This window comes from Dasypus novemcinctus, chromosome 4, assembly GCF_030445035.2.
Source record: "Dasypus novemcinctus isolate mDasNov1 chromosome 4, mDasNov1.1.hap2, whole genome shotgun sequence".
NCBI classification, from domain to species: domain Eukaryota; kingdom Metazoa; phylum Chordata; class Mammalia; order Cingulata; family Dasypodidae; genus Dasypus; species Dasypus novemcinctus.
Genome location: NC_080676.1, coordinates 36,891,810 through 37,035,988, shown reverse-complemented (window position 1 = coordinate 37,035,988; position 144,179 = coordinate 36,891,810). Strand labels below are relative to the sequence as shown.

At 35.6% G+C, this 144,179-nt stretch overlaps 1 protein-coding gene and 1 pseudogene across 7 annotated transcripts; both read left to right on the top strand.

Annotated features, from left to right (window-relative positions):
• Positions 1-45,452: 45,452 nt before the first annotated feature.
• On the top strand, positions 45,453-111,949 carry BCHE (butyrylcholinesterase). Of its 7 annotated transcripts, XR_011648604.1 has the most exons (5): positions 45,488-45,593; positions 51,243-52,767; positions 97,596-97,762; positions 98,011-98,138; positions 107,267-107,659. XR_011648604.1 is itself a non-coding variant. In XM_004478886.5 (4 exons), exons 2-4 carry the CDS (start codon positions 51,251-51,253, stop codon positions 107,389-107,391), a joined length of 1,809 nt encoding a protein of 602 aa, XP_004478943.1. In that variant the 5' UTR covers positions 45,453-45,593; positions 51,243-51,250; the 3' UTR covers positions 107,392-111,949. The 7 variants fall into 7 exon arrangements, 6 of the variants coding, with proteins under 6 accessions (XP_004478943.1, XP_004478946.1, XP_023440534.1 ...); XM_004478886.5 differs by lacking the exon at positions 98,011-98,138 and having other exon boundaries at positions 45,453-45,593; positions 107,267-111,949; XM_023584766.3 differs by lacking the exons at positions 98,011-98,138; positions 107,267-107,659 and adding an exon at positions 100,723-100,850 and having other exon boundaries at positions 45,470-45,593.
• LOC139438870 (peroxiredoxin-like 2C pseudogene) lies at positions 55,790-56,727 on the top strand (annotated as a pseudogene).
• Positions 111,950-144,179: the final 32,230 nt, after the last annotated feature.

Genomic DNA, 144,179 nt, shown 5'->3' with positions numbered 1-144,179 from the left:
GAGTCAAATACTGCTGGTAGAAGGTCAAGCATTTCCTTGATGATGCCTTTATTTGGACATTCTCATGGTCTCAAACTGTAAATTCATAAATTCCCATTGTTTAAAGCCAATTTATTTCATGATTCTGCTTTAAGCAGCCCAGGAAATAAAACATTAGCTCAACTGCATATGGTTTGGTCAATTAATACTAACAGAATAAAGACCCCTGAAATGCTGAATTTAAGCGTAGGTCCCCAAGGGAAAATTTTCATCTTCAAATCAAAGGTGGGTGAACTATGTATATATTATTGTTTCAAAAAGGGGATATGTCTAAGAAGCACTTAAATAAGTCCTGTATTGCTTCTAGGGGTTTATTTCATTAAATGTTCTAAGTTTTTTACCTCTTTAATCTTCTTTTACAGCACTCACTTGCATATTCTAAAAGTAGATGTAAGTACTTATATCCCCTTTTCACCACACAATTTGTGAGGAGGGAGGCTAACTATACCTAATCTTGGTTCTCCTGATATTTTTCTTAATGGAGTCTTTCCTCACCCCCATTTTGCATCCTGATGGACTGTTGGCTTCATAAATATATATGTTACCAAGAATCACTTAATTATACAATTAAGAGCTGTGCACAAATTCACTGTATATAAATTGTACCTCAGTTAAGAAAGAGTGATCTACATTGATGTTTCTGGTTCATATTGTAAACTATTTATACTAGTGTTTTTTGTTTTTTGTTTTGGTTAACACTGAGACAAATTGTTTACTTCTAGCCAATCAAAAGGAGTAAAGCTTTTAAATTTGGAAGATGTCTTACTATTCTCATCTAGTAGTACTATCTTACCATTGTAAGAATGATAAGGACAAACCCAGCCATTAAAACTGGAAACAATGGGAAATGGCTTAACAATGATTTATTTTAGCTATAATGTTTCCAGATTTCCTGTTATTTTGAGTCCAATGTATGATTTTAATCTGAGTATTCGGGGTTTGAGGAGACCTGATAAAAACCTCTTTTCACCACCAAAGTTCTTAACAAATTCCTAGCAAGAGCAAACAACTCAGCAGTTTGAAGTCAACAGTTCAGCTTTACAAGGTTCTATTGGTGGAGATAGTTTAAGTGAGAGTCAGATGAAACTCTCTTCTGATTCTCACTCCAGGCCTTGGGGGAGCTCACTTAGGGAAAGTCTGTGGAATAAACACATTCATCCTGTTCTTTTCCTTTCAGTGGTTTGTGATGAAGAAAGAAGAAGACCCACATTCCCCAGAGCTTACATACTACATTAGGTTAGCTCCATCAAACAGAGAAATGCATAGCAAAAATTTTCCCCAGTAACCTCATCCTTATCTTTGTAAGTAAAGCAAGGTATGGAAGAAGGGAAAGGAGAGTTAAGGGAATATGGATATCAGAAGTTTGAAAGAGGGTCATTTCCCATTTAACAAAGACTTAGAAGACATACACTGAAAGTTTGTGAAATCAGGGTATGATTTGTAGGCCTAACTGCAATAACTCTGTCCTAGAACTGAGATAACACAGATCATTGGCAGAAGTAGATTTTTGATCTGAAAAGAGTCAATGGCAGATTTAAACAGATTTTTAAAATGTTCCTATAAGATTCAAACATTGACATGAAAAATAAATAAAATTATATATCACATCCCTCAGGCACTTTTTGGTTAAATGGTTTTTGTCAATCCCTATATTAATATAGTATTTCTAAAATGATGTTAAAAGAGTACAAGTCTTTATCTTTTGCTGGAATTGATGGCAAAGGCAAGGACAGGAGACTTTAGTAAGTGATTATTCTTAATTGAAGGTAGGAAAGATTAGGGACAGAAGTCAGTCACAGAGCAGGACGTTAAAGCCCACTTATAAGTGCAGTGTATTACTAATGAAACTTCCAGCCTTCTTGTTCTGTCAAAACCTGCCAGTGTCTACCCATTTCACGCTCAGTAAAAGCTAAAACCCTGTTAATGGCCTACAAGATCTTTTATGATGGGGCCTCTCATTATCTTTCTGTCCTCATCTACAACTGCCTGTCTACTTGCTCATCCATTCCAGACACATTGGTATCCTAATACGCCTCAGACACAGGAAGCATTACTCCATCTTAGGGTATAGGTGTATTGCTTACACCATCTTCATTTCCTTTAAGAATGTGCTTAAATGTTACCTTCTCAGTGGGGACTATCTGGTAATTAACTCAACACTTCTGGGCCCTCTTTCTGTGTTACATGGTTTCCACCAGGACTTATCACCTAGCATATATATTATTATACAATATACATATTTATCATGTTAGTGTTTGCCTCCCCTGACTGGAATATAAACCCACAAAAGCAGGTCTTTGTGCTTCTTTTATTCACTGTTATATCTGACAAACAAATGAGTAAATGAATAAAGCAGAGGACATTCAGGATTCTCTGACACTGCAGGGTACATATCTTCTGTCTGTCACAATTGGCTGTCCGCCTGAAGCATGTAGCCAGCTCATCAAGCAACAAGAAGCCATCCTCAAGCACAGACTCCTTCTTAAGCATTTGCCAAGGATAACACTCATAAGTCCTACAGATAAGCCATCTCTCTGGTACTGTCTGTGATTCCTGGCATCGTGTGCTAGTTCTGTACCTCAGGTTCTGGTTCCTTCATGTTGATGGTTGGTTTGGGCTCCAGTCAAACCTCTTGCCCTTCCATCCAAGTCCTTATACTACATCCTTGCTCCATCTATCTAAGGTCATATATGCCATCCTGCCCAATGGAGGAGTGACAAACAACAGACTGCTTCACTTTACATTTTTAAAATATGCAGCCCCAAGGTACTAATTTGCTACCTATAAGTTTGTACTTATAGCCGTGTCTGCAATTAAACACAGAAAGAAAATCCTAGATATAACATGTAGAACAAAAGAAGAGAGAGCCAAACACCACAGTTTCTTTCATTTTATTCATGTTATTTTCTCTCTTCTTCAGTATATTTCCTTTGCTGTCTATGGAGACACATCTTGTTTGTATTGGGGTTTGTCTCCTTGACAGTCTACTCTGGGCCCATTTTCCCTACTTTGCTCCTTTGTATGTTAATTTTCAGAAGCAGGTGTGGAGTCCACACATCTGAAACATAACATCTGCTAACAAGGTACAGTGGTGAACACTGAGTGAAGGTCAGGGAAGAAGTCGATGTGGGAGGTGGAGCCAGGATTGAATGGTTCATGATGCTGAGACATGAAATAAGAGGAAAAGAGCCAAGAGAAAGAGCCAAATAGGAAATTTTCATAATATTGAGGTTTCAATGATGGGAATAAGATTTATATTTTAAATCTTAGTGTTATCACTGGCACTTGAGAGAAATATTTCTTCTGCTCTTTTCATCTAAGACTAGTAAAATCTGACTATAATGAATGTGGAGGTAGACTATTCCTTGTTCTCCATGATCTCAGCCAACTAGAGTTCATGCCTTTGCATAATACTCTCCCCTTGAATGCAGATAGGGCCAGCAACTTGCTTCTAATCAATAAAACTTGTCAGAGTTGATGGGAAGTCACTTCTGTGATTGCATTATGTTATGTAAGTCTGACTCTTGCTCTCCCGATTGGACTGCTGGGAAAGCCAACGTGACAAGGAACTGCAGTGACCTCTTGAAAGAGGCAGTAGTCTCTCAGGAGCTGAGGGAAGCCTCATAGAAACTTTGCGGTAATAAACCTGTTTTGTTTTAAGTCTCTATGTTTATAGTAATGTGTTATACAACAATAAATAATTAATACATTGAATTTGCAAACCCTGGTAGCTTGCACATTGCAAAATCATTCCAAAGGGTGCTGCCACATCAATAACTTCACCAGTGGGCTTGTTTTACCAAATGAGGCCTTTGTCTCTAATTTTCCAAGCTCTGTTTGTCATACCAGAATAGGGCAACTAGCCAGTTCCTAGGCTAATAAACATGACCTTGGTGATCCTGCTTGAAAACCGATTTGAGGCAATTTGATTTTCTTCATGGTGTGAAACTAAGAAATGCCCTAAATGGTCACAGATTTGTGGGAAGAAGTTCAATTTTAAGAGTATATGAGGATGTGCTTAGTATAATGTGCATCTCTAATCACAGATATGGTATTAATAATATTTTATCATTATTATTATGATTTTCAAGCTTAAAGGTATCTAAATGTCAGTTATAGCTGTTTATACCCAACATGAATTTAATTTTACCCCTCCCAGGTTGTACTGATATTTTCAATGTTCATGTTTATTTGTTTTGTAATATTCTTTGAAGAATAATCCTTTTTTGTTATCAAACACTCTATAGTGAGAGCTTTTTTAAAATCAGAATACTTTATGAAGGAATGAACCAAAGGCAACATAGGATAACTGTATTTAGTGAAGTATAAAAATGTGCTAAGTAGCAAAATTGTTGAATAAAAATGCTGTAAAGTGTTCAGAAAAATATATTAGTAATTTTTTATGGTTAAATTTGATAGAAATAAAAAAATAATTTCCCTTAATAGTAGTTACATAGTATATCTGATTCATTTAATGTTTTTAAGAAACAGTTATTGAATAGTGCCTTTTATAATACATGACAGGTGCCATTGATACAGAGTTAATCAAGACACAATATCTTTCATTGAGTATTTCATACCAAGAGGAATAAATATTACATATTCTAGTATATTTGATTCAACCCTGATCAAAATTCATATCTAAATTAAAAGCCACATGTTGCAACTATGAATAAATGAGAAAACATTGAAGGAAAGTTTTTATTTTAGATATGAAAATATAGCATTGGAGTAGACAGGAACTTATTTTAATAAGGAAAGAAACATTAACAAATATCCATATACTAGCTGTTGTTGCAAAATCTATACTGATGTTCATCAGAAAGTTGAATTCTATGTCTGGTAATAAAATTGCCAAAGACAAGCCTTAAAAAATTGCAATTTTTTTTCACAGTTCCAGAAATTCTTGACTTAGAACCTTGAGAATATAAATACTTGCTATAGGGAACTATTTGTGTTACAATATTTGTTGCAGAAGACAATGTTGATTCATTTAAATTTATAAACTAAGGCACAGGATGTTGTTAGGATGGAAGTATGTACAAAGTACTCTGGCAGCATAGAGGAAAGGAGACATCAGAGAATAATTCCAATAGTAGGTAATGGTTAAGTTTTGTTTTGGAAAGGTAGTAAGTTGAAAAACCAAGTAAGTGAGGAAATTTATTTTAGCTGAAAAGAATAACGGTGATAAAGACACAGAAGTGAAAAGAATGGCATATTATGGATCAACACACCTTTATTAAAATATTTTATTGCCAATTCTATTAGAGAATGTTTCTTCCATCATTAGTGGTACAAACTTTTTTGTAATTAATAAACTAATAAACTCAAAAACTCTTGTGGTAGATTGAATTATGTACCACAATTTAGACATGTTCTTAATCTTAATCCACCTTCCTGTTGGTGGGAGCCCATAGTAAGTAAGATACCTTTAAGATTCTATTTTTTAGTTAAGGTGTGACCCAACTAAATAAGGTTGGATCTTAATCTGGACTTTTGGAGTCCTATATAAGCAGAAGAAATTCAGATATAGCAAGAGGGGCCACAGGGAGAAGCCAGAAGTCAATGGAACCCCGAAGAGAAAAAAGCGGACATCATTGTGATGTGACGCAAAGATAAAAGGCCAAGAAACCCCAAGAATGCCCAGCAGCTAGTATCAGAAAGCATGGCCTTGCTGATGACTGATTTTGGACTTAAAAACTGTGAGCCAATAAATTTCCACTGTTTAAGTCAACCTATCATGCGGTAGTTGTGATAGCAGATCAGGAATTTAAGACAGTCCTTTTCTCTTTCAAAATAGATCTAGAATTAAGATCCTATTTAAATTCTACAAGCAGCATAAAAATTCTAGACAAATGTCTTATTTAGTATTTATATAACTCCATAATACTCTTATTTAACTTAAATCTCTTAGATCAGTTGATAGGAAAGTCATGTGCACTTATTATATTTTTTAAAAAATATTTTGTGTTGGCAATTTCACCTTTAATTCCTTAATGGCAGGTGATATGTAAAATAGCATTAGTAGAGCAAATATATCAATACATCAGAGTTTCCCAAGCATTGTTAATGGAACATAGAAGATTTAGCTATAGGCTAGATTTATCATCATGAATTCTTAAACACTATGAAAAACAATTTCTCCTCTAAGTAATGAAGGAATTGGGCTAGGTAACTTAAAAAATCCCTTAGAGTCGAAATTTCTGTGAGCTACACATAAAGCCATTTTCTCAAAGAATTTTGAGACAAAAGGACTTGTATAAGCTACTATTTCCATTGTTGATGATTTACAATATAATCCTTAGTTAAGTGTTAAGAGACAATAGTTGAAATTATATATAAATTGCAAGAGGAAATATTACATACATATTAAAAAACTATATATGTTTAAATACATATATATCATATATATTATAAACACATGCCCATGTTTCTAAGGAAACAATTTTATGTCTCTATCATATCATCAGGAATGGAGAAAGAAAAAGTATAGGTAAATAGATTTTCCAATCCCCTTTTGCTATTTTTCCTCACATTTTTTCTCATGAACTGACCATAACAACTAATATTTGTTTATCATTTTGGTTAAGAGTTATTGCTTTAGTTGGAATTATATTTAATTTCAGTGGTTATTCCATCTTCACAATGTTATTTTGCTTTGAAAAGCTAATGATCTATGCAGAATTTACGTGCATATATCATTAAAGCATTTACATAAAGACACAAAATAATTTATTTTCCTGGTAATCTATCTATGTTGGCAACTATGTTTTTAAACAGATGGCACAATGATAAATTACCCAATACGTAGGAATCATGGCATGAATCTAGAAACTTTGCACAGATGCTTATAATGAGATGTTCATGATCACATACCACTTGCACATTCAGAGAATGTCATAGCCTTCTGTTGTGAAAGCCATTTATATGGTAAAGTTTCTTTTAGCAATGTTTAGTTGTGCCAATTTTGTTTAAGGGTGAGGTATTCCCTAGTAAACATATATATAATATTTAGTGGTTTCAATCTTTAGGGTAAAATATTTCTAGGATTAATTTCTAATGAAGATGGTTAATTTGGCGTTTATTCATTTTAATAAAAAGGGCTGACAATACTTTGCTTAAAAATGTTTCCAAAACTGGCTTTCCAGATATCAATGCAATTTCAATTATCAATGGCACAGATCTCCAGGATATCAGGGGAATTTATTGTCTTATATGGAGAAAATATTATTTCAAGTGAAAAATAAAATGTTGATATCAAGATACATGAATTGTGAGGCTATGCCAATTCTCTTTGGAATGCAGATTACAAAATAGCAGGTAAAATATTCAGGATAAAAAGAACTTTTATTTCAAGGACACAAGGTTAATCAACATGAATTGTAAGAGACTTTAAGATGATATTAATAGAGAGCTGGTGAGTTGGAATGCAGAGTGACGATTCTCAAGGAAAGGAGATAAATTACTAGACATAATATGAATACATATGAATACAAATAATGGGTAGAAATATGATGCACAATAATGTATTTCCTGGATCCTTAATAAGGAAATATTTAAATCTCTTAATATTTGAATTTCAACTGAATTTCAACTCAGGACACAAATGCTGAGTTTCTCTGATTCTAAGTATAGAGAATAGAAAAGTTAGATTCTAACATTTACTGAGCCCTTAATTTACTTACGTTTACTTTCCTTCTCTCTGTCTCTTTTTCAAATACAAACCCCAAGGCACAATCCAAACACACTTTTTAAAAATTCAGCAAAAGCAGATATGGTACCATTAGGAACATACAGAAATATGTATAATCATTTTGACTTTTAGTTTGATATTATTAAATTATGCAAAAGAAATTGTCATCTAGCTTTATGTTTATTGCCACTGAGGATTGAGAGTAGCAGCCCCTGAGCAAGGGCTCTGCTGGACTGAGTACAATGTGGAAAAATGGGTTCTGTTCTTATAAAGCTTGTGCTGTAAAAGGCAAAAAAAAAAAGTTTATTGTATTGTCACTCATTATTGAACTTCAAAGTTACAACTAAGTAATGAATTACATGCTCAATTATGTGCCACCTGACTTTCAATGTTGTAATTCTTAACTGAATTATGAAATCTTTGTACTTAGGCCCATTTAATAGTTGCTTGAACTGATGTACATCTGGTTTGATGTACAAAAAATTTTATACATTTACTGTGAAAAATCTAAATATTGTCAAGAATTCCTCATTGCTTTCAAATAGAAAAGCAAATATTAAAACTGAAATTTATAAATTTCAAAACATTTTGTTTCTTCTCATGTGACTAATAAATTGTCATTTCCTGATTAAGGAAAATATACTGACACCCTATTGGATTAATATTTTTAAAAAGTGGAAACTTTTTCTCTCTCAAGTAGTACTTCAAATTATAAATTTTTTTCTGAGGGAAAAAAACAAAACAAAAAATAAGCAGGGAAAATTTAGCCTGATGAATTAAGTAGTCATGGGCAAGAAGGAGCTGTTTTTCCTTGTATTTTTCTAAATCTGTTTCCTTTGCTATCTGTTTTTTTCTTTTTTTTATTTTATTTTATGTTGAGTTATTTTATTGAGTGACTATAGTGAAACAATGAAACTAAAATAATTATCAGGTCAGCAGTTTTCAATTGTGATCTGGAGCCTCCTAGGGTTTCACTGAGATCTTTTCAGATATTCAATGAAGTCAAAACCATTTTAAAAATATTGAGACCTTGTCTGCATTTTTAACACTTATCCCATGAGTACACAGTAGAATTTTCCAAAGGCTATGTAACATATGATGTCAGAACAGATTAAATGCAGAAGTAGGTTTAAGAATTCAACTGTCTACAATTAAACCGGACGATAATGGGATTTTCAAAAATGTAAATGCCACCCTTCTCAATGAAATTTTTTGTGTGTGGAAATTTTCCTTACTTTACATAAATATACATTTATTTGTTAAACAAGTAATGGGATTATTATTGTTATTTTAAATATTTTAAGAATTTGTCTAAATTTCTAATACTAAAAAACTCAAAAGATAAAACTCAAAAAAAGCTCTTTGAAATCCTCAATAACTTGCACACATGTAAAAGAGTACAATCTTCCAAAACTTTGATAACCTCTGTTTTTGGGTTAATCCCCAATCTGTAGGATTATTGTCATATTCTATATGAAGGTTAAAAATTGAAATTGACCAAATTAACATTTGCACTATGTGAAAGAAATCACAGACATTTGTCAAGGGGCCATCACTCAGTCAGAAACGTAGGCTAAGAGGTCATCCTCTGACCTTCTGCTATCCCCAGCTCCTTTTCTATTGTGTGCCATCCACAACCTGGCAGGGGGGTGTGTTAGGTCTAATGAAAGGGCTGGACAGACCTTATATCCAGAAACCAGGAAGCAGCCCCAGAAACTTACCAGAACAGGGATTCTCAGTAGTGGGGCCCCCTCCTCCTTAGGTGGATAAAAACCACACTTAAAAAGTATGGACTGGTGTCTCTTCTCTGACGAAATGGGGCAGGAAGGGAGGCCATCTATCTGTCCTGACACAGAGCAGGTTTCAGCCACTCCAGAAGATGGGGCATGGTGGGATTTCTCCCTGTTCTTTTGGACTGTTTGTGCCATTTATGTGAACAGGAGATTATCTGCCCTTTCTGGACTCTAGTCTGTGCAATAAAGGGATCATTTGCTGAAAGTTTCTGTTGGACCCTGGACCTGTGTTCCCACAATGCACCACTGTAGCAACTCATGCCACACACTATGCTCCAGAAAGCCCCAATATCTGCATCTACCACTTTTGCTAACTTATTCAACTAGAATGTATTGAGCTTTTTAATATTTAAATGTATTGAGCTTTTTAATATTCTGCTGAGAACCCAGTGTATATCTCAGAAGAAAACAGTATATTGGTGCTATCAAATTTTTTTAATCACTGAGTGGATGGTGTGCGCTTATGAAATTTCAGTATGTTTGTGATATGGTGTATGGTTAGCTGACTACTGAGTTCTACATATTTAATTATTATGCCTTACTATATCTTTATCTGGAATTACAGTGATGAATCAAGTGACTACTTCTCTATATCTAAGGTCATGGTGCCTGACCCACACAAGGTCTGGGCAATACATGTTGCTTCAATGGGTTTTGCATTGATTGTGGCAGGAATTAGAGTCTATTTGAAAGTCAAAGCTTTTGATTTACAAGAGTTGGGCTTTGCTGAGATAATAATATATTATCTGAAAGTAGAAGAGATAGCACTTAATACAACAGGATGTAAGCTTATGTTATATCCTGTTGTAACATAAACTTGAGGCTTACCATAATGCATGTGACATATGGAGACTATTTATGAAAAAGTGAATATGACAACATAATCCTGGCCAACATGGGTATTATCACTATCCTGGAACTACATGAGACATGAGTCAATACTTGAAGCATATCATTTCCCACATGACTATGTGCCTCATTTATCTTGGGCTGAGGAGTAATGTAAATTTCGCTTCTCAGCACTGTCTTCATCAAGTCTTCTGCCAAAAGCCCATAAATAATCCCATGTTATTAGGAATGTTAACCTGTGCTGCAAAACTTTTCTAAGTGCCTTTTTTTTTTAAAGATTTATTTATTTCTCTCTTCTTCCCCCTGCCTCAGTTGTCTGTTCTCTGTGTCTATTTGCTGTGTGTTCTTCTTTGTCTGCTTCTGTTGTTGTCAACAGCACGGGAATCTGTGTTTCTTTTTGTTGCATCATTTTGTTGTGTCAGCTCTTGTGTGTGCGGCACCACTCCTGGGCAGGCTGCACTTTCTTTCGAACTGGGCGGCTCTCCTTATGAGGCACACTCCTTGCGCGTAGGGCTCCCCTACCGGGGAGACACCCCTGTATGGCACAGCACTCCTTGTGTGCATCAGCACTGCATGTGGGCCAGCTCCACATGGGTCAAGGAGGCCCAGGGTTTGAACCACGGACCTCCCATGTAGTAGATGGGTGTCCTAACCACTGGGCCAAGTCCACGTCCCCCTAAGTGCCTTTCAAATGGTCAATGTCGGGAAACAGATGTGGCTCAACCAATTGGGCTCCTGTCTACCATACAGGAGGTCCAGGGTTTGATGCCCAGGGCCTCCTGGTGAGGGTAAGCTGGCCCATGCAGAGTGCCAACCCATGCTGGAATGCCGCCCCATGCAGGAGTGCCCCCTGCATGGGAATGCCACCCAATGTGGGAAAGATGCACCATGCAGGAGTGCCGGCTGACATTGAGAGCTCACACAGCAAGATTACACAATAACAGATGCAGAGGAGAGAAAATAAGAAGACGGAGCAGAACAGGGAGTTGAGGTGGCACAAGAGAGTAATCGCCTCTCTCCCACTCCCAGAATTGGTTCCCAGAACTGCCTAATGAGAATATAAGCAGACACAGAAGAACACACAGGTAATGGACACAGAGAGCAGACAATAGGGGGAATGGTTGGGGGGCGGGGAATAAATATAATAAATCTTAAAAATAAATGGGCAATGTGAACACACCACCATGTATTCTCAGTGAAATAAGTTAGTAAGTATTATTTACTGTTGTTAATCTTTTGAATGACACTGCAGAAATTCTAAAGTTTTAGAGATATAAAGGCTAGAGATCTTGTCAACAGGATTAACAGTTGTAAATATCCAAAACCTATTACACCTTGGGATTTATATCTATACTATAGAGTAATTACCAATCCCAAGCCCTAGTAGAGTATCTAGTCATTGAAACTCAAGGTACAAAAAATTCATTCACAAGGAATAAATAAGATATTTGGAAAAGTAGGAATAGGAAAAGAAGAAAAGGAGGGCATATAAAATTATCTTCCCAGTTTCTTTCTTGGACTCTCAACTTTCAAAATAAAGATGCTCTCTTAAAATATAAAAGAGCAATTTCTATAGCAGCAGCTCAAGCCCTAAAAGTTGTGACCTAGAGAATATCAGAAAAGGTTAGAATTTGTAGAAAAAGTCTGGACTGGTTAATTTTCAGCTAGTAATGTGGACATTAAATCATTTTGGATGCATCTTGGTAAGCCAAACAAGTCTTGTGATTACTTAGGATATGAGGACACCAGTAGTCCTCTTGAGACTGTGACCCAGAAATGCTCAAGGAAAGTTTTGCCCATGCTGATTGCAAGGCTCCTAGTGAGGGAAATGCAAATCCTTGGGTCCCATCCAAGACCTATTGAAACAGAAACTCTGGGAATATGTTCCAGAAATCTGTTCAATGGCCCTTCAGGTGATTCTGACATGCAATTATTTTTGAGAAACACTGTTCTTGGACAAGGCATAGTGTCTTCTAGTGTTTCTATGTGAGAATAACAGCTATTTCCCAGGTTTTACTTAGCCAAACTTGGAGAGATAGTCAGTAGTAGTAAAATCAAGTCTGAGAACATTCAGCTTTCTATTTCTAAGATAATATGGCACTCAGACAAGAGTATGTGTCTTTTTCCATGGAAGAAATGTTTTATTGGGGGAGAATGAAACTGAGATAACATTTTTATAGTATTAAAGCAATAAAATTTAATTTCCAATAATCTTAGTTGTACCCTAGCTCCCATTCCCTGGAATAATGGCATACTATGTTATATTAAGAGTTTATTTCTCAGTTTTGAGCTTCAAATTAGACTTTGATTTTAGTCTACAGGAAGATAACAGCCTAGAATTGTTGATAGATATTTTCTCTCTAAATTCTATATTTCAAATATCAAGAGAAAACTTCGAGGTCAGAGAACATCTTTTTGCCAAAACATAGATAGGAGAGAGGATATATATGATCTCAGGACAGCTTTTTTGTGACTCAGAAAGGAAATACATGTTTGAGCAATGATAGGAAAATAAATACAAGAAGTAGAAGGCTGTTTAAGATATTGCATAGTACTCTGATAAGAGCCCCAAGTCCCCACTTGGGGATGAATAGAAGATAAAATAAACTCATGATAGGGCAAAGAACAAGCTGAAAGTAGAAGTCCTGGTATCTGAGGCACATAATTACAGAAAAGTAGAAATAATAACTTGATATGCATACACAGAATGAGAGCCAGAGTTGGTGCTTTTATGTATATAGTACTTGCAGGGGCATGTAAAAACTTCCTGCTCTTGAAGAATGTAGCTGTACTGAGAAGACCCATGACTTTCAGGGTGCTCCAAGTGGAAATAAGGGGAAACCTTGTTATTTGTGGTTCTGGGGACCTACATTGTCATTTCCAGTGAGAACCAGCCTGATGATCTGAAGCTAGGTTGAACCAGACATGTATCAGTAGATATCAATTCAGAACTGACTGCTGATAGCAAACTGTAGTGAGGACAAAATACTGTGTATGGTACCTGAGGCTTTTATGGACCTCAGAAAATTATGTCCTCAGGCTAATCCATTCCTGTGGGTGTAAACCTATGGTAAATGGGAACTTCTTTTGGCTAGGTACTTCAGTAGAGTGTGACCCAGCATGGGTCTTAATCCTCTTACTGGAGTTCTTTATATACAGAGAGACAAAACACAGAGGGAAAAAAGCCACAGGAGCAGAGAGAACTCCCCAGAAGCTGAGAGACAAATGTATCAAAGCCAGAAACTGAAATCAGTGAAACACAGCCATAGAGAGAAAGTCATGAAGCAAAAAACTGAAGGCAAAGAAGTCTGGAGGAGGAGAGAGGGACCCAGCAGACAGCACATGTGCCCTACCAAATGAGAGAGGAGTCCAAGATCACCAAGAGCTGGTCTTCTGGGAGAAAAGCATCTGTGTATGGACAGTGCCCTTCCAGGAAGATGAGAAAGCTTCATGTTGAACCATCCAGATATCAAATTGTGAAGGCATGGCAGGAAAAGACCCTTTCTTTGCAAGCAGAAAATAAGCCTGATAGTATGTTTTAACTATATATTTACTCCATATTTAAGTGAAAGGCTAATTCAAACCAATAGAAATCAAACTACATGTAATAACCAAATATAAGTTCCACTCCTCTTTTATCACCTTCGGTAGGAATGTATGGTGCAAGAGATTTTGGTGACAGTTTTAGGCAATGAAGTTAAACTTTCAGAGTTAAAATGTGTAATGCAATGCAGAAGGTATCAAGATCCTGTCTTTTCCATTAGTCTTCTTAGATCTTCTGAGTAAAGCTCTTCCTTGCAGCGGTGGTGCACTTTGGTAATGGCTCAGATAACTACATCAATTTTCTGTCCAAAGAACATTATATTTTTATGTAAGTAAATACATGCTCTATCAGGAACAACAGTTACATGCACTCCATACATTGCGGAAGGAAGCAATTAACTATTTTTGTTTAAGTAGAATTTTTGCAATCATACTCACATCTCTGCAAATAAATTTGAGAAGAAGATACAACAATAAAGACATTTCTCTGGACTATTTTGAAAAATCTTATTTACCAAAAAACTTATTTACCAAAGCTAAACTGAGTAACCTGACTTGTTCATTTCTCAAATATTGGTTTCCAATCCAAACTATCAGATACAGCTTATAGCCAAGATTTGAGTGCATAAAATTTAAGATATGCGACATAAACTGATGCTAAAAGTGATTAAAAAATTCCTTCTGTAAGAACAAAACATATTCATAAAAGACATTCTTTGTGGACAGATTGCTCATGCTGATAGCTTGTGAATCCCAGATTTCTTTAGGTGGTATTTCTACTGGCCATTGTCTCTGGCCCAAGTTTATAATGATAACTGCTTATCACAAAAAGATGTTTAAGGATGCATTTTAAAAGAAGAGTTTGGGTCACTTTAGATTTGCAATGGCAGACAACAAAAAGCTTCAGTATGTTTATATTCCACAAACACTGTAGATAAATAAAGAAAATAAAGCACTAAAGAAAAGATTCAGCAGAAAATGGATGGTTATTAGTTAAGTTTCCAGCTCTATCCTTAGACAAAAGTTTCGAACAATACTCGTTTTTAAAATGCAGCCATAAATCTATTTAGAGGGCATCATCATTCAGGCCTGCAACCATAGTATTGTCTTTGTCAATTGCGTGTTATCCGTTCTCATAGGTGACATTGTTCTTGAGTAGTAATCAATTGATGTCGCCGTGCCATCTGGCAGTCTCTTGCTAAGCACAGCTGCAACACTGTAAGGTGAAGTGTGAGTGGCAAGAGGCAGGGTTTATGTTCATCACGATGTAGCGATTCAGACTACACAATCAATAAATCCTTGGTACACCTGGCAGATACCATGGACTGCTTTATTTTAATAGGTGATGAAATGCCTCAACAATCCTTATTTTTCATGGAAAAAAATATGAAAAGGTAAGCATTCCAATGAGATTTTTAAGCTCTTTCTTTATTAAAATAGAGTGAATTCATAAAGAAGGACACTCTTCTTTTCTTGGATGAGTATATCCTAGTCATTAATAGCTTTGGCATTTACATAAAGTTATGTTAGTTAAAACTCTGAAATCACTTTTCTTCTTTATCATTTAAATTTATGTTGTAACATTCCTCATTGGTTTCTTTTCACCTATCAGTCTGTGCCTATATAATTTGTCATTACATTTCTTGGAGTAAAAGGCAGTGCTATTGAGGATTATGCAGAGAAAACAGGTATGTATCAGGAGAGCTCCCAACAAATATGGCACACATCTGCAATTCTAGGAAGCTAAGACCTCATTAAATATTGCAAAATTCAAGGGAAAATGTAAATTCTTATCAAAATAGTTCTCAAAATTTGATTAATGATTTGTTTCCCAAAACATCACAAATAATCAGCTGTTGTTAAGCTTGTATGTGTTGAAACTTTATATAGGCCTTCTTCCAAGCAAAAACAGTAAGGTGCTGATTGCCATGAAGTCTCTCTTTGTCATTATACTTCCAGACAGCCACAGTCAGCATAATCCATTTTGGGAATGGGTGTAGCTTGTTCAAGAACATCTTCCTGATTTTGACACTCCAGATCTTCTATTGCTTTCTTTAGACAAAAAGGGCTTGTATAACTTTTACATAAATTGATTAATTAGTGTATCAAGATTGAATAAAACTGGTTCAGAAAACACCTGGGGAAATGCACTGATAAACCTCTCCAGTAGACAACCACCTAAAACAGATGAATGGTTTCAAAAGATCCCTAATGATGAGAAACATTTCTTTGTAAAAACATGTGCCTTCTCTTCCTAAGAATGAAATGCTTTGATATAGAAGCAGACTATATGTTAAAACCGTTTAAGAGACATGATCTACATGTCTTATGCATTTAAGCAATGATCAGCTATTTACAGGATATCTACTGTATACTAAGAAATTTATAGGTTTCTAAAAATGCAATATGACATCCTTTCTACGAGGTCAAATACAAGAGTAATGCGAAAACATTAATATTAAGAAACAAGAAGGTATGTATTTTAAAGCATACCCACTCTTTTTCTGGTCAAGCATACCCACTCTTTTTCTGGCCACTTTCCCTTAGCTTTTTCAGATGTTTTAAGTGAATTCAGCACTGACTACAGCATTCATATTTACATGAGTGATACTAATCAAAATTTGAGAAAATAGAAGTGAGATTAATTACCCATCACTCTAATTTTCAGATTGTTGTTTCAAAATGAATTTATTCTTGTGGTATGAGCATTCTTCCTCAAAATCATTAGGACTTGGCTATGATTATGTTTATTCTTGAACTTTGATTTTGCTGCTTTTGGGAGTTGTTGGGATTGAATCATGTCCCTTACAAAAAGCAAGTTCAAGTACCAACCTCTGGTCCTGTGGGTATGAACCCAATTGTAAATTGAACTTTGGAAGATGATATTAGTTAAGGTATCCTCAAACTGAATGAGAGTGGGCCTTAATCTAGTATGGCTGACGTCCTTATAAGCAAAGAAATTGCAAGATCTCAAAGCCTATATACTTTGGAAGGGAATGAAGAAAATATTATGATGTGCTCTGATATGTGATGGAAAATCCAAGTAACCACTAATGTTGCTGGGCAGTCAGAAGATGCCAACCCTGGTAGGAGCCTTCTAACCTCTGGAACTGTGAACCAAAACATTCCTATTAAGTCAACCCATTGCATGGTTTTTGTTTTAGCATCTGGGAAACAAAAACAGTGAGTATGTGCCAAAGATTTTTTAACTCATTAATGAGGAAGCCAGTAAAAATAGAGTTTTTTCAAAGAGAATTCAAGAAGTTGTGTATATAATGAAAATGAAAGAATTCTGGAATAAAATTGCTAAGTTAGATATTTGTTGGAGAAAAACTGCACTACTGGGACACAGAGAATGATATGACTACAGGCAGGAAATTTACTGAGAAGCTCTCCCATTGGAGGGGGTCTGAAGAAGAGACTTCAGCCCACTCCTGGAAGGGAAGGATTTGAATGTATACAGTACTTTTCTAGGTGGGGAAATGATAGATAGTGAGAGGGGGTCGAGGGTCTGAGTAAGGTGCAGGGGCCAATAGGAAGCCCTAGAGGCAAAAATTTTCCCATGTATGGCTGAGGATAGTGGGTTAGGGAGTTATGTTTTCTTGGAATGCTGGAGGAACAGGTGTAGTTTGATCTACAGGAAGTGAAGGTCTTTATTTCCCTTTATTCCCATTTCCAGGTGGTTTCTTTGTTCAGCCTCTGGGAAAGTGCTGTGCTTTCAGACACATAGGCTTGGGGGGGGTGTCTTGTCTTTCCTCAATGGATGTTAGGGGGAACTGAGTCATAGCTTGTTAATTATTGCAAACCTAGAGAGAGAGAACCTCTAATAATATTAAACTGGTAAATGATGGTAGAACTTTTGATGGGCTGCTGGATACCTTCAAATTAGGAAAATGAAAACAAATTCTCATGTCCATTCATCTCTTCATTGACTTGCTATCTCACAAGGACATCTTTCCTTCTTAGGGAACTGCTGCTTCCTGATAGACTTTCACATCCTCAAGAAACCAATTTCCAGCAGTGCTCCCATGCCTGTAGGAGAGAAAGAATTTTGCTGTTCTTTAAATTGATATCTATTCTCAATTAGAAGTTATATTTTAAAGGCTCTGATAAATTATTTAATGATATTATTTACATATGTCATACAGGCTCTTTGTGCTTTCCTTGGTAGAATTTTTAAATTATGTATTTCAACCTTCTATGCTATGTATAAAGTATGCTGATTAACTACAGCTAATTTTGTATCTTAAGAAGACCAAGGAAGTATAGATGAGGATCTACTGAATACTACAGTCTTATAAAATATACACATGCACATACATGCACATATGCACATAAAGTTTCATAAACCTAAAAATGACAAAAATTTTAGACTTATGGCTATTTAAATTATATAAGCACTATCTGAAAAGAATTTATTCCAGTAGGCAAACTGACTGGGATAAATGATGAAAATAATAGTACCCATACTGACTACGTTTGTTGGGTTAAACTGTGGCTCTGTGCCTCATTACTATTCTCACATACATTTTATTGTTAATAACTCACTGAGAACACAAACAATTATGAGGTTTGATTAGCTCTACTTAAAATGACCTTCATCTTTCAATGGCTTGTTTCAGAGCTGACTCAGGCTCCTAGTGTTCAATCCTTGTCCAGATTCCAGAGGGAGCAGAGTAACTTTCATTCATAAATTGGTAACATGTATGGCTGACGATCTGTCTAGTGGTGGCCTGAGGGACTGGATGCCTCAGAATGTTCCCTTCATGGAGAAGGTGTCTTATAGGAAATCTCTTACATAATACTGTGGATGCCTGGAGGAAGGAATTGCTATTTATAGGACATATGGTGCCATGCTAGGGCCTTGAGGAAACTGTTTTCTAGGGAAGCGGGGGAGGGCTGATATTCAAAACTGTGTAAACAGTGGAATTCCTAGTCCAAAGGCACATGCCCAAGACAAGCTGCATAAGCAACAAAGACCACTGAGGTCTCTAGGCTTTGGCCTGAGGCCATTTGCTAAACTCATTGTATGGATAAATCAGAAAGAGAGCACTTGCTCAGGTCAATTTGCAAAGACTGAAAAAGTTGCTTCTTTTTTTCTTTCTTTTTTTTTTTTTTCTGCTGGCTCCTGGCATTCAAGGAAAGCTTTGTCATAACATTAGCTGGATACCTGCTTAAGAGATGGATAACTTACAGTCCAAATCCCAGTGATAAAACATTAAAATATGTTCAGGTTTAAACAAAATATTACAAAAGTTACAAAGACACAGGAATTGATGGTCCAGGCCAAGGAGAATATTAAAGTATTAGAAACTAACAGGGAGGAGAACACACTATCAACCTTATCAATATACAGACTGTGGGAGTCCCAGAAAGAGATAAAAGAGACAAAGGGGCAGAGAAAATATTTAAGGAAATAATGGCTGAAACTTTCCAAATTTAACAAAAGACATGAATATACCCATTCAAGATGCTCAACAAATTCCAAAGAGCTGGACTCAGCTGTGATCTTTGTCCACAAGCCTCCCTGGTTACTTTTATCAGAACTGTAGTTGCTGCTGGGGTTTAATGTATACCCAGGGGACCTGAATCTCTGGACTGACCATGTGATAGCCAGGCCCTGAGTCTCAACAGACTTGCAACTCCTACACTCTGGTTTATTGGACTTATCCCACTCAGCTAACATGGAGGTGAAGGTCAACCACCACACCAGGGAGCCAAGAGTGCCTACAACTGAAAGCAGGAGAATTGCATCCAGAATCCATGTGGAATCTAAGCTCCCTCTTGATATAGATGTGGAGTGGACACAACCATTCTAAGGTCCACAGGATGGAGGAATAGAATATGGATTAGAGTGGACTTACTGATATTCTATTCATGAACTATTGTGATTAGTAATCGAAGAAAATGTGGCATTGGTGTGGAGAAAGTAGCCATGGTGGCTGCTGGGGGTAGGGAGTGGGAGGAAGAGATGTGATGTGGGGGCATTTCTGGGGGTTGGAGTTGTCCTGGGTGGTGCTGCAGGGACAGTTACCAGACATTGTATGTCCTCCCATGGCCCACTGGGTGGAATGTGGGGGAGTGTGGGCTATGGTGTGGACCATTGACCATGAAGTGCAGCGGTGCTCAGAGATGTGTTCACCAAATGCAATGAATGTCTCATGATGATGGAGGAGGTCGTTGTTATGGAAGGAGGAGTGGGGTGATGGGGGTAGGGGGTATATGGGGACCTCATATTGTTTAATGTAAGCTTAAAAAAACAATGACAAAAAAAGAAAAAAGAAAAAAAAATCCAAAGAGGATAAACCCAATAGAACCACACTGCGCCATGTTATAATCAAACTATTGAATGGCAAAGATAAAGAGAGAATTGTGAAAGCCATAAGAGAGAAGCGACATATTATATACAAGGAAGACTTAGAAGATTAGCTTCTGACTTATAATTGTAAACCAAGGAGGCAAGAAGACAGTGGGAAGATACATTTAAAGTGCTGAAAGCAAAAGAAACTGTCTTTCAAAAAAAAAGGGAGGAATTAAGACATTCCCAAAAACAAGGGATGTGGGACTTCATCACTAGACTGGCCCTGTTGTGGAATTTAAGAGAAGTTCAATTATTTGAGTATAGAGAGGCCAGGACTCAGGAATGATTTTGAGAAGGAAAAATGGTTTATTGACGGCCAGCCGGACTTGGGAGCTTTCAGTTTGAATCCCGAGCCCCGAACAAGATTTTCAAACGTCTTTTATACAGAGAGGAAAGGCCAAATGGTCCCTTTGTTTCAGTTCTCAATAGCCTTCAATTAGCATATATCTCTTCCACATCTTAGGTAAGCTTTTAGCAAGGACTCCAGACATTCTAGATACGCCTTGGTTTTTGCATTTCCCCTAAATACTTAAAGTTTATAGCCCTTGCTTTGTTAAACATTTCCTGGGACTGGAGCCTGCTGTCACTGTCCCTAAGGGCAGGACTGCAGCCTCTTACCGTTCCACACCCACAAGTCAAACAACTTAGTTATCTCTGAAGAGACACAGAGCCTTCCACCCATAGCCCACATCATTCCCCCCCTTTTGTCAAAGTTTACTTGCTAAGCTTTGGCATAATTATTGTCGGAGCTATGAGGCGGATGGCTGTTTGTTGTCTTGACTGATTATCAGTCTTTAGTACAGCATCCAGGACCGTTTTTAGAAGTTTAGAACTTTTCATTCTGGACAGCAGAATCTTGGGCAGGGGCCTCCCGCAGTTATTCTGCTGCCACTGGCACTCACGTGGATTTCCAGTCAGGTTCCAGATCCATCTATTACTTTTATTTTACTCTTAAAGAGTTTACACCTTTAATTTAAAAGGGGTGCTGAAGGGAGATGATCTCTTTTCTGTAACTGCTTCCTGCTGGCCATGGGCTGTAGTCATTGCCTAATAAGGTGTAAAACTCTTTAATTTATTCTAACTGGAGGAAGATGGATCTGGCATTCTGTACGAAGTTGGATGAAGTTTTCATATGGTTAATAAGATGTTCACTCTGAAAGAAACAAACTTAATTAAAATTTTGGAATACCTGTTTTTAAAAGAGGACACATTGGATTACAGAGGTAGACAAGGTTAGGTGCCTATAAAGATGGCATTCCTTAAAAGCTGGTGGGAACAGCATATATATTCTTTTTTTAAGTTATCCATCTTTAGAGAGAAATTGCAACAGACACTTAGCTTTGTCTGAAGACACATTCCAAGCTGTTCAATGATTGACACTCATTCGCTCTGTCAGATGCTCCTGGTGAACTGGTACTCCTTGGGCAACTGGCTTCACTCAGGATTAGAACACTAATTTGGAAATACTCTTAGTTTTCACCTGTGGGAGTGATCAGAACTACAGAATAAAGATTTTTACACCTTGGTTTTCATTGTACAATTTCTAGCAATTTTGACTTGTTCAATAGGTGACTCACCATCAGCAAGCAAGCCTCACTTTTGCTAACTGAGACTGGCTGAGACTGCCACCTTATTCTATAGACATGTTATTAACTGTTTAGAAAATGATTTTACCAGGAATTTAACATGTCTAATATACTTCTGCACTTGATCCAAAATAGAAAAGATAACATTACAATTATTAGGCATATATTTAGTACAGGATAAAAGTACAGCACTTAATATTAACTAATGTATTACTTAATGCATAAGGATTCAGAGTTGCCATTATTAGTTTTGAGTTTCAGGTTTGTAATACTTTACATGTTATCTCTCCTTGAGAGCAGGCCATAATGCCAATTGTGTTTAAGTTTTACTTACAGTCTCCTGGTATCATGGCTCCACTTAGCATGTTCTTCAATGCAGTGAGCAAGTTGCAGCATCCTTCCAGTATTCCAGAGATTTTCCAGTATTCTACTAGCCTGGTGCATAGTGCTCTCTGGCACCATGGAACAGTGCCAGTCTGGAGGTGATATCCATTGTACACTTGGCTGTACCGAGTCATTATTGGCTGCAGGAGCTTGAAACTGCAATATAGTTTCCATCGACTTCAGGAGCAGAACCAGAGACTGATATAGCACATATTTTTAACTGAGGGGTCAGTGACCAGCCTAGCCAATAACTCACATGGAGAGGCCACCTGTAATGTATACAAGGCCTGGTTCGAATGCACAAGAGTTTGACAATGTTAAAGTTTATTCCTTGTTTTATATATATATTTTAAACAACTTAACGCAATACATATATCAAATGACTATTTACTTACACAATTTTACTATGAAGATAACAGTAGGTACTTTACTTTAGTAATAGAGGAAAATATTATTTTTCATTGTTAGAATGAAAACAGAATATTTCCAATAGAATCAAGACAACTTTTTTATTACCATTTACTTAAATGTGTATTTTGCAGTGGCCTTCAGACAGGTTTATTATCATGAAGTTATTTCTGCTACCAATACCAATCTAAGGTTCTTTAGTTAACAATGACTTCTACAACTAGAACTATTTAAACATTTTCAGTTTGGAAGATGTTTTACAAACTCTTTATAATTGACTATAACCACATTGACTAGCCACCTCATGTTTAAATAAACTTACTAAATTACAATTACCAATGAAAGAAATTTACTCTTTATTTAAGAGAGCATATCTACAATCTTTTTCCTTTAGCCTAATTTCACCAATGTGAACTTACAATTTTCATTACTGTAAAGATTTTGTATATATAATGTTAATTTAGTTTATAAATTAACTATGGGAGATTACACTCAAGTTAAATAAAATTGAAACCATAATAGTTTATGCAAGGAATGTTCTCTTTTTCCCTTACAGGAAGCTAAAAACTTCTTTTCTTTAAGTTATGAATATTATTAAATTAAAAGCATACTGACTACCAGGTTTTAAAACACATTACACAATTACTTAATTTTTTTAAAATCATAACCCAGGAAAGATCTCCATAGTTTTTATGGACTTTCCTTTACTTACTGAAAATTTGTTGATAGAGCCACTAATTACCTTTATTTCATTGGAAAGTAATCTTCTGGTGATGTGGGCTATGGGTGGAAGGCTCTTTGTCTCTTCAGAGATAACTAAGTTGTTTGACTTGTGGGTGTGAAACGGTAAGAGGCTGCAGTCCTGCTCTTAGGGACCAGCAGGCTCCAGTCCCAGGAAATGTTTAACAAAGCAAGGGCTATAAACTTTAAGTATTTAGGGGAAATGCAAAAACCAAGGCTTATCTAAAATGTCTGGAGTCCTTGCTAAAAGCTTACCTAAGATGTGAAAGAGATATATGCTAATTGAAGCCTACTGAGAACTGAAACAAAGGGACCATTTGGCCTTTCCTCTCTGTATAAAAGACGTTTGAAAATCTTGTTCGGGGCTCGGGATTCAAACAGAAAGCTCCCGAGTCCGGCCGGCCGTCAATAAACCATTTTTCCTTCTCAAAATCATTCCTGAGTCCTGGCCTCTCTATACTCAAATAATTGAACTTCTCTTAAATTCCACAACACTGGAAGAAATTAAGGCTCACCAGATTGTGGAGAAGAAAATAATTTATTCTCAATCTTGCAAGAATGGGTGCAGAGCCAGATATGGCTGGTGCCGCGAACAAAGAAAAATGACACAATTTATACCCCTAAGCCTAGCATGCGAGCTCTTCCTGTTTTTCCATAGATTGGATACTTCAGAAGTTACAGCTTATCTGAGATTTAACTTTCCCATGCAAAAGTTTGATTTAACTACTTCCTCTATCACATTCCAACCATTTTAGTTTTTACCTGCTCCCCCCTTTGTCAAATAAGGAATAGAATTTAGTGCTGAAATGGCACCGACTTAGTTAGCTCCTTCTTGGGCATCCTTCCACTGCCCATAGGACTGGTCTAAACTGGTCTCCTCCACTGCTGTCCAACCCGGGAGTGGGAGACTGAGGCAGCAGGCCGTGGGGTTACATCAACATTTTTCTTATGTGAAAATTAACCTAATCTTTGTTTTTTGTTTTTTTGTTTTTTTTTCAATTTATGGCTGACAAAGGTTGAAACTGGGAAATTACCAGGCAAACTGATTCTTAATTCCCTAGCCTAGTAGATAGGTTTAATCTGCCACACCTAGTCTTGCCTTAAAAGCTCTTGCAAAGAGGAGGCCCTTTCCCAATTGTTTCCATAATCAGATTTCTATGACTTTTTCATCCTGCTTAGTTTAATTTGGGCTTTAAGAATATTTATAAATATAACTGCATATTTAATTTTTAACAATTTGAATAGACCTCTTTTAAGAATTTTTATTTGTTAATTTGATATTATCCTGATGTATGAAGACATACATTGAGCTTTTTTTTTTTTTAAATGGGCAGACACAAAGAGTTAGACACAAACACAACTCATTGATATTACTTATAATTTGCATTATTTTATATACTGTTTAGCTTAATTAATTAGGGGTCCAGAAATGCATATTACTTATATAACTGCATATTTAACCTCAACAATTTGAGCAAATAGGCAGACATGAATAGTTTGACACAACAACATGACTTTAGTTACTTTAAACTTTTCAAAGACTTTTGAAACTCTTCTTAATTTGCACTATGACCATGCAGTTTACCACAAGAATTTTCTTTCTTACTTAATGGATTGTAATAACCAAAATGTTCTCAATGCCTTAGCACCATTTTGTTTTAGAACTTTATATTTTATTTTGAAATTAGCAGAATTTTGGATAAGCAACAAGATTAATTTTATATATATTTACTGAGGCTATTTGAAGCCTCAGGGAGACAGACTGCTTTCTCTCATGAATTGCCACTCTTAGGAACACTGACCGTCAAGGCAGGAGACTTCTCCCCCTCCACCCCCCTTTTTGATTTTGGAGATAATAAAACTCCAGTGGCCATTTAACCTTATTCTATCAGGCAGCAATTTATTTAGTTTACACTTGAATTCATGAGAGAAAGGGTTACTAATACCAGGAGAGGAGACAGTGATGTCCCAGCTCTTCTCAATTATGAAATAACCATAGGCAAAGGCAAAGGGTGAGGTTAGGCTTGAAGTAACCATAAACAAAGGAAAGGTTAGTGTAGAATTTACACTTAAATAATAGTTTCAGGCTAAATTCACCCAGCTATAATCTCAGTTATTGTCTTTCCACTGTTTTATAATATAAATGCATTTATAAATGATTTTAACTCTTAGTTACAGTTTTTATTAATTTTTTTAAAACCTATTAATTTTATAACACCTTTAAATACCTTTCATTCGACTTATAACATATTAAATGAACTTATTACCTTAATTTTTCCTTTAAAGTAAAAGAATAAATCTCTTGCAGTTAGTTTGAAATAAAAGGCTACTTTTCAGGATTTGATTTCTAGAACATAAATGTTCTTTTAAGAGGTAAGACTCTTCTTTAAACACTGAGGAAATGATGAGGTTAAAGCACAAGAAGCTATTGATAAAAGATTTTCTTTGTATATTGATCTTATTCAATTTTAATCATAAAAATTTCCCTTCCACAAACCTTCTACACTTTCAGTATTTATTCAGGTTCTGTCCCACACTCTACTCTTTCCAATAATCAATCATTTTATCTTAGGACAAAATCATCTTCTGTTTCCTTAACAATAAAAACCCACTCCATATATCCCACATACTAAGTTACCAGGCAAACTTCTTACAACATATAATTGCCATTAATACTAAACAAGTTTGTTAAAATAATGAACCTTTCTTCACTTTAAATACTTAGTAGCATGTAATACCAGAAACAGTTTTTTTGGAAGCAAGTTGGCAGGGGAGATTGGCTGCCGAATAAGTTTGTTATAAAATTGCCTTTTATTATTATTATTATCAATTCAGTTTTGTTAAATAATGACTTTCTGCAATTAGCCACTTAAATACCTTAAACAATGCTTTGTAAAACTTTTATAATTATTTATACCCTTAAGACAAATTTTACCTTCACAGAACACATTCTCTTACTTAAGGTTACTACAATACCTTCTAAGAACCTGAGCAGAATGCAAACGTATTTTGGCTTTGACACCCTAAGGAGGGAACTTTACTGCATTTATTCTGATTCTGCTTTTCACCTCCTTCACTTCCCCCCCTTCCAGGCAGTCGGGTGCACAACAAACAGGAATGCGGCTTATGAATAGAAGGGTGGACTCACTGGAAAGGGGCAAGCCGCTCCCCCCTTTCCAGCTTTCAGCCAAAATGGGCAGACAGAACCTACTCAAATTTGGCAACTCTCCCAGGAACCCAGCTGCCCTGACTGGGACATTCCCAACAGACTTGGGTGCTTGGCGCGGACACAGATGGCCTCCAAGCCCCGGCAAAGGGCCAGACCAGAGACAAGACAGCAGAGCATGCACAAACATCTAGACTCCGCAAACATCCAGACTCCTCAGCTTTTGCCCCAGAATCATTTCACCCCCTTGCCAATGGCAAGGGAGGGCTCCAGCTCAGCTGTAATTCTACTTTACATAAGGACACAACTCCGACACTAACATTGAGCTGACACAGACAGAAGCACAAAGGTCACTAATCTGACCCACAAGTTATATATTTATTTTCACCATGGCTACCCCCACAGCCATTACAAACCTCAGAACACTTAACATTTGGTATAAAGCGAATTCATTCACAAATTAGCACCATAACAAAAGATTTCAGCTAGACTTTTCCACTGTTTAAACTTTACACCCAGACCAAGCTCCACCAGAAAAGCCGATCCATTTTCCTGTAACCAAGTTTTGTTTCCCTTAATCTAGACCAATTTCCAGGACATTAGGACTTGAACCTATAAATAGCCCTTCCTATTAAAATCGAGACTCCACTCCTTTAGTGGATATAAGACCAGTACCAGATTCTAACATGCAGTTAGACAAACCCAAAACACCAGGGCTTTTCCCTGGTTTTCCTCCTTTTCCCAAGCCTAGAGAGAACGGCTTCCCCCCAGCCTTCTGGGGCTACTAGGGTTCTCTCGGGAGGTGATCAGCCTCCCCTTCCTAGCAATTAAAGCTAGGGCCTTCCAGACTGTGCTCACCCGGGGAGTCTTACCTTCTTCCATGTTCGGAGTTCTTTTTCGTTCCCAGAATCTTTCTCTTCAGACCTTCCATTGCCCTCGATTTTTGTCGGGAAGATTCTGGTGGAGCCCACATCTTTTCTGGATTAAATTTAATCCAGGGGCGCCCAGATTTGGGGTTCACCCGAGTCCTCCCGGCTTCCTCGGGAATTTGGAAGGGGCAGCAAAATGCTACCGTCTCTGGCCTTCATTTGTAGTCCCGGCGGAGTCGCCAAATATGTTGTGGAATTTAAGAGAAGTTCAATTATTTGAGTATAGAGAGGCCAGGACTCAGGAATGATTTTGAGAAGGAAAAATGGTTTATTGACGGCCGGCCGGACTCGGGAGCTTTCTGTTTGAATCCCGAGCCCGGAACAAGATTTTCAAACGTCTTTTATACAGAGAGGAAAGGCCAAATGGTCCCTTTGTTTCAGTTCTCAATAGCCTTCAATTAGCATATATCTCTTCCACATCTTAGGTAAGCTTTTAGCAAGGACTCCAGACATTCTAGATAAGCCTTGGTTTTTGCATTTCCCCTAAATACTTAAAGTTTATAGCCCTTGCTTTGTTAAACATTTCCTGGGACTGGAGCCTGCTGTCACTGTCCCTAAGGGCAGGACTGCAGCCTCTTACCGTTCCACACCCACAAGTCAAACAACTTAGTTATCTCTGAAGAGACACAGAGCCTTCCACCCATAGCCCACATCAGCCCTACAGAATGATTAAGGGAATTCTGCAGGTTGAAAGGAAAAGACAATAGAAAATCAACTGAAGACACATGAAGAAATAACGATCCAAAGTAAAGTTAATGGTGTGATTAAATATAAATACTATTACTAACATGTGTTTTATTTTTAACTCCAGTTTTTATTTCCTATAGGATACAAAAGGCAAATGCATAAAATGTAATGATAAATCAGTGGTTTTGGACTTAGAATTTATAAATATGTAATTTGTGACTAGAACTGCATGGGTTGGAGGATGGAGGAATATTTGAACATAGTTTTGTATGCTACTAATGCTAAATTCGTATAAAAGCCAATGAGATTGCTATTGAATCAGGGTGCTAAATTTATGCCCCATGGTAACCACAAATAAAACATCAGAGAATATATAAATGCACAGAAACAAAGTAAAATATAGGTTTCCAGGGGTGGGAGAAGGGACAATGGGGAGGAGTTAATGTCAAATGAGGTAGGGTTTCTGTCTGGGATGTAGGAAAAGTTCTTTTCCAGGCTCCACTGATGCTCAGCTTCTTGCCTCCCAGGCTTTCTCTCTATCTGTCTGAATTTCATTTTGTTTATAAAAGACCCTAGTAATCGGTTGAAGACCCATCCTGATTGGGTTAGGCCACATCTTAACTGAAGTAACTTCATCAAAAGGTCCTACTTCCAATGGGTCCACACTGGCAGGAATGGATTAAGTTTAAGAACATGGTTTTCTGGGGTACATAGCTCCAAACCACCATAGAATGTAATTCTCTTTCCCACATAAAAAAGAGGCACTTTAGATTAAAAGTTGTGTGAACTTTTGATACAGAGTGCCTGGATTCAAATCTCATCCCTTCCCTTACTGACTCTGAACAAGTCTCTGTGTCTTCCTCTAAATTTCATTCACTACCAAATGAGTTACATCTTTCTGGGGCCAAGTCGCATCTTCCTCTTTTCTCTCTCCAATTGTTAGAGATGTAACATAAACTTACATCCTGTTGTATTAAGTGCAATCCCTTCTACTTTCAAATAATATGTTATTCTCTCAGCAAAGCCCAACTCTTGTAAATCAAAAGCTTTGACTTTCAAATAGGCCCTAATTCCTGCTATAATAAATGTAAAACCCATCAAAGCAACATGCATTGCCCAGACCTTGTGTGGCTCAGGCACCATGACCTGAGATACAGAGATGTAGGCATTATAATTCCAGATAAAGACATAATAAGGCACAATAATTAATTAAATATGTTAAAACCAGTAATCGACTAATTATACTCCATATCAGAAACATACTGAAATTTCGTAAGAGCATACCCTCCACTCAGGAGTTAAAAAAAAAGATAGCTCCAAGGCACTGTTTCTTTCTGAGATATATACCGGGTCTTAGCACAATATTTAAAAGCTCAATACATTTAAATATTAAAAGCTTCATACATTCTAGTTGAATAAGTTAGCAAAAGTAGTAGCTGCAGATATTGGGGCTTCCTGGAGCATAATGTGTGGAGTGAGTTGCTACAATGGTGCACTGTAGGAACACAGGTCCAGGGTCCAACAGAAACTTTTAGCAAATGATCCCTTTATTGCACAAAGAGTCCAGAAAGGACAGATAATCTCCCATTCACATAAATAGCACAAACAGTCCAAAAGAGCAAGGAAGAAGTCCCATCACGGTGGGTCTTCTGGGGTGACTGAAAACTGCTCTGGGTCAGGGTTGGTAGATGGCAGCTCCTCATACCTCATGTCATCAGAGAGAGATACCAATCCGTACTTTCAAGTGTGGTTTTTATCCACCTAAGGAGGAGGGGGCCCCACCACTGAGAATTCTGTTCTGGTAAGCTTCTGGGGCTGCTTCCTGGTTTATGGGTATAATGTCTATCCAGCCCTTTCATTAGACCTAACATCTCCCCCAGGTTGTGGATGGCACACAATAGAAAAGGAGCTGTGGGTAACAGAAGGCCAGAGGATGGCCTTTTAGCATATGTTTCTGACTGGGTGATGGCCTCTTGACAAATGTCTGTGATTTCTTTTACATAATGCAAATGTTAATTTGATCACAATAATAATTTGTAAGGTTTACAAATAGATCTCCCTTTCAAGTCATGTTTCTTAGAATTTGTAATTCCAACCTGTATATTTTAGGTAAAAGTTGATAGCTTAAGCATAGGCAGAAATTTGAATTCAGAACAATGACTAAAGATAGAATTGTTAACACACCATCTCTGGGATTTATGAAGGTAATCATAGGTAAAGCCACCTTTTGAAGGCAGCAGATTACTTTGATGTGTTTCTTCATGATTATTAAAGTAAATTTCTATGTATTTAGGAATATAAACTGAGGAAATGTCCTAGACACAATAAAATCATGCTCTGAATGTAATCGCTACATATGAACAGACTGAAAAACAGCATTAAGATACAGATTGTACTAAGACATAGCAAGATTAATTATTATTTGCCTGATTATATTTAGTAACTGTAGTCAAAACACTGGCAATCCAAGGCTTAGCTAAATGTCAGGCTCTTTGGCATTAGTCTTAATTCAGTTACAAAGCAGAGGTGAAGCTCAGTGGTTCACAATATCTGCATTATGGACTTTTACCTTGTTTTCCTCCCAATTTCACCCCCTCAAAAATATAGAATTGAAATTTTGGCATTTGTAAAGACATTTTTAGGTAATAAAAAAAATAGTTTCTGCCAAATAACTGAAAAATAAGTATCTGGAAATACTTGAGAGGATAAAAGGAAGAAGATACAGAAGATAGAGCCTTGATGGGGAAAAATATTGTAAGAGAGAGGGCCAGATTCTCCTGGGATTGAAGGTAGATCCTGTTGTAAAGGTGCCTCTGGTTACTCTTTAAAAACTTTGTCTCAGAAGTCATTGTATGACTTTCAAAAATGCTCTTAGAATGAAAAAAAAAACTTTTTAAGAAGCTTAATTTTTTATTTAGCATGTTAAATGCAAATTAGAAAACTTTTTAAAGTATCAAAATGGAGAAAGAAAAGAAAATGTTAAATTTCTGCCTCACAAACATAATAGCATAACCATTTCATTTTAAACTAAATACAATCTTCCTTTTTCCCCCTCTGAGGCCCAATTCTGCACAATTTCTCAGGCAGTGTCTTTCTATGGTACACGTACATACACACATGCACAGAAATTCATCTGCTCCAGAATCACTGGAAAGCAATGTTGGCCTCTACCAATGAATTTGAGGACTCTCAGGGGGGGTTTACTCCTCTCCTTAAATAGCATAATTTCATCAAAGTACTTAATATGCATCTATTTCCCTCACATTTCTGCTCTTTAGGGTGGCTCCACAAAAAGCTCCCTGCTCTTTAACTTCCGTCTGCCTCTCATTCTCATTCTATTTACCTTGCTCCACCCTAAAATTTCTGTTTCAGCTTTCAAACTCAAACTTTCTTTTTATTTTTTCTATTGTCCTTAACTTGTTTTGCCATGAAATTTATACCATGTTAATAATTTGAATTGGACATCTTTACCTCTTTCCTGTTGTCTAAAACGATATAAGATACAAGGTAAAAATACGTTTTCATAATTTAAGATAAAAATCTTTTGCTAGATCATCTACATATAAGATGAGGCATAAGATTTTTGACATTAATTTTATTTATTTAAATGTTACTTTATATTCAGATAGATAGATGGATAGGTAAGTAGATTGTAAGAACAGTAAATTTGAATTACAAGAAATTGGAAAAAAGAAAGCAAATATTTAGAAGTATTTTGTATATCCACCACATAGTAATTACCACTACTAACATTTTAATGTATATCCTGCCAAATCTTTGTATATGTATGCATTTTTATTTACCATAATGAGATCATTTTTTTTTGTACATGATGTTCTGCAAGCTGATATTTTAATAAAGAATTAGTACCTCAGTTATTCTTACCTAATACCTAGGAAGTATTCAGACTTCCAAAACTGACCAAAAATTGTCCTTTCCATTTTCCATACCCATTTGTAATGTGAATCATGCATTGCATCAGATTGTTATGTCTCTCACATTTTGTCCAATCTTCCACAAAATTGTTCACAGTTTTGTTGAAATAACCATGCCAGAAAGGCCCACTTTCAAAAGTTGTTTGCTTCCTTGCAATATTATTTAAGTTATTTATTTAATTTATTTTATATAAATTGTCAGTCATATCTACAAGCTTGATGGTAAAAGATTCAAGTTAAAAACTTTTAGGTAGACTAGCTTATGTGTCTAATATTCCATTGCTCCTGCCATTCATGATGCTAAAATTTACCCCTACTTAGTGTGACAGCTTGAAGTTTGCTTATGAATTCCCAAAATACAAAGATGGTGTTCTTAAGCTAATCCATTCCTGTAGGTTAACACCCTTTAATTGTATTAGATTCACTTTAGATCACTTGGGTAGATTGGTTTTTTTTCTTTTAAGATTTATTTATTCCCTTCCTTGCAGCTTGCTCCTTTTCTTTCTATGGTCTCTTCTCTGTGTCCATTTGCTTTGCATTTTTTTCTGTATCTGCTTGTCTCCCTTTTGTTTGGGTCATCTTGATGTGCCAGCTCTCCGGGGCACACGGGCCATCAGCTCTCTAGTGCACACGGGCCAGCTTTGCCTTCACAAGGAGACCCCGGGACGGGAACCCAGAACCTCCCTTATAGTGACTGGAGCCCAGCTAATTGAGCCACAGCTGCTTCCTGGTAGATTGCTTTTGATTGGACTATGTTAGTGAGGCATCAGCCAGCTTGGGTTTCTGCCCTTTTGCTGGGTATGATATAAATGGTAACACAGAGAGAGAAACACAGGAAAAGGGCTCTCTGTCATTTTTGATCCTCCTATGTGAGAGAGGGCTCAGGGACTGCTAGCAGTCGAAGCTTGAGCATGAAGCCCCCAAGAGGTTGGGCCCATTGAGCAGCTCAAAGGAGATGAGCCTTGCTATATGCCTGATAGCTCACAGATGAACTCAGGAAGACAGTAGAACAATGAAGACTAACAGAGGAGGCCAGAAAGAGACAAACCCTATGCCTGGTTGCTCACAGCTGCTTGGAACTGAACGGTGAGCCTGGAGGGGAAGGCAGAGATCTAAGCAGAGATTGTGGTTATCTTGCTTCACTATGTGGCTGATGATTTTGGTGAGAAAGCATCTCCGATGGTGACTTGATTTGGACATTTCATGGCCTGGGAGCTATAAGCTGTTACCCAAATAAATTTCCCATTATAAAAGCCAAACCATTTCCAGAGTGCTTTGCATTGGCAGCCCTGTGACAAACTCAAGTTATGAGATTTTCAATGTAATATGTGTGGTTTCTCAGGCACTATCAAATATCCAGCTTTCCATCTATCATAAACTTAACAGTTTTAATACAAATTGTTAATTCTTTCCTTAATTGTAATTAGGGAATGTAGAATTGTTGTTTTTAACATACCATTCATTTTATATATATTAGTTGTCATTCTTTTTGAATTATAGCTTTCCTTCAATAACTGGGCTATTTACTTTTATATTCTGCCTACTCGATTGCTGATCAAATTCACTTATTTTATCTATAGCCAGAGAACAGGTAGATTTCTATAGATCTTACATATTTATCCCGGTCTTTTCATCAAGTATTTATCTACTGGATTCAGACTGCTTCTTCTCTTTAAAGACCCTACCACACACAAACACACACAGATAACACACAGATACACACTCTTAGACTCACAGATATATTTGATAGTATACTTAGAATGAATTGAGTTGGGCAAAAAAATAAATTAAAAATTTAAAAATCTTGAATATCTACAGTTCTCACCAAGGCACTTAAAAAAAAAAATCTGTTCCTGATTCTAACAGTTTACTCAGAGTTACAAACTTAAAATCTCAATAAGGCAACACTAGTAACACTTTTTTCTTAAATATACACCATTCTGGTGGCCTCAAAAGCATTGGTCACAAGGTAGTGAAACAGCGCCTCAGCTTTCTGATTGTTTACAGACCTTTGTATTTCCAAGTGAGTGAGGAAAGCTTTAAGTATCTGGTAGACATAGCTTGATTGCACCAGGAATTGCTTTCTACCATTTCTAATTATTAGACTCATACTTTGTTAAAATTCCCCTCAGAATGTGAAAATAGGTCAATATCCAGCTTTAGTTGTCAGTTTTAAGATACAATGCTCAAGCCGCTTAAACAACAGTGCTGAGGAAGTCATGGACACACCTAGCACCCACGTCTTAGCCTTAGCCTACACACATACACCGATTCCTTTTCTATTGTGTGCAGATGTTCAATATGTTTTCATTCCACAGAGTGGGAAAGACTCATGTGCAGACCACTTCCGATCAAAGAAACTTCCAGTGTTAGTAATATAACACACTCAGGGCTACATATCTTACCTCCCTTATCAGGTGCAACTGTATCTCATCAACTTCATTTACTCATTCCTCAATTAACAATCTCAACGAAAGTACAGTGGCTTGGTCAGGAATGTAATAACTTTGGATCCATTACATTTTAACAAATTTCTCGAGTCAGTATGTTAAAGGGAATTTGGCCAAGGGTCAGGTGAAAAAAAAAAGAAGCAAGTGAAATTAATTTTAATATGTATCTGATTTAACCCAATATATCAAAAATACACCCAAAATATTATTATGTCAGCATATAATCAACATACTCAATAAAAAAACCATTAGTAAGATATTTTATAATATTTCTATCTCAATTGAATAGCCCCAGATTCTGCACCTTCATGCAAAACATGTCAGCACTTCCAGCAGTCTTCTGGATAACCACAGCCATAATTTAGTTATTCCATGGGGTGGATGAATGCCATCCAGATGTTGGAATGGACAAACTGAACTAGACTCAAATGGCTGGAGATCATATTGGAGGACTGTCCATCTCTGCTTACCTACTGATTTAAGTCCCAGTTAGGGGTCTCCAATAATTGTAAAGTACACTTTCTTTGCAGATAATTTATGGATTCCCAGGACTGTAATTCTCATGTGGAAGCCAAGCATTAATAGCCTTCCTTCCTGTAAAGGTGACTTACACATGAGAGATCATAAGAGAACTTCAACTTGTTTGCAGAAACATCAGTAGATTTTGTAGCACTCAGTCAATTGTGAATATGAAATATTTCCTTGGTTACATGAGGAAAATTCCCAGAAATGGAAACAGACCTGCACACACAGTGGGTAGTTTTATCTACTTTATTTATTGTGCACACACAGTGGGTAGTTTTATCTACAATGAGAGTCATCCAGTTAGAAAAGTTTTTATGAAATTTGTCCTTGTATTTACCTGAATCTATTCATGATGCCAACTCAATCCTAGACTGCATTCAGGTGAACAGCAACTAAGTGGCTATGGTGTTTTGGTATGATAAAACTGATAGAAGTATTGTCACGTTTGAAACAAAGGATCTGAATGCTTACAACCCATTATAAAATATTTAGTTCCTAAATTTTCAGGGCTCCTATCCTACAATGCTACTCACTGTGTGTGCAGGAGTTACATACCCTCTTGGCTCATGAGATGTTGGAAATTTGCAAACCTGAATTCATGGCGAAGGTTGCAAGTTGGATACTTAATGAAGGTGAAGTTGAAATTCCCAGGAGAAACAGGTTGCATGAAATAGTTATTTCTGACTACTGAACTCCTCAAATGAAAGGATGAGGGGACTCCGCTCATTGCTGAAAGCAATCTCCTTTCTTGATTGTAGATGCAATTAGCTATAGATGCAATAAACTGACTAATGAATTTAATCCATCAATGAAAAATCCTTACTATAATAATTGGACCAGTGCTTGCTTGACCAAGCAACTAGTCATTATAACCTAAACAAGTAGAAACATGAAATTAAACATTCCAATTACATGCTAAGAAACTGAGGGAAATCAACAAGGAGGGAAAATTTTTAAAATTAAAATCAGAAAAAAAAAATAACCTAAGTGTACTTCAAGTAAATAATAAAACCACACTAAAAGGGTAGAGGATGAATTAATCAAAATAACTTCGGAATATAGTTTTTTTTTTACTATTCTTAATCCAAAAACCAAAAAAAGTATGGGCAAATATTGGACTCTAGTTTGTAGATTTCATATTTACAATGATATGGGTTAGCATTTCTGAAACAACTTTCTGTGTATTGTAACACTGAGAAAGAGAAAGCGAGCAAGTTCTGTCCACTTAAACGACCTGGCAACAATGGCATCCCAGTAAAAAGGAACACAGTTAGGACCTAGGCCATTACCAATAAAAGGACACAGGACACCTGAGTAAAGAGCTTACTTTAGGACTGCAGAATGGTACACCTAACATGAGCCTGAAATATCTTATGCCATAAAGTAAGGAAAATGCTTAAGTGATGATGAGGACATGTCAAAAGATTACAGAAGTCAAAGAACCAGCAAGATAGTGGTGAAGTAAGGAGCTCGTAGAGTCAACTCCTGCCACAGGGCAGTTAGTACACACCCAGAGCTCTCTGGATCTAGCTGAAGCACCTGTTTGGGGGCTCCAGGAGACCAAAAGAGCATCCTGCAACAACCTCGAAGAAGTGGAAAGAGGAGACTGACCACCTGCTAAGAAGACTCATAAGTAGAGCTCTCCACACCCTGGAGGCCAGTGCCCATCCTCCACTGGAGGCATGAACCGCCTCGGGAACTGCTCCTCAATTGGAATTGAAAGTTCCATTTACCCATAATGGGGGATGAAGAGATGGTTGGGCACCAATTTCAACTACTGTTGAGTAAATTCAGTAGGCTACAGTATAATCCTAAGAACAGCTAAAGTTTGAGCCTGTCTAAATCAGAAAGAAGCCAGAAGCTGCCATCTTAACTCTGCACCTGGCACAAGGGGAAGTGGGATGGATTAAAAATCCCAGTGCTGGTGGGGACTGGTTTCTTTCCATCCAGATCATATTGCAGCTCTAGCCAAGACCCCAGTGCCACCTCTAGCAGGAAGGAAGCTGCAGGGACCTGCAACAGCCTCTCTGGGAAATTACCAGCTAAGCCGCGGAAGCCAGTGATTATCTTATTCTGGTGGCATGAGCCACCCCAGGAGCTATTCTGTGGCTGGAATTGGAAGCTCCATTTCCCAGAAACAGGGGAGGAGGAGATGGTTGGCTGCCAGTTGGTAGACTTGGCTGGTTAAAATATAACCCTGGGAACAGCTGGTGTGTGAACCAGCCCAAGACAGAAAGAGGCCAGTAGCTGCCATTTTGACTCCACCCTCAGCCTGAGGGGAAGCTGGGCTGACTGAAACTCTCAGTGTTGGCAGGAACCAGTTTCTTTCATGCAGACCAGCCTGCAGCCCTAACCTAGGCTTCAGCCCCACCTTTGGTGGGGAGGAGCCTTAGGAGCCCAGCACAGCCTATACAAATAACTGCAGGGAACTTTGACTAGAACAGACTGAAAATCAGAAGTCTATCAGGACAACTGCAGTCATCTTGGGCTGGCACTGCATAGACTACTGCCCACACCTGCAGCTCCACCCCTGCCCCAGGTAAGGGAGAAAGGGATGTGAAACTTCATCAGTCTCTCTGGGCAACTACAGTCTAGGTCTGTGCTTATATTATTCCACAAAACTGTGACTCTTTCCCTACCCCTGGCAAAGGAGAAAGTTGGAAAAAACTTTATTGGTCCCTGCCACAATGAGGGCAGCTTGAGCTTCCACAGCTTACAGCACCAACTATATGCTTAGCTCCTACTGCACAACCAGCAAGGGAGAAAGGATAGGAAGCCCTAAACTAAAGAGAAAAACTGTACCCAGAAAAAGTACCCTAGTAAGCCAGATGCCAAGACTTCAAAAAAAATTACAGTCCACACCAAGAAACGGGAAGCTATGGCCCAGTTAAAAGAACAAGATAAGCCTCCAGATGACATTAAGGAGTTGAGACAACTAATCATAGATGTTCAAACAAACCTTCTTAATAAATTCAATGAGATGGCTAAAGAGATTAAGGATATTAAGAAGACATTGGATGAGCACAAAGAAGAATTTGAAAGCACACAGAAAAATGGCAGATCTTATGGGAATGAAAGGTGCAATAAATGAAATTTTAAAAACATTGGAATCATATAATAGCAGATTTGAGGAGGCAGAAGAAAGGAATGATGAGCTTAAAGAAATGGCCCCTGAAAGCAAACATACAAAAGAACAGATGAAGAAAAGAATGGAAAAAATTGAACAAGGTCTCAGGGAACTAAATGACAGCAAAATATGTGCAAACATCTGTGTTGTGGGTGTCCCAGAAGGAGAAGAGAAGGGAAAAGGGGCAGAAGGAATAATTGAAGAAATAATGGTAGAAAATTTCCCAACCCTATTGAAGGACACAGATATCCATGACCAACAAGCACAATGTACTCCCATCCAAGTAAATCCAGATAGACCAACTCTGACAGAGATACTAATCAGAATGTCAAATGCCAAAGACAAAGAGAGAATTCTGAGAACAGCAAGCAAAAAGCAATGCATAAAATATAAGGGATACCCAATAAGATTAAATGCTGATTTCTCACCAGAAACGATGGAGGCAAGAAAACAGTGGTCTGATGTATTTAAGATACTACAAGAGAAAAACTTTCAGCCAAGAATCTTATATCCAGGAAGAAAGTCTTTCAAAAATGAGGGTGAGATTAGAATATTCACAGGTAAAGAGAAACTGAGAGAATTTCTAAGCAAAAGACCAGATTTTCAGGAAATACTAAAGGGCGTGCTAGAGCCTGAAAAGAAAAGACAGGAGATAAGGGCCTGGAAGAGAGTCTAGAAGTGAAGATTATATCAATAAAAGTAACTAAAAGTGTTAAAAGAGTGGTGAAAATAAATTATGGCAGATAAAACTCAAATAGTCAGGAATAAACTTAACTAAGGATGTAAAGCACTTGTATTCAGAAAACTGCAACTCAATGTTAAAACAAATCAAAAAAGCCCTAAATAACTGGAAGAACATTCCATGCACATGGATTGGAAGACTAAATATCATTAAGATGTCAATTCTACTCAAATTGATAAACAGATTTAAGGCAGGACTGATAAAAATTCCACCAGCATTAAAGGAAAAATTGAAAACATGATCATTAAATTTATTTGGAAGCATAAGGAGTACTGAATAGCCAGAAACATCATAAAAAGGAAAAGTGAACTCTTATCTCCTTCTTTAAATCATAATACCTACCTATAGTGGTAAAAACAGCATGGTGCTGGCCTAAAGACAGACACAATAGACCAATGGAACCAAATTTATGGTTCAGAAACAGACTCTGACAGGTATGGTCAAGTGATTTTTGACCAGCCTGTCAAACTCACACAACTCGAGCAGAACAATCCATTCAACAAATGGTGCTTAAAGAATTGGACATCCATAGCAGAAGGAAAGAGGAACCCTATCTCACACCTTATCCAAAAATTAACTCAAAATGGATCAAAAGTCTAAAAATAAAAGCAAGAACCATAAAACTTCTAGAAGAAATTATTGGAAAATATCTTCAAGACCTGGTGGTAGGGGGTGGATTCTTAAAGGAGATAAGAAAAGGACTGAATGGACTACTGATGATTAATATATGTAGAAGTTTTCATTAGCTTTACTGTAAAAGTGTGGAAATGTATCGAATGGATGGTAACACACAGTGAGTAACAGCTGGTTTATAAATAGGGATATGACTGAAAATGGTAGTTTAGGGATGTAAATGCCAATTGACAGAATGTTTGAAAATAATCTAGGAACTGGCACAGTTAACCAAGAGGTGGATAAGAATTGTGGTTGATGGTAAAGATGCAAGAGTGTCCTTTGTGAGCTTGAGGGTGTTGAGAATGTGGAGAAGCATGGAAAGATTCAGCTGGAGTGACCTATGGACTGTGGTTAGTAGTAATAATATAGTATTCTTGCATCTATGTGAGAGATGTACTGTGCTGATATTGAGACAGTATGGAAAATGAGAGCCATATGTACACTATGGACTTGGTAACAATCAGATGATATTATTTTATCTGTAGCAAATGACATACCACATTGTGGTGTGTTGATGGAGAGGTATTGTTTGGGAATTCTGCACATGTGCATGATTTTTTATAAGTTTGCAACTTCTGTCATAAAAAAAATATATTTAAAAAATAGTAATAGGGTGGGTTGTGGGAAAAACATACCAAATATAAGATAAGGACTATGATTTGTAGTAAGATTTTGACAATATTCTTTCATAATTTGTAACAAATGTCTCATGACAATGCAAGATGTTGGTGGAGGGTTGATGTATGGGATCCCTGTATGATGTTATGCAATAATGTTTGCTTTGTAAGTTCACAACTTTTACTATACACTTAATTTTTTATGTATGTTCATATATAAATGATATACAGATGATAATAATAGGGTTGGTTGGGTGGAAAAATACTTTTTTTAGTAGTAATATTTTGAAAATGCTATTTAATCATTAGTTAAAAAGGTTTAACAACAATGCAAGTTATTTGTGGTAGGGTGAGTTATGAGAATTCTGTACATTGTTCTATATGTTTATTTTGTAAGTTCACAACTATTATTATACAGTTATTATTTTTATATATGTTTATGTATGAGTGATATACTCCAGTAAATTTTAAAAAAGATATAAAAAATAAAAATTTAAAAAATTTTAAAAAAGATTACAGAAGTCACCTTGAAGGAGCACCCATGAGTAAAATAAGAAATAATTTAAGCATCAACATAAACAGAGTAATGGCTTATTACCAGTGCTAAAATAAGAATCCATTAGCTCATACAGACATTATTTAGTTAATTATAACTTATACAGGTGGAAAGAATGATGGACTTAGAAAATTATATTTTAGAAATCATAATACTAATGACTGATTCATGCAAGAATCATTTAGCATTAATGGTTGCTAAAACCAGCAGGTAAAAGTTAGATAAGGAAGAGGGTATTTACTTATTCTCAAAGTATTTCCCAAAAAACTATTTATTAATTACAATGGAAAGAAGAGTAACTTCATAAGGAAGAAGTCTGAAAGAAACCACATTAAGCAAATGATAAAAATTAACATCACAAATAATGGGACAAACCTACCTCTTAAGCCTTCTGATATGATGCATTTGGAAGGACATAGCATCCCTTCTCTGGTATTGTTGCCAAAAATTTATAAACTAAATCTTATAAAGAGAAAATATCAGTAAAACCAAAACTGAGATTATATAAACTAACTAGTCTGTAATTTTTAAAAATGCCAATATTAGAAAAAGGGAAAGAAAACAAAGAAAACCTAGGGAACTTATTGCAAAGCAGATTACAGGGACATGACAGCTAAATCCAACACAGTGAATGACCCTGGATTTGAAAACTGGCAACAGAGAGCATAATTAGGACAACTGATAAAATCTGAATATGCACTGTTACTTAGATCATCTGTTGTATCAAGATAAAATTTCTTGATTTTGATATTATACTGTTATAAGTGAGTGAATGTATTTATTATTAGGAGATATCTACTGGAGGGTTTAATTGTGCTAAGAACATAATGTCTGCAAATAATTCAGGAAAAATAATTTCTATAAATATGTGCATGTATGCTCATATATGCACAAATACATCTATATAAAGATATGTAAATATATACACACATCTGAGGACAGAGAATGAGAATTTAACTGGGACAAAATGGGAGTTCTTTTACATTGGTTTTACAACTACTCTTTAAATTTGAAATCATAAATAAAATGTTAAAAATCAGGATACTAATAAACACATGCAATAGGGTAACCTCAGCAGTAAACAGGTTAAGTAAACATAGTTAAATTTTTCAAATGAATGGAGAAATGGGAAAATATGTAATAATAAAATATCTTTCCTAGGTTACTGGTGGGTGTAAAAGTTGCAACAGTTTTATGAAGATAATTCATATTTTGTGCCTTAACTGTAAAAGAGTACATACTTTCTGATCTAAAAATTCTGATTTAAGTAATTATTCCAGGAAAAATAAAAAATGTGCCAATAAAATAAATAAAATTAATTCCATATTATCATTTCCATGATAAATTTAAAAGAGTCTGCCTTTACAACCAAGGTGAATTAGATAAATATTGTCATATCCATAAAATGGATTAATATATAGACATTCAAATTAAGTTGAAGAAAATATTTAATAACCTGATTTTTTTTTAAAAGTTTAAGCTAAGTTATATTAAAAGTAGACGTCAAGGGAAGTGGACTTGGCCCAATGGATAGGGCATCCGTCTACCACATGAGAGGTCCACGGTTCAAACCTGGGCCCTCCTTGACCCGTGTGGAGCTGGCCCATGAGCAGTGCTGATGCACACAAGGAATGCTGTGCCATGCAGGGGTGTCCCCCACGTTGGGGAGTCCCACGTGCAAGGAGTGCATCCCATAAGGAGAGCCGCCCAGTGTGAAAGAAAGTGCAGCCTGCCCAAGAATGATGCCGCACACACGGAGAGCTGACACAGCAAGATGAGGTAACAGAAAGAAGCAGATTCCCACTGCCGCTGATAAGGATAGAAGTGGTCCGTCATAGAAGAACATGCAGCGAATGGACACAGAGGGCAGACAACGTGGGGGGGGGGGGAGGGGAAGGGAGAGAAAGAAATAAAAAATAAATCTTAAAAAAAAAGTAGACGCCAAAAAGAGTGAGTATATATGGCACATTGACAAATTAGCTTAATAAAAAGGTGTAATTGCACAAGAGTAAAGGGGACAAAAACAATAAACCATATATATGATAGGATTACAGTGTTTTGAGGACCTGGTATCCAGAACTCTGCCCTTTTGAATTCTCCAAATCAGTTTCACATGGTAGGTTAGTTTAAAGGATCCCAATCCAGATTACTGCCAAACATTGGGATGTGGCCCAGGAATCTGGATTTATAAATTGCACTCTGACTGATTTTGTGGCATGCTAATGTAGAAGTTCCCTTGGGGTCTGGGGGTAGAACTCAACAGTAGATTGGAATGCGCCAAATGATCTCCCCTCCTCTTCCACACTGTGGCATGTAAAAAGTAGAAATAAACTTTTAATCTATAATCCATGTTTTCTTAATAAGAAGGCTTTTGTCATTTAACAATAAAAGAAAGTATTAGTAAAAGAAAGATCAGAGCACTTTTGTGGCACCCATATGACTAAGGAAGACTAACGTATAATATGAGATTAATGTTTACCACATTGTCTAAAATCTCCTTGAGTCCTGCTACCTACAAATGACCAGTGCAATGGTAACTTACAAGAAAACCTTAAAAGGAAAAAGCCGCCGTGACTGGCTAAGTGTAAAAGAGCATAGAGTCAAGACCTAATGCTCATCTTGTCCAGGCTTCAGCATACACAGTTGCAAAATCTGAACAGACACTTGACATGACATTTCTTTGTTCTCACTGACAATGCTTACTCAACATTTAACAGCATGACAATTTCACATCAAGAGGTAATGGAACACAACTTGCCTGCAAACCCTGAACAAGGCTTTACTGCACGTTACCTACATCCTCCAGCTGGATAAGTGTGAGAAAATGATTACATAACAGAAACTAACAAGTTGTACATTGAGTCACAAAATAAGAAACTCTAAAATCAGAGAGGAAGAAGAAATGATTTTAAAGATGCACAGAAATATCTTGTGAAATATGGCATAGTGGAGAAATTATTAGAGAAAATGAATTAAAGGGGAAATAACCAAAGGTGATTCACTGAAGCAAAAATATTGAGCAGAGGAAAAATTGTCAGGTATTGTAAAGAGTCAGTGTTCTTAGTAAGCCAGCTTAAATAACATTTTTTTAAGAAGAAAAATCTGCATGTTATAGATTATTTTGCTTAGCTTCATGTTTACACATGAAAATGAAATATGTATGTATATGTGACGTATTCTATGTAATTGTCAGTGGATAATAGGAACCTGCAGAACTCTCTGCTGAGTTCACTAACATCAAGCAACATTCTTCAACAATTGCAGGATTTGAGGGAAAGAATAATTGCATGCTATCACAGAAAACAATGCATTGGTATTGTGTTGTAAAAGAAGAATTTTGACTTCTAGTAAAGAAGTCACACTTAGTAAACTAATGGGGCCATTATAATGATTACATTTTTTAAAAAATGCCATCACTTTAGAAACCAATGAATCATTATCAGTATACACTTTTCAACCCCCCCTTAAAAAGACTATGTATTCTGTAACTCTTATGTAAATAGATTATCATTACAAAACCTATATTCTAAATACATTAAGCGTAATTGTGATTATCAGATTTATTACCTAATCAATATTTCCAAAGTGATTTTCACAGAAAAGATAATTTTAGAAGACTAATTAAGAAAATGGCTATCTCACAGGCGTTGCTTTAGCTACCTCATCTGCAAAATGTGGTTAATATCTAACTCATATCTAATAGAATAAAATGAAATAATTTACATAAATTGCCAATTTTAATCACTAGTGCAAGGTAGAATCAACAAATGACAGTCCTTATATTTGCATGTTTGAAATTTAGTACACTGTTAAAAATAAGAAATTAGGGTCACCTGCAATCACATACCTACTGGTTAGTTTGCCAGTTTGCCAAAAGTGAGACTTAAAAGTGAAAACAATTGTCAGCAAAAGATTAAGAATGTAACTTCGTGTTAAACAGTTTCATTAGAAGTTATTTCTTTATTTATTAAATTTTCCTAAATAGCTATTTCAAGGACGATAAACCCGGAGAGCTACTTTGGCAACTGCATCTTTTCTATACTGAGCTTAGCTCATTGTATTTTCTTGTCTTGACCAGAAAGTTGTTGGTTCTTATTACACTTACCTCCTTCCAGGACTCTCTGAATAGGAAATTATCAACTTTGACATTTGTATGACTGAAGTGTTACAGAGGAGATATTCAGATGTTAATATAAGTAATCTTTTGATTTGCAAGGCTCTATCTACATAGTAATTGTGTTTTCTTCCATTATTTTCTCTTTTATAATCTTTATAATGACTTGATTGGTAAAGATTAAAGCTGAAAAGATTTTCAACAACAGCATTTCTTTAGGACAATGCTTACATCTTTAAATCTTTAACCCAGCAAAAGACAAACTTACATTCTATACAGAAAAGAATTAAACTTGATGCCAATATTGTTTCTTTTTGTTGAATTTTCTCTTAAATTTTAGCTTCTTTTAGATGAAGAAGCGTCTACATCTTTTTTCTTCCCTCTTAAATAAGCGCCTGCAGTCCTAACACATGAGTCCTTGTAATACTTTTGTACATGAATCACTATTGCATTCATACTATTAGCCTCTGAACAGATGTCAGAAAGTAAAGATTGGCTGCCTCCAGATCAAGTTGCTATTGCCAACTCTCGCGAGCTTTGTCAGTAACAGTTGATTGTAATGTCAGCGCAGTCCAATTTGCAGGCTGGAGGAGCAGCTGCATCCTGCATTTCCCTGAAGTGTTAAATGATTTCAACTCCTTGCAAACTTTATCATCTTTGTTGCAGTGAGTCGGTAAGTTCTTCTGAATTTACATTTTCTTGAAACGATGCAAGTTACTTTGAAGATCATTCTGCAAGCGGATTGTGGTCTCTTCACGTGTTTGTTGTGCCTCTCTGGTGCTCTGTGGGGGGACGGTCACTGAAGCTTGCAAATGGGACAAATGAAGCAAGCGAACCGGCACGTGTATCAAATGTACCTATTATTCGGGAAACGCAGATTAAGCCCATTTAACTACTGTCGAAATAATGCATTTATTCAAGTTTGTATAAACAGCCGTAACACTTGTGGAATCACTGTGATTTCTGTTTTTATAGAGTTTCCTAACGGAAACCATTTAATGCTGAGTTTTAACCCTAAATGCATTGTTTAGTGATTCCCTCCCTACTCTGGAAGAGCAACCAAAGTGGTCTTTGACCAGACTTGCTGTTTTATTTAAGTGGCATGAAATGCGAAGTCTTCTTATTGTCTGACTTAACAGTATACTTTTCTTAATTAATACTTTGTCACCTGAACTTTAACACTACGATTAGCAAATAGAAGTTCTAAGTTTCTTTTATTTAAAAGGAAAATTTACTTCCTGCTTTGATTTACAAACTTTTGTCCCTTGCCTTGTTTGTCCTCTTTCTTTTTTATGTGTGTTAAAATCTTTACAAAATATTTTACATTTGTAATTATTTTTATTATAAAACTATTATGCAAATAAAGATCTTTTGTTTCTCTTATTCTATCTTACATCTACCTTTGCTTTGACGATATTAATTCCTGATTAAGCATGAAGGGAAATGTGGATATAATTATTTCATTGTTTCTGATTTCTATTTGTAATATATATTTTTATTATGTTTGCCTTCCAAATTTTTATAACCATTTGCATGATAATAAGTTTTATTAGAAATTACTGTCACTAGTCTGTGTACTGCCTTTTTTAACATAAACTACCTTATATTTCGATGAATACAATTAAATTTAACTTACATAAATATTTACTTTATTTAAGAATAAGTATGAGCTTTTAATTTGTGGCTTTATCATTTAAATGAAAAGCTTTAGAATTCTTTGTCTAGATATGAAATAAAATTTCTAATTGGACTTGCAAAGTTCTGTTTTATTCTTCTAGTTTTTCATGATTTTTTTTTTTTTGTTGTTACATCCTATGCCTTTAATATAGAAAAGGTTTGGGATTTATATAATTCCATTTATTTTTTTATAAAATATAAGCTAATATTATCTTAGCAAGCCACATCTTATTTACAAATTCAGTTTCTTCTTTTGGTTGAATTTTTGGTAAATATATAATAATACTTATTTAAATTAAGTATGTCTTCATAATGCTTTCATGACAAAACCAGCTAGTTCTTAGCAAAAGTGCACTACCCCAGATGTTACAGAATTATAACTGAATAGATGACAACTAAAGACCAGATTCAACTTTCAAAAGACCCACAAAATTTATCTAATAATTTTACATGTTCAAATTGTTCAGTGATGCACACAATGAAAACTGTGAATATTCTTCCTAACTTTGGACAGATATAGATCTGAAGCTTCTCATACCTAATATTTTGTCTTCTGTCTGTACACACCCTTCTAATGTCTAATGGGTATCTGAAGGATGTCTAAAAGGCAGTGGCATAGTCTATTTATAAAGAGACTTCCTTGAATCCCCACTTCACTTAGCCTGCAACAAAACAAGCTTTTTAAGTTTGGTATAAAGGCTTAGTTGTTTTAGTTTGACCAAACACATTTTAGTGGCAATTGTTCTAGATCACGTTCATATTATTTAGGTGGCTTTTTCCAACCATTTAAGAAGTCTTATTTTTCATATAGAAATATGTTTTTTGTTGTAATTTTAAAAAGGGAGTAAAATTACGAAGAAAATGTACTCTAAACGTAAAGAAAACTATAATATTTGTCTAACCATACTTTAAGAATTCTCTGGCCAAATATTTTTAAATTAAACAATTATGACACATAAGGGGCAAATAAATAGTACTTTACATCATTTTAATATAAATAACTTACTGCATGCCATTATGTACTTTTAAAATTCGACTGGAGAAGTTTGATATTAATTTCAAAATTGAACTAAAAATGCAAAAAGAAGGAAATATTTTTGCCTAATTTTACTTCGAAAATTATATTTTTAAAAGTCTAGATTATATTCCAGAAATTTCCAGTAGAGTTTTATTTCCTGAAGCATTTGATAAAATTTTGAACACTATAGGATTCTACTTTAGTTCCTTCTACCCCCTTCTCCAATCTCATCATCCATTTTCTTTGCAATTCCAAACAAAAGATCCCTCCTTCTTTTCAAATATTAAAAATTGCACCAATGAGTTAATTGATCTAAATTCAGGTACTCAGCTGTAAGTGATTTGAAAATTTCTCAATTCTTTCTAATAAACATATTTTATTTGAGTTCAGATAGTTGATTTAGAGTGACAGTAGCCAATTTGTAGCAGAATTTATAGGAAGAAAAACAATGAAGTTTGGTTGTATACTTTAATTATCAATAAAGATTTAGAGCTATATACTAATAACATTTACCTTGTCTCCTTTTATTTATTTGTCATTTTATTGTTTATTCATGTGAAACCATATTAAGAACTTAAATGTCTCTTAATGGAAAAATACATAGCAACAAGTAGGACTAAAGATTACCAGATTATGAAAAGGACAAAGTAATGCTTATTTAAATAAACTACTTAGATTATGTGTAAAACTTTTAGTCTATACTAACAGTGAATATGTGAAAATATGTGTATTTTTCTATTAAATGGAAGTTAACACTCTCCAACAAGTAACATGCACATGAATAGAAATTATATTGCCATTCTTGGAATGAGCACAGTTTACAATGGCTGTTTTGAATGTTATTGTTATATTATTTAAAAGGTGATGACTTTTAGATATCCTTGTTAAAAAAACGAGGATTATTACATAACACTATATCATATTAAGATCTACTCAGTGTAAAAATATTAGTAAATAAAAACACAAGAAATATTTGTGTAAATCAAAATTTAGGGACATGTGAGTGCTATTTCATTTTATGTGTTATAGCAAGTATTTTTAAACATCTACAATGAAAATTACCATATTTATTAATTACATATATAATTTGATTTGTGATAAAATTAATAAACTTTGTAGAATGAAAGTTTGAAAATTATCAGAGATAAAATTTATTAGGATTTGTTGGTTGGTCTATAAAGACAAAATAATATTTAAAGAGAACCAAGATAAAAGAAAGATGACCCCTGTGTTAGACTCTGGAACACTGAGGGAGGCAAAGGGGAGGAATGACTATGACCAGGGTTGCTGCAATTATTCCATTGAAAAACAGCAGAGTCAGCTTTGTATCTTAATTAATTCCTCTTTTCTTTCCAAAGCAGATTTTCCAAAAGAAAAAAATCTTCCTTTCACCACTCTTTGTTCTTCTTCAAATGTATACCTTTATTATTTAAAAGAAAGGACTTAGTAATTATCAAAAGAAAAGAACTCTCGGAAGTCCTACCCTGTCAGAAATAGAAAATTTCATTAGTGTCAAGTCTACAGACACCATTGCATTCATATATATTTTATTAATTTATTCTATTTATAATAAAATATTGCAGTTATTGTGACTACATCTAAATATTGTACTAATATTGAAATATAGTATTAATACCATATTTTTTAATAATATATTTTATCATGACTAGCCCAAATCCAATTGTATCAGGACTAAGAAAATAAAAAAATATTAATAAGCATATAGCTTGAGAATAAGTACCCTTATTATTATATCATTAAATACATGTCAGAATTGGGCACTGAACAGAATACTGTAAACCATGGATTAATTTATTCAGAGATTTGTTGGGGTCAAAAACTACATATTGATCACCAGCTGTCCTCTGAGTCACAGTGAATAGTCTAATTTAATATGTCATTATCTTAGGTCTGGGCCATTATTAGAATTTTGCCTTATTTACTGCCTTCTATCATCATCTAAATTAAAAATAAATGAATAAATATACTAATACAAATGCTAAATGCTCACTGGATTAGATCCCTGGACATATAGTTTGGATTTACAATTAGAGCATCAGATAAAGTAACAAAAGAAAGACTGAATATTTATGAACCTTTGTTATTATATGGATAGAAACAATATTTTTAATTGCTGTATTAATCAGATATTCTTTCAATTGTATCAAGATGTTAGTTCTTTTAAATGGTGGTTTCATTGTTTTTTCTCTCCTTTAGACACATGGAGATTTAGAGTCTGATTTAAAACATTTTTTTATTCAATAAAAACTCATTGTTTGCATTCTGAATTTATAATAAAACTTTGATCTCCATACTCTCTTTATGTTGTCAAACGTTATGACTTTGTAGATCTCAGAGATCTACTTTTGCTTCCCCTACATTTCCCAGTAATTTTTCAGCTTCAGTCCTCTGATTTCAGTCATTTTGCCCCCACTCAAAATACAAAAAAACTTACTATGTTAACACATTTAACCTATTTGCATACAATTTAATTATCAATCAGCAAATTAACACACATGCATTAAGTACTATCTGAGCATAAAAATTCATTCTAAACCATTAACTTTTCCTATTCAATACATTATCAACCCCTGATTCTCACCACTGACATTGTAATTCAGGTGGAAAAGCCCTTCCTGGTTATTAAAATCCAGAGAAATAGTCTGATTTAAAGGAGGAAGTTTAACCCAGGCATACATGAATATGATATATATGATATATGATATATATGTCTCCAACTGTTTCTACTTTCTCCCACACAGACCTTTAAAATGGTAACAGATTTGTTATTTGTAGTTCAAATAGCTATTACTATATATTGAACATTCTGTGACTAAATTGTTCAAATTTTCTTCTGACCATAGACTAAGCTTGCATGGAAGAAAAACCAATGAGCAAAACTGGCCCCAGTAGAGACCCCATGGAAACAAAAAGAAATGATAGCATCTTAGAGCTATAGATTTTACAGATTCTTGATCTTCACAATTCTGCCAAGAACCAGTCAGCAGTGATTGGAACTATATATATTTCAGGCGATGCATGAACTAGTATTCCCTCCTCTAACCAAGGTAGGACTTTTATCTCTCATAAGCAGAGTACTTATGAGATGGGTAGAGATATAATATATAATATATGTTTAAGATAAGCTTCTTTTTTTGAATCACAGACAAATTTCCTGAAACTCAATAACCATGAAAAAACCTCTACCTGGATTACATTGTTAAATTTTATATTTTAGGTTTACATCCTGTCATAGCCTGTGTCCCTTTCAGGCATCTCAGCACTCTCCTTCCTCCCCATACTGATAGAACATCTTATTAAGTGTTTGTTTCTTTATGACTCAGGCCTTAAAATAACAAATCTTCCTTAGAGAGATTTGATAATAGATATTTCCTGAGTGACATAACTTCTACTTTTCCATTCCATTTATTTATTTTCTACATTGAAAACAGATATGTCCCTAAGCCTTTTCTACTTTTTTCCTACACAGGCTATTATAGTGGTTGCAGATTAGCATTCATAATTTGTGGGCGTAATAAGAGATATTATATTTTAATTACTTATCATCAATAAGTTAAATACTATCTGCTTGAGGCTGTTAAAGCTTCCTAATTATCTCTCTTTCAGAAATCAATATGCAGAGCAAAGGCATAATTATATATATCAGATTTCTCTCGTGGTTTCTCCTTCTCTGCGTGCTTATCAGGAAGTCACACATGGAAGAAGACATCATAATTACAACCAAGAATGGAAAAGTCAGAGGGATGAACTTGCCTGTGCTTGGTGGTACTGTAGCAGCCTTTCTTGGAATTCCGTATGCACAGCCACCTGTTGGTAGACTGCGATTCAAAAAGCCACAGTCCCTGATCAAGTGGTCCAATATTTGGAATGCTACAAAATATGCAAATTCTTGCTATCAGAACATAGATATAAGTTTCCCTGGCTTTCTTGGATCAGAAATGTGGAACCCAAACACTGACCTTAGTGAAGATTGCTTATATCTGAATGTGTGGATTCCAGCACCTAAACCAAAAAATGCCGCTGTAATGGTATGGATTTATGGTGGTGGTTTTCAAACTGGGACATCATCTTTACCTGTTTATGATGGCAGGTTTCTAGCTCGGGTTGAAAGAGTTATTGTTGTTTCAATGAACTATAGGGTGGGTGCTCTAGGCTTCTTAGCTTTATCAGGAAATCTTGAGGCACCAGGGAACATGGGTTTATTTGATCAACAATTGGCACTTCAGTGGGTCCAAAAAAATATAGCAGCTTTTGGTGGAAATCCTAAAAGTGTAACTCTTTTTGGAGAAAGCGCAGGATCAGTTTCTGTTAACCTTCATTTATTTTCTCCTAAAAGCCACCCATTTTTCACCAGAGTCATTTTGCAAAGTGGATCATCCAATGCTCCTTGGGCAGTAATATCTCTCCATGAAGCTAGGAATAGAACATTGACCTTAGCTAAATTTCTTGGTTGCTCAAGAGAAAATGAGACAGAGATAATCAAATGCCTTCGAAATAAAGATCCCCAGGAAATTCTTCTAAATGAAGTACTTGTTGTCCCCTATGACTCTCTCTTGTCAGTGAACTTTGGACCAATAGTGGATGGTGATTTTCTCACTGACATGCCAGGTACACTACTGCAGCTTGGACAATATAAAAAAACCCAGATCTTGGTGGGTGTTAATAAAGATGAAGGGTCAGCATTTTTGGTATATGGTGCTCCTGGTTTCAGCAAAGATAACAGCAGCATCATAAATAGGAAAGAATTTCAAGAAGGTTTAAAAATATTTTTTCCAGGAGTGAGTGATTTTGGAAAGGAATCAATCCTTTTTCACTACACAGACTGGTTAGATGACCAGAGACCTGAAATATACCGTGAGGCCATGGATGATGTTGTTGGGGATTACAATATCATATGCCCTGCTTTGGAGTTCACCAGAAAATTCTCTGAATTGGGAAATGATGCATTTTTTTATTACTTTGAACACCGATCCTCCAAACTTCCTTGGCCAGAATGGATGGGAGTAATGCACGGTTATGAAATTGAGTTTGTTTTTGGTTTACCTTTGGAAAGAAGACTTAATTACACAAAAACTGAGGAAATTTTGAGTAGATCCATAATGAAATGCTGGGCAAATTTTGCAAAATATGGGTAAGTGCTGGTTCTTCTAAATGTCCTTATTTGGTTTTGTGTATTTGGTTTTGCTTTGTTTTATTTGGTCACTAATATAGGCTTCATTAAAGACACAGAAAAGGTTTAATTAGTTATTTTCTTTGTACCTAAGCTGGTTTTGCTTTTTATTATATAGTGAATTCCAATTCCTAGGGTCAGAAGTGCTTAAAAAAGATAATCATGGAACCTTTAAGAAAATATTTTCTGATTTTGTATTCAAGGTTTTAAAAAATATTTTCACTATATTAGCCAAAGTTTCCATGGAAATCTATGTTTTCCTTGAGAACTAAAATTACTGTGACCATGCCTTTTAACCTGCAAGTTTACAATGTTCACAAATTTGTACCTAAAGTACTAAGAGTGTGGGAATGTATCTTCTTCTCAGGCTCTTAAGCAGTGGAACAGTGCTACCTGATATGTGAAGAAACACATCTCTGCTCAAGAAAATGAAGGGGCAAGATGGTGATAGGGTTAGTCCTTAGATTACACAAAACACAGACCTTATCATTTTGCCACTTATTTTTCTCAAAGTTTTCTTCAGAAGTCTGAGTTAATACCTGTGTTAGCCAGGAACTCCAAAGGGTCTCACTATTTAGATAAGTTGTTCTTCGCTTGAGCAAATAATTGACATTAGATAGTTGAAGACATTATAAAAGAGAATATTCTTCCTAATTTATTATAAATACTGTTATATATTTTCTAAATGTATGTGTATAGAAAATGAGGTTCTACTTTTAAAAAAATTCATTGCACTTTTCCTTGAAAAATTAATTTTAAATATTGTATTAATTTGTAGCCATGTGAATAATAATTATTTTCAAAGGATTGCTTACAGAAGCTTACAATTTGATTGATGAATTAATCTCATCGCCCATACAGTTTTTTATAATTGAAATGTATGCTAACACTGATACTGATTTCTGGCTTTCTGTTCCACTCTCCATTTCTAATACAATGTCCTCCCTGTTACTTTCTGCATGTTCCTGTAGAATTATATACATGATATAATTTTCTCAAAATCTTTTGATACTTATTCACTGTATATAAAGTTAAAATTCTTTCACCCGTGATTCAGGACCTCTAAAATTTTGCTGCAGTCCACATTCCCCAACTCCAGTTGGCTGCTCGGTGGGACAGTTTTTTCATGAAAGCAAAGTTTCCAAGCTTAACTATACCTCAGTGCCTTGTTCTTACTATGCACCCTGGCTAAAACACCTACCCTTTTCTCTATAAGGACGCAAATTCTAAATTGTTTTAAGGTCCTGCACATCTCATCCAGCATTTCTTTAATTCTTATCATTGTAACTGCTTCTGCCTTCTATTGCATTTGCATACAAGTTATTGACATTACTTACCTTTATCTTGTCTATTTTTTAAACTGGGTTGTAAGCTTCTTGTAAGGAAACTTGAGCTTTTATTTTACAATCATTGAAAGTCCTGTGATGGACATTTAACAAACTTAATAAACATGTGGATTATTAAATGAGTTCTGGTAAAAGCTGGTATGAGTAAAAAGTATAATTTCATTTTTTTCAAGATATGTGGGCTATTATTTAATCTGTAGCTCTGCAATATGTTATACCTTCTTAACTTACCATCACCTGAAACCTCTGCTCAAGAAGAATCATCCATCCAGGAAGAATGGTGGAGTAGGGGCTCCAGGACTCTGTCCGACCAATACCACTAAAATGCCTAAAATAGCTCTTTTGAAACTCCAGAGACCAGAAGAACACTGCACAGCATCCAGGGAAGATTGGGAGAAAGAGGCTGTTAAATTATGGAAAAGAAAATGAATTGCCTTGCCAAATATGTCCCCACTCTCATGACAGGCTGCCTCAGGGTCCAGTCTCTGGCTAGCAACCTGTGACAGGGACACAAAATTATTCTTCCCTAGGAACAGGAGTGTGCACAGTGGATCACAGATCATGGCTTTTGATTAGTGAATTCAGATTGCGGGGTCCAGCATTCAACTGATGCTGGACATAGGTGGCAGTCATTGTTTCAAACCCACCCTGGCCAAAGATGGCAGCAGCCATTGCTTTAATCCAACTGGGACAGGAGCAGATGCAGTGGAGATTTGAAAATGCAGGGCTTTGGGGGTTAGTTAACTGAAGGGCTGCATTTGCTGTGCAGGTCAGATAATCTCAACTTTGGAGAGCTATTGAAGAAGTTTTTGGTGCCCTCCCTGAACCCCTCCACAGGGCATTTTGGAGCCAGACTGCATCCCTTCATCTCATCGGTCCCTGTCATCCCAAGCATGACCTTCCTCCAAAAATTTGCCTTCTAGACAAAAATAGCATGAGGCAACAAATGCAGTGTAAAAAACTATAGAGAAGGGCAATCTGGATCAAAGGCCCACCAGCTTCAGATATCTGGGATAGGAAGGTTTGTCCCTGGGGAAACAGGGTCCAACCAAACTCTTATAAACAGGGCAATTACAAAAGAATCAAAAACTCAGGACAAGACAAAGCCCCAGCAAGGCAGAAAAAACACTGCACAGTGAATTCCCCTTGAGGAGAACTTTCCTGTTACAAAGCCAGGAAAGAGACATTTTGGGGAGTAAATCCCTGAGTTAACATTTTAAAATATTATAGTGTAGAGTGTGCAAGAAAAGAGTACCAAACAAAGAAATAGGAAATGATGACCCATCCAAAGGAAGAGAATAAAAATGCAGAAATCACCAGTGAAGAAGATGAAAATGTGGACATACCAAACAAAGACTTTTAAAAAATGATCATAAAAATGCTTAAGGAGGTAAAGGAAAATAAAAAGAAAGAAATACAGGATATCAGGAAAATGATGAGTTAAAAATATAAGAGTCTAAGTAAAAAGATAGAAATTTTACAAACAAACCAAACAGAACTGCTATAGTTGAACACAACAATAACCGGAATGAAAAATGCCTAGTACCATTTTTTAAGAGCAAAATGGAGCTGGCAGAAGAAAGATTCAGTGAACTTGAAGATAGGACACTTGAAATGAGTCAGGCTAAGGAGCAGAAAGAAAAAAAATATTAAATGTGAAAATTGCTTAAGAGAGATATGGAACACCATCAGGTGCACCAATATATGTGTTATGTGAGTACCAGAAGAAGAAGAAAGAGAGAAAAGGGCAAAATGAATAGGAAAATAAATAATGGGTACACCCTCCTGGCCGCAGCTGGCACAGATGTGGGGCCCTCAGTGGCAGGGCACAATGGCCGCCCTGGTCATACATCAGGTCAGCGGCCATGCAACCATGGTCCCGAGCAGCCCTGAGCATAGGCAGCTCTTGCCTGCTGTGGTAGTCAAGCTGCCCATGCTGGATGCCTCCAGGCAGCAGCTGCCACTTTGCTTGCTATTCTGTGAGTATCGGTCAGTCATGGTCTTCGTGCAGCATTTCCTGTGTTACATTTGCAAGGAATACTTAGAAGATCTGGCCAAAATCCCCAAGAGTTTTTTACAAGAAACAAATGTCACGGTTCTGGTGACTGGACAATCACTACCACCATATTGAGCCTTTCTACAAACTGGGTATTCTTATGAAATCTATGTTGATCCTGAGAGAGAAATTTGTAAAAGATTGGGAATGAAAAGAGGTGAAGAAATTGCTGCCTCAGGACAGAGCCCCTGTGTAAAATCAAATATACTCTCAGGATGTGTTCAGATCCTGTGGTGGGTGGTGACTGGCCCTTTTTATGATTTTCAAGGAGACCCAGGTTAGGAAGGTGGAACTGTCATTTTAGGTCCAGGTAGTAACATTTATTTTATACACAGAGATAAGATTTGATTGGATCACAAGTCCATCAACTGTTATACAGCTTGTAGGAGTTCAGCATGTGAACTTTACAAGAAGTCCTTCAGTTATGCATATGTGACTCCAGACAGAATCTCTTGCTTTTGATTGGACTCTGGGGAATATGACTTTAAATATTTGGGATGTAGTGTCCTTGTCTCACTTGCTGACCCTTCTAGTCTTCAAGTAGTTATGAAAACATGCAAATATAATGTGGCAATAGAATTGAGAGGCTATAAAATTAAAAATAACATGTTTTTTCATGTGTGTGTAATATCACATTATGCTATATCCATTCAAGATTTTTTTTTGCCATTAAAATCATAAATTTTTATAAGACTATCAAGGGCAAGGGAAAGCAACTCAAGACCATTTTATTCAGTGAAAAAGCAGGATATCAAATTGTATAAACAATATTTATACATTTATATGTATATGTTTATTTTTTGTATGCTTAGGAAAAACAAATTAACAAACAATAAATACACCAGAATATTGTCTCAATAATAATAATAATAATGAAAGAGATTTCCCACAGACAGCAAAACTCATCAATATGCACATCTAAGAGGTTCGGAGAACACCAATACAGATAAAATGAAGAAAAATACAACCCATCATATACTGATTATGCTATCAGATGCAGAAGACAAGGATAGAGTTCTGCAATCTACAATAGAAAAGCAACATGTTACATACAAGGGAATCCCAAATAGACTGAGTGCTGATTTCTCATCAGAAAGACATGGAGGCAGGAAGACAGTGCATTGAAATACTTAAAGTGCAGAAGAAAAACAACTGCCAGCCAAGAATTTTATCTCTGGCAAGACTGTCTTTCAAAAATGAAGGAGAGATTAATACATCCTCAGATAAACAAAAGCTCAGGGACTATATTACACTATCCTGACTTCCGAACAGTACTAAAGGCATTTCTTCAGACTGAAATGTAAAGACACTGCACAATGGTTCAGAGCAGAATAAAGAAATGAAGACCTGTGGTAAAGATAACCATTTGGGTAATTTTAAATGCCTGTGTTATTGTTTTGTCTGTTTGGTGGGTAACTCCACTGCTTCCTTCCTACAGGTGCCAAAATGCAAATGTTTAAAAAATAATGACAAATCTAAGGTTTTGGACATATACTGTACAAAGATATAAAAGATAACAAGTACAAAAATGATGGGAGAGACAGAGGGGAATAGGAAAAGTAAATGTGTATGCTGTTGAAGTTAGTTGGTATCAAACCAAATATGACTGTAATATATTTAGGATGTTAAATTTTAATTGCATGTTAACCACAAGGAAAATAGATGAAAAATATATCCAGATAGAAATGAGAAGGCAATTAATATGGTACAAAACAAGAAAGCAAATAAAGATAACAGAAGTGAGAAACAAAAAGGGTACAAGACTTACGAAGGTTAAATAGCAAAATGGCAGAGGATAGACCTGTATTATCAGTAGTGACTTTAAATGTAAATGGAATAACTCTCCAGTCAAAAGGCAGAGTTTGGCAGAATGGATAAAAAAAGCATATCCCATCTATAGCTGTCTGCAAGAGAATCACCTTAAAGTCAAAGATATAAGTAGATTGACTATGATGAAAAGATGGAAAAACATATATTATGCAAGTAGTAACCAAAAAAGCTGAGGTGGCTATACTAGTGTTACATAAAATAGACTTTGTCAGAAACAGTTAAGAGAGACACAGATGGTCATTACCTACTGATAAAGTGGACAGTTAAAAAGGAAGATGTGACAATTATAAATATCTATGCACCTACCAGTAGATCTCCAAAATACATAAAGCAAATACTGAGAGAATTGATGGGATAAATTGGCAGTTCTACATTATTAGTAGGAGACTATAACACTACTCTCAATAATGGATAGAACATCTAATCAGAATATCAAAAGGAAGAATAGGACATGAATGACACATTAAACCAAATAGACCTAACAGGTGTAAAGAGTAGTGCACTCAATGAAATCAAAATACACATTCTTTTTGTGTGTACATGGATCATTCTCCAAAGTAGATCATATATTGTGTCATAAAGCAAATTTCAATAATTTTTTAAAAAGCTATCAAAAATCATACAGTATATATACTTCAAACACAATGGAAAGAAGCTAGAAATAAATAACGGAGAAAGAAAAAATTCACAATATATAGAAATTAAAGGAGGTACTCTTAAAGATGATATCAGAGACAAATTAAAATGAAAATAAAACTTACCAAAGCTCATGGGGTGCAACAAGGGCAGTGCTGGGAGGGAAATTTATAGCTCTAAATGCTTACATTAAAAAAAAAGAAGGAAAACTTCAAATCAGGGACCTAACTTTAAAACTGGAAGAACTAGAAAAAGAAAAACAAACTAAGCCAAAAGCAAGCAGAAGAAAGGAAATAACAACTATTAGAGTGGAGATAAGTGAAATAGAAAAGAAAAAAAATAGAATTTAAAAAAACCCTAAAGTTGTTTCTTTGGCAATATCAACAAACCATTAGCTAGACTGATGAAAAAAGAGAAAGGATACAAATAACAAAAATCAGGAAAAAAAAGCAGGGCATTACTACCAAAGACATTGAAATTAAAAAGATTATCAGTGGGTACTATGAAAAACTGTATGCCAATAAATTAGATAACTTAGATGAAATGGACAAATTCTTAGGAACACACAAACTACCTCCATTGACCGAAGAAGAAAGTAAAGTCCTAAACTAAGCAATTACTAGTAAACAGATTGAATCAGTAATCAAAACCTCGCAACAATGAAAAGCTCTGGACCAGATGGATTCATAAGGGGATTCTATCAAACATTCCAAAAGATATCTCCAATTCTGCTCAAACCCTCACAAAATATGCTTGAGGAAGGAACACTCCCCAACTCATTCTACAAGGCCAGTATCATCCTCATACCAAAGCCAGATAAAGATACCACAGAATAAGAAAACTGCAGACCAATATCTCTTAGGAATATAGATGAAAACAATCCTCAATAATATACTAGCAAACCAAATCCAGCAGCATAATAAAAACAAATATTATATACCATGATCAAGTAGGATTTATCCTATGCAAGATTGTTTCAAAATAAGAAAATCAATTAAGGTAATATACCACATTACCAGAATGAAGAGGAAAAAATTACACGATCACCTCAATTGCCACAGAAAAGGCATTTGACAAAATACAGCATCTTTTTCTGATAAAAGCACTTAGAACACTAGAAGTAAAAAGAAACTGTCTTTTTTTTCCATCATGTCTCAGCATGATAAAAGGCATTTATGAAAATTCAACAACTAACATCCTATTTAATGATGACAGAATGAACACTTTCCCTCTAAGATCAAGAACAAGGATGCCCACTGTCACCACTGTTATTCAACACTTTTACTGGAAGTAAAAAGGCATCCAAATTGGAAAGGAAAAAGTAAAACTTTCCCTAATTGCAGATGATAAGATCTTAATTTTTTAAAAAGTCCTGAAAAATCCATAACAAAACTCCTAGAGCTAATGTTTTCAGCAAAGTAGTGGGGTATAAGATCAATATCCCAAAATCTATTGTGTTTCTGTACATGAGCAATGAACAATTGGACAAAAAATCAAGAAAAAAATTCCATTCAGAATAGCAAACAATGGAATCAAATATCTGTCTATAAATGGAATTAAATATCTATCTGTAAAGCTAACCAAGGTAAAGGATTTGTACACAGAAAACTGGAAAACATTGCTAAAAGAAATTAAGGTAGAACTAATTAAATGGAAGGATATTCCATGTTCATGGAATGGAAGACTAAATATCATTAAGATGTCAATACTAGCCAAGGAAATTTAGAGATTGAATGAAATCCCAATCAAAATTCCAACAACATTCTTTGCAGAAATAAAAAAGCCAATTATCAAATTGATATGTAAGAGGAAATGCCCCTGAATTGCAAAAACCCTTCTAAAAAAGAATGAATCTTCTCCAGGGAAGACAGACTGGAATTGCAACAGCTTTGGAGAGCTCAGAGCTCTTTCTGCCCCCATTAAGATCTACTACCAGTTCTGACCTTGACAGATCTTCCAGGCTTACCACAGAACATGGATTCAGACACACTTGAAGCCTTCCAAAAAAACCTCATTTGCTCACTCTGCATGAACTATTTCATAGAACCAGTCACCTTGGACTGTGGCCACTGCTTTTGCAGACCCTGTCTCTGCCTCGATTGGGAGGACACCCAAGTTTCAGTCTGCTGTCCTGAGTGCAGGGAAACATCAGGGAAACCAGAATTCAAAATCAATATTCTACCAAAGAAGTTGGCTTTCCTTGCCAGAAAGTCCAGACCTTTCCAAGAGCAGAGCTCTGAGGCACAGATCTGTGGGCACACAAGGAGGTAAAGGAACTCTTTTGTGAAGTTGACAAGAATCTGCTCTGTTGGCCCTACTCTGAGACCCCAGAGCCAATGGGTCATAGCCATAGACCAGTGGAATGGGCTGCTGAGTCCATTTTTACACTATTAGGAAAGAATATTCTCTTCATCAGATGGTGCTGGGAAAACTGGATCTCCATTCTCAAAAAGGAGAAGGAATAACCCTATGCACAAAAATCAACTCAAAATGGATCAGTTACCTAAATAATAAGAGCTAGAACCTTCAGGTTCCTATAAGAAAGCATAGGGAACCATCTTTAGGACATATTGGGCAATTGTTTTTTTAGACTTTACACCTGAAGCGCAAGCCAAAAAGGAAAAAATAGATAAATGAGACCTCATAATAACAATAATAATAAATTTTAAAAAACACTTTTGTTCCTCAAAGGGCTTTATCAGGGAAGTAAAAACAAACTACACAATGGGAGAAAATATTTGGAAACCACATATCCAATAATGGATTAATATTCAGACTATATAAAGAAATCCTTCAACTTAACATAAAAACAAACAATCCAATTTAGAAATGGGCAAAAGAATGGACATCTCTCCAAAGTAGATATACAGATGACCAGAAATCACATGAGACAATGTTCAACGTCATTAGCCATCAGGGAAATGCAAATCAAAATCACAATGAGATACTATTTCATACCCATTAGAATGGCTCCTATTAAAAAAATGGAAATGAACACGTTTTAGAAAAGTGAAAGAGCAATAGGAAAACTCATTCATTGCTGGTGGCAATGTAAAATGGTGCAACTGCTGTAGAAGAAAGTTTGGAGGTCCCTTAGAAAGCTCAATATAGAATTACCATATGACCCAGAAATCCCACTATTAGGTATATATTCAAAAGCTTTGAAAGTGGGCTTTTGAACAGATATTTGCACACTGACACAAAAGCATTTAAATCAATTAGAATAAGCAAACTCATAGAGTCAGAATTTAGAATGCATATTACCAGGGGACTGCATGAAGATGGGGAATGTGAAGTTTAGGCTTAAATTGTACAGGACTATGATCTGGAATGATGGAAATGAAGGGTGGTAATGGTGGCATGACATTGTGAATGCAATTAATAGCACTGAAATTTATATCTGAATATATTAGATTATATATATGATAAGAGAATAATTTAGGAAAAAAAAAACAAAATTCATGGATCTACACTACACAATGAATCCTAAGTTAAACATGGACTTCAGTTGTACAATTATGAAAATTTATAGTATTGATTGTAACAAATGTCCCACAATAATGCAAGGTGATGGTGGTGGGGTAGTGTATTAGTCAACCAAAGGAGTGCTGATGCAAAATACCAGAAATTGGTTGGTTTTTATAAAAGGTATTTATTTGGGGTAGGAGCTTACAGATATCAGGCCATGAAGCATAAGCTATTTCCCTCATTCACCACAGTCTATTTTCATGTGCTGGAGCAAGATGGCTGCCAACATTGGTGAGAGTTCAGGCTTCCTGAGTTCCTCTCTTTCTGGGGCTCCAGGATCAAACTCCAACATCAAAATTCCAACATCAAACCCTCAACTCTGTCCTTTGCCATGCTCTACTGGCACAAGGGGTTTACTTATTCAAGGAAACCTATGAATCCAATATAATCTAATATGCCCAGAGGAAAAGCTCAGTTCACAAATATAATCCAATATTTCTATTTAGAATTCATCAATAATATCAAACTGCTACAGGTGGTATATAGAACTCCTGTTTTTTATGCTTATTGTTCTATATACCACAACTGCTCTAATAAAGGGATAAAAGAAGTTTCATCCTATATCTAGAGATGCATTAGTGTTATTTACATCTCATACTGTTCTTTCCCTAAGAGTGATATCCATTTTCAATTATTTAAATATTTTTGAGTTCATTCTTACAATTCTAGAAATTGTAAATAATTTAGATATAAATATTCCTCAACATTAATGATACCTATAATTTTTAAAGGGCTTTATATTTTGGATGTTGAAATCAAGGAATTCATATTCTCTCACGTCACAGTGGAGAACACAGAATCACGTGTTAAATGAGCTTGTTTGACACACAAGTAGTAAATCAAAGAAAAGAATCATTAACAATTAGTAAAATATATTCTCTAATCTTAAGCTAGTACTTCTATTGTTGCAGCAAAGCCAGGAGTTCTGAGTGGCAAAAAAAAAAAACCCAAATGGCACTCAGAGAGGTGAAGGAACAGATTTATTATGTGTAGGCCCAGAGAAGAGTTAATCTCCGAGTTCTGAGCCCCATTTCTCAGTTTGCATAGGTTTCTATACGATTTTATGCGGGACTAGCTTGGCTCTCACTCGTTGGCTAATGCATTGCTAGGTGAAATTTTGCAAGCAGGTTTACAGAAGCAGAAGAGAGGTGCAAGGTCATGGTCTCGTGGGCTGATTTACAGAAATGGGGGCAGAAGTGGTCCATTAGATTATAGAAGCAGGGGGCAGGAGTGGCTCATTTAATAGTCTCCTGCATGGCCACATTTTTAAGGGATGATTTACAGAAGCAGGGGGCAGGATTGGCTTGTTAGATATTTTTCTGCAAGGTTATGCTTTTTATTTCTCAACAACTCCCCTGTTTGATGCCCTTATAATGTTTATAGGGTGTCACTCAAGCTAAGTGGAAAAACAACTCAAGGTAGAAAAAAGCATTTTACAAGACAGAAGTACATTATTAAGATTAGTATCTTTTTAACTACATTCCAGTCTCTGGGAGCTGTAGTTGTTAGTTCAGTTCTAAACAGTAAGCCAAGCACTTTGAAGAGGAGCAGGAACCACAGGGAGCAGGAGTTCAACTAGTTAGGTGATGGTGATTCTCAGTGGCTCTGGGCAACTCAAATTTTCAAGAGATAGTCAGGTGGGTTATCCTGTTGTTTTGTGTTTCATTGGTGTGTGCTCCTTTAATTCTGGTATGATAAATCCAAGGGGCTATACCTGAAACTTTGAGAGCAGTGGGGTTTACAGGATAACAGTATGTGGGCCCATCCAGGTGGGCTTGAGAGGCTCTTTTTTCCAGATTTTTACCCAAACTAGGTCTCTGGATAAGTGTGGGTGTACTGGGTGGCTTAATGGAATGGGATCCTGAGACAGGACAGTTTTGTGTATTTGGGCTAGGTTTTTTTAACTGCTGGAGGATAGAACTTTGGCCTGTTTCTCCTAGGAGTTTGAGATTTCCCTTGAAGGTATGAATTATTGGGGGGTTGCGGTCACCCCTCGGGCTGAAGTGTGGTTTGCTGGCCTGGCAGGGGAGCAGCCGCGGCAGGCCAAGCCACTGCCCCCATAATAGGGTGGCTGGTCGGACTCATCGCCATCCCTGAAGGGAGCTCGGCATGGGCGCAGAGTGCCCTCGGGTCTCCCCTTCTCGGCAGCCATGCTTCCGCGGCCGCCCCTCCTCCCGGATGGCGCCACACGATGCCCTGTGGGGTGGCACCCTTCTTCTTCTTTCTCCCTGCGCAGGCGCAGGGTGGAAAATTCCAGTCTGCCCTTTTTCCCTCCCCCGACAGCAGCAACAGGCAGGCGTGGGTGGAGAAATCCAGTCTGCCCTTTTCCCCTCCCCCGACAGCAGCAACAGCCAGGCGTGGGCGGAAAAATCCAGTCTGCCCTTTTCCCTTCCCCTGACAGCAGCAACAGCCAGGCGTGGGCGGGAAACTCCAGTCTGCCCTCTACCCCAGCAACAGCAGCCACCAATCCCTAAACCCTGCCCCTTCCCCCAGCAACAGCAACAGCCAATCCCTAATCACCACCCCTCCCCCATCCAGTACCGCCCACTGACCTTTCTCCAGCAACCAATCAGAACAGGGCGTGGCTTCGACCAATCAGCCTTCCCCAGCCCCTATAAAACTGTTGCCTCTCCCTCAATAAAGTGGACTTGCGTGCTTACCTTGTCTCCGTGGTAGTTCTTCTGCCATGCGCCCTCCAGTCCTGAGAGCCCCCGACAAGGGCCTGGCCTCCCTTGTCCCCAGTTCGTCGCCTGCTTCTCCGGGCGACCCCTTCGTCGCCTGCTTCTCCAGGCGACCCCTTCGTCGCCGGCTTCTCCGGGCGACCCCTTCGTCGCCGGCTTCGCCGAGCGACCCCGTCAGCCGAACCGCGCAACCCCTTGTGAGACCGATCCCTCGTCTGCTGCCGGACCGACCCCTCGTCCCAAGTGGGACCGACCCCTCGTCCAGAGCGGGACCGACCCCTCGTCCGCAGCCAGACCCCACCTCTACCGACTGAGCAAGCCGCCGCAGGGGGTGGTTTAAAAGGTGAATAGCCTGAGATTCCAGGGGTGCACCTACTCTAAGGAGGGCTAATGGGAGCAGATTTACTCATGGGAGGCCAGTTCTTTTACAGAACTTGGCTATGGTGGTTTTGAGGGTTCAATTCATGCATTTTACTTTCCCTGAGTTCTGGGGCCTATATGCTGTGTGGAGCTTTCAATGAATTCCTAACATTGTTGTTAGCTCTTAGATGATGGCTGCCACAAAGGCTGAGCCATTGTTGCTGCCAATGCATAAGGGTATCCTATGTTGGGGAACCATTTTTTGGAGCAACGCTTTAGTTACTTCATTACCTTTTTCAGTGTGGATGGGAAAGGCTTTGACTCAGCCCAAGCAGTTGCACATTATTACTAATAAGTGCCTATATCCTTCACTTGGTTTTATTTCCATAAAGTTCATTGTTAAGTTTTCAAAAGGGGCAGTTTCTGTGTGTTGGATGCCAGCTGGGTCCTGGGGACCTTGGGACCTGTGTGTTGGATGCCAGCACAGGTCTGGCATTGGCTGTTAACAGTGGTGCAGAGTGAGGCCATCTGCGTAATATAGTAATATTTCCTGAGCAGGGCTTTTAAAGCAGTATTTTCCAGGTGGTGAGCTGGTGGTATTGTTGAACAAAGGTGTGGGTTGCCATATTTGGGATGAAGACTTGGCCATCCAGGAGTAGCCAGTTTTCCTCTGGGGTCTGGTGTTCTTTTGAGATGACAAATTTTAGATACCTAACTTGTTGCTGGCAAATCCGAGCCTTTTTCTAGGATACTTTATAGCCAGTTTGTGTTAGAAGTTACTGTAGGGCCTGAGTTCTCTCCCAGCAATTTTCTTCTGTCTCAATATCCAGCAATAGGTCATCTATGTACTGAAGGAGAGTATATGTTAAGTCCCATGGGTAGGAGGTGAGATCTACCACCAGGGCTTCTCTTAAGAGGGTGGGGAGTTTTTGAAGCCCTGCAGGAACTGAGTCCAAATTAAATGAGTCTTTTGAGTTTTGGGATTCTCCCATTCAGAAACAAATAGGGATTGGCCCTGGGGAGCCACCTTCAGGCAGAAAAAAAGTGCCCTCTAAGTTCAGAGAAGTAAACCAGGCAGCCTCAGACAGTAATTGCCCTATTAAAGTGTATGGGTTATGAATCAGGTCCCATCAGGCTATTTATTGGCAGCAGCGGAGTGTTCCAGAACAAAGTATTCCCCCTTTTTGGGGTGGCACTCCTTGATTGGTCAGGTATGGATTCCCTAAGGCTGCTGCTAACAGGGAGATTTGCTGTTTCATTTGCTTTTTTGCTTCCCTTTCAGCAGTTTTGTCCTGATTGACAAATATACTTTGTTTGCAACTTCAAGGAGCTAGGAGATGTTTATCTCTCCAAACCCATTTAGCTTCTGAAGTTTCTGTCTGATGTCCATTGCTGCCTGGGTTATGAAAACTTCTCTAGCCATCCTCTGGCATTCTGGGGCTTCTGGATTGAAGGGGGTGTAGATCTTGAAGGCTTCTCAGAGTTGCTCATAAAAATCTCCCAGAGGTGTTTCAGGCCTTTGAGTGACAGAGGGTATTTTGGGCTGCCTCTCTCTTTCCCATACCCTTCTGAGGAGGGCTTCTCGATACCATTGAAGGGCAGCCTGTCCCTCATTTGTGTTAAAGACTCAGGCTGTTTGAACTTCCAGTGCTGCCTCTTAGGCCCATTCCTCTGACTTCAAGACACTTGCAGGGGCCTGTTTTCACAGCCGTTTTCTGGCTTCCATGGGGATCTGGGATCTCTTCTGTATCGAACAGGGTTAGGAAGAGTTGGCGACAATCATTCCAAGTGGGGCAGTGGGTTTGGAAAATGGGTTCCATGAGGTTGATTAAGAGCCTGAGATTTTTCTGAATATGAAGGGGTGTGGTGCTTCCAGTGTAAGAAATCTGCTGTCGTGAAAGGCTGATAAAACTGGATTGGCCTTCCAGGTTGGACTGTCCCATCTGCACCCATCTGGGCTGGACCCTGTGTTTCATGGAGGGACATCTGAAGTACATGCTACACTGACAAAAGTCTCCTTGCCAAAGTGATTTTAGGATCCCCCTCACGGGGTCTAATGGGCCCGGGGAGACTGAAGGTGGAGTCCCTGGGAGATCTGCTTGTGGAGGCTCCAGGGCAAAGAGATGTCCTGAAATGGCTGGAGCATATGGTGGGGTAATGGAGTTTCTTCTGGAGATTTTTATAGAATAATAGGTTTTCAAGGTCTGGCTGTTTGAGTTACTAGGATCCTACTCTGACCCTTCCTTCCAAAACAGAATCGAACCCAAAGGGGCAGGGTGTGGGTAATTTTTAACTAGGAATTGATGTAGGGAAACTGATCAGGGTGCCGGGGGGTCCCAGTGACTGTCTGCTAAACTGCACAAACCTTGCCCACCTCTAGAGTTCCTTCTGAGGACTTGTCAACACCAAAATTTGCAGAGTCCAGAGAATTCTTGGGGACTTACAGACACCATAATTCCTGGAAAAGCCTTTCTTGAAGTTTTTTGACATACAGTCTAAGACTGTGAGTTTGGATTGTGATGATCCCATCCCTGAACCAGTGTTGCAGCACTAAGAAGTGGTGCCTCTCACGAGGCTACTCAGATGCCCAGCTGTCCATGTTTCTTGTGAGAACTTAAGCTTGACTTAGCTAAGGCATCCATGTAGAGTCTGGATTATCCATTGTGACATATGACATAGCCACAGAGTACAGGCTGGATCCCACTTGGACTCCATAGCACAGGCCATGGAGCCACAAACTAGATCAGCAGAGGCAAGCCTCTGCTGTCACCATTCATTCACTCAATCACTCAGAGGTTACAAAGTCCCACCCAAGGGACTAATCTATCCTGGAATCTCAAATCTCAAGATTTTGGGAGGTGATCAGTTTCCCCTTCCACCCGGAAACAGGACTGACTGGGACTCAGAACCCTGGGGTCTTAACTTTCTGGAAGCTTATGATGTTCAATCCACCTCTACCTCTCCATGAAGTCAGGCTGGGTCAGAGGACGCAGCCCACAGGAATACTTTCCCTGAAGGAGGCCCTGTCAAGGGGACAGGTGGTGCTGCCTCATTTGTGTGTGGAGATCTCCACTAGCCATGCCTACCAATTCCAAACCAGAGGCTCAAAGGGACTGCTCAGTTTGGTTTCCCAGCCAGGGAACTAAATGTTGCAGCAAAGCCAGGAGTTTTGAATAGCAAAACAACCCAAATGGCACTCGGAGAGGTGGAGGAACAGATTTATTACATGCAGGCCCAGAGGAGAGTTAATCTTTAAATTCTAAGCCCTGTTTCTCAGTTCATAGGTTTCTGTAGGGTTTTATGCAGGACTAATATGGCTCTCACTCACTGGCTAACACGTTGCTAGGCAAAATTTTGCAAGTGTAGTTACAGAAGTAGAAAGCAGGTGCAAGGTCATGTTCTCATGGGCCAATTTATGGAAATGGGCAGGAGTGGTTCATTAGATTACAGAAGTCGGGGGCAGGTATGGTTCATTTTATAGTCTCCTGCATGGCCATGTTTTTACAGGCTGATTTATAGAAGCAGGGGGCAGGACTGTTTTGCTAGATATTTTTCTGCAAGGTTATGCTTTTTATTTCTCAAAGCTATGATCAATATATTTTAATGCAACATTAATAAGGTGATACTTTGTTATTACAAATAAAATTTATATAATAGAGATTATGAACCATAAAGAAATAAAGTAAACTTTGTAAAGTAGTTGAACTATAACAAGATATCTTTGAGTTTTTTTTCTTTACAATACAGATTTGCACAGTTGAACAGAGATTAAAAAAAATAGGTCATTTTGTTGACAGTTGCCTTGATAGCAAACATACTGTTAATTGCCTAGTGTGCATCATCTCACAATATGCCTATGAGGAGATATAATACAGCAGTTTGTAAAGTTTAAGTAAACTCCCATAGAAACTAAGTGGTAATCATTAACTCTGGAATTCCTTCATATCTTTCTGACCACATACATGATACTCTAACCTGTGGTTAGATATTGAGGGAGAACAATATCTGAAAACATTTTTGAGTATTATTACTTAGGGGATTTGGGGGGAGAAGGTATGCTTCTATCAGAGTAGTGCCCAGGGATGCTACTAGACCTATAATCCACAGGACAGCCCCTCACAACGATTATTCAGTCTGAAATATCAATAATGTCAAAGCTGAGAAACCCTTCTAGTCTCTATTTCATCCCTCCAAAAATGGCACATTAAAAAATTAAGAAGTAGAACATGGAGCTGTCATAAACATTCAGGAAAATGAGTTTTCAAGTACATAGTTCATAGAATGTTTTAATAAATTCTTATCTGTAAGCCCATGTGTATTATTTATGAACTTTTTTGGAGTATATTTTACAGTCAGTAAAATGCACACATTTTAAGTGTACAGATGAGTAAGTCTTGACAAATGCATACTGTGATGGTTTGAAATTATTTTATGAATCCCAAAAAGAGAAAGATTATGTTTGTAAACTTTTCTGTTCCTCTGGGTATGATATACTTTGATTGCATTAGTTCAGCTTAGGAGCCTTTGATTAGATTGCTTGATAAGATAGCTTTAGGGCTTTTGATTGGACTATATTAGTGAGGTGTGACTCAAGTTGAGTCTTTGCCCCTTTTCTGGATCTAATATAAATGGAAACAAAGAAAGACTAACTCAGACAGACACAGGAAAAGGAGGCCATCATGTTGATCCTGTTGTGCAAGAGAGAGGTTTACTTAAGCATGAAGACCCAAGGGTCTGGGCCCATGGTGCAAGGCTCAAGAGAAGACTGTGAACCCAGATGGAAAGGTTGAAATCTCAAAGAGATAGGTGACCATCTTGCTTCACTACAAGGCAATGTGCCAGGATCAACAGTAGCTGACTTTGGTGCGAAATCTTCTCTGATGGTGCCTCAATTTGGATTTTTCATGGACTTGGAACTATAAGCTTTTACCCCAAATAAATCCCCATTATAGAAGCCAACACATTCCTGGTACTTCACATCAGCAGCCCATTGACAAACTGAAACATACAAATAAAATATACTCCCACTCCAGTCAAGATATAATTACATTGCTACAGCAAAGGCCCTCTGATCTCTGTAGACAGCCCTCATTTATTCCTGAGCTCCAGTCAACAACTAGTTATTGTAGATTACTTTATAGATTACATTTACTTTTTCTAGACCTTTATATTATTAGAATCATGCAGTATATATTCTTGTATCCCACTTCATATTCTCATCATTATATATATATATGGTTCATCTGTGTTGTTTAATGTATTAATCATTTATTTGCTATTAACTGCTGAATGATATTCCCTTTAGGAGAATATACCACAGTTGTTTATCCATTCACCTACTCATAGACATTCAGGCTGTTTTCAGGGCTATTATGAATAAATTTGCTATGAATATATTTATACAAGTGTTTTGTTGATACATGTTTTCTCTTCATTTGGGTAAATAACTAGGAGAGTGATTGCTGGGACATATGGCAAATTTATTCTTAACTTTCAAATTGTCAAACTTTTCTTTAGTAGTTTGGAATTTTAAACTCAGCATCAAGGTATGAGAGCACTGGTTGCTCCACATCCTCAGCAATGCTTGGAATTATTAGTCTCTTTAATTTTGGCCGTTATACTGACTGGGTGCTGGTATTTCATTGTGGTTTTTATTTTTATTTTCTCTGATTGTTTCTATTATTCATGGATCCTACAAATATTGAAGGGAAAATAAGAGACTATGATGTTCAATTTTATGATAATTAATTTGACAACTTTGATGAATTGGGAAAAAGTAAACCTTGAAATACAACCTATCAAAAATAAATCAAGAAGAATTATATAATTAATAAGCTTATATCAATAAATTATTAGATTTGTCATTGAAAACTTTCTACAAATTAAACTTCCAGCCTAAATTGTTTCACAGGTGAGGAACAATTAAGAATCAAATAATCAAGTTGTACTTTCTATACAGTTTTTCTGTAAACCTAAAACTGCTCTAAAAATAAAGTATTAAAGAAAAAACCTCCCACCTTATAATTAGAGTAAATAGTCAATTTAAAATTTAAAATAGTTATCTGTATGCGTGAGTTTAACACTATCATCTTGCTCATTTTTCATTCATCCTTTCCATTGCTTCTTTGCAGATATTTTTCATATCATTTCCATCTATTTTAGTATTTCAATTCATTTGTATATAGTTGCCTTTATTTTTTTTTTTCGTGGTTGCCTAGGGCTAACAATATGCTTCCTTACCTTATAAAATCTACTTAGAGTTAATATTCCACCACTTTATCCTTCACACCTGACACTTCACGCTTGTTCTTTATACTTTATGCTTTCTGTTTTTACTTCAAAAAGGTAAGAAACTTACAATATAATTCCACGTATGGCATTTCCTTCAGTGTTTATTTTATATTTTTTTATATTTTTGAATAATAATATAATATGAAATCCACCTTAAATATTATTTATTTTAAAGGTCAGTTATATTTTGAGTAAATTTAGAAAGAAACAAAATATTCTTTTATAGTTATGTCCAGGACTACTTATTCATTCCTGTAGATTCTAGTTTCATCTGATTTTCTCATTGTGCAGGTCAGCAAACTATAAAATGTCCCAGTTTCTTTTTTTTCTGAAAATATCTCTATTTTTTCCCAATTTTGAAGCACATTTTTGCTAAATTTTAAATTGTGAGATGACCTGTTTATCTTTCATCTCTTTAAAGATGTGTTCCATTGTGCTTTCGTATCTACTGTTCTGATGTGAAATCAGTATTTATTTGTAGTAGTGTTCTTTCTTCTTTAGACAAAATCTTTTTTCTTTTTTTAAATTATCCTCTGGTTGATTTTAAGATTTTTTTCTTTATGATTTTTAGAAGTGTATCTGTAATATTCCCAAGTATGATTTCTTTGTACTTTTCTTGTATGGGGTTCAGTGAAATTCTTGCCTCTGTAACTTGATGACTTTTGTCAAATATGGGAAATTTTGAACTAATGTATGTTTGATATTGTTTGATATTGATTTACGTTATTATTACTGAGAGGTTTAATTTTGTTTATATTTATTTTTTAGGTAAGATACTTTTTATTGATTTATCTTCAAGCTCACTGACTATTCTTTCTTTTAAAATCTATAGTTAAGTCATTCAATGAATTTCTTATTTCATTTATTTTTAAATTTTCTGATCTAAATTTTTCACTTTTTAAAATGCTAAAAGTCCCTCTATTCTTGCTGTTTAAGAATATATTATTCTTTAAGTCCTTGAACATATTTAAAACAGCTGCTTTACGATTTATGCAATGTTTTGTTCATCATGGGACCAGTTTCTGTTTTCCTATTTCTTTTCATGCTTAGTAATTTTCAGTTTAAGAGTAGAGTTTGTGGGTAATATGTAGTAGATTCTGGATTCTCTTATCTTCCTCTGAAGAATGTATGCTTTACTTGGAGAATCTTTATTTTTATCCTACCAGGCAGTTCGGTTATGGGATGAACACTTTAATTGTGCGTAGACATGGCTTTATGTTTTGCTAGAGCAGATTCATGGAGGCTCAAGACATTTTTAGACTTTCAACTGAGCAGGTCTTAAAGCCAAATATCTTTCTCCTCTGAGAATATTGTAGATGTTTGGCTTAAGGATCTGTTAGGGTGGGGATAAACTTGGGCTCATTGTACTCCTTACTTCTAAGGTATGGCCTTGCACTCAGCTGGATTCTGAGTGTTAATGAGACATTGAAAAAAAATTGACCCCAACTGTAAAATTTCACCCTCCAACTTTTCCCAGCACTGCTTGTCATCTTTTTTCAGCTCTCAACCCTGCAGCATCCTCTCTCTGGTCAGCCTTTTATAGTTTTACCCTGTATGTATACAGTCCAGCCCTCAGCCAAAGACCTGCCGGGAACCTCCGTAGAGAATTCTAGCCTCCTTCCTCTTTGGATTCCTACCCTACAAATTCCAGCTTCTTCAGCAGTCTAGAACTCTGATTTCTACCTCTTAAGCAAAACAGGCCTGCTATTTCTGACTTAGACTCAAACTCCCTGTACCTTAAATAATAAATTATACCCAAATAAGGAGCATAGTAAAATGAGACTTACCTTGGTGTTTGCCATCTCTCAAAGATCATAAGCTTGGGAAGCAGATGTGACTCAGCTGACTGAGCTCCCTCCTACTACATGGGAAGTCCATGGTTCAGTTCTTGGTGTCTCCTAAAGAAGACAGCGAGCTGGCATGATGAGCAGGCATGGCAAGCTGACACAACAAGATGATACAACAAGAGATACAAGAAAAAAAAAAAAATTAGATCACAGAAAAGCAGGGAATGGAGGTGGCTCAAGTGATTAGGTGCCTCCTTCCCATATCAGAGGTCCTGGGTTCAGTTTACAGTGCTTCCTAAAGACACAGCACACAGCAAATCAAACAATGAGGGAGTGGGGAGAAATAAATAAATAAAAATAAATCTTTTAAAAAAAGATCATAGGTTTGTGCTGCCTGTTATCCAACATCTGAAATTCATTGCTTTGTGTGTTTTGTCTAGTATTAGAATTGTTTATGGTGGGAGAGTTAATTCAGTGTCAATCAGTCACCACAGATGAAAGTGGAAAAACACTTCTCCCTGATTTATATTTTAAGGGAATCTTAATCCTTACATTTCTCATTTAGTTATGTAAAACTGTTTTTTTCATTTGTCTTAAAAGAGTTCATCAATTTCTGGTATGTATGAAAGGCTTGTTAAGCGGCTTTCTTGTCCCACAACAAGATGAAGAAGTTACTCTATGAAAACACTAACTGGTGTTCAAATTTGGAAACTCTAGTTTTAATGTTTGAAATTCCTTATAAAATACAAACCACAATGTAATTTTGCCCATTGCTGACTGGAATTACTATCTTTAATAATGCCACAGGATTACCAAAGCAAATTACCACAGACTGGGTAGCTTAGTACAATGGAAACATATTCTTTCACAGTTCTGGAGACTTGAAGTCTGAAATCAAAGTGTCTGAAGAGCTATTCTCCCTCCAGAGTCTCTATCGAAAGATCTTTCTTTGCCTTTTTCTGCTTTTGGTAGCCCCACATGTTCTTTGGCTTGTAGAAGTAGTTCCAATCTTGCCTCTGTTTGAATATGACTTTTTTTCCCTCTGTGGCTGTGTTCCTTTGTTCAAATTTTCCTCTTTTTAAAAAACACTAGTTATATTGGACTAAGGTCAACCTTAATTCTATATGACTTCATCTAAACTTGATTGCATCTGCAAAGACCTTATTTCTAAACAAGGTCACCTTCACAGGTACTGGGTTTAGCACTTAAACATATCTTTCTGGGGAAACAATTCAACACCACCTATATATGCTTTACTTTTTCTTGCTCTATATGCAATCCGATCTTTAAAAATTATCTTAGAGACTTACCAAGATAAGTCCTACCCAATCCAATGTCCTATAATAAAATATGTTGAAATATCAGTACAACATATATATCCATCAGTCGTTCACCAGAAGCAAGAATTTGATGATCAACACATTAAATTAAGTAGCACTTATGATTTATGGGCAGAGCTATCTCAGTAATATTGGGATATTCAAATGTAAATAGGTTTGTCAGAAAAACCTGAACTACTAAGATACAAAATAAAGCCAAATATAAGTCATACCATAATGTAAAATAGAAGATAATCATTATTTCATAACTCTTCAAGTAGTTTACGGTTGTTGCAGAACATCTTTTGTTTGTTATTCCTCTCTGGGTTTTATAATCAGAGTTTTAGTAGCATGCAACTTCAAGGGAATTATTCACAGCACAGTTACACAGTATTTTACCAGATCATGTGGGAGAAACCATGCTGTACTCAGTGTTAACCTTTTTAGAGATCCTTTGTATACATAACCTTAGTCAAGTTATATTTTTCCACTATTTTTTTTTCTTATCAGTAGAATGGAAATATAAAAATACCTACATAATAGGATTGCTGTGAGGACTAAAGATATAATCCATGTAAATTGCAGAGCACATATTTCGAGTGTAACCCTCTGTTAATGTTGGTACAGTTATTATATTTTTTATCAGCTGGTTCTCATGTGCTTATTATTAACATGGCATTGCATCCCCCTCTCCATTAAAAGAAATCATAATTTTTCCTCATCTGAGGTAGACCACCTCAATTTATCCTCATTCAAGATTAGATTTGGCTTCACCCAAAAATACACAATTATTTAACTTCCTGGCTCAAAATTAATTACTTAAATTTCTAAACAAAAGTAAGCTTCAAAACTGACCATTTAACTTGATTCTGTTCTGCTTAGTGATAATTCATTTAGTCATTGCCCTTCCAAAGTGGGGACTGTTTTTGAGTGCTTTTTGCTGGAGGTAAGTGTTATGGCACAGGTCATTTATAATTTGTCCCTATGTAGATACCACTGAACCAAAATGTTACTTGACAAAATATTTTAAAGTAAACTCAAAGCATACCTTCTCCTACTCTCATGTATTTTTGTATATACTGTTTAATTCTTTCAATTTAAGGAATTTTATGAGAAAAGGAACAATTTGTTAATTGGGAAGAAAATATATTTCCAAACTTTGCAGTCCCATGGTTCACTGATCTGTAAAATGTAAATAGGAGCATTTCCTGACTTTACTGGGAGTAAGTGTGACTAACTTAAATACTAAGCCATATGTTCTTAGTGAAGAAGATTTTTTTAAAATAGTTGGGACAATTAAAATTATGTACAACTTTGCATACTCAGTTGTAGTTATAACAAACAGAAATTATGTATTTCTAAAGTGATGAACATTATGCTCTAGTCTGTAATATTTTCTCTGTGTGTATGCATGTGTGTGTATGGGGATGAATGTTTCATTTAGATAGCCATAACTTGACTTTTTTTTCATAGTACTGGGAAAGTGCTCAATAGCATTATGCTTCCCAAAATTTGTAATATAAAAATTGCTTTTTGATCTTGTTTTCTAATATATGACACAAAAGTAAAGTGATAAAAATTATATTTCAACCCCACTAATATTTCAGATGTGTATATTTTCTTTGTGTGGTTTTTTATTTCTTCTGAAATAATTTTATTTTCTTAAAAGGCAATAGAGAGACTGGAGGAAAAGTCAACAAAACTACGAGTGAACACCAGCACACTTCATTCTAAATCTCTGTCTGTACTCATTATACAACATTTGTGCAAATCCTTCTACCAAAATATTAATTTGCATATTATTCTTGAATTTATTTTTTATTATACTTTTCAACTTAACAAAATAAATATTCTGGAATTCCACTATTGCACACTCCTTAATAAGAAATTACTTTAATATACTAAAAGGATAGTAGTTAAAGATAGTTTTAACATGTAGGATACCATTCCAATGACAAGGTATGACATCTATGGATTCTATTGTTAGAATGAATGAAATGCTGAAATGATGAGACTATAGAACATTTTTCAGATGACAAAATTGTGGTCTATAGAGAAAAAATGAATTGCAGTAATAGGTGACAGAGCAAAGATTAACTATGATTCAAGGCTATTAACTTACATTTCCTTATATTATCCATTCACCAGGCCGCCTTCACCATGAATTATTAAAAGCAATCATTAAGTATGCTTAGGAAATGCATGAGGTTGCAAATTTGTAATTTTAACATGTGAGCATGCTGATATCTGCCTCGTTAATGTTATAGAGGTAAGGGTAAAGACAGACTAAAATTAGACATCATGAAACACAAAGACAAGTTTAAGCTGGTGAAAGACTGTCATCTGGCTATCCAGTTCAATTATTATCAAGCTTATAATTAGATTCTCTGACAGATAATAGTTTAAGTAGCTTCCAGAGTGAAGGAAATTCTCCCTACCCTCTTACTCTATAATTATTTGTGGTACATTATTATAATTAACCCAACTGGAATATTTTGATGACTTTGCAGAAGGGTCAGAATTCAAATCCCCTTGGATTTATTTTATTGCTACCAGGACATCATCAATATTCTATTGCTTCAAATCCTTTTCCCCACTTAAGAAGTGGAAGAGGGATTACTCAGCAATGAATAAAGTAATGAATGCCTAGCTGCAGCATTCCTGTAACTTACCTTAAGTTTATCAAATAGAATATAAATGTAGGTTAAAAACCTGTTATATTTTAGTGTAATTTATTTGAAAAATACAGATTACGTTATAGGACAATTCAGAATGGACACAGAAGCAATTAGGAAACTATTTAAGGGTACAGCAATATTTTACCATCTAAGGCAGTAGAATGAGATAGATTTGATCCACAAATGCAAATTTTATGAAAATAGCTATTAAACTAAAAAAAAAGAAAAGTCCATATATTCTATAATACTTTCTTGCAGTTTAGTAGGGGAAAACTAATGCTTTCATAGTAAAAGAGGGCTCATTAAAACATGAAATATCATATAGGATGCATTTACTTAGAGATAATTTAGTGTGATTTGTCCTTTACAGTTTTTCAAATATTTTCTGAATTTGGAAAAATAGTGCATTCATTTTCACTTTTAACACCTGATCTTAGACTTAACCAAGCATTTATTTTAAAATTAGTTTTTAGAAAACAGTCATTTCAGGAATATGCATATAGGATGCTTCAGAAAACCTGTGAAATGCAAAAAGCTTCAAATATCACAAAGTAACAAAATACAGTCACCAAATGTGACTTTGATTATTTCACTCTATAAAATACTATGTTTCTGACTGTGCCACAACTAGGTGCAACTAAAATGTATTTGGTGAGATTGATGAGCTCCAGAAAATTATTATTATTCCAATTTTTCTTTCCAATCAATGCCACTTAAAACTAGAGAATTCAAAAGTATAATTTCATCCCTTTCATTTCTGTGTTATCATTTTGTCTGGACTCTTATATTAGCTTCATAGGTACTCTTAATTTAAAGGAAAATTGAATTTTTTGTAAAGGAAATGCTAATATTAACTTGTCCCTAGACTTATGCTATATAAAAGCAGGAGAGTCTTTATCTTGTATGAATTAAATTTAATTGGTTTGGTGTTTTAAGTTTTCACTTAAGATAGTCCATCTCTAAGGATGGATATCAAAATTATGTACTTTTTTATTTTTTAGGGTTAACATATTAATAGGCAAGATATATTTTCTGTAATAAACCATTATAAGGCAAAATACCAGCCCAATGATGTCACAAGTGTTAGAATTTCATAACATATATTCAACATCTATTGTTGAAAGTCAATATCAGCAAGCATTACTTAGGTGATGGGGATAAAACAGTGAACAAAATAGAAACAGGGAAAAGGAGAATAAAGAAAAAGAAAACAAATAGAAAAAAAAATAGAGAAAAATCTCCACCTTCAAGGATCTTACAATGTAATAGAAAGAAAAAGACAATTGAACAAATAAAGGTAAAATATGTCTGGTAGTAACTAGATCACTGAAGAAAAGTATTAAGAAAAATTAGGAGCATAAAGCACAATGTGTGTAGAATGTGATATCATCTGGGGGGTGATCAAATAAAGCCTTTCACAATGTCATATTAGAGGAGAGTGACAGAGCAGATCATATAGGTAAGTGAGTGAAGTTTTCTCAGAGGAGAGACAAGGACAAAAGCCCCAAAATTGAGATATTTAAACATATTAAAGGAACAGCAAGGAAGCTAGTGTGACTGCAAGAATGTCTGTGAGGGGAAAGTGTAAGAGATAAGAACAGAAAAGTACAGAGGGCCAAGGTATGTAGAATTTGAAACTTAGTAAGACTTAGGGATCTACTCTGAGAGAGTAAGCCTTGAAAGATTTGGGACAGTGGCATGATTTGATATATAAGTGTGATCTGACTGATAGGTACTTAAGGGTGAAAGCAGAGAGAGGAGCTTGGAGGATATTGCAGCAATTCACGTAAGGAATGGGAGTTGTCTTGGATTAGGTGCAAAATGAATGAATTGGTTGTAGGATAGACTTTGAAGAAAGGGCAGACATGATTTGCCGATAGATGGCATGTGGTATGTAAGAGAATAAACTGAGAAAACGGTGCTCCCAGGTTTTTGACTGAGCTACCGGAAAAGCTGAGGTGTCATTTTCTAAGATAGGAACAACTATGGGAGGACATGGTTGGGAGAGTGTATTCAAAATTGTTGTCTTAGACATCTGAAATTTAAAGTGACTATTTTGCAGCTATATGGAAAAGTCAAATAGCCATTCAGGCACAGAAGTCTGGAATCCAAGAGAGAAATAGAGGCTGGAAATACAAACTTGCATCAAATAGCTTGAAGACCACATTGAAAACATGAAATAGGGTCATATCATTAGTGGGCATTTTAGAAAGAGCAGATGCCTGAACACTCCAAGATTACTCAGAGAAGAGAGACCAGCAAAAAAGAATAAGTAGAATGAAGTGGAAGAACAGGGTACTAGGAGAACAAAATATCCCTCCAAGGCAAAACGAAGAAAGTATTTCAAGGAGGGCATGAATACCTATCAAATATACAATGGGTACAATGAAAACTGTGTGAAACTATATAATTATCTTTGGGTTTGGAAATGTAGAGGTACTGATGACAATGGCATGTGATATTGTTGATGGAGTGGTGGATTTTAAAACCTTAATGGAGATTCAAAAGAGAATGGGAGGAGAGGAAATAAAAACTGCAATTCAAAGCCAGTCTTTCAAGGACCTTTAAAGTAGATCAGAGATATCAAGTCAGGGATGTGGGGATAAGTGAGGACTTTTTTTTAATGGGAGATATTGCAACATGTTTTTTTTTTTTTTTTGCTGATGGTATGGCACAGATTAATAATGATTAATTCTGTTTGGAGTTGGCATTATAATTATCTAACTTGTTTATTTATGATAATATTTATTTATTAATACATTATTTTCTTTTCAGGAAACAAGGTTTCTAAATACATTGCAACCCACTAGGTTAGAAGTTAGTCTTTCAGTAACTTAGATTATCTGCAGCACCAGTGAGTACTAGAAAACCTGAAAGCAGAGGAAAAATAAACAAAACAACCACACAAATATTCTGAACATCAGAAAGAGCTATCGCAGAAATATTTCATTGAATTTACGCCACAGAAAAAGATCATATTTCATCATCTGGAACCTATTGACTTGTAATATGCCCTAAATTCTAGAAGAATTACTCCTTTATTTTTTATGATGACAGGCAAATCAGAAGCAGCGGTCTTCTACGAAGGCTAAGACAAGAGGCAAGCAACTTTACAATAGAGCCAAGAGGCCGGGAGAAGCTAGGAAAAAATAGCCTCTAGTATAAGTAGGGGCAAAATTGACTTTGAGTCCACAAAATTTGTTATGCAATGCCCTCTATGTATCCTTCAACAATCAGGGTAGTATCATGTAATGTCTTTGAAAAAATTAATCTGTTAAAATAAAATCAACATTGTTATAATGAAAATAATCTGAGCCTTAAGGAATATACTTATCACGTAACATGTAAACAATAATTTGTCTTATTGAATAATGAAATATTCTTAAGAAAATATACAGGTCAAGTAGCCTTTGGAGTAATAATTTTAAGCCTATGTTATTGTTGGTATTAATAATAACAGCAATTAAAATTTGTTAACTGCTGACATGTGCTAGCTTCCTGTTAAGGACTTTAATTTCATTACCACAACAACACTCTAAGGAAATAGTATCACATATTGTGATAAAGATACTAAGTTTTAAAGAGATTACCCTGCTCAAAATTCCACAGCTATCAGTCAAAAGCAGAGCTCTAACTGGAATCCTGGTGCATCTTCCCTAAACTCTGTTACCTTTCTGTTCAAATTTTGGTGTTTCAGTGCAGAAGAGAAAGAGCGAATAATTGAGACTGTTTTGCCCTTAGTTTCCTTATCTTTAAAATGGGGATATTAATACCTATCTCCTAGGTTTTCCTTGAGATTTGAGAAATTGTATGCAAAATACCTGACATTATTCCAGACACATACTCTAACTAGCATTGCCAGATAAACCACAGGATGTCCAAAATTGGAATTTCAGCAAATGATGACTATTTTTTAGTATATGTTCTGTATATCTGCATGGGGATATACTTACACTAAAATAAATTTTCATTTTATTTGGGTGTCTAATTTGTTTTGTTCAGTTTTTGTTAAATCTGGCAACCATAACTCCAACTCAGATGGTCTCCAGAGAACCTGGAATGAGGGTTTTGACAAAAACTGAATAAACTGTCAGAATAAGCTTCAGTGAAAGCAAAGAAAAATCAGGAAACTGAAGTGAAAGCAGTTCTTACAACTGGATCAAGCCAGGAGGGATTGGAGAATGGGGTGCTGGAGGGACACGCTATATTTCTAATGCCCTGGCGTCATTGCTCAATACTGGCTCTGGGGTTAGGCAGGGCTCAGCAGGCCTATTTCCGGTTTCCATTAAAGAGCTGAGAAAGGCAAGGATTAACATCACGGCAAAAGGTGATCTAAACTATTATCATTATAATAGAAACAAGATTTCCTTCTCTCTTAGCCTGAATCTCTAAATCTCTGAATATGTATTTGAATTTATTTCATTGTTGATTTTTGGATTTTTGTCTGTTTTTTTTTCCTACTGAAAAATGAAGACCTCAGGGAAATAGATATTTCATAAAATGCATTCATAGAAACTTTTGAATCAAAATAACACTGAAATAATGAATGAGGGATATATTAAAAAACCACAAATTCCACAATTTGTGGAATCTTCAAATTCTATTTATAACACTTTATAAATCTCAGATTTAATTGTCAAGTTATCACGAAAAATGATTACAATGTTCCATTTGCTTATAAAATTTAAATTTTTAGAAAAGGAATTATACAGACTTTGTTACATGGGGGGGTATCACTTATGTTTATTACAAAGTTACCATTGTGCAAGTCAAAGTAACCTAACAATTTAAAAAAATGACCAAAACTCTTGGATGTGCAAGTCCTAATCTTGTCTTTCACATCAAAAACATTATGTTCAAGGAGCAGATGTGTCTCAAGCAATTGAGCTCCTACCTCCCACACGGGAGGTTCTGGGTTCTATTCCTAGTATCTCCTGAAAAAACAAACAGCAAGCAGAACAAGTGAGGAGGAGGCCAACTCAGGGGAGCCAATGTGACCAGCGATTGAGTGCCCCCTTCACACATATGGGCTCTGGGTTCAATCCTCAAAACAAAAATACACACACAAAAAAACATTGTGTTTAATTCTATTCTATCCTATTAGTTACCAGGCCTTAAATAAAATACATGTAAATCAATAATAGTTTTGAGCATTGTTTGTTTTCTATCATTCTGCATTTAATTACATGCCTGTTCATTAACCCTTAGCACAATGGAGATCATTCATATGTAATGAATAGGTACTATAAAAGAAAAATTATTAACTTTTCAATAAGAAAATAAATTTCATTTTTACAATTGCTCATTCTTATGCTTGAAAATTTTACAGAAGCTTTGGTAAAACAATTTTTGGTATGTTTTAGTTTTTGTTTTTTGTTTTTGTTTTCCATTTTTTAAACTAGGAAAGGATGTTTATGTAAATAAAGGAAGCTAAATGGTAAGATCACTCATGGTGTAAACAGAATATGCTGCCAACTGATTTTTTGATATGATTAAGTAAAAGATCAAAAACTCTTATTTTGTATCATAGTATTGACTTTAAAAAGTATTGGTATATCATATGTAAATTTCTCCATTTTGAACCTATTCCAGGTATAAACATATAATCAGAGATCTACAAATGGAAAAAAATAAGATGGGATAAAAATAAAATTTTATCTTCAATATTTAATGATATTTAAGAATTGAAAATTATTCTTTTAGTAGGGAACAAAAACAGAAGAGGGAAAATATATGATTATAATAAAATGATCAGCATAGTTAATTTGATCATATAATATCTAAAGAGAGGAAAATAAAAATTTGTTCAAGATCAGAAAGACTCCACTACATATAAAAGTACTTTCAAAATCTATTGGTGGGGAGTGAATGTAGTCAAGTGATTGAGTGCCTCTTCCCACATACAAGGTCCTGGTTCAATCCCTGGTTCCTCCTAAAAACAAAACAAACAACAAACAAATGAAAAAAACAACTCCAGGGTACCAATGTAGCTGGGAGGTTGAGCGCTGGATTTCCACAAATGAGATCTCTGGCAACCCCCCACCAAAAAAAAAAAAAAAAAGAATCTATTGATAAGTAGTCAACGGGAACTTATTTCTTGTTTAACACACCCTATAGCTCTGATTTATTATAATTCTGTGACATTTTGCTTAATCCACTATAGGCTCTTTCTGCCATTTTTTTTCTTATAAAGTCTATTGAACCATAATCTTGACAGAACATATCCCAAGATTCCTGTGGAATGGTTGAGAAAGAAAGCAAAGATGCCAAACTATTCGAGAATTGGAAAAATCTTTTAATATTATTTAAGGCATCTGGAATATTTCTAGTAGCTTGAGATGACAGACAACTAAATAGGGGTCTAGAAAAAATCTAGGAAAACTAAGCCAATGCACAAGGCTTAGCAATGCATTTCCTTGGTGACCAGACTACACTTCCATATTTCATAACCCATATTTAAGGCACTCCTCACTCTTCCTAGACCTTCACAATATTCGTGTGTACTTATTCATATTTGTTACCCTTATTTCTATACAGTATTGGTTAAATGATTTTTTAACATGATAAAATATCATGTTAAAGAGCATACCAAATCAATAGCAATTATAATACAACTGACAACATGCAAATTTATGGAAAACTTTGATGCAAAGTTTTCATTTCTTTTATTTCTCTGGTGTTCTAGAATAGTTGAGTTCTAAGTCCAATACATATATAAGATGGAATTTAAAATGAAGCAAATGTCAATCATAAAATTGAAAATTTTAATCTAATCCTCTTTTGAAATTGTAATAGGCCATTTACTTTGAAAGTACATAATAACAGATTTATAAGTTCTTTATATCTAGCATGTGAAATAAATGGTTGGAATATCATGCCAACCAGAATGGATAATATCTTAAATTCAGAGTATAGTGGTAATAAACACTTTCTCATCTAAGTCATGTAGTTGGACCCCAGAGGGGGAAAAGGCAGAAGATTTATGATATTCAACTTTTTAACACATTTTCTAATTCAAATAGGAATTTTTGGCCAAGGATATTATAGTAATTTCCATCTATAATGGTTATTATAAAAATAAAATGTTTGCATTAAACTTTACCTCAGAACTCTACAATATTTTATAATTTTATTTATTTAACAAGTACTTATTGAGCACCAGTTATGAACCAGGCATGCTATTAAATGCTGTGGAATGCCAAATCAGACACAGATCTACTGCCAAGGAGGTTACCACTTACTGCTGGAAGAAAGCAGCAAAAAAGCAATTGCTGTACAGTGTGACAAGTATTATAATATTATAAATACTGACTTCTTTAGCATAAAAGTATAGGAGAACCTTGATTCCAGAAATAAGGGTTTACAGAAACCTTTCTTAAGGAGATAAATAGTACATGTGAAGGTGAAATAACACATTCAATAACCCAGAGGGGGATGAAGAGGGAGAGAAGGCAAGTGAGCATTGGGGAAGCCTGAGTCTAGAAAGTATCCAAAAACCAGGTCATGGATTTATAAAAAACGTTGGTTTTGGATTACATCCGAGGGCATCATGTGGGAACATTAAGTATGGAAAGAATGAGCACAAATTTGAATTTTAGAAATTTCTTCATATTTACTAATTATACAAAATGAATGCTGAAAACGGAAATCCAAAATTGGAATTTTCAAAGAGCACATCATATTACTTTTTTAGTTAAGATTTGAGTTTTTTGGCTGATTCAGAGAATTCAGTTAATCTTACTCCACTTTTCATGGTACGTAACTATTGTCTGTTCATGAACGACCTCTTTAATGTTTAAAATTTTGTTATTATCAATCCCACAACTCTTGCATTCTCACATACTCACCACAGAAGATGGCCTAGAAAAGAGCAAGAATGGTGACAAAGAGGATGTGGAATTAAGGTTCAATGGGCCAGAGTAGCAATGATAGGAACCTAGATTAGGGAGCAATATTAGGAATTAGACAGGGCAGAAGATGTGTATGAGTTCAGTAAATATTATCCATAAGGGTTGGTGATTACTTAATAGATACCATGAGTATGTGAGAAGACAGGGAAGTCAAAGAATGTTATCACATTTTCTGACTTCACTAGCGGGAGCCTTTTACTGCATTAGGGACATGTACAGGTCAGCAGGTTTATGAGAAAAGTAGATGAATTCAGTACTGAATATGATGAGTTAGTGCCTTTGAGACTTAATAGGGGAGAGACTGATATGGATAGCAATTTAATCCACTAAATTAGATATGATCAGTAAGGTATAGAGTGAGAAACTTACAAGGCATAATTTAATTTATGATCCCCAGTGCTAATGAAGAAAAAGAGGAAAATGAGCCTGTAATTCAGACTAAGAGGGAGTGGCTAGAAAATTTGAAAGAAAATAAGAAATGTGTGGAGTTTCTGAAGGCAATCGATGTTAATCTGTTAAAAAGAAAGGCAGAAAAAATGGCAAAGACTGAAAAATGACCTTGAGTTTACTGATTTAGGTCATTGGTGTCATCCATCTGTATTTTATATATTACAGAATCATATGAAGAGAGATAATATCTATATCTCTCTGCACATATCTCATATCTCTATGTGTGCAAGCAGAAAGTTAAATATCCAAAGTATGTAACTAAACTTCTCATGCTGCTAAGAAGCATAACCGGGTGCCTAAAAGTCCCTTTGAGAATTATTTGTTTCTTTAACACTCTGTACTGGAATATACACTCTTCATATTTTCACCTTTTCCAAACTTCCAAATCCCTTCTACTCTTCCCTGGTATAACACAGGAGGTCAAGCTGGGGAAGACTGACCAAATAATTCCACATTCCAGAGAATCCACACCAGAGCACAGCCTAAGTCATGCCTTTATTACTCATGATTACTCACTTAAACCGATGACAGCCATGGACAGGGATGTTCCACACCCCCTTTTGGGGGCTACAGGTTTTATAGAGGGGTGGATGTGCACAAGTGGGAAACAGCACATTTTTGTGGCAAGCAATGAGAACAGGTACAGTTAATAATAAACCTGACTACAGCCTACGTGGGCAAATACAGGTGAGGCATCTTGTTGCCTCTCTCACAGTCGGTCCTTCCACCTGAGATGGTCGGGTTGCTAGCTAGTTTAGTCCCACCCTTTCTAGCAATCTACACAAATAACTACTGGGAGGGGGAAGCGGGCATTCCGTGTCCCCATACCTGGGATTCCGAGACTGGCAATAAAATTCACTTCAGTTTTAACCTGTGAACATTTTCACTTTTTGGCTTTAACTGTCTGATCTTGAGGATTCTATTCCATCTTTAGTTGTCTCAAGAGGTGACTGTTTTTTATTCCACTGCCCATGTGCTATAAGTGTTGCCTCTGTTTACCAGAGTGCTCATTACCATTTCCAAATCATCCTTCTCTCTTCCCTCAAAATAATTCATCTCCTTTTGAAAGAAATCTTTCAAACTATACCATCCACTCCCCATCCTTACTGCAGTCATCGCCTGAGATCCTGGTGAATTCACTCATTCATTGGAGATTTTTCATACCTGGCCTACTTTCCTTTTCTCTGTCATAATTCAGCATTTTTATTATTTCAGTGTTTATCCCAAGTGTCTATCCAATGCCTTGGCTGCTTTCTTTCAGTCTTTTTCACCTGCAAGAATCACAACCTTATATGCAACCAAATAACTTAATGTGCCTGGAAACACATGCGTGCCCACACGATAGTATCACTTCAAATTTAAGCCCTCAAACTTGAGAGCCTTTAATGTTGCCAAACATTAAATGTCTCTAGCCAATTCACTCCTCCAAGTTATTTATTTCTTCTCTCTCCTCAAAGCTCAAAATTTCCACTCCCAGTCACAGCCTCAGTTATAAATTTGTGGGGTTTTTTTCCATTGAAAAATAAAAATAATCAGCTCACCAAATCAATAGACTTATCAAAACACAAGCTAAATTACTCAGCATACTTCCTGTTGCAATGCATATGTTGTCCTTGTTTCCCATCACTGTCTGAGAGTGGGATTCTGCAGAGCCCATCCACTCATAACTATGCAAGAATTTAGGTCCTAATATTATTTTCCCTCTTTCTTTCATCATAAATTGTTTCCTTGCCACTGAAACATTCATATCATTTATCAATATGCAATATCTCCAATCTTATAAAAGGTCTTCCATATCATTCAACAGCTAATTCCCCCATTTTTCTATTCCCTTTGAGAGCAAAACTCTAAGTTATCACTATGCATTGTTTACTTTTCTACTTTCACGTTCCATAAATCCTCACCTTATGGTGACTATTCTCATTATGGTCACCAATCACCTCCATGTTGCCAATGCATATGATCATTGCTAGGTCAACTTTCGTGACCTACCATCAGTATTTGATACAAACACTTCTCCATTTGAGACGTGGGAACCCAGCTCTCACCAGACTTTGTCTTCTCTTTCTGTACTTGTGTTTTTAACTTCCTTTGCTCTTCCTCCTCCTATCTTTATCCCTAAATGTTATAGTGTTCACTAGCTCAATCCCTGGACATCTTTTTCCTATATAGATTTATTACCAAGATGCTGTCATAGCTGTAACTACCATCTACATCAACCCAGGCCTCTCCCTGAACTCCTGAACTTTATTGACATAGCCATGTAGATATCTAACAGGTAACTTGAACATTATCTACTCACAATTAACTCTTAACAATTCCCCTTACGAACTTCTCCATCTCATTAGAAACAGCACCATTTTTCCAATTGCTTAATGCCAAAAATCTTGGGGTCAATATTTCTGGCTCCCTTTTATCATTTCCCACATCTGGTCTCTTAGTAAGTTTCATCAGCCTGAGCTTAAAAACAAAACAAAACAAAACAAAAGCAGAATTCTCTCCAGGAAGAGGGGCCTACACTCAACCACTGAGCCACATCGGCTCCCTGTGTCAGTCCCATCGAATGGGCTCGCTCATCTGTTTGCTCATTTTCTTTTGGAGGCACCAGCAGCCCAACTGAACCTGGGACTTCTTGTATGGAAGGCAGGTGCTCAACTGCTTGAGCCACATCTGCTCCCAGTTACATATCTCTTCATTTAGGATAATCATACATAGAGTTTGAGCATTTAGATATTAAGAAATAATTAAGTTTATTAGGTGTGACAGTGTTGTTTTTGTTATTTAGGAATTGGGTCTTTATTTTAGAGATGGGAACTGAAATACTTAGTTGTAGAATATTGTGGGATGTGTATTACAGCATAAACCAAACCAATACATAGAGTAGGTTAGAAAATATCCATAATTTAACATTGTTTGGTTTTTTCCACTACTACCTCTTTAGTCCAATGCACCATCGTTCTCCATCTGTATTTTTGCACTAACTTTCTCTCCAGTATTTCTGTTTTCTGTGTTTGTTCAAATTCGATTTGTTTTCAAGAAAACAGCCAAAAAGGAGCTATTAAAACATGTCACGTCCTGTCATTTCTTTGTTCAAAGTCCTCCAACTGTTTTTATCCCACTCAGAATAAAATAAGATCTTTTACAATGGCTCACAGTCTCCATAAGTGATCGGCATCACCGCTCTCTTCTCATCTCTGCCTTTCTCATCTCCATTACACTTCAGCCACACTGGTTCTCTTGCTGGTTTTGGAACGTACTAAGCACACTCTCATACCATGCATAATTAGGTCTTTTGTATTCACATGGTCTTTGTCTCCTTCTCCAGATATTTGTATCCTTAGTTTTCTTCAGACATTCAAAAGTCACCTTCTCAGTGAACACTTCTTTGACCACTTTAATAACATTTTCAAATCTCTCCACACTTAAAATTTCCCTCCCCTACATTTTTTGTCCCCCTTAACATTTACCATTTACATGGTTTATCTTATCCACCAGAATATAAGATCCATGAGTACAGGGATTTTTTTTTCCTATAGCCTTACCCCCCAGTTCTAAAACACTGTATGGCACTTGATGAATAGTTGTTGAGTGAATGAGTGAATGCAAGATTTATTCTTCTCATCTTCCCCAACTTTAAAGCTCCACAATGCTCAGTTTTTAGAGCTCTTTCCTTCTCTTTTCCTATATTCTTCCCTAGGTGAGCTCATCTAGTTCTACAGCATTAAACACCATGTATATGCTCATGGATTCCATTTAAATCTCTACAAATGTCTCTTTCATTTATAATTGTTCAAAACCTAAACCTCTAATCTGAAATTTCTCCATTCCACATCAGCATATTCTATCAACTTGACCTTCAAAATATATATCCCCAAATAGCCTACAATCTACTATCTCCAGAGTTAATAATCTAATCTAAGAAGCTTTTATGTATTAAATCATGCCCCCCCACAAAGACAAGTTCAGGTCCTAACCTCTGGTCCTGGGAACTCATCATTAGTTAGGGTCTTTGAAGATCCTATTAACTAAGCTGAAACCAAAATGAGTCAGGGTGGGTCTTATAAATAAAGGAAATTTGGACAGAATCAGGAATAAGATGCAGAAAGACACAGGTCGCCGTATAACTGAGGTAGAGTTTGATTTATGGATTTCTGTCAAGGCACCACCAGAATGCTACAGACTTCAGGGAGTGTGATCTTGCTGACACCTTGATTTTGTACTCCTAGCCTCCAAAACTGTGAGCAAATTGATTCCTGTTGCTCATGCCAAACAGTCTGTGGTATTTATTATAGTAGCCTGACAAACTAAGGCAGAAGCTAACATATCTTTTCTTGCTTAATACAATAACCAATCTTTACTCCCACCCTTGCCTCTATGCTGTTAATTCTTCACACCATGGTTAGAGTGATCTTTTCTAAGTGTAAGTCAGATCTATCACTGTCCCGATAAAAATGCCAGTGATTTCTCATTATACTTGGAATAAAATCCAACTTTCTTATCATTTTCTACATGTGTCTACATATCATGTTCTTTGGCTATCTCTACTAACCTTCTGTTTTTACTTCAGTCGGTCAGGTCTCCTTGATACCACTTATCAAAAATTTATGTGTAAACAGACTATGAGAAATTGAATAACTTTATAACTTTATTGAAGCTTAATCAGTTTTTAGAGCAGAGTCTGGTTGTGAAGGCTATGACTCCAAACTATGTGCCAGGTAGCCGCCTAGGATGTAATGTGACACTGACAGCTGGTTTGGGGCATTAACTGAAATGGGGGACATAAAAGGCATGCACTTTTGTGGGAATAAGTGAAGGTTACATATAGTTATGGACCTAACGAATTGAAGGGTAAAGCAGAAAATTAAATATACACATAAGCAGTGGCTAGAATTTCCTGGCTAGAACGCAGGAAAGGTATGGGTAAAAGGATGTAGGGAGACTTATGGGAAATCACCACCTACAAGAATAGTTTAAAAAATGTGAGTATGAATAATAGTGCCAAGGGAATGAAGAGAGGCAGAAAGGAAAACTGAGCCAAGGCTATGCCTTAGGAAACAATAACCTAAATGGTGGCTTTATCTTTTTATTTATTACAAACATTTGAATAACGAAATATTACCTGTTGTCAGAATATTAGATCACAATGACAGTGATTATAAAGGTAGGGAATGGGGCATACATCTTTATTGAAATCTTTAGTTGGATATGTGCAATTTTAAAAAGTTCTGAAAATAATACAAGTACAAACTTTAAATATCCACTCACTCTTATTTGCCTTCCCATTGAGAATCACTGTTTTATAGCATGGGAAGCAAAAACACATTTAAAAATTAAACACACAAATACACCCACAAAAAAGAAGGTTAACAATATAAAAGATGGCAAGTAGCAAAAGAGATATAGTGAAAAAATAAATCTATATTTTAACTAAAACTATGTCCTGGAGATTGTGTCTCATCAATGTGCAAATAATATTAATTACTGGTAAATGCATTTTTGAAGAAATGTGCTTCCTAAAAGAAAAACAGGATGATAATTTTTTAAATTATAGATATGTTTATATGTTTAAAAGATGCAATTCAGTTATATATAATTTTAATCCTATGAGTATTGAAATAAATCATAGAAGTTGAAAATGTAAACACTTGACACTAGAATATGGGTTTCTTGATTTTTCTTTCACCTCAAAAAAAAAAAAGGCATGCTTTTAATTGAGCTTCCAACATGCTATGAAAGAGCATGCCCTTTAGAGGAAGGCATGCTTGATTTGAATCCCATGTTTAGCACATATTTGCCAAGTTAATAAATCCCTCTGTATCTCTGTAAGACATACCTCACATGTCTTGTTTTTGTTATTGTTGTTGTTGTTTGGTAAAACCTTTCCAGTGAGTTATACGTCCCCTCTTGGTGAAAGATGTAAGCAGGAGATGGAATGGATGTGATGTTTGTAGGACAGTGTTACTACTCTCTTCACCATCATTATCTTTTCTTCCTCTTCTTCTTCTTCATCATCTCAGGTTTCATGTATTAAATATTTTACTATGGCCCAGGCATGGTTCTAATATTTTGCCCAGATATTCCCTGTGTTCTTTATAGTCATTTTAAACGTGTTTTAAAATTAGGCTACCTGAAATAGAAATCAAGGTCTTAGTATCAGAAAAACTTTAAAAAGCAAAATAAATATATTATTGGCAGATAAACTAATAATCTTTTATAAAGCTACCATTACTTAGGTGATAAATAATCTCTTTTCCTACTCGTCAGATTTAGGATATTTTAAGATTCTATTTCTAAGAAAAATAAAGCAGATGTTTATGTTCATAAGTGCATATTCATATACGAGTGCTGAAAATATATATATGATCCTAACAATATAAATATTACTGTAACTCTAATCATAAAACTGAATATAGAATTTAAGATTAAGGATTCTTAAGCTTTCTTACTGATTGGTATTTTTTCTTAAATTCATGAGATAGTGGCTAAGAAATATTACCTTTAAATACACACGTTATTAAAAATACTACTCAGTATAAAATAATTATCTTTGTAGTTTGTATTATGGCACATCTGCTTTAGACTTAAAAGTAAAATTGTGTGACTGACTTATCTGCAATTAGCAAGTCATTCAGAAGTCACGTTCATCACTGTCACTAGAGAAGAGTCTGGAAAGAATTGCCTGAGCTATCTTTAGCCTATTTGAGAATTATAAAGTCCAGGCTGTTCATCTGTCTCAAGTTTCTGTTTCTACACAGAAGCCAGAAAGTTTTAGCCAGGAAGCAAGGAAGGAAGGCAGGCTGGCTTTTAATATCCTTCTTCAATTTATTTCACTACTCCTTACTTTGACCAACAGTAAGTTCCAAATTCCTACATGCCCTTTAAAGCCATTTGGTTATCCTCCTTTCCTTTTTCTCAGAGACAATATTATTATCTGAATTTGTAATATCTATTAGTTTATTTACTTTATAGCTCTACTTAACTGATAGATCCCTAAGACCAGGTCTCTCATCAGTTCTGTTCACTGCTATATCCACTGCCCATAGAGAATTCCTGCCACACAATAGATAACGAGAGTCAAAGAATGAATAACAAACAGCTGCCTGGGGTAAAAATAGTATGGTGGACTTTAAAACAATCTACTTTGCCGTCATATAATACATCTCCAGATAAAAGTAAGCTCATTCTTCCATGAGTGAATAGGTAATCCTTATTTGGATGGACAAAGGGGTGGGATATTAGGGTTAGGGTTCGGGCTAGGTGGTTTGAATACATATGGTTTCAAGTATAACTTAAATTATGATACAGACGAGAGTTTAGCAATGCAGTCACAAAGCAGAGAACCTCTGAGCAAAATTCATACAGGCAAAGTAAATAAAACTATCTGAAGAGATAGAGACTAGTTCAGTTGGGTCATCACGGAATGTCTATTCATAAATTAAGTCACATTTCCAGTGCTCTTGGAAGTGTACAGTCTGAAGGAGGTCATGAGACTATTTGTAATGCAGAGATTCCATCAATGAAATAAAGATTATTCACTAAATTCCAACTGGCTACTTACCAGCTTCACTTGGACCTGAAATTTAACACGGGCAGAACTGAACTCTTGATTTGCCTTGCAAATACGTTCCTCTAGCCCCTTTCTCACCTTGGTAATGGTAACTCCACTTATCCTCCTACATTCTCAGGCCAGAACCCTAGGAGTCATCCTTGACTATTCCCTTCCTCTCCATAGCTAATGCATTGATCCATCACAAGGCCTCTACCATCAATACCTCTGTAAGACCTGAACACAACCTTCTCTCTCTACTATTAACTTCCTGCTCCAAGGAATTTCCCTGTCTCATTAAATTATTAAAGTAGCTTTCTAACTAGTCTCCATGCTTCAGGCCTTGCTTTTTTTGCCCCTTCTTCCTCCCCACCCCCACAGTCTACAGTCTACTATTTTTTTAAATATGTAATTCCTTGTCCCTTATTTGTTCAAGCCCTCCAATTGCTTCCTATCTCACTAGAGTGAAAGCAAAAAGCTTACAAAGGCATATAGGGTCCTATATAAAGTGGCCCCTCTGTAACTTCTGAAAACCCATCTCATACTACCTCCTCCCTACCTGTCTCCAACCACACCACTGTGATTTATTTTCTTTGCAAACCCCAAGCCCATGTCTATCTTGTAGACTTTGCTTCCTATTCCCTCTGTCGAAATGTTTCCTCAAATAAACACATACCCCCATCCTTCAAGTCTCCACTTAAATGGTCCTTTACAAAGCTTTCCTATCAAATATTGTAAAGCTGCCCTTATCTTCCTGACACAAATACACACGTTTACTCCCTTGCCATTTTCTATTATCCCCACACCTTATTCCTTGTTTCATTACTATCCATAACACCTATTACTATTTGACATATTATGTATTTTCCTTATTTATCATGTTTATTATCTTTCATCCCCAAAGAATGAAACCTGCAAGAAGCAGTAATTTCTGTCTCTTTTGTCATCACAGAATCTCTGGTGACACAAATAGTTCCTGACATATAGTAAGCCACTCAATAAATATTTGTTGAATGAATGACTGCATGAATTTGTTTTCTAAATTCAAATTCTCTTTTAGTCCTTCAATTTTTTAATGTAAAATGAAATTGCATTTAAGTTTGCATGACATGAGATATTAATACCAAGTATTTGGATATTTAAAAAATATCCGATATTCATGGCATCCCCTCAACCATCTTACAACACCAGGTTGTTTCAGCTGATCTGCCAATTTACAACTAGTAACTGTTGCTTTCGTTTTTACCTGTGGAACACACTGAAATATTATTTACTTTTTTAAACCATTGTATAGCTTACTTAGAAATAACTATCTTTGAAATCTTAATCACAGAGAATCTAATTCCCACGTCATAATTGGACAGGCAAGATTGGAACTCTATAAACACAAGATAACTTGATGGATGAGGCAAAAGACATACTACTTCTTTATATCAGAAAATCCTATGTGAAACAATATCTTTTTTCACATCTGTTCATAAAATTAGTTACCAAGTCTATGCATGAATATTAGTGACAAGTAATGTCAGTGACAGCAATCTTCTGTAACATGGATCTGAGGAAGACACACTCTGCCTTATTTGGTTTAACAAGCTATACCTTGAAATCTTTTAAAATTACATAAGAGGAAAGGTATAAATTTTAGACCTTTGTATACCATGAAGTAGAAAAAGTATCTGATAGTAAAATAGAGCATAAACATCTCTGTTTTATGGAACATTGTACATATTTCCACTTCAAAGTCTTAATTTTGTGACAAGAACAGAAAATATATTTGAGATAAAGTAAAATCAGGATGTTTAAATTTATCTCATAATTTGGAGATTATGTAGTACTTCAGAAATGTGTATCTGGAAAATTGTTGTGTTTCACAAAAAATTAATTGATACAGATAGGAAGATAATTATATTTCTTATCAACTTTTAAAGTCTTTAGATGTTTCTTTAAATTATAGAGTAAAATATTCCATCACATCCATAGCTATTTCAATCATGTTTTTGTAAAACTATCTCTGTATCCATAGGCAAAGGAATTTTATCTCTGAATTACAATTTGGAATGTCATGGGTTATTTCATAAGACATAGTTTGTTAAATGAACACTGGCAGTGCCATTTGTGCTTCACTCTTGAACTCAAGTACAAGTGAGCTCTGTTTAAGTCACCATTTGCAGAAGCCAGAAATGAATGAGCAGTTAAAATGGTGCCATAAGTTAATTAGAGTGGAATTAGAAGGAAAGTGGGCAATTTAGGAACATAAGAATTGCTGTACCGAATCAGACCAATGGTTCTCCTGGTTTAATACCCAGCCCCAGCAGCTGTACTTGGTAGTTTCTAAGGCTTTAAAAGAAAAGAAAAAGAGTACATAATTCACCTAGACAAGTGTGCCATCTGCAATCTGGAGAAATTTTCCTCATGACCTCTCTCAAATAATACCCTAAAGCAGGAGGTTTCAATTCTGTTATGGTATTGGTTTAGCTTGAATAGCTCCGATTGTTAATAATTCTAATTAAATCATCCAATTCCTACATAAAGTCAACTATTCCATCAGGAAGCTATTTAAATTTATATCCTGAATTCATAGCTGAATATGTCTGCTTCTATGATAAAACATAAATTTCTGATGCTTGTTTTGATGGCAAAATCTACCTCCAGATAACCATGCTGGATGAGTACCTACTTCTTTTTCTTTCCAAACTCTTCTGGGTTCACAGACTTTGGGCAAAAATATCTTGTATCTGCTAACAATAGTCCCAAACGTTTATTCATTAATAATCTACAAAAACTACTTGAATTATGAAGGAATTTTAATGCTGGACTTTTAGGAAAGATCAAGTGGAGTTAATCATGTGTGGTTTTGCTTAATGTAGAATGAATCTAAAGAGAAGGGCATGAATTCCTTATTACTTAGTCTTTCGTTTATGAGAGAAGTACTTGCAATCACTTCATAGGTTTCTTGGTTATTCTAAATACCACCTCAAGATCAATATTTCTAAAACATTATGTTCACAATAAAGTCTTTAGCCAAAATTCTCTGAAGAATAGTAAAGGCCTTCAAATGAAAGTCTCAATCATTTTCCTGGACTAGCAGATCCTAATGTAATATCACTGATGACCTAAAGCTATAACTTTAATGGTACTTCCTTCAGTTCTAGAATTAAAGAAACTTCATTTTTTCATTGTTATTTGAACTAAGGAGCAAATTCATGTTTTATGCCTATGTTAATTCAGCTTCTTTTCCCTAAATCTCCCAACTTTCTTTTCTGGTTCAATTCCTTGTTTCCTCTTTTTATTCAGTCTAGACTCCCACTCTCTCTGGTAGTTTTCTTTGAAACATGTACTCATTGCTCATTCTCTGACAATTGGTGTGCTTTAGGCTTTTTAGGCTTAGTTTGGATTTCCTTATTTGTTAGTTCTGCTTTCATACAGTGCTTCTTGTAAATTCCCTGAGGGAACCTATATTTCCTATATTTACTTGTATTTCTAGAGTCTAGTATACCATCTAACTCTTAATTATAAGATAAAAATTTAAAAGAAATTTATAGAATTGCCAGTGACTATTTAGAGTCCCTTTTCAAACTATTTGCAATTTGAGTTACTGTTTATGTGATAAAAAATTATGGTTGTGTAATAGATTATAGATAATACATTGCTATGTTATGATTATATATGATTGTTTTATTGAGTATTGCAAAAGTGAAAAAGAACTTTAAACTAATTTTTTTTTTCAAAAATTCAACTTGGACTGACTCAAAAAAGGGAATATCTGAAAATGAGCTTGGAAATGTAGATGGTGCCATTTTTTAAAAATTAATCTTAATCTGAACTCAGTGGGGAATTAGCAAAGGATTTTTTAAGCAGTTACTAGATTGACAAGAATGTGCACTGAACTTAAAAGTCAGACTAAAGAGAATTCCTAAAATAATGAGGTTATTAAAATAATGAGATGTATAGTGAGCTCCCAACTCAGGTAGTAATGATAAGAACAAATGGAAAGAAACAGATGCAGGAAACATCTGGTATTAATGATTATTGTGAAGAAGATTTGGCCCAGGTTGAGAGAAGATGAAACAACAGTAATATTGCTCTTTTGAGCATGTATAAGTTTGAAGAAAACACTAACATTGCTGAAATAGAAAATATTTTTCCCTCTGTGTTAAATAGAAATGTGTCTAGTATATTCTCCTTTGATTTATAATCCCTACATCTTTTACTAGCATAATGCTTCAAAGTACCAAAGCACTCAACTCATCATCAAAACAAACACTTTTTCTGACTTCTTAAAAAGCCCTTGTTAATAACTTTAGAGAACAATACTCTGTTTAAATAACAATGATTTCAGTAGAACTATAATGTCCCTATTTAATTATTTAGAAATCCAAATGGAACACAGAGCAATGGCACAAGATGGCCGGTCTTCAAAAGTACTGAACAAAGATATTTAGCCTTAAATACAGAATCACCAAGAATATCTGCTAAACTACGTTATCAACATTGCAGATTCTGGACATTATTTTTTCCCAAAGTCTTGGAAATGACAGGTATGTTTGTTTTTTTGTTTTTTTTAGTATGAGTAAATAATTGATTATGGATTATGGAAAAGGACAAAGGTAAACAATCAAAGGCATGGTGATGGTGTTAATACATGTACACGCGACTTATTTGAAATGAGTACACTATTTTTAACAACTTTTTTCTAGTGACTTTAGACATGATTTGAGGGTCTGCTATATGAGCAGCACTTTAGTAGTTAAAGAAAGAAAACTAACATATAAATTTTCCCCTGCAGGAGTACAAAATCTACTAGGGGAGCTAAAATAGGTCCCTCCTTGCTCTCCAGCCAATGTTTGTAGAATTAAGTAATGGATAAGCGGACAAATAAATACATAAAAGAAACACAATTTATAAAACTAAAGGGTAAGTACTCAAAACAAGATGTCAATAAATTTAGAATTTAAATATCCCTTGATTTCTAAGGAAGGGAAAAAACCTTCCAAATTTACATATTTAAAAACAATTCCAATATTTCTAAATATTTTGAGCTTTGAAATATTTATCTAAGAACATGTATTTATGTGATATACTTATTAATTTTGTTGAATAATCCCTCAGGAAGTGATTATTTACATATATGTATGGAAATACTAGAAAAAGTATTTCAGATTATGAGATTATTTAAAACTTTCATTACTAAGAAAATATTTTAATCTACTAGAGTGATCAAACATGTGTAATCTTGCTTTTATCTTCTCTGACAAAAATAATATAAATCCAAATCACTGTCTGGTTTTAAATGCCCAGCTGTTTATAACCTATCTGGCTCCTCAAGTCTAGTTTCTAATTTTATTTTTCAAATAAAAATAATTGACTTTCAGCCATCAGACTGCAGACTAGTTCCTTTAGACTTTACCATTCTGTTCACTATAACACTCTAATTCTTAGTCTATGTAGCAGATACCACAACATAGTAGAAGGTTTTAATTTAGAGGTTGGGGGTTAATTTCAGGAAAATATCGGCATTTCGGAGCTATATTTGATTGTTTAATATGCCTTTTGATTTTCAGACATTACTCACCAAAATTATAATTATGTACTCCATCTGTTTTGGAGATGTTTCTGATATACCAGTGCTCAATGTATCACCAGATGTTCTGTGACTTAATATATATCCAGAGATGGGCTTCTGTGTCCCTTGGCAGAGCAACAGAGCTGCCCTTGTTGTCCTCCTGGTGACAAAAACAATGGGGGAACACACTTAATCTGCCAAGAGCCCTGAAGAGACACCATTTAAAATATCACAGACCACACATCTTTCATCCTTATTTAAAATATTTTTTGATGAGAGAATCACAATCTGAGGGAAAACAAATGGGTGGGATGGATTTTAAATGACTAATTTATTACAAGACAAACTGAGTGGTTCTAGTTACTGCACATGTGGTCTATTGCAATTTATTTGTTGCTAAAATAAAATGTGAATATGAGTAATTTGTGAAGAAATTTGTCAAAATGCTCTCTCAATACTGAAAAAAACAAAAATCAGATTGAATAAACAAAGTCCTGGTTTTTTGGACATCTGCTGGCCCTTGCTCTGCAAACCTCAACAACTTCCTACTTTCAGCAACACTTTGCTCTTTTGAAATACAATACAGTGCTCTTGGTTATTTCCAATGTGTCTTGAAGACAAAAGTTTATATTTTAGCACTATTTGTCTACACATTTCCCTAAAAAGAGATGTCATATTAAATATATGTTAATAAATTTTAAAGTAAATGCATAATATGATCATTATAACAACATATCTACAAATAATGAGAAATTATGTTACATTTAATCAAACAAAATCTTTGAAGCTGTATGTTATTAGATTTTATGAATAAATAATGTAGGTGGATTAAAAAAGAATGAGAACACAAGTTCTTGCCACACCTTTTTTTTTCAAGTCCATAACTTGAAACATTTCCACCTTTAATGTTTTGAAAATTGTTTGTGAACACACCAGTCCCGCCCCCAGGATGGCAGTCCAACTCCTTCCCACTCATTATGTGGGTCTCCACGCACTGATACAACATATTATGACAAAATGACCACTTGCACACTCCTTAGAAGGCTGCTCCAGGTACACCCTGTCCCGAATGCCTCCCATCCAACACCCTAAACCAGTAACCTTTCCTTGCCACATTGCCATAAGAGCATTCCCAACTTTGTGCTTTCAACCACACAACCAACTGCCAATCCCTGGAGTTCACCTGGTCACTCTCCCAACCCTCCCTGTAGTTCTGTGGACCTTCCAACCCACCCTCTCCAATCTACCCAACTGTCAAACCTGCACCACCCAACCCATTAGTATCTCTTCCCTCCTGTCATATCCCTTCAATGCCCAACTACACACTTTAACCTTATCATAGATCATGTCCATATGGGTGTTGGCTCACTACCTCCTTTTCCCTTTCATTTCTTGTAAACCTATCTTCCAGACAATAGCTCTTTGAGTCTGCTCAGTTTGTTTAATTCATATCAGTGAGGTCATGTAATGTTTACCCTTCAATGGCTGGCTTCCTTCACCCAACATAAGGTCCTCATGATTCAACTGTCATATTTATTCTGTACAGTGACAATACTATTTAAGGAATACCAGTCCCATTTACATTTGAAAAACTAAATATTGAGAAGTTCAGAATTTTTTCTATGTCACTAATATAATAAATGGTCAAGTTGAAATATCAAATCAAGTCATTACAAAGCCTATGCCATACCAAAGCTCTTTTCTCTATTCCACAGTGCAGTACTTTGTTAATACAGATCAAATACATATACTTAAATGGTAAATCTAGAGACATTTATGTAGTATTCCAGTTTTAGAGAACAAAAAGCTGAAGAAAATATAAGAAGTTGTCTTTAATTAATAATAATATATATTATATATATTAATATAATAACAATTTTAATTTTCCAGCTCTAGCTAACTCTACATGGTCTTCCTTTTTTAAATATGTATTAGGAGCACATGACTAATGAATGTTGAATACTCTAAGCAAGGACTGGACCAAGTTGGTGAAGATCTGCACTATGTCAGTACTGGTGCCACTTGGAAGAAGTTTCTGAAACATGGCCAGGGATTTACCCTACAAGACAGCCTTGATGCTGGCATAAAAATGTGGGTTGTCTCTCAACCCCACCTTGGGAGAATAAATGTGGTTCAGATTTATTTTATTTAGTTTTCAGTGTGTTTTTTGTCAAGTTCTAAATTATATCACATTTTCCCGAGTTGTGCTGTTTTCTTATCTGGCCACTTGTCTTTTTGTGAACAACTCTTTGATTATTATCGAACATTTCATCAGATGCCCATCACTTTTAATCTTGAGTTCACAATTCTCAAATCTTCATTTCTCTACTCTCTCCTTATAGGTTTCCCATGAACTGAAAAACAAATAATTACCAATCACTTCCACTTTGCATTCTCAAAATAAAGCAAGACTGCAGGGGAAAGAGATTTTAACTACCCTGACACTACCAATATTCAAACAGAATGTGAAGGATCAGTGATAGGTATGCTGTGGAAGAGAATCTACATTGGATGACTAATAGATTCATTTCAATCTAGATTTCAGATCTGAGTGACAAGAAAGGTCTTTAAAATGTAATGCCAGTCATCAGCTTGAAATTCTTCAGTTGCTTCCCTTCTCTCTAAGTAAAAGCTCAAATACTTGGCAAATGCTTAACCAAGTCCTAAATATCTTCCTACCACTATGCCAACCCACTCCCCTTAACCTAAGTTGTTTTTTATTTTGTTTTGTTTTGTTTTTGTTTTTTTACTACTCTCTCCCTTGTTCAATCTGCTTTATGCGCTCTGGACCCCTTGCTGTTCCTAGGATTCACAAAGCACTTTGCTACCTTAGGATCTTTGCAGCTCTTGTTCCTTCCTGCGTACTAGACTTTCTCAGTCACCACTCACCTATTCCTGCTGAACTTCCTATTTCAATCATATCTGCCTCCCACGGCAATGTCCTTCTCTTTGTTCTCTGAATCATCAAACAGAAAATTGACCCTCTTTTTAATATTCCCAAACCTATAGAATTAAGACAGGTCTGCTCTATTTTACATTCACAAAAATAGTTGTTAATAATCGTTTCATTTGAAACAATTTTAATGTGGTCAGATCCACTCATATCAAGTTAGTTAAAATTTTTAATTTCACTGATTTAATACATGACATAGGGAGAGGAAAAATAATAATAAATTAACAGACATGTGACCTGTTAAATTTATACATATGTATATTCATAATCTTTAACCTCCTATTAGGATCATGCCCTGTAAATATGCCTTAAAAATTTATAGTAAAATTTGTTAGTCTAAAAACTTTTCCCAAGGAATATTCAGCTCAACAATATGAGCTGTGTTTAATTTATTATATAGTTCTATAATAGATATTCATATTTTCTGTGCAAGGTATGTGGCATATATTTGCCATTCTTCCATCAGCCAATGTTTTTTAGAAAACGAATGCTGTATTATTCATTATTTGTCATATCATACAATGACACTTTTTTAATCTGCCAGAATTTAGCTTTATCCATACATGATTGTTTACAGGATTTTTAAGCATTTTTCTTTTCCTATAGAGTACAAAATTTACTTTTATACATAGCAAGTGATTAATATATTTCTAATTACACATGGCTATGAGTAATTCTAGTACAATCCTCTTCCCTCAAATTATCACTTAAGACTTTTGGTTAAAACTGATATAATTTGGAGATGGAAGGTTGCTTTGAAACTGGTGCTTTAAAAAATATATATTAACTAAAACAAAGCAAATAAATTATGGTAACCAAAATTACTTAGAAATAATTAAAGATAGTTTCCTAATACCAATTACCCACAAAAATATTTATACAATGTGGTGAAGAAATTAATATCTGAACAACTAGACATTTGTGGTGACTTTATTTAGAGGGGATACTTTTTTCTGAAGTAGTCAAGAGTTAACTAATTTCTGAAAAACATGTCTTAGGATGTTTTATCATATGTTTTACAAGATACCTAGTAGAGAAATGGTTTCTCATTTTTTTTTTTTTTTTAATTTTTGCATCAGTTAATTGGGTTAACATTTATAGAACCGATATTCTGCTGTTGTGTCCCAGGAACTTCACAAGAAGCTAGAGGTGCACGAGAGAATATGACAGGGCCTGCTCAGTCACAGTGAAGTGACGGAGTCAGAGGCCAGGGCCTTAAAATCTTTAGGTGGAGAGGTACCTGCATGGAGTCTTAACATGACGGTAAACTGGAGAGAAACCAGATAATCAGGGACCAAAGATGAATTGGCTTGTGTGTCATGCTAAGGAATTTAATTCTACCTTAAGCAAAGTCATTGAATCATTTTAAATGGGAGACTGACATACTTTAATTATTGATACATAAATTTATTAGCTTTCGCTCCATAAAAGACTTTTTCTACCTATCGTCCAGAGATACTAAGTGTATTCTATGGCATCAAAATAATAATTTTCATTTCTGAGATAGTGTCATTCATCCTAAGGGCAGTTGTTTGCTGGTTTATTTGTATCAGGAATATGCTACCTTTTCATATTTATTGTATTAATTTTTTAAACATTATTTTAAAGAGTACCTTTGCTTTTTTCAGTGTGAATGTATTTAACACTAAATTTGACTCTGAATGCAAATTTGGCAATATTCCATAATTTCATGTCATTGTTTTTGCTGGTTTCTTTTTATCCAGAATATGTTAGCATCTCTTATATTTATTTTTTTTACTCTTTAAAAATTATTCTTAAAATTGTTTTGCTTGTTTTATCATGAAAGTATTTAATACCAAAATTTGCCTCACAATGCAAATTTGCAAATATCCAATATGTTTGATATTTACATGTACTGTATGTTCTAAACTATCTGAAATTGCAGGTTTGTTTTTCCCTTGTATGCAAAGATTCCCCTGCTTAGGAGATATCTTTTAGTTTGATTTTAATATCTCTGACTATCTACACACATGTTAAAAAAATACACACATTCTCTTGTATTATTGAGGACATTTTAGTTCATATGTTTATTTGATTATTTGAAATTTTGACATAAATTTTCATTTTATAAAATTAGTTGCCAGTTTTGCATTTTACAAATCCAAATTTAATGACTTTCTGAATGAATGCAGTTAACATAACAACATTTTTGAATCATGTTGTTTTTCTTTGGGGAAAAGGTGAATTACCTGTCTCTAAGTTTAAAATTTTTTTTAATTAACTAAATTCTTACTAGTTACATTAACAAAGTCCTTCCTTAATAAACTTATTTATCCCTTACTTATTTTTATTCGAGAAATAATAGATGAGGTAAATATTCCAACAATAGTATATTTACTTTAATATCTCTTTTTAATTTGAGTACGTTTTTACTCCTATGTTTCAATGCAATGCTCTTCAGGACACAATTTATTTGAATTGTAAGTTTTCTCAATATTGAAGTTTTTCTCTTATTTATGTCATTATTTACTTATTTAATTTGGGGACTTGATTTTTAAACATGCCTGCTATTCACGTTGTCATTATTTTTCTTCTATTTATACTGCATATTTGCCCTTGTTTTTTACTTGTACTATTTTTGTTTTACTTTAGCTTACATGAATTATTTAAATGCCATAAAATTGAATTAAGTGCCATGAATTAAATATTCTTCTTTTCATTTGTACCATTAACATGAAGCACAAGCTATTTATGAATTGCCCTTTGCATGCATATTATTACATAGTATGAGAATTATGTATATGAATAGAATTGACTTTATATAGTACTCTTCACAGAAGAACTGGGGAAGGTCAACCATTTGATTCATATTTTCTCCACATAAAAAATTAATTAAATCATAATCTATTATGTTAAACTTTCCGTATAACTCATCATACACAAAACAAAGTCTAGGAACTGGAAAAATAAATATAACAAATAAGTAAAGGAAAGAATTTTTTAACTCCTTCAACAAATTAGCATTCTTCTATCACAAATAAAAAGAGACTGTTAAAGTTTACCCTGTTTGATGAAAATATCAGTCTAATATTTAATGGAATTTGTCAATATTGGATATTTTAATTTAGAGCCAGCCCTATACTTTCTTTCCCCCCCATTTCCCTATTTTCTCACAAGCATTTAGAATTTTATTCTTTTTTTTCTCCTAAATTTCAGGTGATATTTACACTTAGCAAATGAGGTACTGATGATTAATGCTGCTCTCATCAGTACAACTGTGAACTTGCAGACACCACTGAGCATGTGGAAAGACATTTTAAGGCAGGTAAATTCTTTCTTGGTGCCTCCAAATAAATATAAAATATATGTTGCTGCCCTGAGCAATTAGTCCATTCAGTTAAATTACTGCATTTTAGTTAATATTTACAAACTTGGAAACTGTCAGTTTGTATAAGCAGTATGAATCTATTCTAACATATAATTATGATTAATCAAATATAAACACACAAACTACTGTAAAGTTCTTTCTTCCCTAAAAATTTTAAAATAAATTGAAATTTCTTTATCAAGCTTAATCCTCTTTTTGTTTGTGATGTGCCAGCCCATTTAAGTCACGTGGTTTCAACACTAATATTGCTGATGTTCATAATAATGGAAAATATTGACTTGGAACTCAGATTTATCTTACTGATAAACAAGTTGGTATGGAAGTAGAAGAAGAGAGAGAGGAGGAGGAGAAGGAAAAGGAAGGGAAGAAGGAAGAGCTGGAGAAGAGCAGGGAGAAGTGGGGGAGGAGAAAAATTTTTAATTTTAGTTCTGATTTATTTCATGGGACTCAAACATTTTTTTCTTTTTCTTGCAGAGTACTAATCTTCTGGATTCTATTAGAAAATAATGAAATGTTTCATATTCTTTTGTTTCAATCAATGCCAGTAATCCTAAAGGGAAAAAAAAACTGCTCAGGTTTATGGAGTATATGCACTGAAAAGTAAAGCATTTCAATGGACTAAATTATATAAACTTTTAATTATGAAAAAAACATAAATAAATGTATATTTAATAAAATCAATGGATTTGGCATTATTCTGTAGACAAGAAAAAGAAATTGAAACTAAGACCTTTTCTCTAAATATTAAAAGTTCTGGTTAAAAGCTAAATTACCAATCAGTTATTTGTTATATCAAAAATTTTGCTCTTTCTGAACTTTAGAGTTCCTACTTTGTGTAAGGAACATTTAAAACAACATTTAAATATCAGAAAAAGTAGCTTAAAAGTAGATCACTTGGTAAAATATTTAACATCATTCTTTCATACCTACAATCTTGATTTTTTAGAAAGTTCTATTATTCACAAAACAAGTTATATTCACTGACCTTCTTAAGCCATTTCTATATAGAAGTGGGTTGTTTGTAAATAAATTGTCAATATTTGTCTATCACTGTGAACATTTAAAATCTAAATACATCCTAAATTGCAGCAGATATTATAATGCAAGTATGAGTGCTTTAAATATTTCTGAATTACACGTAAACTTAAAATGAAACACTGAATTGTCTTCTCCAAATTAGTATCATGCAAAATTCATTTCAGAGATTCCTAACTGAAAAGTATCAATTAAAAGAAAAAAGGTGATAGTCCTTCTTTTCAGGAGAGATATAACTTTAATTTAATGACAATGTCTCAGCATCCTAAAACTTTCAAAATAAAAGAATCCAAATGCTGATAGACTTATGTAATTTCAGCCAATTTATAGTCTTACTATATCTGTCTATATTAGGAACATAAATATAAGCTTTAAAAATTATGTAATTTAGGAGTTTTTATGGTTTACAGATTTTATACTTTAATACAACACGCCTACAAAAAATGGGATTTCAAAGTTTTTATAATACGTAGACCTTTCTTTGGTTCATTGTTTCACATTATTTTTCATGTAAACTCTCTTCTCCCCTGACACACTCATATATTTTGCAAACTCCTTGAAAGCAGAGACTGTCTTAGTAATCTTTCCATTCTGCAAAGCAATTAATAAACTGCTTTCACATAAGAGGTGTTCTGTAATGAGAACTAGTCATTGTTAGGAATTAAAATATATTGAAGTGGGTATAAAATCTATATAGAATGCTAAGTGCGACCTATTACTATGCATTAATACATATTCATACATGAGTGTTTTAATCAGAAATTATATTCTTCTTTGTAATTATAAATGCAAATGGATACATTAAATAAAACTTCTGTTATGTGAAGGAAGTCAAGAGTATATATATCCTTGGAAATTAAAGCTAACATAACATAATTTGACATACTATAATAAATAAACTCATTTTTTATTTTATATATTTTATGCATTTTTATATTTTATATACATTGTACATTTCATAAATGCATAAAATTATTATTGAAAGATTTTCAGTTAGAAAGAGAAGCTGAGAATGAGTAATGAAAAATAAAAACTGCTATAGTATCCTTGGAGAAAATGACATCTGTAATCAAAATTACTTTTCAATTAATATAAACAGCAATTAAAATTTAGATTAATACAAGTTATTCCATGTTTTACAGGAAATATTGATGAAGCAGAGAGAGAATGGAAAGCAGGATTCCATCGCTGGAACAATTACATGATGGACTGGAAAAATCAATTTAACGATTACACTAGCAAGAAAGAAAGCTGTGTTGGCCTCTAATTAACAGATTTACCCTTTATAGAATGTTCATTTTCCTGTAAGATCAAGGCAAAAATATCAGTAGCTCTCTTACACACCTGGTAAGAAACCTATTATAGAGCTGAAACAAAATGCCAGGAGGATAATATCGATTCCTCACATCTTTCACTTAGTATTTTTCCTAGCATTTTAATACCCAAATGGCCAGAATATTTTTAATTAAATTTCATAATAAAAAGTTAGGTAATTAATTATATGCATATTAAAATGATTTGCTGCTTCAAACTTTCTTTCAGGAATAATTTTGCTATTTTTTTTCTAAAAAGCATCTGTGCTCTATTTTCATTCACATTTGTATTTGCATTAACACTGAAACAAAAGTATCTTTAAAATGAATTAGATCAGGAAACACTGAATACTATGTTTAAAATATTATTTTCTCTAACTTATTAATTTAATGTCAATACAAGGCATTAAAACAAGCACAGAAAACAATGTCATCCTTTTTTTATATATAAATGCAGAGAGAATCTTCAAATAAGAGGCTCAGTTACTTGGAAATACTTTATGGTAGAAACAAAATGTTGTTACCAATAGACAATATGTAAAATAATACAATTATCTCTTATATAGATTTAAAAAACCTGTATGAGTCCCCAATTATATTCCCTGTTCTTCCAGTTCTTGCTCTTTTCCATATTCTTCACCTCCTAGCCTTCCTCAAATATACATATGGGACTTACCCTTTCTGTAACTCAAATATAGAAAGGTGGATGATCACAACTCTGAAGTCAAAAGTCATAGACCAGCTGCAATGGAGAAACCCTTGGCTGGACCCAGAAATATTAGGATTTTAATAAGGAATTTGTTCAATTCCAGGAGAGAAATGGTTATACTTTTTGCAAAGATATTATATCACTGTTCCAATTTTTAAAATTACCGAACTGTGTTTATTAACTTGACTGGCAAGGGTACACCATACCAGTGAATAAATTCACTGAATAGCACTAAAGCAGAGATGTCAGAGGAGTTTAAATTCTACAAAAGGGGAGTGAATGGTGACTATGCTAACATGTTTGCATTAAGCGTTGCAAACATGTGCTTAGGATCGGTCAAAATGGGTCCATATGTCTGTATACTTTTGGTTAAAGCATGTCCCATTTTTCATTGCTCTAGTGTTAGACCCAGTATGACTTTGCTTATATCAACAGCAGCTGGGTAGAGGCTGCTGTGATAAAACACAATTCAATTTTGAAACCACTTACGTGCTGCTGTAATTGGACATTTTTGCTTTATAGTCCCTTCCTCATTCTGAGATGAAGAAACAATCATACAAAGGATAGGTAAATTATCAGGCTTTCTGTTCTACACTACCAACTTTGTTTCAGGTAAAATTCTTTCAAGATTCCATTATAATTTTCTGAATCACTTGATTGTCCTTTCAATGTAGAATTATCTGATGTATGAACCAAAAGATGTTGCCTTTGTAATAGCACTGAAGACCCTTTAAAAATACACTTGACAAAAAGAGTAATTAGGAAAACATTGCTAACCTTTTTAAAACATCTGTCACCAGCCTCATATAACAATCCCAGTCATATATAAAGATCCCATGGACTGCTTTTTTTGACCATGGATTACCAATTGGTAATTCTTAAATTTTACCTGAGGATCATTTGAGTTAACCTGAAGAATTGCCCAAATGCAAAAAGTGATAGCCAACACATTAACCCCTCCTTGATTGTTTGGTAAATAAACTGAAATGATTCTATTTGTTCAAATACAATAACCTTACAGCAAGTGAGGTTAAGTCTCAAAAAAAAAAAAAACTTGTATGATAGAACTGATACAGTTTCATTTACTGTGATTGCCATTAAAGGGCAAATAAATACAAGATTTACTTCAGAGTAAGAGGAAAAAGAAAAAGGTAGAGGAGGATGAGCAACAACCACATGTAACTGAATTTATCCAAATGGATTGTTTTAGGTACTTCAGGTTTTCAGGACAGAATGGGTGATAAACAAGAGATTACAGATATATGAAGTTGATAATTTGACATTGATACATGGATTTATTTTTTACTCAGTGATTGTCAACTTTCAACCTTGACTGCATAGTAGAATCCCTGGGGATAACTGTGCCCTGCTGTACACCAGATCAATTAAAACAGAACGTCTGGGAGTATAGACATTATTTACAAGTTCCCAAGGTATTCAAATTTCATCAATTTGAGCTGTACAGCTTTTCTTTTTTTCTACAATACCACTATTTGTCTTAACTCTAGAGAACAAATTACGTGTCCCAGATCAGTAGTTTTCAAACTTTGTTACACAGTAGAATCATCTGGGAAGCTATTAAAAATCTCAATGTCCACATTATACCCCATACCAATTACATCATAATGTGAGGTGTGGAATCAGGCATCACTACTCTTTTTTTTTTTTTTCATGGTCTATAGTTCCATTGTACAGCAGAGTTTGGGAAAGAACAACTCATCTTAGATGGTGAATTTAAAGAACTGGGGAAATATTCATATTGTTTTTGTAATCACAAACAGGTAACTATAAAATCTTCCATTTTATGTGAGAAAGAAATGTTCCTGCTACTGACATCTGAGAAATTTTCTCTGAACAAGATACAATAACAGAGATTACTGAAATGTTAGAATAAATTTGGGGTGCACACTTCTTTCCAAGACCAGTAAGTTACCGGATTTTGTCTAGGTTCTTGACTATACTGCAGAAATTAGTTTCAAGAGCACATCGGGTGAGTTAGGCCAGTAATTTATTAATGTAAGGAGAGAAGAGAAATGAGAGAAAATAACACATCATGGGTCCCAGGTGAAGAGGAAGAGGCTGAAAAATGATAAAGAGGGCTGTTTTATAGACTACAGTTCCCCATTATAGATTATGAATCTCCAGGTTTACTGGTGTAGTGATCCAAGCAGGGGGAGAAGGTGGCCAGAATCAGGGTCCAAAGGTGAGAGAGCGAGTTCAGGCCATCACACCCTTTTGAACTGTTAATTATCCTACCCCTTTGCTAGTGGCAGGGGAAGAGTTCCAGCTGTTTGCTCTTTTGATTGATTTCCCCACCCACCAATCCCCCATAAGGCCCCAGTGACAAAGTCCTTGGGTGATATCCAGAGCTTTTCCTGGCCTCTGGAGGAGGTCTTGTTCTGAATGGCAGAATCATGGGGAGGGTCTTCCAGCAGCCATCTTGGGGGTATCAATGTCCACGTGGACTTCTTACCAGTTTCCAGATCCATCTATTGATTCCCTATCTTACTAGCTTGCTTCTTGGGGGTATCAATGTCCACGTGGACTTCTTACCAGTTTCCAGATCCATCTATTGGTTCCCTATCTTACTAGCTTGCTTCAAATGCACAAGTAATTTTTTCTTTGAGGTTATCATTTATATATATATATATACACACACACACACACACATATACACATATATTTATATGCATATACATACATATATACATGCTTTAGGGAGTGATAGATTTGAAAGATAGAGAGTAAATATTTATAATATTTTAAGATGTCATATATTAGGGGTTATTACAGATGATAATTGGTTGTTTTGAGCTAACCCAGAGTTTTCTCACTTGACAGTAGTAATAATAATTTAGATTAAAAATAATGAATCTGAATTTTAATTCTTATTTTTCAAGGTACTTATATAAAATATATCAACTGTTGTGAACTTGCAAAAAATACAAGTAACCATTCTTGCCAGGTTCATAAAGAGATGTTAGGATTAATTACTTATTGACTATAAAAACTAGCTGAGTACTAAGAATTGCAATTCATCTTGGAGAATTAACAGATATTTTACTTGACACAATTTCTGTATTCCTTGTTTTCTTGAAATTATGTCTTCTATTTTCCTTTTTTTAAATTTTCTTCAACTATTTAGGGAAAGAAGGGGGAAAATCATGTCAAAGGAGTCTGCAGATAAACTATGAAACTGTACTTAAGAATTTTAAATATTCTGAAACCCTTGAAAATGTAAATGCAAAGAAATGATTTTATTATGTATTTCTGTTAGTTCATATAGCCAATCTCAGTTTTATCCAGAGAGAAAACCAAAAGAACATTACTGATCCAAAACCCACTACTTCATCAAGTGTGCAGAGCATGCAAATTTCCCTTTCCTCTTTTACTGATCTTCTCTTACCATATCAGGAAAATACACATATTTTTCTGCAGCCAATTTACTTCTGAAACTGTTTCCTTTGATGGCCTAATGGAGAGGGTGGCAGAATTTAAGTTGGTGAAATGTATGAAATAACTAATTCTTTGGTAATCTTTTTCTAATGTCCTTTAGACCCTACACAGTTGATAATCTGAATAACTATATTAATATTCAATGGGCATTTTCCCTTATCAGCATTTTTAGTATTTTCTAAGTATAGTTTCTTCCTTTCTGCATCAAGTTTTTCATAGCAGTATCATTGGTTATACTGTTTTTCTGATAGAATTGCTTTGAACAAATAGATTCTCTCATGTTGCATATAAGATTTGTTTGGTTTGGTTTGCTTTGCTTTTTTTCATTAGTATTAAAGGAATAACTGGAGTGCTATTGTGTGGTCTAGAATCCTCTGGTGATATAGAGGATTTCATTTGCATTTGTAATTCAAATTTTCATTATATTGTAGGGTCAAGGGGGACAGATAAAGATTTTTCATGAAGCTAATTTATCTTAAGCTTCAGAACTTTCAATTATAAAGACCCCTACCAAGGCCCTGTATATAAGTTTGGATTTGTGATTTTTATATTATTTTTCCTAAAGAGGACTCCCAGAAGAGTATGAGTTTCAGGATCCATAAATCCTGTTTTTCACCACATCAATGTCAATGTGCTTTAATCTATAGCCTTGGGCACAAAACAAGGTTTTTGTCCTGAAGGACTCTTCCTCTCAGTTGTCTTGAACAAGTCTTCCTGGTTTTCCTTAGTTGAAATGTGCTATCCATTTTACAATGTTGTAATATGCTAATTTTGAAGTTAGTATCTTTGTGCAAAATAATAAGTGAATGAAAATCTCAAATGCTAACATCTGCTATGGCATTTCAATTCTAAAACAAATGTGTGCACAATATTCTCTTTGGTAAGTGAATCAACATTTTCACATAACTGAGAAAGATAAAATTTTAATAATTTCTTTTGAAGTTTTTGCTCTAAAATCATGTAGGAAATATTAAGTGAGAATTCTCATAGAATATTATTCCTTCTTTCAAGACATTTGCAGTTTCAAATGGCAGTGTATCATACCCTCCTTCTCATTCACCTGGTACTATATCCAGTTAGAGAGGCAAACATTTGCTTTTCTTATAGTGGATTGAAGGTCACCAAGGAGACCCCCAAATCTCAAAACATCTGAGGTTCTTGATCATTGGTTGGCACTATATGGTAATTTCAATATTTCATATGCATTTTTCAGTGGTTGACAAACATTCTCAAACTGCCATTATCCCTTAGAAGAACAAAAATTTAAACTCTTAAATGCTAAGGTCCTAATGAAAATAATTTTATTTTCTCACCTTCATTATCACTCTACTATATAGGGTGTCAATTTTAGTAAAGTGAGTCTGGCTTGGATCTTATTTGAAGAAATCACTGGCGTAATCCTCTGGGACATTTCCAATTGAATGCACTCCTACTAAATAGATTTTATAAGCAGACTTGGATGAGGACTTCTTTACACCTAAGAACACTGGTACCTGATGTCCTCCATCTTCCAAACAAGTTGATGGCTGCATAGCCATATCCCAAATAATAAATAATTATCCTCTCTTTTTCTATTTCATTTATCTGCAAAAACTTTTTAATTGTATAAGTCCTCATTTAAAAATTGTACCCATTGTAAAATCTTAGAAAATGAAAACAAAATATAATTATACTGGTCAGAGAAAACATTTTTTAAAATTTTTTATATTTTTTTTATATTAAAATTTATATATGTATTTCAAAATATACCTCAGGATATATACTTTCTGGAATAATTTCTCATTTGATATCCATTTATTTATTATATGTGTTTATTCAAAGATTAAATATGCAGCTATTACTATTGCTTGCCATGTACAGTTTTAGACGCTGCATACAGCAGTGATCAAAACAGAAAAAATCCTTTGCACTCATGGAGCTCACATTCTTTTGGGTAGGATATATGATTAAACAATAAATGGAGAACTATATAATTACATAATATCAGGACTGTTAGAGGTTCTCCCTTACAAGGTTACAATGATTAACATGTCATAAGGCTGTGGCTCAATTCCCCCATGACATAAGTTGAAGAAAGGTAAGCTCCAGCCATCACCTACATGACCAGTTGAGCAAACTATAGCCTACATGCTTGGATGCAGCCCATTTCCTCCAAAAGATGAACAAAGGAGCCATATGGAGGTGGGAGTGGAGCAGATAAAGACCTTCACCCTTTCCAGTGCCAGGCACCATCAACTCATCCTACATTCCAAGAATATCCTACCCCCTAGCCCACTACCCACTAGTCATACAAAGGGAAAATTTTGCTTTTACAGTTCCTATTTGCTCCAGGCTGTACTCATTCTCTAACCCCCTCCCCACGGACTGTTTCCCCACCTACTGATATATTATATAAAGTCATATCCACCAGCTTCCAGGAGTAGGCTGAAGTCTAATCTTCAGACCCCTTCTGCTGACAGAATTCTTCAATAAATTTCCTGTCTTCAATCATCAGTCTCTGTGTCCCAGTGAGTGCCATTTTTCCAACAAGGGTGATAAGGAAAATACAGTGAGGAAGATATAGAAATTTATGCATGCATTACTGGTGAGATTACAAATGATATGTGAGAGGAACCTGAAGGTAGTGAGGAAATGAGCCATGCTAGTACTTAGGAGAAGATCAGTTCTGGCAGAGGAAACAACTGAGAAGTCCCTCTCTCCCATTCTTGTATTTAGGGTACAGAAAGGAGGAGGCCTATGTTACTGGAGGAAGTAAGGAAAACTGGTAAGATATTTGGTCAGAAAGTAAGAGGAGTAGTAGATTGGAAGCTATTGCAGATTTTTAAACAGATGAATAACCTGATAAGCTTGTACTTTAGAAGAGTCATTGTGGTTCTTTGGAAACTAAACTAAAGGTGGGCTAATTAAGATAGGTAAAAAAAAAACCTGGAGGAAACTATTTATTCCAATCAAGAGAGGATGATGGCTTGAGCTTAGTACAAGTTGTGGAGGAATTAGACATGTTTAGGTTCTGGATATATTTCTATTTATCAGTCAAAAGGATTTGCAAAAAGACAGGGAGGAGTTGACAACAAATTCATGATTTTCTGCCTAAATAACTGGTTGAATGGAGTTATTATTTTCTGAGACAGGTAAAGTTAAAGGTTAGCATGTCTAAAAGAAAAATAGAGGATGTTTTGGGGAGTCTTAACTTTGAGATGCCTATTCCATATCTAAGAAAGCTCTTTCTTAAATGAGTGTGGGATTGAGGGTGAAAAGACTGGATTTAAAGATATAAATTTGAGAGTCTCCATCATAAAGATAGTATATAAAGCCTTAGGACAGAAAGAAATTACCCTGAGATTGAGTGTAAATCTGGGCTGAGCAGAGTTAGGACTGCAACACTGAGACATAAACTGATGTTTAAATCTGTTAATCTTTCTGTGCTTATCACCAGACCATTCTAAAACAACTCCCTCTTCTTGAGTTTTTAACCTTGACTTACCTCCCATTCAGCTATAATTCAGCTTTTTTTTTTTCTTTCAGGAAAAGTACACCAAGCCTTCTCTTAGCTGAGAAAATCTTTTGAATGTCTTCACACATAAACGAGTGTTTGGTTAAATTTACAACATTTCCATTAAAATATATCCCACTAAACTCCGTAGTTTGCTACAAAAAAAAACTTTTAAGAGCAATTTGATTATCATTCCCCTGAATAAAATATATCTCTTCGGTTTGGATGCTTGCAGGATTTTAAATATAAAATATATGTGTGTATGGATATGGGTATGGACAGCTGTAGATATAGATACACATACGTACATACAAAAAAATTCCTTCTGCACACAAAATTCCACCAACATTTATATATTGTTGGTGGTTGAATAATGTCCTTCTGTTCCCAAAATATATTCACATCCTAATCTCTAGAACCTGTGAATGTTACCTTACATAGCAAAAAAAAATTTTGCAGATTTGATTAAATGAAAGGGCTTGAGATAAGGATATTATCCTGGATTATGGAAATGGGCCCTAGATCAAATCACCTTTATCTTTATAGAAGGGAGACAGAAAGAAAGAAGAAATGTGGTCATAGAGGCAAAGACTGGAGAAAGAGTGGCCTCAAGCCAAGAAATGCTGGCAGCAACCAGAAGATAAAGAGGCAAAGAGCATATTCTTTCCTAGAGCCTCCAGAGTGAACAAGGCCCTGTGAACATCTTGCTTTAGGCCCAGTGAAACTATCTCTAGAATGGTGACAGAATTCATTTGCATAGTTTTGAGTCACCAAGTTTGTAGTTGTTTCTTACTTCTAATATATATAATATTTAACCAAAATATATCTAAATATTATTTATCTACCTAATTTTGCATAGATATTTTCAGAATGCAGGCTCAAATATATCCTCATTTCAATCACACTGCAGGTCTGGAGAAGAAAATAACTCATACACCATCAGCCTGTGTTCTAAGAAAAATTCCTGCCTCAAACAAATTTCTGAAAATTCTTGGTTCCAGAACACAATTCAGTAAAAACTCAGCACAGGATCTACAGTAAATGCTATAGTAAAAAGGGGAAAAAACACAGAAAAATAACAGTTAGAAAGAAAACACTCATCAGAAAAAAAAAAGATTTCATGGATGAAATAAAAATTGTGACCAAATTTATATCCATTAAATAGAAATTTTAATAGTGAAGGAATTAGTACAAAGCATAGAGTCAAGAGTTCAGGGAACATTTGGTAGATTAAGAGAGAAACAACACATGTTTTAGCAGAGTACAAAGTCATGGATTGAGTCATGCCCCCCCCAAAAGATGTATTCAAATCTTAATCTGGGTTCCTTTGGGTATGAACCTATTTGTAAAGAGGACCTTTTGAAGATGCTATTATTAGGTAACATGTGGCTAATTTGAATCAGGGTGACTCTTAATCCATATGACAGAGGCCTTATACAGAGAGGAAATCTGCAGTCAATAGAAGTCAGACATTAGAAAAAGCCAAAACAGAGGGGGTGAGAGACAGAGAGAGAGAGAGTGCTATGTGATGGAGGATGGCCATGACCACCAGGAGAAAGCATGACCTTAACAGCATTTTGATTTTGGACTTCCAGCTTTAAGCTGTGAGCCAATAAATTTTTGTTCTTTGAGCCAATCCATAATAGGTATTGGTCATAGCATCTCTGGCAATCTAAGAACATAAGAAAGAAGGAGAAGGAAAAAATAAAATCTCAGATTTGAGATCCATATTATGAGAAACTAAAATAAAACAATCATGACTGAAAACAGCAAAAATATGACAATTGAAAAGTAATCAAAATAAAAAAGTAAGGAGCTCTATAGTAGAATACCATCAAGTTCACTCCAATCCAGATTATATTCTTCCATTCTGTGGACTCTGTGATGGTGATGCCCACTCCACCTCTAAATTAAGAGGGGGCTTAGATGCCACATGGCTGATGGATGCAGTACTCCTGCTTGCAGTTGTAGACTCTCCTGGTTCCCTGGTATGGTGTTTAATCATTCTCACTTCCCCCAGCTGACCTGGGTAAGTCCTATGAACTGGAGAGTAGGGGTTGCAACTTTGCTGAAGCTTAGGGCCTAGCTGGCACAGGAATAGTACAGAGATTCAAGTTTTCTGAGCATACATCAACCCCAGTGTCAACCACAGGTTCAGGAAAGGTGACAGAAGAAGCATGCATAGAGAGGTCACATCTGAGTCCAACTCCATCACACTCAGGAGCACAAATTCCAAAGTCAGGCTCATTGGCAAGGCACTGAAATCCAGAGCCATCTGCCATGACCATAGAACCTGTGTGTCTCCATGGCCCTCAGGAGCACCAGTACCTGGGGTTGTATCTACTTTGGCTCTCTCTGGGGTCCTGCTGAGACGTGGACTCCTCTGATGACCTCCCAACTCATTTTGAAGTTTCTTTACCATTTCCCCCTTTTGTTCAAGGTCTTTTTCTAGTTGCATCACTAGCTGGTGATGGTAGTAATCCTTGGTGCCAGGGAGGCTCATCCCTAGGAGTCATGTCCCATGGTGGGGGAAAGATAATGCATTTACATGCTGAGTTTGGCTTAGAGAGTGGCCAAATTTGAGCAACATGGAGGGTCTCAGGAGGTAACTCTTTGGTACCCTGCAGCTCTAGGCCTAGTTGAAGTTTCAAGCACACAGGCTCATAAGCATAGTCATCAGCATCAAGGGCCCATCATTGGACCATGCTTCTTCACTGGTCTTTGTCCTTGTGGAATATAATATGGATTGGAGTAGACTTGCTGATATTTTACTATAGAAATGTTGTGACTCTAGCAATGGAAGTAATTGTATCATTGATGTGGAGATGGTGGCTATGGGAGTTGTTGAGGGCAGGGAGAGGGAGGAAGAGGGGTGAAATGGGGCATTTGTAGGACTTGGAATTGTCCTGAATGATATTGCAGGGACATATGTAGGACATTGTATCCTGCCATAACTCACTGGATGGACACGGGAAGAGTGTGAACTACAATGTAAACTATTGTCCATTTAGTGTGGCAGTACTCCAGGGTATATTCACCAAATGCAATGAACATGCCTTACTGATGAAAGGGGATGCTGATGTGGGAGGAGCGGGGATGTGGTGGGGAGTAGAGTATATGGGAACCTCTTATGTTTTTTAATGAAATTTTTTGTGATCTATTTATCTTTTAAAACAGACAATAATAAATAAATAAAGATAAAAAGGTGTTAATATCATAATATCACTTGCACTAACTGAAAGAAATCTGACACAAAGTACTCCATATTTCATGATTCCATTTATATAAAATTTAAATATAAATCAAACTATAAAGATGAAACTAGATTAGTGGTCATGTAGGACTGGGGAAGGACTGATAAGGGGTATGGGGTTTTTCTTTTTAGAGTAGTGAAAACATTCTAAAATTTTTGTGATGATGAATGCACAACCTTGTGATTATACTAAAAGCCACAGATTAAACACTTATGGCATGTGAATATATCTCAATAAAACTGCTTAATACATAAATAATTGTGTAGGAACAGCCAGAAATAGCAGCTATTTCCAGCAGGGGAAACATAGAGAGGTGAAGAATTTTCTTACTAGTTTATTTTTGTTAATTACTGAAATAATGAAAATATTCTAATGATGATTGAGATAATGAATGTACAACTATGTGATCATACAAAATGCCATTGGTTGTATGCTTCAAATGAAATGTATGCTTTATTAATATGTGTCAATAAAATTGATTTGTTAAAAAAAATGAGTAAAATAGAGGTAAAATAAATAAGAAAGTTAAAAAACAGAGATCCAATGCAATCAGCTTGTTAAGTGTGAAAACTGAAATATTAATATAAAATGTTTAAAAATATAATTTAAGAAAAATTATATGAAATAAAACATTTGAACTATGATGAAAACCAATTATCAGGGGAAAAAATGTCATGTGCGGTGGTATATAATTTCTAGGAATGCTACTAGACTTTAAGAAAGTGTCTGTCTTCTTTATATTAATATTTCTATTATTTGTTTTCATAAAGTGGAATGTCATGTACCAGTTTGGTAAGGTACTCTAAGAAATTTTTTCTTTTTTTCTTTTTTTAATATATATTTTTTATTTTTTAAAAGATACTTAGATTATATAAAATGTTACATTAAAAAACAAAGGGATTCCCATATGTCCCACTCTCCATACCACTCACTTTTCCCCTTATTAATAACTTCTTTCATTAGTGTGGTACAGTCATTGCATTTGATGAACACATTTTAGAGCATTGTCACTAAGCATGGACTATAGTTTACACTCTCTCCCACTCAAATCTGTAGGATATAGCAGGATATATAATGGCCTGCATCTGTCATTGCAATGTCATTCAGGTCAATTCCAAGTCCTAAAATTGCCACATATTACACCTCTTTTTCCCTCTCCCTAATTTCAGCAACTTCAGTGGCCACTGTCTCCACATCAATGATATAATTTCTTCCATTGCTAGAATCACAATATGTCTATAGTAGAATACCAGTAAGTCCACTCTATTTCACACTTTATTCCCCAATCCTGAGGATTCTGGGATGGTGATGCCCACTCCATCTCTAATTAAGAGGGGACTTCAACCCCATATGGCTGATGGATGGGTCTGTAGCTCGCAGTTGTAGACCCTCTCAATTCTTTGGTGTGGTGGTTGTCCACACTCACCTCCTTGTTGGTTGTCCTCACTCACCTCCTTGTTGGTTGTCCTGGGTGAGATTTTTTTTTCAATTTGAAAACATCAATGTTCATAATATTGTAGAGTATATATTATGAATGCTATTTAAATATATGTATATATTACAAGTATGTTTTTATATGCATATATTATCTCAAAGAAATATATTTTAACAATAAACAATGCCCTTGGGGAGGGAACTGAATGTGAAACAGATTTGGGATTGAGATTTATTTTTCATTTCCTATCTTTGAATGCTTTTTATACTTTGTAGCATATGTATATATTACTTATATAAAATAAATAAAGTGTAATTTTAAAAGACAGCCACACCTACTGTTTAATTACAGTCAGAGAAAAAAGGCAACATCAACAATGAATATCCACACCGTTGATTTTTTGCAGACCCTCTTCAGCATTATAACAGATAATGATAAATAACTCCATCTAACAGGTTAATATTTTCAACTACTTGGAGCAGCATTTTGCTGTTAAATAATCCTGGCGGGCACATGAAAAATTTTGCTAACTTAAAATCATATATTTGGCAAGAGTTCTACTAAAGTTCTTCAATGTTTTTGGATAACTGCTAACACCTGCCCCTAACATTTTCAAGCCAAAATGTCTCTTCCATGCTCTGTCATGCAGAACTCTGGAATCTCAACTAATGCCCTGTTTTTTTCAAAGGAAAAATAGCCAATAGGGACCCTTAAAAGAAAATGAAATGTGTATTTTTTCATTCCTATAATGGAATATTAAAATGGCCACTAATATATTCCTTCCATCAGTATCAGGATTTATCTATATCCTTGGTCTTTGGAATAGATACAATGGACATGAGGACTGTTTAAATTTCATGCCATTTCTTCCTCTCATAAGATAAAGGAAATAAAGCATTATAAATTTGGTATCATAAGTTTACTCTGACACAGAATTCCTTTAACCAACATGTTAACCATACACACTTCTTTCCATCTTTTTGCCACTGATAAGATATGAGGAGGGGAAACAAATAAAGGCAAAATGTCCAAGTGATATACATAGAATATCTCTCTACCAGATTATTAAATACTTTCTGATCAAGATAGTGTTACCCTTCTGTAGAATTTCCAATTTAATGGCTTCTATAGTATCTGAATAAAGTAATAATACTTTTCACACACAAGATATTGTAGTTGACCTTTTTTGTTTCATAGCAAGACATTCTCAGTGATGGAAGCAGAGCATTATTTTACATTCTGGGTCAAGTTCTTTATTTCCATTCCTTGCCACTCAGAAGATCTGATTTAGAAGAGCATACTAATAGTGTATGCCTGAGGATGACTTCAGATTGGATGGTTACACAAATTCCTTGAGGCATTTATATCCAAATCAGAGCTGAAAACAACAAGAATGAAACTATCGTATGAAGATTAAAGGAAGAACATTCTAAGCTAGTGCAAAGACACTAAGGCAAAAGTAAACTTGTTTTGTTTGAGAAAATGATTGTAGTTTAAAGAGTATAGGAAAAGTCACCCGAGACAAAGTTGAGTCATTTAGTAATCAATGTAATCAATCCTCTAAGGACATTGGATTTTACTGTAAGTTCAAAGGAGAGCTATTAGGAGGGCAATAAGCATGAGAGTGACATCATTGGATTTACACCTAAATATCACTTCGACTACTGTGTGGCGAATGGATTCCTGGAAGAGTTATCCTAACAGAAACATGGAGACAAAAAAGGATGTTATTGTGCTACAAGCAAGAAATGATTGTGGTTTGAATGTGGATAACAGCAATGGCCAGACAGTTAAAGAAATGGAAGTTGCTGTGGAAGTAAAATCATTAGGGCTTTTTGTTGGTTTGAATATGGTTTGTGAAGGAAAAGGACAAGATTCTTGGTTTGATTAACTAAGTGTATATGATGCACTGAAATAGGAAAGCTGATATGGGAAAGCTCAGGTAGTAGAACAACTTTGATAGTTGAGGGTGTAATTTAAGTGTTTGCTTTTGAACATTCTTGCAATTTCTACTTAGGAGTATAGACTCCTAAGGATAAATTATTAGCTCTTCAATTCTGATTCACCTACTTCTCCAAAGACATGTCTATGTAATCCCAAAAAACATACACAAATGATATCTTCCAAAATGAATCTGCTATTCCACTTTCCTTTATCTGAATTACCTACCTTTTCATGCTTTCCTAATTAATTCCTATACATCCTCTACAGACTAACTACATGTCAATTTACTTCCCTATCTATCTCTGACCCTTATCAAGTTCAATTGCTTCTCTGCAGGCACTATGGAATTCACTTTATCCATACTTTATGAGAAGGTATTACACAGTCATTCTCATCAGCTATACCATGAATTCTTCAAGGCAAGTCTATCTCTAATTTACATTAGGATTCCTGGAATGTGGCCCAGTGCATAAATTCCCACTAAAGATAAATATCTTGAGCACACATGATGAAAAACAGCTCATAAACAGTATTTTCAGACCCACCCACATATGTAATCATTCTCTCTAGATATGTACTTAAGTGGGAAGGACAAATGTATGGTTGAAAAACCAAAGGTATGTTTAGAAAACCTATAGTAAAAATATAGCTTTTTATTAAAACTAACCTCTATTTACATGCATTTTTCTCTTCAGTGTAGAAACATTTCATTTTATAATGGGGAAAACAACACTGTCTTCAACTTTTCTCAGTTCCCACTCTTGCTGGTAGTAGACATTGTGTGAAGAAACACTTACTTATTTTCATATTAAATGTGCACATTTGTAACTAAACCAAAATTATTTCCTTCCAACTTGCAGATATGGTTCAAGAATCCAACAGTGATTCAGGGACCAAGAGACACTGATAGTAGTGGATCTGGCTTAACTGCAGGGCCTGTTGTGGAAGAAGATGAAAGCCAGCTGAATGAGTATATGAGCTCTCTTCTCTTTCTGCTTCTTTTTACAACCATAGGTTTCTTCCAAAAATCTGTATATTGCTGGCAGACAGGCAAAGCCAACCCAAGCACATGTGTTGCAAAACTCAGCAATGTGTGATTGCCTTTACTGATCTATCTGTGAGGCTGGTACTTGCCACATGTCACTTGACTCACAAAAGGTGGGTTGGAAGGGAAATTCCATTGGAAAGAAGGATAGTAAAATTAATGTATCAGTTGTTTCTCTTTATGCTTGAAAAAAAGCAAGAATAAATGCTTTGAACAGATTAGCAATTGTTGTTGCATTACAATTAGGAAAACCTTCATTCAAAAATTAAAAAAATAACTTCATGTAATTTGAGGAGCAAGGCCCTTTGCTTTCTTTAATGACTTCTCTTTTTTTTTAAAGATTTATTTTATTTCACTCCCTTTCCCTCCTCCCCGGGTTGTCTGATCTCTGTATCCATTTGCTGTGTGTTCCTCTATGTCTGCTGGCATTCCTGGTGGCACCAGGATTCTGTGTCTCTCTTTGTTATGTCATCTTGCTGTGTCAACTCTCCGTGTGTGCAGTGTTACTCCTGGGCAAGCTGTGCTTTTTTCACCTGAGCAGCTCAATGCAGGGCACGCTCCTTGCGTGTGGGGCTCCCCTATGCAGGGGACACCTCTGCGTGGCACAGCACTCCTTGCACACATCAGCACTATGTGTGGGCCAGCTCACCACATGGGCCAGAAGGCCCTGGGTTCGAACTCTGGACCTCCTATATGGTAGGTGGATGCTCTTTCAGTTGAGCCACATCCACTTCCCAATGACTTCTTATATACAAATAGAGTTCCAGTCATTAGTCCAGTGTAGAGGTAAAAGAATGATGTCTAACCAAAATATGCAAAACATTAAAGTTCCATTATCTTATATTTTTAAGTAACAAAAATTTTACTAAATGAGACTCAAAGATGGCAAATTTGTCTGAGCTCAAGATAGGACTTCATTATCAATGAAATAGGGCTTAATAAAAATATCAATAATGTGAAAAATATTTATGGGAAAATGTTGAAATTTCTTTTGAGGACAAACCATTTTTCACACAGTTAATTCTTTTAATATGCTAACAGTGTGCAACTCAAAAGTAACATAATAATAGCAAATGACATTTATTATGCAAGTATAATGCACTGGATGAGATGCTACAAGTTTATAATTTTTAATCCTCCTAAAGCTTTCAAAATGAGAAAACTGAGACTATATATCTACTTATTTAATTTGCTTATGGGATTTCTATTATTAATACCTCTTTTGCCTAATTTTTATGTGCAGATTATACCTTACCATTCCTAATCATTGTCTAAATTATATCAACTTGCCGTCAAATTAGGTATAGTCCACAAAGTAGACAACAACAAAATGGAAATTTTGCTCATTTATTTAGTGTCACTTCTAGTTCTCTCTTTCCTATGTTGGATAGTGAATATCTTCCTCATTATAAAATTCAATTTTCAGTGTATCTTAATTATTAAATATAACTTCTTGCCCAGTATTTCTCAAAATAAGTTTTATTTCCTTTATACAATTTTTTATGGCACTATTCACAATGGTGCATATTAGGTAGCACTTGATAAACCTCTCAGTCGCTAAGCTGTTGAGATAGCACAATCCAATAATATTGTTTTATAAAGTACACATACAATACTGTACTAACTGAGAAAATCAATAGAACATAAAATGCCCATGAGAATAAGTCAATGAGAAATCTGAGGGATAAAAACAAATATTTGTTATGATAAGTTTCAGGTGGCAAATGATAAATTTGGATTCTAAGAAACAGGTTTCTATAGAGTGTATCTAAAACTGCAAGCAATACAAGTTCACCTATCTGCCCCATGGGATCTAAGCTCCTCTTCAATGGGAAGCAGAATGGGCATCACCATTCCAAAATCCTCAAGACCGAGGAATGAACAAATGTAAGGGGAGTGTACTAGTCAACCAAAGGGTTGCTGCTGCAAAGTACCAGAAATCTGCTGGCTTTTATAAAGAGTATTTATTTGGGGAAGAAGGTTAGCCCTAAAGAGTCCGACTCAAAGCATCAAGTGTCTGTTGCCAGATGTTGAAGCAAGATGGCTGCCAGTCTCTGCAAGGTTCAGCCTTCCTCTTTCATCTTAAGGCTCCATAGTTGCAGGTTCTTCTGATTTCAGCTGTAGGCTGACATAGGGCTCCTCTCTATTCCCAAGGATTCTTTCTTTCTGGGCTCAGCTTCCCTGTTCTCTTTACAAGTTCAGCTATAGACTATCAGGCTCTTCTCTCTTCCTGGGGCCTCTGGTGTGTCCATGGAACAGTCTCTCTTTCTCTGTGTTCTTCTCCAGGTATCACTTTTGTTTCTGTCTCCTTCATTGGACTTCTGTTTATATAGCCCACCAAGAGGTGGGACTCAGCCCTGCATATGTTAATGATGTGGTCAAATCAAAGCCCTAATCTTAACATACTCAAGTTTGAATTTAATACAGTCAACGGGTATCATGCCCAGAGGAACAGACCAGTTTACAAACATAATCAATATCTCCTTTTGGAATTCATAAATAAAATCACACTGTCACAGGGGGCAAACAGACTTAGTATTATTCTATAAATAAAAGAACTTGTAACACCGATATATTTATGCAGTGATCACCAAATGTTCTAAGGGGAGAGAAAGGGAAAAATAGGTATAACATGAGGACATTGAAATTGTTCTTCATGACATTACAATAATGGATACAGGCCATTATAAACTTTGTCAAAACTTTTTTAAAATTGTGCAGTGCAAAGTGTGAACCATAATGTAAACTATAGACCATGGTTAATGGTAGTACTTCAATATGTGTTCATCAATTGTAACAAATGTACCACACTAATGAAAGATGTTGTTAATGAGGAAAAGCATGGGAGGCATGGGGATAAGGTATATGGGAAACCCCCATATTTTTTATGTCACATTTATGTAATCTAAAGCTTCTTTAAAAACAGTAATAATGTAAAAATATAAAAAAATAAACAGTTTTCTGGCCTGAACAACTAAATGACAAAAGATAATACATGCTTCTCAAGTTTGCCTTAGTTTCTTCAACTTTTCAAAGGACATTTATTAAAAACAAAATCTAAAAGACTATACATCAAACTATCTTTGAGTAGTGAGTATACAGGTAATTTATAGTTTCAAAATTTTGTTTTTTCTTTACTTCTAAAATACATATCTCTCTTTTCATTGTGGAGCTAAAAACTTTTAAAATTTTATGATGACCCACTGTAAATAGTGATTATGGTATAAATTGAACTTAAAGCTCCAAAGTTAAGTGATTTGAAAGCAATGTAAAACACTATCATGAAAGTTGCAAGAAGAAAAATTTTTCTAGAAATATTAAATGAGAATGCATTCTTCATGTTAGGTGGTACTGATATACTAGGTATTATTTTTTCTAACATTTTATTAGGAAAATTTTTAATATACAGAAAAGTTGAAATAATTTTACAGTCAACATTCATATGTCTACCACATCACTTCTTCAATAAACATTTTACTATATTTTCTTTGTCACCTATTGTTCTAATCATATCTTATTTTTATATGATTATTATTATTAACCATAATATCTTATGGTTATCCGTATCTTATTTTTTGATGCATTTTAAAGAAAGTTACAGATGTCAGTATGATCCCCACAAATACTTCAACATGCAGATTATTAACTAGGTTTCAATATTTGCTCTTTTGTTGTTGCTGTTTTGAAGTAAGATTCACATATAATTAAATGCATACATCTTTATTGTAGCTATCAATGAGTTCTGGCAAATACATCTAGAAGTTAATCTTAAAAGAGTGTGGACTCATTAACTCATCTTCTTATTTTTTTCCCAGTGTCCTTCTAGGTTTGTGGATGGAGGGCCATATATGAAAATCAAATAACCAGCATTAATGACTTGTGTGTTATAAGCATGTTCACAATTTATATTAGCTGGAGTTTTAAGTTGCAAGCAACAGCAACCAAGTCAGGTAGATCAAATCTTCTCTGCTTAAGCAATAAAGAAATGTCTCCAACACACATTAAGTTTATATATTTCAAGTGAAGAAAATAGAAAGAGCACCAGTAAGCTTGAAGAGCTAGGCTTTGAAACAGGTGGAGACAAGTAACAAAATACCAAATAACTAGGATCAATAAACTATATTGAGGAAGACATAGTAGACCAGACACTGCACGTTACGGTAGGCACCACTACTGCCAAAGAGACAAATAGCTCCCATGGCCCACCACCAATAAGGATTTGCACTATTCCTATACCTTGCAACTCCTTATTGTGATGCAAGGTCACACTTTTGAGTATCCTTGATTGGTCCACCTAGGTCACATGTTCATGCCTGAGGTGTTTGGTCTGTACGATGTGAGGGGAGCTCAGTTTCCAAATAAGAACCATGAAATAGAAGAATTCTCTGAATATAGAAAGGATGTTCCTTTGATTGGCACCAAGAAATAGGTAAATATTCATATTTATGCAAATGAACTTAATTTTATTTTTATCTGCTTAAAATCCTGTAAGGTAATAACCAGGGAAAACAAAACATTCTTCTTTTTTTTTGAATGATGAAATTTTTTAGGCAACTAATATTTTCTTATCTTTGTCCTGTTAACGTATTTTCTAAGGAAGAACCTGCTTTCTATTTACATGATTTGGCAAGTAATTTCTTAACAGATTAAAACAGAGGGCCCTACTTCTCTGGACCAGGAGCAGGGCTGCAGGACATGTGTGGTACCTGACTTATACAAATTGGGCCAGATGGAATTTAGCAAGAAAACTAGACATTAAATCGACACTCTGGCCATCCTTTGTAGCATTTGAAAGCTAAAGGCAAACTATTTCAGCTGGGAGTTAAAGTTAGTCAGCAGCAAGACTGAACAAGGAAACAGGCCAAAGTGATAATTGATCTGAGAGTCCTGATGGTAATCATGGTTTCTGGTTCCACTTATTTTCCTGGGGCCTGGCCACATGAGGCCCGTGTAATCCGTGAATTACCCAATGTACCATTCCAATAATAAATTTTAATTTTTGATTAAGCATTTCCCAATAATTTTAGTATTTGTCACCATGAATTATGATCATTATATTAATTATAGGAAGATAACCCTGACCTGAAACCTGCTTTCTTACTCAGGTTTCAGTCCACATTGCTGTGATACATCAGAACTTAATGTGTAGACCTCAACATTTTCTAACTGTAATCTTTTGTGTAACTAACACTGAATTTTATCCTTCCTTAATACATAATGCCATAAAATAATGTGTTTCCTAGAACAAAGAATGCCTGCTTGTCCTCTTAGAAACAGATGTAAAACAAATAAAAAAATAGGATCAAGAATTATTGAAGAACCATCCAATCTCCATTTAAATTGTTATGCATTTTATCTTCTCCACTCTGTTTCTATAAAACATTAGTAAGGCTGTAAGTTCAAGCTCTTCTGTCAATGAAATTGTGTACAGCTTTTGGATACTACAAGAGATTGACTCCAAATATGGCAGTTTCTTTCTACAAGTAATGTGCATATAAGAGGCAATAACTCATCCCTGCAAGCTCTAATTCCATAATAATTTATTCCAGGGCCTTGGCAGCTAATGCTTCACTCACTATTAATAGATAACTGTGCAAGTGTGTAGGTGGTACTTTCAGTTTAGTGATGCTGTAGTTAATTTCTTTAATTTATAAAGTATTTATAAATCTCAACTATGCAATGCTTCTGAAACTGTGTAGGCAGAAACCAGTTATCTCCTCATCTCACAGCTTTCCAAATTACATCCACTCTTACATCCTACATAATCACGTATACTCCTTCTACTGATTTTGTTGTGTGACTTCCCATCTGTTACTTTGTATCTTATGAAATAGCTGATTATTTGTATGGCTCATGATTATTTTTTTATTACAATTGCTCTACAGAAGGTTGTGTTACAGCAAGCTTAAGGGTTTGTTGCAATCCATCCTACTATGTTCTATCTCAGCACTGGAAGCATCACTTTCAACTTTTACCATTGTGAATTGTCCTTACTTTAATTTGGTAACACTCCATGTCCTGAAGTTTATTTATTTAATGTTGCATAGCCATATCAGCTTTGCTATGCTCAATGTTGTATGTTTTATCTGTTCTCAAACTTCTACTTCAAATTATTTATGAATGAGAGATTTTAATTTCATGTAATTTTTCATGTGTCACACAATGCTTTGCCTTTTAATTTTTATCCCAACAATTTAAAAGGTAAAAGACATTCTTAGATTGTAGGCTATTAAAAACCATCAGTGGGCTGAATTTCATCTATGGACCATAATTTGTCAATACCTGCTCTATAACAGAAAATAAATTTATTCATATTAAAAATGATGGATTCAATATGTGTACTTCATTTTTATTTTCTCAGTTGATATTTATTGATTATCTAAATTGGGCAAGGAACTGCACAATATCAATAGTAAATAAATAACTCAGGACTTTTTATAATTCCAGCAGAGGAAATAATACATATAAATATATAGACAATCCAATAATAAATGTGTTTAGTGACATAATAGCATTATGTAGAATATTGGACAATGTGTTGAAGTTTCATTGAGAAATGCTTTGCATGAAATAAAATGCACAGGATTTTAAGTGAACAGCCTGAGGAGATTTATAAGTGAACATACTTGTGAAACCATCATCGCAATCAGGGAAAAAAAAATTTCATCACCCTGAAAAAAACATTAATTGTCCCTTTGCAGTCAAACTCCCACCAAGAGTAACCACTCTTCATATTTCTTTCAAATTAGATTAATATTTGCTGCTCTAGAAATTTACATAAATGAAATAATGCAACATGTACTCCAAGTATAATTGTGGATTATTCCTTTTCTCCCTTTATTTCTGGCAGTTATCACTTCATTATTTTTGAACCTCAGCAATTCAATACATACAAGCTTAAGATTTTCAGTTCTTCTCGTCAAATTGACCCTTTTGGTTTTATGAATGATCCTTATTTATATCTGGTGGTATTACCCTTCCCCATTAATTCTATTCATCTGCTCTTGTATAGCCATAGCTCAGTGTTTGTGTAGTATATCTTTTCTCATCTTTTTACATTCAGCTTCCTTGTGTTTACAATGCATCTTCTATAAACTGTATAGAAAAATTCTTGCTCTTTTATCTACCTTTTAATTGGAGCATTTAGTCTTCTTTCATTTGACACAATTATTGATATGCTTGGGCTTAATTCTACCCAATTACTATTTGTCTTCTCTTTGTCATCTGTTTGTCCCATTGTTGTTCTTCCATTGCCTTTGTTTAGGTAATGGGAGTTTTTAGTATTCCTTTTTTACCTACTATGCTAATTTTATTTTAAATGTTTTACTTTTAATATTGGTTATTTTAACATTACTTAAGATTTCAATGTGCCTTAACTTTTTATCTACCCTGAATTAATACCATACCACTTCACATAAAATGCAAGAATTTACAGATCAGAATTATTTTACAATCTCATTTTCTTCAGTATAAATTACATCCTGTAGGGACTTTTGTAGTGCTGACTAAGTTAGTTACCATGCTCTTGGGTTTGTTTATGTGAAAGGTTTATTTTTTTCCCTTCATTTTCACCATATATAAAATTCTACACAAGTGAGTTGTTGTTTTTTATTCAAAGTGCTTTTAAGATGCCATTTTATTGCCTTTTGTCTTCCATTATTTCTGCTAAAGAATCAATTATAATGCTTATTATATTTCTCCACTCTCTGTATTGTCTCACCCCTGTCCCTGTTTCCTTTTCTTTCTTCTCTCTCCCTCCCTCCCTCCATCCTCCTCCCCCTCCCTTCCTTTCCCTTGCCCGTTGCTTTCAAAATGTTCTCTTTTTTCAAGATTTTTGTACTTTGTCTTTGCCATGACCTGGTGTGGTTTTCCTGTATTTATCCAACAGAGAGTATTCCATGTTTCTTGGATATATGGATTAATGTTTTAAAGAACTTTTGAAAATTTTAGCCAGTAATAAAGTTTTTTCTTTCCGATTCTTTCTCCTTCCCTTCCAGGATACCAGCTACATACTTCAGACTCTTTGTTACTATTCCATAGGTAATTGTGACTGTTAATTTCTTTCAGACATTGTTTCCTATCTCTGTTTCCAGTTAGAAAGTTTTTAACTGGTCTTCATGTACACTGATGCATTTTTCTTTTTCTTCTTTCCAGAGACTTACATTCTATTAATCCCATCAAATAATTTTATTTCAGATATTATCCCTTTTCATTTCTAAGATTTCTTTTTTGGTATTTTTTAGAGATACCGTATTTCTCCTGATATTCCCACTCTCCTCAGCATCATATCCATATCTTCCTGTAAATTATTTAACATATTTATAATGGCTATTTTCAAGTCCTTTTCTATTAGTTCCAATAAATAGGCCATCTAGGTATCTTTATCTATTCACTTTTTTACCCATTTAATCATGCACACATTTTCCAACTTCTTCACATGTCCAGAAAATTGTAATTATATACTGAACTTTATAGATGACACATTGTTGGAAGTCTTTATTATTTTATTTTCATCAGAAGAATGTTGAATTTTTCTACCTTGCAGTTAAATTACTAGGGATCTCCTTTATCTTCTTAGACTTCTTATGGCCAGTCTTTAAGGTTACTAGAAAATTATTACTAGAAAATAGTTTATTAACTTGAGAAAAATCATTACTCCTAAAATAAAGTGACTCTAGCAGTTTGATATTATTGATGAATTCCAAAAAGAAATATTGGATTATGTTTGTAAATTGGTCGTTTCCTCTGGGCATATTAGATTATATTGGATTCAAAGGTTTATTTGATTATTTGATTAAACCTCTTGTGCCAGAAGGGCATTGAGGCCCTACCCTTTGGTGGGTGGGGACTCACAGAGAAAAGGCATAACAAAGGACAGATTTGAAGGGATTTTGATGTTGAAGTTTTGATGTTGGAGTTTGATGCTGAAGCCTTAAGTTGGAGCCCCAGGAAGAGTGTAACCCTAAGACCAGAAAGAAGAAAGCCCTGGGAATACAGGCACCCAGGAAGCCTGAACCCTCACAAATATCAGCAACCATCTTGCTCCGACATGTGAAAATAGACTTTGGTGAGGGAAGTAATTTATGCTTTATGGCCTGGTATCTGTAAGCTCCTACCCCACTTCTGGTACCAAGTTATACTAGTCATGATTCTCTAGGGAAACAGAATCAACAAGATATATCTGTCAATAGTATGTGATTTTATAAGAGTCTCTCATGCAGCCATGGGGATGCACAAGTCCAGGTTCTGAAGGCAAGCTACAACCAGGGCCTCCAATGAAAGTCCAATAAAGGTTCTTGACAAGTTCTGGGACATGTTGGCTATCCAAAGATGAGCTGGGAAATTCTCACTCAATGCTGGAATCACTTCCCCTTTTAAGGGATTCAGCTGATTGGGTTAAGTGTCACTCATTGCTGATGGCAACCTCCCTGATTGATGTAATTATAACCAGCTATCTATGATTTACCACTGCAGTAAAGTCCATGGTGACTAAAGTCCATGAACGCCTTTGTTTTCCAGTTAGTCCATTGCTTGCTTGACCAAACAACTGGGCACAGTTACCTAGCTGAGTTGACACATTAGCCTAACCATGACAGAGGCTTTTCTGTATTTCATTGAATTCCTGAAGTGTTTACTAAGGTGTTCTCATTCACAGGACATAAAATCCAAACTCTCACTTTCTACCATTTCTACCACTGGGAAGCTGCTGAAATCTCTGGTCAGCTATTTGAACAATCCAGTTGTCTCTCTCCAATAGGCTCCTTGAAGTATTTTGATGTTCAGTTTGATCACTTGAATAAGATGGTTTAACCAGATTTTTCTTTCATAATTTTATTTTCCCATTTTTATGAATTATGTATCTGTGTATTCTGTGCCCCTCCACCAAATTTGATCTAAAGATTTTAATTTCTGTTCCTATTTCTTAAATGAAGGATTACAGTGATTACAAAAGGGATTGCAAATTGGTGATACTTTAATTCTATGGTTCTTTTTACAATTCAACTTTTTACAATTCAACTAGGCATCCTTTTGTAAAGGAATTCTTTGAAATCTCCCCACCATTTTATAACTCATTATGTATGGTCTTGGGGATTATTTTTCCCTTATGAAGTATATTAAAACTTTGTCATTATTATTTTTGTTGATAAAATTTATAGGTACCAGTAACTTTTGATATATCCTTGTAAAAGTTTGAAGGTTTTTGTGGATCCCAGAAAAGATCATGTTCTTGAAGCTAGTCCATTCCTGTGGGTGTAGGATCCTTTGATTGGATTTGATTCATTTGGGTGTCTTGGGTTTGATTATTTTAGTGAGGTATGACCCATGTTGTGTCTAGGTCCTCTTACTGGAGTCCTTCATAAATGGAGGACTCAAAATTCACAGACAAACAGATGAAAAAATGCAGAAATGGAAAGAAGGAATCGAGGAACTCAGAGAGGAACCTGGGAGGGAAAAGTCATAGAGAGAGCAGTCTAAAGCAGAACTAGCAAAGAGGCCTGGAGGAGAGGGGAAAGATGCATTGACCAGCCATGTGCTTGATCCCCCTCAGCTGAGCTGGGCCTGGAGGAGAAGATAGAGACCCAGATCAGCAAATGCTGCCATTGAGTCTTACCAAATGGCAGGAGTCCAAGATCACCATCATCTGACCCTTGGTAAGACATCATCTCTGATGATACCTTGATTTTGACTTTTTCATAGCCTCTGAACTATAAGCTTTTAACCTAATAGATTTCTATTATAAACACCAACCCATTTCTGGTATATTGTTCCCAGCAGCTTTTAGCAAACTAAAACAATCCCTCATAATTTTGAGCGTCAGTCAACTTACAGGGAATTCTGATGATGGAAGGACACTTCAGACATGTTCCTAATTAGAACAGAATGCCAGGACTTTATAACCTGGCATTAATTCATCATGGTATGTGGCTCTTATAAGTAAGAAGGCATGACCTTGGTTAAGCACTTTCTCCAGTGAAGGCAATTCCATCAAAATGGGCGAGGAGTTCAGAAATGTTTTACTTCAACCTTCTCGGGAGCTGGTGCTAGGTCTTTCATTCTTGAAGGAGAACCTAGGCAATTCATTGGACTGGTCAATGAACTATGTATAAATTTCTAGGTAGACAGTTATTTTCTATCAGCATTATAGAACTATGAAATCAGTACATAATAATAATCAAAAGTAAATAATAAACTGATAATGGGAGTATGAAAAAACATAAATTCAAATGTTCAGAATAGCATTTATATTTCTAACACCATAGATTTGGTCTATGATGAAATAATGTGATTTCATACTGAGCCATGTAATAAAAAATAATTGTTTCAGACTACTCAAAATTATGTAAATATTGATAAAACTAGGTGAATGACAATGATCATGTTCATGCTGTATTTAAAAAATAAGTTGTAATAGGAGAAAAACTTCAAACAAAACTTTCATATTTAAAAAATTCTCACTCAATTTCCAAAGTTGAAAGCATTTCAAAGAAGCATATGTATAGGCTGTAGCATTTGGAAATTATAATTGCACACAGCTATAAATCAGAGAGAAACTCTAATCTCTAGAAGGGAAAGGGGAACTGGCAACAATGGGATAGACATACACTTGACAGATTACCATGGTAGAAATTTTGGGTCAGGGATATGAAAGATATTCCAATAAAGCAGGGTGCAAGGTGGAGATGAGATTGTAGGTACAGGGCAGAAACTCCATATCCAGAGCTTGGACACACAGGACAAATGTACATTAGTTTGTAGGTGGCTGATTTTTAGAATTGGGCTCATAATGAGTTAAAGCAGTGTACAAAAACTGAAGTCTATAAAACAAAAGATGATATATATTTGAGTGAAATGACTGGGTACAATACAATAGGGCATCCTGGGAACTGAGGTAAACGCTGGAGTTTATATCTCATAGGAAGGAGGCAGCTTTTACCCACTCCAGGGGACTGTAAGCCCCATGGATGGATTTCTTTTTTCCTATTTCAAGGGATGAATTTGCTTTCTGATAAATCTTCCAGCAATTTAATTTGACAGTTACATTTTTATTGTTTTTCAGGAAATATTTCACTCCACTCATTCCCTAATTTATTTCTTCTAGACTACAGATTGTTATCTTGCTTCTGTTTATGGTCAAGAATGTTCTACTGATTCCAGAGACTGGAAAGGGGCTTATTTTACAGTTGGGAGCCAAGTGGCCATATCTTTGGTGAAACCTAACATTTAAAGGCTGTAAATACACCAACCCCAGATGAAAACAACAACAACAACAACAACAACAACAAAACAGCTTTAATATATTAAATGTTGCAAATCACTGGTATAATACAAAAACTATATAATTATCTCAAAAGTCTCTTGCAGTAAATTGCATTCTAACCATATTTAGAAAACAAAAAATTTGAAGTTCAAAAAGTAAAATGACTGACTCACATCTTACAGGGAGCAAATGAAAGACTGAGACTCGATTCATTTTTCTAAATGTTGTCATTCTCTGTGTGCTCCTGAAGAAGCAGACAGAGGGAACACATTCTATCATAATAGGTTGTATTAGGATGATTTCTACTGTAAATAGCAGAAACTCCTCTCAAACTGACCTAAATAATCACATTGGGTCATATAATCATGACACTGGCTCTATTTCTCTGGGATCCTCTCTTGTGCTGGTTTTGTTATCAGATCACTTCTTTTATTTTTGCAGGGTGGGTACTTATCAGAAACTGAGGCAACATGCTCCCACATTGCATTCACATCTAGAAAGAGAAACAATGATTTCCACACCATACCAAAAAAAACACTACTGACAAAAGTCTCAACACTTTTTTTTGGCTGAAAGGGCTTAAATTGGCATAAATCTTAGCCAAATTCAGGCAAGCTGGATGAATAAACAATTCATACAACTGAGTAGAACAGAGTCAATTCCTAACATTTCATTGGTACCCCACATTGTACACAATGTGAAACAGAGGTTGGAAAGTCCCCTTCAGTGAACAGGATGGTTCTTGACAGGTAAAGCAGGCAATCCTGGCTGATGTGCATAGTCCTTGGTTCTGCTCTAAACATGTTGCAAATGTCTAGGTAAAAGTGACATCTGTATCTCAGAAGTCTTTGAAGCTCTGAAGCCATCTCTAAAGAAGGGACTTTCTTCTCTTAGCTAGTGTCATGTTTGACCTCAGATGCATTATTTTTTTGGTCGGGTTCATTGATCAGGTATTCTGGACCCATATTATCCATGTCAAAGAGTTGCTTCCCTGTCCTGTTTGTAGAGAAGAAATTGATTTCACTTTTCAAATCAGAATCAAAGTAATTATTTAAGAAGCTATCCATGCAATTAAATTCAACAAATATTTACTGAATAACTTGTGAGTCTAAAACAATTTTCTTTAGCACTTGTTCATAACTCACATCTCCATTTATGCTGCATTAATATATTTTATGTTGCACTTGTTGATTGCTGGCTGAGCAAATACTTTCAAAAAAATTTTTGTTTGTACATCTGTTTGTAGATTTTTATCTAGATGTAAGAAGGCTTAATGAATGTCGATCCTCCTCACCAATATCCTTATCATAGTACCCTTCCTATAATAAAAATTCAGAAATCTTACTGTGTACATGGAAATATAGTCTTAGAGTGCTTGGATATACATTCAACATAGGAGTTTCATAGTGAAAATTGCCTTTTCCTTTACACATCTCTCTTTAGAACTCTAACCTCTCTGCACATTCAATCCAGACTTGATACAAGGAATTTATGTGTTAATGTCAGTAGTATTTTCTAACAAAAAGTAACCTGGGGAGAGAACCAACAAGATGGCAGTGGAGTAAAGAGATCATAGAGTCAGCTCCTGCTACAGGGCAGTTAGCAAACACCCAGAACTCTCTGGAACTAGCTGAAGCACCTGTTTGGGGGCTCTAGGAGACAGAAGAGCATCCTTCAATGTCCTTGAAGAGTGGAAGGAGGAGACTGCCCGTCTGCAGAAAGGACTTGTAAGTAGAGCACTCCACGCCATGGAGGCCAGTGCCTATCCTCCACTGGAGGAACAAGTCACCTTGGGAGCTGTTCCATGGCTGGAATTGAAAGCTCCAATACCCCAAAACGGGGGAGGAAGAGACAGTTGGGCACGAATTTCAGCTACTGATGAGGAAATTCAGCAGGCTACAGTATAATCCTGAGAACAGCTAAAGTTTGAGCCTATCCAAGTCAGAAAGAAGCTAGGAGCCACCATCTTAATTTTGTACCTGGCACCTGGCACAAGGGAAAGTGGGGCAGACTGAAAATCCCACTGCTGGTGGGAACTGGCTTCTTCCAATCCAGATCATATTGCAGGTCAAGACTAGGCCCCCGTGCCACCTCCAACAGGGAGGAAGCTGCAGGGACCTGCACCAACCTTTCCGGGAAATTACTGGCCAAGCTACGGAGGCCAGTGATTATCCTAATCTGTTGGCATGAGCCTCCCCAGGAGCTGTTCTGTGAGAGGAATTGGAAGCTCCATTTCCCAGAAAAGGGAGAGGAGGAGATGGCTGGCTACAGTTTTGGCTACTGATTGATAGACTTGGCTGGCTAAGAGATAACCCTGGGAACAGCTGGGGTGTGAACCAGCCCAAGTCAGAAAGAAGTTAGTAGCTGCTATTCTGACTCTGCCCCCAGCCAGAGGGGAAGCCAGGCTGACTGAAACTCAGTCTCAGCAGGAACCAGTTTATTTCACACAGATCAGCCTGCAGCCCTAGCCTAGGCTTTAGCCCTGCCTCTGGCAGGGAGGAGGCTGAGGAGCCCTGCACCAGACTATACGGGTAACTGCAGGTAACTCTGGCTGGCATAGACTAAAAATCAGAAGTCTACCAGGGCAACTGCAGTCATCTTGGACCCACACTGCATAGACTGTTGCCCATACCTGCAGTCCATCCCTGCCCTAAGCACGGGAGAAAGGGATGTGAATCTTCATCAATCTCTCTGGGCAACTACAGTCTAGCCTGCACTTGAACTATTCCACATAACTGTGACTCTGTCCCTACCCCTGGCAAAGGAGAAAGTTTGGTGAAGCTTCATTTGTCCCTGGGGGAATGAGGGCAGTTTGAAACTCCATAGATTATAGCACAAACTACATGCTTGGCTCCCACTGCACAACCAGCAAGGGAGAAACAATAAGAAGCCCTAAACTAAAGAAAAAAACTACACCCAGAAAAGATACTCAGTAAGCCAACAAAAAATTACAATCCACTCCAAGAAGCAGGAAGCTATGGCCCAGTTAAAGGAATAAGATAAACCTCCAGATGGCATAAAGGAATTGAGATGACTAATCATAGATGTTAAAACAAATCTCCACAATAAATTCAATGAGATGGCTAAAGAGATTAAAGATATTAAGAAAACATTGGATGGACACAAAAAATTTGAAGCATACATAGAAAAATAGCAGATCTTTTGGGAATGAAAGATGCCATAATTGAAATTAAAAAAACATTGAATTTGAGGAGGCAGAAGACAGGATTGGTAAGCTTGGAGAAATGACCTCTGAAAGTGAACAAACAAAAGAACAGATGAAGAAAAGAATGGAAAAAATTGAACAAGGTCTCAGGGAAATAAATGATAGCAAAGGCATGCAAACATACATGTCATGTGTTTCCCAGAAGGAGAAGGGAAAAGGGGCAGAATGAATAGTTAAAGAAATAATGGTGGAAATTTTCCCAACCATATTGAAGAACATAGATATTCACATTCAAGAAACACAACATACTCCCATCTGAAAACATCCAAATAGACCAACTCCAAGACACATACTCATTAAAATGTCAAAGGCCAAAGACAAAGAGAATTCTGAGAGCAGCAAGAGAAAAGCAATGCATAAAATATATAAGCGATACCCAATATTATTAAGTGCTGATTTCTCACCAAAACCATGGTGGCAAGAAGACAGTGGTCTGATATATTTAAAATACTACAAGAGAAAAATTTCCAGCCAAGATTCTTATATCCAGCAAGACTGTCTTTCAAAAACGAGGGTGAGATTAGAATATTCACAGATAGACAGAAACTGAGAGAATTTCTAAACAAGAGACCAGAATTTCAGGAAGTACTAAAGGGAGTGCTAGAACCTGAATAGAAAAGACAGGAGAGAGGGGTCTGGAAGAAAGTCTAGAAATGAAGATTTTATCAAGAAAAGTAACTAAAATTGTCAAAAGAATGGTTAAAATAAATATGACAGATAAAACTCAAATAGTCAGGAATAAACTTAACCAATGATGTAAAGCACTTGTATTCAGAAAACTGCAACTCAATGTTAAAACAAATCAAAAAAGCCCTAAATAACTGGAAGAACACTCCATGCTCATGGATTGGAAGACTAAATATCATTAAGATGTCAGATCTACTCAAATTGATATACAGATTTAATGCAATCCTGATAAAAATTCCATTAGCATTAAAGAAAAAATTGAAAACACGATCATTAAATTTGGAAGGGTAAGGAGTTCTGAATAGCCAGAAACATAATAAAAAGGAAAAGTTAACCCTCATCTCCAGACTTTAAATCATAATACCTACCTATAGTGGTAAAAACGACATGGTACTGTCCTAAAGACAGACACAATAGACCAATGGAACCAAATTTATGTCTCAGAAACAGACCCTCACGGGTATGGTAAAGTGATTTTTGACTAGCCTGTCAAACTCACACAGCTCGAGCAGAACAATCCATTCAACATATGGTGCTTAAAGAATTGGACATCCATAGCTGAAAGAAGGAAAAAGGACCCCTATCTCATACCTTATCCAAAAACTAACTCAAAATGGATAAAAAAAAAAAAAAAACTAAAAATAAAAGCAAGAACCATAAAAATTCTAGAAGAAATTATTGGAAAATATCTTCAAGACTTGGTGGTAGGTGGTGGATTCTAAAGGATAAGAGAAGGACTGAGTGGACTACTGATGTTTAACATATGTAGAAGTTTTAATTAGCTTTACCATAAAAGTATGGAAATGTATAGAGTGGATGGTAACACACAGTGAGTAACAGCTAGTTTATAAATGGGGATGTGACTGAAAATGATAGTCTAGGTATGTAAATGCCAATTGACAGAATGCTAGAGAATAATCTAGCAACTATATACCACAGTAAACCAAGAGGTGGGTGAGAATTGTGGTTGATGGTACAGATGCAAGAGTGTCCTTTGTTAGCTCGAACAAATGCATATCACTACTGCACGATGCTGGGAATGTGGAGAAGCATGGGAATAAAACAGCTGGATTGACCTATGGACTGTGGTTAGCAGTAATAATGTAACATTCTTGCATCTATGCAAGAGATGTCCTGTGTTGATACTGAGGCAGTATGGAAAATGTGAGCCAAATGTGCACTATGGACATGGTAACAATCAGATGATATTTTATCTGTAGCAAATGACACACCACATTATGTTGTGTTGATGGAGGGGTGTTGTTTGGGAATTCTGCACATGTGCATGATTGTTTTATAAATTTACAACTTCTGTCATAAAATATATCTGAAAAATAATAACAGGGTGGGTTGGGGGAAAACACACCAAATGTAAGATAAGGACTATGATTGGTAGGAAGATTTTGACAGTGTTCTTTCATAGTTTGCAACAAACAACTCATGACAATGCAAGGTGTTGGTGGAGGGTTGATATATGGGACCCCTGTATGATGTTATGCATGTTTGCTTTGTAAGTTCACAACTTTTACTATACTCTTAATTGTTTATTTATGTTGTAAATATAAATAATGTAAAGATAATAATAATTGAATTGGTTAGGGGAAAATACTTTGTTTAGTAGTAATATTTTGACAATGCTCTTTAATCATTAGTTAAAAAGGTTTAAAAACAATGCAAGATATTGGTGGTAGGGTAAGATGTTATATATGTTTGTTTGATGTTACATATGTTAGTTTTGTAAATTCACAACTATTATACTCTTATATTTTATGTTAAAAAAACACAAAGTAATCTGGTCCTTTTCTTTTTTTCTTCCTAGTATGCATGTGTTATTTTTCACACAAGCATCTTTGTTGCTTTCTCTTGGCCACTTAGCCCAGACCTGACTTAATTCTTTGGGAAGAGAAGTGGATAATGGCAATTTCATTATGTGTGTAAGAGGGATTTTTGGTTAGGATTTCTCCATTTTAGTATTTTAATGGTGGAGAGTTTTAAACCTTCAGATAGGTGATATATGTACAACATTTTTTGTTTCATTGTGGAGAGGAGGTTTTAATAATTTTTATGTTGCCCAAATATTCTTAAACATTTTTTCAGTTTTTTAAACGTAAATAATTATGGAGCCCTAGAAATATTTAAAGGATAAAGTGTTAAATATGTTGTTTGTTATTTTTTAATTAGAGGCTCTGAAAATAATATAATTAATATTGGCTTTTAAATATTTTTTTAAATATATAATAGAAAATTAAAATAATATATTTTGGACAAAGAAACAACACATTTTATAATATCAGAATAGTTTCTATGGCGTGAAAGTAGATGTTTTAGTTTGCTAAAAGCCACTGAGAGCAATATACTAAGTGTGTTGCCCTTCCTAATGGGAATTTATTAGGTTAAAAGCTTACAGCTCTGAGTTTGTGAAAATGTCCAAATCAAGGCATCATCGGAGATGATGATATTTTTGGCTAAGATATCAGATTGGAGCAGAAGAGTTAATTTATAAGAATAAGTTCATGAATGGTTATAATGTCTGAAAAGGAAGTAAAGAGGAGAGAAGTCCCTTGCAGAGAGTGGAACTTAATGGAGAAAGGAGCCATGAGAATTTGATTAAGCATTTGCTTTATAGTGTATAATATAAAACCTCATCCCTCTTCCCCACAGTATTTTCATTAAAGTATACAGTTCAACTTAATGAATGGAAGAATTGCATCCCTTTGGTGGGGAAAATAATAGCAGCTGGTAGATAGTTAGTGAATTCTTATTCTGAGCCAAATAAATGATTGCATTTATTCCTCAGATATTATATTTTAATGGTTCTATTGTTGCCCCCATTTTAGATGAGGAAACTGAGTATTTAAGAGGTTACACCATTTGTCCAAGGTTAAGATTAAGAACATGTGTTTCTGGGGAACACAGCTCCAAGCCACCACACCATTGCTGAACTCTCATAGTGTTGATTGCCAATGTCACCTGAAAAATTTCTCTGTATACCCATACTGATGGGCCAAGATCCAAATGTTCTTTTAAGATCCAAATCTGAAAGTGTGAACATTCCTTTTTCAGAGCCTGAGTCATGTATCCATACTTTCTCTAGTCAGCCACAAAGCAGGGGGAATATTTAATTGACCAACCTCTGTAGGTGAGCCTGTCTTCTAAGTCATTCCACTGCACTGCTGCTTCCTCAAGGCTCATTTCACCAAGGTTTGTCAATTGCCCATTCACAGAATTTCTGCCAAATTATTACGAATGGATCGATGCATGATAGAACACATAAACCAAGTTAAACTTTACTGGGTGTGATTGAAGATCAGTTTGACCTGTTTTATTCAATTCATGTTTCTGTGTCTTCAAATTTTTGATGAAATGAATTCTTTAAGAAAAAACTCAATCCCAGTTTGGAAGAGAAATAGGCTTGAGAGGATTTCAGGGTTTTTCCCTAGAAATTTAACCTGGGAGAAATAAACCTCACAGCTTTTCATTTACTGGAACTAATTATAAAATTGTGACTTCCTTTTAGTTTGCCTAGATAGAATATTAAGCACCTCTTGTCTGTGCTACTTTAGATACTATCTGCATCACCTCTTCTCCAGCACTTTAGGCTTATTTCTCAGCCTTGGCCGTTGTTGCTTAGTACCAACTCCTAAAAAGTCCCACAGCAGCAAAACACTACAGTGCCTCACACCATGCCCAGCCTGCAGACTTCTTGTCTCCTGCCCTAGGGCTCACCTGTTGATACAGAGGTAAGAGATGCCAGGAATCATTCTCAGTACCTACAACTTGGAAGTGAGGGGAAATTAATGCCCTACAATTGAGCTTTTGAAAACAGCTATAGGTCTGGTGGATATTTTCTTCTCTCTTCCTCCTCCATTGCCCTTATAAGCAGTGATTTTTAAATCATCTTAGAAAACATTGAGCAATCAGTTGTGCCTGATAAGTGGTGGCCAAATTTTCAAGACACTCTTGTACTGGTTCTCTGTTCTTTCCTTCTGCAAAACCCTTTTCCTGAATTCTGGCTCCATGGATTTGTACCTCCAAATAAAGTGGTAAGCCTTTGTCTCAGCTTTTGCTCTCTGGGTAACACAAGCTGTGAGAGGTAGGCTGCCTCTGTCAAAAATAGCCTGAGGTGGTTATTTAGAAGAAACTTGGATAAAGGGCAAAATCATCTAAAGAAAATGAAGGTCTAGTCATGGGGGTGGGGGCTGGGTGAGTTTCAGAACAAAATATCTTTTATGACTAGAAATTATGTATCTTTGTTCTTTAACTACAATTGAGATGGAAATAACCTCTAAGTGATTTAAAACAGTAAATATTTGGGTGGTCTCTGTTATCTAGGCCCCAAATTGCCCATATATAACCTTATAAAGAGGCATCAGGCAGTGGACTTGGCCCAGTGGTTAAGGCATCTGTCTACCACATGGGAGGTCCGGGGTTCAAACCCCGGGCCTCCTTGACCCGTGTGGAGCTGGCATATGCGCAGTGCTGATGCACGCAAGGAGCACCCTGCCATGCAGGGGTGTCCCCCGCGTAGGGAAGCCCCACGCACAAGGAGTGTACCCCTAAGGAGAGCCGCCCAGCATGAAAGTGCAGCCTGCCCAGGAATGGTGCTGCCCACACGGAGAACTGACACAAGATGATGCAACCAAAAGAAACACAGATTCCCATGCCACTGACAACAACAGAAATGGACAAAGATGACGCAGCAAGTAGACACAGAGAACAGACAATGGTGTGAGGGGGGAGGGGAGAGAAATAAATAAATAAATAAATCTTTAAAAAAAAAAAGAGGCATCAAATTTCATATCTTCATTGACTTAAAGTAATGGCAAAACCCAGAAGTGAAGCCTGATATTCTTTTTAAAATAAATTCTATATTGTCAAACTATAATCAGAATATTAAATGTGAGTTTACATAAAATACTAAATAAGAAAGAACATTTCATGTAACACAACAGTCACTCTTCAATAATGTCAGGAGTTTGAAGAAATCATTACCCCAAAAGTCTGTCTAGTGTGACTTATCTTTGAATTATTTGCTCAAGATTTCTGCTATTATTGAGAGTTTAGATATTATCTATCATAGTATCACTTACCTTCAGAAATGTCCTGACACTGTGTGGTAGTTTGAAACTGCATGTACCTCAGAAAACCATGTTCATAAAGCTAATCCATTCCTGGGCATATAAATATATTGTAAGTAGGAATTTGTGAATAGGTTACTTGAGGTAAGGCATGGC

Coding starts and splice junctions, on each gene's coding strand:
- BCHE (XM_004478886.5), top strand. CDS start 51,251: ATGCAGAGCAAAGGCATAATTATATATATCAGATTTCTCTCGTGGTTT. Junction 52,768..97,595: donor GCAAATTTTGCAAAATATGG/GTAAGTGCTGGT, acceptor TTAATTATTTAG/AAATCCAAATGGAACACAGA. Junction 97,763..107,266: donor CAAAGTCTTGGAAATGACAG/GTATGTTTGTTT, acceptor CATGTTTTACAG/GAAATATTGATGAAGCAGAG.